Below are 144,179 nucleotides of genomic sequence, written 5' to 3' on the forward strand. Positions count from 1 at the left end.
TTAGGCTATGGCCTTTCCCCCTTCCGCCTGTATTCGTCTGAATCCTACATCCAAACCACTGAACATAACTATGTCTCGAATCACTGGACTGATTCATATACCTCATTTTATAGGACCTGGAACTGAACTGAATGGCGGCAATGGAGCCAAGACTCCATAGAACTGCATACAAGGCAATCAATTCGCCTCGCTTGAGGCCACCCCTCTTCTGCATGGCCATCTTTTCCACCGCTGTCTGCGTTAATGTTTGGCAGGGGCTAATTAATGTAGCGTCCGGCCAGACGGTCTTATAACTACAGCTGCCCTTCATTGCATGTACTCATGCGTATACAAGTGTCACCCGCATCCGGGTACAGAAAATAATATTGTTATTATATGATATATAATTCAATTTATAGGTAATAATTCCCCAATAGGGATGTTTTGTCGACGACTAACTTCCGGTGGGTGAGTTAAGTGGTTTCTGGGAGGCGTAATATACCAATTTTTTTTTACGAACACAACCACACCCTTCAAGCATGTTCTTCGTATGGCCAAACCTTCGACGGCCCTCGAGGTGAGAACTAGGCCCTCCACCCGACTTCAAATGGAAACCGCATGGCGTATTCACACTCCAGGTACAAGGGATCACCTGTCCAAGTCCCTTCGTATTAAATGTTGACAACTAAGTTTTGGCGATTTCATATGCTCTGGGATCATCAACCTGGTCATTCCTTCTATATGTTTGGATATGGTGAGCTCTTTCCATGGCGGATTGGTCACAAGAAGAGATTATTCTGACAAGCAAGTTATGCTCATTTATGAGCTCATTATGCGACATTTCCTTGAGTTGTTGAAGCTCAGGTTCAACCGGGAGACTTGGCCCTTATCATGCAGGGTCTATGGATTTCTCTCCTTTCATCATACCAACTTCCTCACACTTGCAATTTGTTATATAAACCTTACGATGCTCGTAGGGTGGTGGAATTTTGGATGCCTAGATGTCAAGAACGTTACAACTTGTTGCCTTCAGGAATCTTTGAATCTTATCAAAAGGTGGTTAACTTATTGTGTTGTAATAGTAACTGAAGTTCAGTCATCACCTTTGCGCCCTCCTTCCCTTATAATTAGTCCTTGTCATAGTCGCTCTCATTGTCAAGTTTATTACTATTTTGTTACCCAGGGTTGTGGTTATTCTCAATGTTCTTCATTTTGTTTTTGCATAACATGGGGGCTGGCCCGTCCTTTGAATTGGTGGTTGTTTTATCCCCGACGTCTTTACAACGCTCGGACCCAACTGGAGTATCCTTCAATTTCCCAATGCTCATTTGTGGAGTTTGGTATTCGGGTACATTTTCCATTTGGTTTTGGCAATAGTTCTTACCACTCCCAACTCTTGTATTTGTAGTTAGTCTTACAATCGGTATAGTCTCAACAACGATATTTTGATAGGTATCACTTATTCCTCCTTCACTTCCCCACTTTCTCCCTTTGCCTTGCAGTCAACCCTTCCTTCTGTGTCCGAGTGAAACTACACTCTTGCCATGATTTTATTTTGTTTGTCAAGTTGTATGTGATCCTCGATGCTTGACCTGTGGCTTGAGGAGTTGTGACCCAAGGGAATCTAAGCCGTCAAAGTCACTCGTGGATCGCACCTAGCTTGGGTCACACCAACCCTTAGCTAATTGGATTTTTTAACATGTCTCCTCCCCTAGCTCAAGGCACAACCACCCCCCATGAATTTTGATCCTGGGTCACCTTATTGACGAGGCCCATCCTCAACCGGTTGTGCTACTGGGACTTGACACACTCTTTCCATGTCGTTTTTTGTTTTTCAATGGTATTGGTCAAGTGTTTTATTTGCAGGTCTTAGATGGCTTTGCGCCAATGATTTCCTGCTCGATGGGATGGTGCAACAAGGGCATCCTCCTCAAGGCATAGGCACCTATTTGGCTAAGAATCCATCACGAATTTCTTTGAGGCTGCCCCTCTTGAGGTCATAAAGGAAATTCTAAATTTATAAGCCAAGGAATTTGAAGACCATAAATACTTCTTAGACTCTGAGATAAGTGGAAGAAATTATTGAAAATAGCAACAAGAAATGCTAAAAATAGCATTGCTATATTTCAAGATATACTCCAACTTTGTTGGAAATAACAAAAAATAGAAATGCTAAAAATAGCATTGCTATAAATAGCATTTCGGGATATATTCCAATTTTGATTTGTCCTTGAATCAAAATTAAGAATTAAAATTCGAATTTAGTCTCACTAGTTGTTTGAAAAATAATTAATTAATTCATCTTGAGTTAATTAGTTGGAGAAAATCAAACATGAAGTCTTTGTGAAGACATGCAACAATTATCCCTTTGATTGAGGAAGTTATCCCTTAATTAAGGAGATAAGGAAGTGTTGTATTTGAGTTGTAAGTAGTTAGCTCAGTTAACTGAGTTAAGTCCAATTAAATTAGTTCCAAACAGTTGGAGGAACTAATTGTGAGTTCAGTCAGTTAATGCATGCATGCATGCAACTAGTGTTCTCCAGATAACTGAATATTCTCTCATAAATAACTCATGCATGTCAGTTCAGACAGAGGCCAGTTGAGATTAAAGACATGGACATTGTACTATTAGTTGGAGGAATTTTCCTATAAAGGAAACTCATCCATGCAGAATGAATTAACTCCTTCAGGATTGTGCAGTTATTTCAGAGGTCAGTGTTGTGTGTGAGGTGAGAATCACACAGGTTGCAGCTGGAGGACCCAAGAGAAACTGCACAAGGAAATAGGAGGCTTGGAGGACTGAAGGAAGGCATATGTGTTGTCTATTATGTCTATGAGTAGCAGTGAGGGATTGTATTGAGAGCTAGATAGCTTGAGAGCTAAAGCTTTGTGTAATCCTAAGATATTTCCACTTGTATGATAATACAGATAGTGGGGTTTTTAGCTGAGGCTTTCCCCAGAGTATTCTTTTGTGTTTCATGTGTATGATTTCTTCTTCTCTGTTATATGTGTTCCGATTGATCTTGCTCAAATTGATTAAGCTTCCGCAAAGTTTGATAGTAGAAGTAGATCAAGTATTTTGCTTTAGTTACATTGCATAATCAGTTTAATCTACAGTTTCTCTACAAGATGTGTAGAGAGCAGAATTTCTACAGCAATCTCAAATGAGTGTTGGATCCAAGAAAGTTTTGAAGGAGACGAATTCATTTCCTTTTCTCAATAACTCGCCATCTTCAAATGGAGACACTGCTTAGCATGGTTATTCGTGATAAGCAAGTTGACAACTATAAACTCTTTTTTGTCCAGGAGGAGATCAAGTGCATACTGCAGGACATCAAATACAACTTGGACGATATAGTGGTAAGGTTGAATCGAGCGGAACATTATGCAGTGTTAGACTCTGATACCAATTCAAATGACCATAAGGAAGAGGATGTAGTTATCAATGTTGTACCTCTCAACACTATTAATGCAAATGTTGTAGAAGAATTCTCCTTCCTCCAGTTGGTAGCTATAGGAGTGTCAATAGGTTTGTCGTCTTACATATGGAATCTTTGAAGTATTTCAAAGGTATACTTCCCCCGACTCACAAACAACTCTCCATCTCCCCGCCACACCTCCAAACCATGGAAGTAGTGCATCAAGCCCATGTCCTTCATCTCGAAATATCTTTCAAGGTCCTCCTTGTAAGATTGGATCAACTTCTCATCCGCTATCAGTATCAAGTCATCTACATACATGACTAGAATGAGCAATTTGCTATATACCACAATGTAGTAGAGATTTGCATCTGCTTCACTCTTGGTGAATCCTAATCCACTGAGATATGTGTCTATCCGAGTGTACCAAGCAAAGGGTTCTTGCTTGAGACCATAAAGGGCTCTCCTGGGTCTACACGCATGTGTCTTCCGATAAAATGTCTCAAATCCCTTAAGCTACTATGTGTAAATCTATTCCTCAACCACTCCATTGAGGAATGCAGTCTTAACATCCATTTGGTGGATCTTTCGCCCCATCTACACAACCAATGCTACAATGGTCCTGATGGAGAAGTATCTTGCCACATGGGAAAATGTGTACTCATAATCAACTCCTTATACCTATGAGAAGCCTTTGGCCACAAATATGGCCTTTTACTTCTCTATACTACCATCAACGACATGTTTCACTTTGTATATCCATTTGGAACCAACCATTTACTTGTTCTCTGGTCTTAGCAGCACCTCCCATACATTGTTCTTCATGATGGACTCATACTCCTCCACCATGGCATCTACCCACACTAGTTGGGAAACTGGATCCTCAAATGAAGAAGGCTCAAAATCAATGAGTTCTATCATGAGTTCCATATAACCAGTATATTTGTCTGGTAATCTCCTCTTCCTACAAAATAATGTAGGAGCTCCCACATTATCCTTTGCATCTTGCACCAATCTGTCAGCCTCTATAGTTCTCTTCCTCCCATCTCTGGAATATTCTGGTTGAGTGGGTGCCTCGACTCTGCCTCCTTTTTGCTCCTCCACATGTGGTTGTTCCACAACATCCTGAGGCTCTGACTGAGGCTCCTTTTTTGGAGCTACAAGCTACTCCTCTAGTGGAATACTTAGCCTCACTCTAGAGAGATTATCATATCCTTCTCCTCATAAAATCTAACATCTCTCCTCATCAATGTCATCTTGAGTGAGGAAAATACACCCGATAGTTATGAGGTGTCTCTATGTATCCTACAAAGATCCCCATCTTAGCTATAGGCTCCAAATTTTTCCTGCTATCCTTGGAGACATGATAATAGATTGTAGCTCCAAAAATTCGATAATGGGATACATCTAGCTTCCTCCTAGAGAATGATTCTTAGGGTGTGATAATGCCTATTATTTTGTGAGTGCTCTAGTTATGAAAATAAATTGTTATATTGCATGCTTCTTCCCATAGGTATAGTGGCAGTTCTTGATCATGCAACATTTCTCCTATAGCTCCTACAATGCTTCTTATTTTCCTCTCTGCCACCCTATTTTTCAGTGGGTTGTGGGGTGAAATTAGTTCTCTTCTAATACCTTACTTGGCACAAAAATATTTGAAAGCATTAGACACGGATTATCGTCCATTATCACTTCTTAGGTCTTTAATTTTTTGTCTAGTCTCATTTTCAACTGATGCTTTGAATTCAATTTTTTTTGCAAACACTTCATCTTTCTTCCTCATAAAATAGATCCAACACTTGCGAGAAATTCCATCTATGAAAATTACATAATACTTGTGTTTTGCGATTGAGACCATAGAAAATGGTCCACACGCATATGAGTGGACTCACTCCAAGTTGGCTCCAGCTCTGTTATCTCAGCCCTTGAAGGAGGATTTTGAATATTTTCTAAGAGTGCATCCCTTGCAAACATAAAGTTGGTCAAGGGTGAATTTTGGAAGTCTTGTGGTGATCTGCTACATGATTTTCAAAAATCCATGGTGTAGGTGACCCATGAGCCTATTCCAGAGTTCTCAAAAATCTCAACTCTAAACATGTTCTGCTTTGCTGCTCAATGAAACACAAGCATCCACTTCTAGCTTGTAGATATTTTTGACCCAAAAACCTAATTTTTTCACTTGTCTAGTAGAAACATGCTTTAGAAAAGCTTTCCCTTTAGTTAGCACCACATCATATCCTCTATCCTCCAATACAACTACATAAATCAATTTTTTCTTCAACCTAGGCACATACATTACATTTTTTAGGTGAATATGGGTCCTGAATCCCTCTTAAAGGAGACAATACCGATCCATTTGGTACTATACCTCCCACCATATCTAAGTTATATGTTTAGTTTTTTGTCCTTATCCTCCTAGTTACTAAAGAACTCCTTGCTTCCTGTCATATGAAATGAGGCTCCAGAGTCCAAGTACTATACACTGCCTTATATATTTTTTGCCATGCATTCAATGACGGTGAAATCCAATTCAAATTGTGATGTCAGAGCATCACCTCTTGCTCCTCCTGCAGGATTATTCCTAGATTTCTTGTGCGGACATTTGGTTGTATAGCTTCCATATTCATGGCAGTGAAAACATTTAATTTTGCTGAGGTCATTTTTCTTGCCCTAGTTCTAGCTGGATTATGCCTTGCCTTCAACCTTATTGACCTTGAATGAATTTCACTTGCTTGCTAAGGAAAATTTTTCTTCATCATAAGCTCTAGATGTTACACCATCTCTAGTGTTTCTTCTAATCTCCTCTTGCAAAAAATCAACCCAAATTCTCTCCCAATCTGGTAGCTTGTCTCTTCCATTAACTGAATCCTAATAGCTGTGCTAGGATTTTGGATGGCCAAGGAGTGCTAAGCTCACAAGTTCATATGGTGGCACATTTTCTCCTACTCCTCCAAGTTAATCTCGAACCTGAGTGATCTGGATAGGTATTGAGGAATGGTTTCATGTTTCTACATTCAAATGCTCCTAAGTTTATCTCTCAGTGCCAATTTCCTGGCATCACTACTTCTCTAGAATAGATCTGTTAGATTTTTCCACATTGCAAAAATAATCTCCTTTCCATGCAAGTTCAAAACCACATCATTTATGATACCCTCTATATTAATCCTCCGGGCTTTTATTGTGTCTTTCTTCCACTGATAAAGTGCTTGTGCATTTGATGCTGCTTATTTTGGAATACCAATTTGTGTCTATTACCATACTCCATTGTCATCGATGACAACTTCCATCCTGTATTTCCAAGCAAAAAAAACTGAGGTGCCCTCCAATGCATACTCAAGCCTCAATCCATTAAAAGACATTTTTCCTGCACTGAAGAGAATCTAGACCAAAAACTCTACAAATTGAAATTTCTTTGAGAGAAGATCTGGAACAAGATTTCTATGTAGTCTTTCGTGGCTCTGATACCATGTAGAAATGGAGAGAAATTTGCTACTGAAATCAAGAGATAAAATTTTCTTCTACTATTCTATGGAAAGGAAAACATGCGATAGAAACACATGAAATAACATGCAACCATCAAAACACAAGGAACACAATGATTTTACAAGGGAACCCAACTGGGAAAAACCCCTCCACTGCTTTGCATTAATTCATATGAGAATATGGATCAATTACAATGTCTTGCTTCAATCCTGAAGCACACCCTGCACTGCAATTCTAATCTCCTACTCACTGACCTGCTCTGACCAACACTTAGCCTAAATAGACCTCTTCTTTCCTTCTATTTCTTTGCAGAATCTTGGAGGAAATAAGCCCATAAATAAAAGGATAATGACCTATTTACTTGCGCAAATACTGAAGGAATTCACTGCCTACTCAATGCAAAAACACTGTACACTCAACTAATATACAATTAATAATTACAATGTTCCTTTTCCTCCACTCCAACTACAAAATTCGAATTCTATGCATGACTGAGACTATTTTTAGTAAATTAATGAGTTAACTAAGAGATTAGTGAGTTAACAACTATTATAACTACTCAACTGAACTCCTACTGACTCCACTAAAGACTAGAGCTTAGTTAACTAAGTTTAACTAACAATAACTCCACTAGATTGCTAAATTTTAGCAATCAACCCATGCACAACTCTACTTCTAGCATATAACTCGAATTTACTAATTTAACTAGGAGACAAAGCCATGTCACTCCAACTAACTGCAATCCAAGTCATCTTGTTGATGTGTAAAACCAAATTTCTCCATCTGACTAAGGCACAAGTTAAATGAAGCATTTTCTTGCTACATTTCAACATAAAGCTCATAAAAGCAACGTATACCAAAATCTTTTTATATTGCAAGGTATTGATATTTAAAACTAATTAATTGTAAATATCTTCATCCTGATGTTTCTTTGTAGAGTTTATACATTTTTAATATATCTATAAGTGAATTAAAACAAAATTTGTCAAAAAATATCTATAAGAGAACCACATGCATGCACAAATTTATTTAAAAGGTTCCTTTGCACCACTATGAACCTATGGAGCATTCTCATTTTTCACTCCAATGAAAAAACTAAATGCAAGAGATGAGTAAGGAAATCATACATACATAGAATCAGAAAGGCAAGCAATAGTCTTGGAGAGGGATGAAGCTACTCTCTTATTCCCACACCACATCCTCAAAGGAGTCTAGCCTACAATTAAGTTGTAGGAGAATGCCCATAAATACATCTAGACTTGGGTTTCCTTCAAGATTGAGCACACAATATTTCACTTCAACAAATACCTATTTCAATTCCTTTATCTCCATATCATTATGACTAGGGAAATGAAGGTGGCACATAACTCCCTACAATCCTGAATACTTGTAGCTCATTTATAGAGATGAGGGGATGTGCTTGAGAAACATAACTAGAGAGAAAAACTCAAACGAGGATTCCAACCTAGGTTATTTCTAGAGGACAATGAAATTTGTTGATTGATGGAGGGAATTTCTAAGAATAAGATCTTATTCCATGACTAGTTGTAGCAAGGAAAATTCTTACTAGTCCCTAACATGCAAACTATAAAATTTTTGATGATATTTTTGTAAAAATATTCAAATCTCTAATGATTTCATATAGTCTTTATAAAATTTTGGTGATTTTTAAGGTAAAAAATTTTATATTATAAAATTTGGGCAAATCGATTTTAGAAAAAATGAAAATTAACTAATCCTTTTGTGGGAAAAAGAAGTGAAAATTAGCCACCTGCTAATATTAACCCCTAAAAGTTTTCTTGGTAGAAATGTTTGGCAGTTTAGGAATGGGAGATGATGAGCGAGTTGATTTTTTCTTAACATGAGTGGCGCTAGATATAGCCATCATCATAAGAGGTGGTGGATTTATGTCCTTTGATGATACTATGTGTTGTAAGTTGATGTGGTCTGACATGGTTTCTTTGTGACATGATTCTTGGATTAAGCTCATGTATTACCCCTAGTAAATTGTAAATATTTTATTTACTTCTTGTTGAAGTTACTTTGCATACTATGGGCCCATGCTAAGGGCTAGGTATGAATAAATGATCAACATAAATGTTTTTCCTAATTTTACATTAATAAAATGTTGCATCTAGTCAACCATGAAAATTACGGTGGGGAAAGATGCTGAAAAAGAATTTCACATTCCAGACAATTAAAGGACAATTAAGAAAATCTCAAGAAGGGCTATGGGCAAAGGTAGTTGCTTGCCCAAAATTTTCTCCCTAGAGATAGATTATCTCAGTTAGGGAAAAAGGTTGGCCAAGAGGGTGATGGGGGAAAACGGGCAAGGAAACCTTGTGGACTTGGAGCCTATTGGAGGAGGCCCAAGAGAGGATAAATTATAGCTCTTTAGCTTAAATCCCTCATGAAAAGACTTTGTTGGGGGGGGGGGGGGGGGGGGGGGGGTGGGCAAGACATTGCGAAGAGGAATTTATGGACTGGACCTAGTATGGTCAGTGAAATCCTAGGTTGGGCCTTGTGTGGTCAGTAAAATCATAGGTTAGACTTGGTGTGGTCAGAGAAGTCCTAGGTTGGACCTAGTATGGTATCTGTCAATAAAATTGGTTTTGGATGTGAAATTGGTTCGGGGGGAGACTTGGTTTGAGAAACCATTTCACGTGGTTGGGTGGAGCAGTCTTCCACACCCACTATTATTTTCATGGTACTATGGAATAGTTAAACAAATAAGTGAATTGTAAATGTTTTTCTATTATGTGTTGCATTCTAACCATGTGTATAGATGGTTCTTTTCCCCGCTGAATGGTGTTTCTATTCATATTAAAAATGGACATGTGAATAAATTGATGACTATAATAACAAGGTAGTCATTATTAAATTGCGGGCTAGGTTAGTAACTCGGTAGGACTAGACAAGTATCCAATAGCCTGGTGACAGTCTTGAGCCCAAAAAGTAGGTTTGGAAAGGGTGAGCAGGCCCCGGGATCGAGCCCCGCTCAAGTCTCCAGACTAAGTTAACTTTCTGAATTTGTTCATACATATGTATGTAATAAATCACCATTTGGAAATTAAAGTTGGATCTTCCACTATATTAACTTTCCAAAACACTATGGGGGAACCTCTGTAAAAAGAAAATAGAAATACGTAATCGTAATATTTAAAAAGAAAAATTACGCTAAATAGACATCAGATGCCACCAATTACATGGACATATTATAAAATAAAACTAAAACATATTTTAATTACCAATAAAACCAGAACAAACATACAATAACTATTTTTTATAATAGAAACCCTGAATGCAAATATATAAAGAACCACAATTTTAGCAGCACCTGTAACTCTTGAGAAGAGTTAATAAATGGCCAAACAAAAATAATACACCTTAAACAAGTGCTGAGTACAAACTAGATAAACTTAAGGATAATTTAATACCAATACCAAATCTGCTAAAAAACAAATTTATACATATTTTAGCTATGAAACCCGAAATTTGGGCCCTGAAAACAAACAAGATAAACCCTACGAAGCTACATGGCCTTTAGTACAAAATTAAGAACAACATGCTTTTATAAAAGGGCTAGAAAATTCATTGCTTTGGCTATGAATGAGAATGTGTAAGTGACCACAGGTCACCTCCTTTGTGTAACCTTGAATAATAAATAAATAGGAAACTAATAAGCACCTATGCCATGACACCAAACTCCAACGAATTCTCGAGGAATAAAGTATCCATTATTATACATGGAAGTAATTAACCTAGCATGTAACAAATGAGAAATATCCACTAATATCATGACATTATTAAAAGGGTGTTATTAGAAAAGGGAAATGTAAGAAAAAAAAAAGAACCCCTTAAAATATACTAGAAATTTCCCCAAAATGGTGCAAAGGTACGCCGATAGGATAGTTAAGTTGGAAAAGTTGTAGTTTGGTTTATTTGGTTTATAAGTGCACATTTATGTTTGATATTTTTTCTAAATAGAATGGTTTGAAATAAAAATCATATATTAACTATATAGTAGCCTCAATTAATATGTCAATGTGCATGCCGGGAAATGTAAAAATGATTACTTGGTACAATAATGGAGTTATGCGATCCACATACGGTCTGAAAAAATGTCATGACATGAATTGTAGATGATATGCCATCGATTTTAAAACATGAATTTTGTATGATTTTGTTGCATTATTGGTTTATTTGTCCCATTTGTAAAGTAAACAGAGAATTGATAAATATATGCAAGGAAAAATCCATGTCATGTTTGCAGGAAAAATACAAATAACTCTTGAATAAGAAAAGAGGTGCAATTTCTAAAGATCACTTAACTTAAAAACATTGTGCAGATGGTTAGGATTCTCTAGTAGGAAGTACCTAAAAAACTAATCAAAGTTTGAATAATTTTTTGTAATATGTTTAAGTATAATATTGAAGATGCTACATTCATATTTTGTGAAAAAAAACATCAATATTATAAATTATTTGAATGTGCAACATCATGTAATTTATTTTAATCTATTTACATCCTTCTATATCAGACAAGTACAACATTAGAGTAGACATTGTTTGGGAGTGCAAAAGGATATCGAAACTGCATATATAGGTCAAAATTTGAAATTAGCACAAAAAAAATAAATCAAGGTTTGAATAATTTTATTGTAATATGTTTAAGTATAATATTTAAGATGCTACATTCATATTTTGTGAAATAAAAACCATCATACATTATTTGAATATGCAACGTCATGGCATTTATTCTAATTTATTTACATCCTTCTATATTAGACAGGTACAACATTAGAGTAGACATTGTTTGGGAGTGCAAAATCTATCGAAATTACAAGCTATATAAAGAAAGCCATAAAAAGAAATTAGAGGCAAATAATGGAATGTATAGTACATGGATGAAGCAAAGGAGGTACAAGTTAATCATAAATACATACCGACGAGTTGCATCTGAAACACTGTGTAGAATATACTATTGGAAAATGGCTAGGATTGCATATTTTCCAATCTGCTCGAATTTGTCTAATTACATCTCTTTCATGTATATGGATGAGGAAACATATGAAAGTTTTAATTCATGCAAGTAGTTGGAGAGTTGGACGCATGTGATATAGAGGTATAGTACGAGGACGTAGGAATATTGTTTGTATATCTAGAAGCGAAGTCTCATGTTGATGTATTTCGTGGAAAAATCCATAGAGAATAGAGAGATATTCCTTATCCATTTGAATTTTTTTTTCAAGACAAGAAAATGTGTTAATAAAGATTTATAAGTTCATTAACTAAAATGGAAAACATGGAAGTAAAGTAGTAGTAAATAACTAATATTAAAGATATGCAAAAAAAATAGTAGATCAATAAGTATACACATTTAAATGTATTTGAATGATAGAGTACATGAAATATTTTGAAGTGCAATGCTAAGGAAGTTGATTTATCTATAAGAGAAAGTCTTCATAGAGTTTGCTGGATAGGTTTAGATGCAAGATATGCTTCCTCGTGTTGTCTATGTTTCACATAAGGATTTTCTTGCATGCGTGAGTACTAGGGAGAAGGAAAAAGCTGGAGAAATGCAAAGATCACACAACTATCTAACTCTAGACATGGCTGTGAAAGTTAGCCCTTGGCAATATATGTTGCCAATGTCAATTGTTGCCTTATGCAAAGTCATGCCTTGTGATTTGCGAATTGTCAATCCCCATGCCATGCAAAGTGGAAATTGTGTATGAGAGCCTCTTGTTACGCGAGGGAGGGGGGGGGGGTTGACACATACTTTGGATTTGAGGCATCCCATGGTGGACCTTTATAGTTAATGAAGTAAAAAACAACAAATGATGACAAATGGGGGGCCTAGAATTATTTTCATAAGAAATCACAACAAATTTCACGAGCGCTCCATTAACAAGGCCTGCTTCCACCCATAAGTTTCTTCTTAGTATAACTTGTTTCCAATATGTATTAACACTTTTGCATCAAGTTGTTCGTCCTCTTGAATAATGGAAGGATGTTGTTTTTTTTTCTTGACATAACAATGTGCAACTGACATATTCATTAGGGGATTTTTGAGGTCTAAAATGGCCCCCCTAAGAAAAATGTACAACCAAAATAAACTTTATAAGAACCAATAGGATTCAAGATGATGATGTCAACCATGGGGGATGATTCACCATTTTTGGAGTAAAAATGTACAAAGATTAAAAAATAATAAAATAATAAAACTATTTTTTCAACTCGTATTTTCAACTTATCTCCACATGGGTTTACTCAAATTTCGAGCGGAAACACTTGTTGGATGCAAAATTTGATTCCTCATCCAAGGAGTACCCATGTTGCATACTTTTGATGGACCATGCTACATGAAAAATGAGAAATACATGAAAAAACGTGATTGCAATCACGTTTTTCATGTATTTCTCATTTTTCGTGTAGTAGGGTCCATTGAAAGTATGCAATATGGGTTCTCCTTGGATGAGGAATCCAATTTTGCATCCAACGAGTGTTTTCGCTCGAAATTTGAGTAAACACATATGGAGATAAGTTGAAAAAATAGTTTTGCCTTTTTTCCCTCTAAAATTTGATGATGTAATATAATCTTATTTTATTATTTCCACTATTATTTTATAATTTCCTTAGGAGGCCCATTTTAGACCTCAAAAATCCCCTAATGTAAGTCTTTAAGCAATTTTTTATTGTGTAGTGCAATAAATTGATTTGTTGCATAAAGGTGCATTGAATTTTGAAATTTTTGCTGCTTTTCATGTTGGAGAATGGATTTTTTACGTGTCATGAGAAGTTTCCAATCATCCATTATGGGGATTTCATTTCAAAGGTTGGAGAGGAGCTGGCGAAATGCAATATGCTCAGGGTTGCTTCCTTGTTGGCGAAAGACAATTGAGAGTGTGAAAACTATATCAAAGCTTTGCCAAAGTGCATTCCCATGGGATGTGCCCACATACATTGGTGTATCCTTTATTGGTGGTAATTGTTTGAGGTCACCTACAAGGATTATAGATTGACCACCAAATGGGGTGTTTCGATTGGAGGGAAAAGCTTCTCGTAAGTGTTCATAAAATTGAGTAAGAATTTTAGGACCAATGAAGCTCATTTCGTCAATGAGAATGTATTTGACATGTCGAAGTTGTTCTTGGAGATTTAGGAGGGATTGACCTTTTGAAGTTTGCATGGAGGATACATGAATTCAAATGTCAGAGTGTAATGTTAGTGCATTTATGTTGAAGGATGAAACACCTGTTGGATCAAGCAAGAGTAGATGGATTTTCTCATTCATAGAGTTGGCGATAAATGTATGCTTGAGGAAAACAATTAGGTAAGACTTCCCTATCCTAGTGGTACCTTGGATGACCATTTTTAGTAGTGTGGTGGAGGAATTTCTTGAAAAGTGATTAAAAATGATGTTAAAAGCAATGGTTTGGCTGGGGGACAATGAAGCAATGGAGTGAGGATTTGGAGGGGAGAGATCACAGAGTTGTGTGGAGGAGATATTTAATTCTATGAAGTGAATGGATGCCTCTTGCAAATTTGAAGGGATATGAGAATGGGCCCAATTATGGTTTGCATCAATATCACATTGGCCAAGCATGTCTAGGTCATCAAGGAGGATGTTGTTACCTAGGTGGAGTTGAGAAAGGAATTCCAATATTCAGTATCCATAGAGTGGTGGGGCTAGATTACAGGAATAGAATCATCATTAGAGTCAATAGGGGGGGCTCTTCACGCGCATGATGGACATGCCATGTACGATATGTTTTTTTTATTTGTTGCCAACGTTCAACAATCTCGTCATTGGTTCTTCCAATGTCATCAGGTAGTTTGTGAAAAGGGAAATACAAAAGGAGCCCACTCCAAAAAAATTCTATGTCGCAGGTTGCATCATGGCATGGAATGGAGGTGTACCGAGGCAAGATGTGCACAACCATGTTAAGGAAGATATGCTTCCATGGCATTTTTTACTGACGAGAGGAGAATGAATAGGAACGTGCAACTTCAATAAGAGATAATGAGTTGAGTGAAGGATGTCTTTGCATGTGGGAAGTGATGAAGGGCATTGTTGGAAGTTGGCCATCAACATTATGTGAAATATGTCTGAAGAAAGTTTGGTTGACATTTATGGAGACAAAAGAACAACTACATTTTGATAGGGGGGAGATTTTGAAGCATGTGGCATGTTTCTTATGCACTGATGTCCCTATCAACAATTGGTTCAGTAAAGAGCTTGCGTACAACAATGATAGTAGGGGCATCGACAAGAGTACTTTGTGTAAGGTGTTAAAGCATTTGGTGGTAAATTTCAAACCTTTTTTTTTTCTGCTTTTGCTGCGTATTTATAAATGTAGTTTAAAATAACATGGTGTAAGAGGATAGGTTGGAAATCAATGTTGGCCCTAAAAATAGTAAGCATGTGGAGGTTGTGGATGTTAAGACTATCATCATTTATAGTAGGGCTGTAATTTTTCCTACCAAAAGCATCAATGTGCATAGAAGAGGATTCACGTAACTCCCAGGGGAATCCATACCGACAAGATTCAATATTGTTCTTCTTGCGAAGACATGTAGAGGAATGAAAATGTGTGTGGCATTGGACATAGTTGGCAAGATCCTCATAGTATTCAAGCTGGATAGAAGCAAATATACCATTTGTTGCAAGAAGACATGGATCAATAAATTTCAATTGATGTATCATTGGGTTTCTTTGATAGAGAGCTTGAGGGTTCCAAGCCATAACATAAGTATCAAAGAAGGATTTGGCAGCGACAACATTGGATTCGTTCATCCAATCAAGGTTGTCCATGTTAGGTGCATTTTCTAGCCATAGAAAATCATGTATATGTGCAGACCCTCTATGCTTCCATTCATACCTGAGTGAAATATAAGGGAGCAAGTGAAAGTTCTACATTCAAGTATTGTACATAGAGGATGAAAGATAATTAATGGTAGAGTAATACCTGCACCAGTAGTCCTTTACATGGAATCATTTTAGTAGGAATTCTTATAGGAATATTGTGAACCTGCAATGGATGTATTGAGATGCACAATGTGGATTTGCAACAATGTTTTTTATTCTCCACCGATGTTGATCACATTCATTAGATGTAGGATCCAAAGGCATAACCATGTGCAAGTCACACAATTTGGTATCTTTTGCACTTCATGTGAAGAAGAATGTAGGGTTGCCTTATTGAATGACCATGTCAATGACATCTCCTCTAGATTTGGTCCAAAAAGAGTTGCTTCCTCAAATATACGAGCCAAAGCGCATAATTTGGTCTAGAATTGTTGAAGGAGGTAGTTTCTTAAGGTGGTGGTGAAGGTCTGCAACAGTAGCTGGAAAGGTATCTGTGAGGTCTCTTTTTATGAAGACAGAAGCTACTGCTTGGCTACAATGGTGCATGATAAGGTTGTACACGTAATAGTGAAATATAGGATGTTTTCCAAATCTATTATCATGGTAGCGCATTAGGTGTAAAGCGTATTCTTGCATTTCAACCTTTGCAACTCTTAATTGGTTTATCCTGATAGAACATGTTAGGAAGAGGGTGGGGAAGGCCATGGAGAAGAGAACCTTAGTGTTTTATTCATTGAATGATGAGAGGGCAATGATGGGCCATTGAATCAAATGGGTGGGTGTCGAATTGAAGGACTCCACGTAGGATAATATCTCGTTAATTTCAGTTTGAGTATTTGGCAGTATTGATATGAAAGAGGATGGTTGGAAGTCAGATGGGAAATAGTGGATAAGGTTAGGGTCAAAAGGATCAAGAGGGCATTGTTGGGGTGCAGGGGAAGTGGTTGTGGCATGATTTATAAGGGGAGAGACATCTACAAGGAGAACATGCAAAGAAGATAATGCATATGGGTTAAGATGGGCACCCTTGTAGTATGGATCATTTTCTAGTTTGTACTACAAAGATGCTAGAATGTGTGATCTGCTAATGAATAATTCATATTAATTATCATTAGAACTGCATTTGATGACAACAAGAATATTTATATATGAGAGCATGCAAGGAAGGAAGGTGGAAATATTAGTTATATCTTGAGGAAAGCTTATGGTATGGCCAGAGTACTTGTACTGGCCTCCACATGCATGGTCCACTTGGAGAACTGAATTGACACATGAAATTATCATCTCCTCAAGTTGGGTTAGGCATGAGATGACATGTGGTTGCTTTCCTGGGTCCATGTTGTTCAATAAGGAGAGGCGGTGGATAGTTCGTTCTAAGGCACAACGACAACACGTGAGAAGACCATGGTGAGATTTTGTTTTCATTGATGGGTAAGATTCGTTACAAATGGAACAAACTTGTAGGGGGCTAAGTGCATCAATCCTTTCATGGAAACAATAATGTGCATGTTGGAGAGTGTTGCTATTGTAATTATGGGGATTTGAAGTGGAAGAGATGTTGTTGTATGGTTGGATAGGGAAGATGGGCTGTGAATGAAGTGTAGGCTTAAGAGGGGCGTGGATGGTAGGTGGGAATGGATGGGAGGATGACAACGAATGGGTGCATGGAAAGGGAGGAAGAGGTATTTGGGAAGTTGGTGCCATTTGGCTGGAGCTGGGTTGAGAAGGAAGATTATGTCGTCGACTATTGTATAGTAGGCAATGACGTGCGTTAATTTTGTCCTTATTAAGTGTGTATCGCCTTTGTTGACATGCCTTCTTTGCATCAGTCTCTGGAGTGGATTGCATAGGTAATCGATCAAGGAAAGATGTTGTCAAAAGTGGATGTGTAAGTGTGATTTTTGCAACAGGGATGATTTAATCATGCATGCGAAGGGAAACATAGGCTATATAAAAAAAATTTTGTTGGTGTGATGAAGGAAAATGCATTTATATTATCTACAATTCGAAAATAAATAACATGAATAACATTGTACTATTGTAAATGAAACAACAAACATGTATCTATGAAAATAAATATTACCATTATTAGAATTCACATTAGAGTGTATCCATAACGATATGTGTATTTGAGATATGCTAAAAGGAGGTGATAGTGACATTTGATCTTGGTGGAGATGTCTCTAGTGTGGGTTGCTTTTAGTGAATATGCCATCTACAACACTGGTCTAGATATCATCTATAAGCTCAATGAAGATGACAACTTCTTCAAAGTGAGGGCCCTTTATTTTTTTTGGTTTTGATTTTGCAAATTGAACAATGGGATGTTCAAATGAATGTTACCATTATTAGGAACCATTTCACTATGTAAGTTTGTTTTGGATGTTGAAAAGTACACGATTGTATTTTACCAGTAGTATAAGTAGTAGACATGTAAGGGTTGCACATTAGAGTGTATCAATATCCATATGCATATTTGAAATGAAACCAACCTAATGTTTATGTATTTATGAGAAAACTTTACAAAAGTAAGAAGAATTGTTTGCAAATTGAACAATGGGATGTTCAAATGAATGTTACAATTATTAGGAACCATTTCACTATGTAAGTTTGTTTTTGATGTCAAAAAGTACACAATAGTATTTTATCAATAGTAGAATTAGTAGACATGTAATGGTTGCATATTAGAGCGTATTAATATCCATATGCATATTTGAAATGAAACCAACCTAATGTTTATGCATTTATGATAAAATTTTACAAAAGTAAGAAGAATTGTGGTAACCCAAGTTCTAAAACGTGCAAAATGAAAGCATGAAAGGGAACAAAGGAGAGGGGAACAACAAAGTTCAAAGTTTACGAGAAGTCCTTGTGGGAGGGCCAAGTTTTCTTTAATTTCTTGTAGTAGAAGGGTTGATGCAAAGGCATAAGGAAGTTTTTCAGAGTGCATGAGGGTTGCGTAAAGGCGTTCGACGCCATTGAAAGTCTTTGTTCTAATAGAGAGGGTGAAAAGGTAATGAAGACACTTAATCTTGGTGGAAATGTCTCTAATGGATTCCAACTCACTTGAAAGGAGACATAGATCCTTCGTCGTTATGCCCAAGAGTTCAGTTGCAACATCATCAAAAGAAACGACATTTTCCAGATGGATGGTGTGGTCATGTAATTGAAGACGAAGCACATAATAATAGTCACATTCAATGGAGGCACCATTGCATTTTGTGCAATGCCACATGTTTTTAGAATGTCGCAAAACCTTTTTCATGCATTTCGTGCCATCAATGCTAAGGGCGAATGTAATAAAGTAAACGTCTTCCATGTTGATTGTTGTAGTAGTAGCATGGACGACAACCCATGTAGCTTTCTCGGTGTAGGGCAATGCAACAAGTTCAGTTATTGTTTTCCTTTTGAGGGGTTTGCCCGAGATGCCTGTGTATTTTCAGCTCAGCGAAGGTAGGATGCATTTGAACCTGTTTCTTGAAACCATTGTTGGAGCTGTTGTGTTTCAACAATATTTGGATTTATAAAAAGGCAATTGGTGGGAATTGTTTTGATGGTCTTTCCATTGAACTCGACAATGTGACCCCCTTTAATTACAAGGAATGGAATGGTTTTTGAAGCAAGGAGAGCTTAAAGTTTGCTCCCTTCAACACGACATTATGCACCCCATAAAGTAACATCAATGTTGCAGCCTGACATGTCACATAATGTGAGACTTTTCTTAGGATTTTATGAGCCATCACGTCGACGTATAATGGATGTAGGAGAAGTCAAACTAACAATACCAACAACATCAACTATTGAGTTGTGAGTTGTAAGGTTGAGTGAACTAATTGGTGTGAAATGAAAGGAATGGGAAGGAATTGATTGATTATCATGTATGCACTGAGACACAGTTGATGCAGAGAGGAGGAGGATTTCAAATGGATGATTTAGATGATTGTAGTTAGGGCTGGGGACCTTCATGGTGCCATTTGTTACTGTGTATAGTTGGCCGATGCATATGAGAGAATTCAACAAGTCTGCCAAGTCATTGAAGGTGGTTATGTGGATCTCATCACCGTCACAATCCACGAGGTCAAAGTCGAGTGATTTACTAGTGCCACATGAATTGTTGTATTAATGAAGAGGTGTTCTTCGAGGGCCCTACCTTGGATGGACCAATATTTACATGATGGGTTTAGTGCCTTGAAAGGGAGGTTTTTTGGAGGAGCAATAATATTTACAGTAAAAGTTGTAGGTTGGGACTCTTCTAGGGACATCATTAGGAGAGCATAGGCATTTGTTTAGGATGAGCTAACATGGAGACCTTAATTGTTAGAAATAATAAGAGGGGTTGGCTCATCGACCAAAGGTGATTCACGATGGATAATCTTGAGTTCGATTACTCGGAGCGTCCTGCAAGATAGAAGAGGTGTGAGCGGAGGAAAACAATAGAAGAAGAAATAAATATAGTAGATGTCAAAAACATGACTTAAAAGGAGATGAATGTGAGGAAGTCAACAAGAGAAGTTGTAACATACAGAGTTTGATGGAAGGCCATGTAGGCACATTTTTTTAGGAGCACAATGGAGCCTAGTCGAAGATCCCCAGATGCTGCAAGGGCATTGTGAGAAGAAGGCAACAAGACTGCATGCTTGTGAGTTCCATCAGAGAGAGATAGATGATATCGAGGGGATGCAACCCTAATTGCACAAATTTGTTCAATGGAAATGACTTGGAGAATTGGTTGCAACTCAGTAGAACCAGTCATCAACAGTGAAATTGCATTGTCAGTTAAGGTTGCCTCCATTGTGTTATGCCTGTGTTGTTTGAAGAGAGGCACTACAAGTGGATAGGAAATGTAAATGCATAGCAACATAAAAAAATTGTATAGAGAATTGGAGGTAAAGGTTACAGAATGATCCTAAATAAGATATGCACAATTGAATATGATCTACAAGTAATTCAAGGAATTTGGAAGGCTGTTATTTCTTTAAATTCATAGTGTTGGGGCGAGATGTTTTTGAAGAATAGCATGATATACAAACATGGGTTTGGGAATACAAGACGTTTAGATCGAAATTTCATGACCTAAAAGGTAGAATCTACCGGGGTTCTTTTTTGGAAACACAAGATACAAAAAGGTCATAATGATTCCAGATGCCATGGGTGATGTCTTGAAAGTGTGGAAATATCCCTAGAAGAAGTATATATTTGAGTACATGATCAAAGGAAATGATCATAATGGAATTTCAAGATAGGTCAAACCCTTTTGAATTGGATTTATGCAAACTGCCATATTCTATTTGTTCTTCCTCTTCATTGGGATATGACCATTTAATGAGGACAAATATTGAGGAAGAAACAAAATATAGCTCATTAGCTAATGATAATAATTGATTTCAAGACTTGATAGAATAAAGTGAAACATTACAAGGTAATACAATGCGTATAAGGGTCATCCTTTTCACTAAGGTTTTAAATTTTGTCTTAAAAAATAAATAGTGGTTGCCATTCCATAGCCCGAACATGTTGAAAATTAAAAATCTAGTGGATGTGAGAGGGAATTTATTAAAAATCAACTAACATGATACGACTCTTCTCATGGTTAAGTATTAATTTAATACAAGATTTTAACCTACATTGTGTATTCTATATGGTCAAATGAACACTCCAAAGGTATCATTTTCAACTTATGCATCGTGTATCATTCAATCCCAAAATATTTTTGTTTCGATGTGCCACTCTCGTCACTCTTCACAATAAAACCAAAATAAATGATATGTACATTGTGTGCATTGTTTCTGTAGAACCAAAATTTGATGAGATTAAGTTTACGTTAATAGGTTAAGTTTTTTAACCAAGAATGGTTACAATGATGATATATCAACTCTTTGAATTTCCAATTTCACATACCTTATTTCACAAATATTAACTATTTGAGTTTTAAATTTCACAAATATTATTTCTTTCATTTAGCATTCACTTCATGTTCATCTATCCGTTTGGAAAATATTATAGAAATAAATTGCAGCAAAGAGAAATGATGCAAAATGCATAATTTCGTAATTTTAAAATTGGAACATGAATTTAAAAATTAACTCCCTAATGCTAGATGTTGAAAAATTCTTCTAGGATGCAATTGTTAGATATTAAATAGTCTTGCAAATTCGATTTTCCAAAATTATTTAATTATGAAAACAAAAATCAAACTAGAACAAAAAAAAAATTGAATTCAGAGTTTTGTGTGACTAATTTGACAATACGATTTTTTGGGCAAAATAGAAGTGTTGAAATAAAATTTCTGAATATGAGAACCAACTAAAATATTAAGAATGCAATCAAAAGTTTAAAGTTGAAATTTCCAGCAAATAAGGGTAACAAAATAAAACTACACCAAATAATTTTATATTAACTCTCCACTTGTGTCCCTAAATTTCTAACTAAATTCTCAGCCATTATATTCGAGTACCCACTTTCTCAAAAAGTGAAAAATCTCATTGCATATACGAGCACCTAGTACACAACTCAATTTTGACTAAAAATCCTTATTTTTCTTGTTCAACTAGAAAAAGCAACGAACCATTCATTCCTAACCAATTTATATACTTAAAGCTTCTAAATTATCAATCTGAAAAATGAGTAGCTCATCACCATTTCCAAACTGAGCCTCACCAAAAAATCAAGAATAACATTAACAACCTTCGCCCAACAGTCCTATAATCACTTCTTGAGTGGTGTTTCACTCAAAAACATAATTTCTATCACAATTATAACAATAGGAGTTTAGACTAGTTTTGTCAATATCCATGAATAACATTACGATTCTACTAGCCAAGTAATATTTTTGAATATTTTTGGAGCTTAGTTTGAAAAGGAAAATGAGACTTTTTTTCAGTGTTGCAGTGGGAGGGGGTGGGGTAGAGGGCCAATTTAAATAGGAAAAGCCTAAGCTTGAGGAAAAAATCATAAGTTGCTAACATTTGCAAAAAGAGGGCTAGAGGAATAGGGTTATTTTTATATGTTTACAATTTTGGAGATTACTTAAGTATCCATAGTTAGTGGTAGCATTGTAAAGAAAATTTTCTGTTTGGCCATAAGTTCTGAAAAAATTGGTAATTGAGAATTGATGCCTTCTCTGAAAAATTGTTTGGAGAATTATATTATATAGAATTTATGGTTCTTCATAACTTGGAGATGGTATATACCCTGTAATGATGGTTCTATTTCTGGATTGGATGCATTGTTCACATCAACGCCTATTGTGTGACTTGTTTCATTGGATTTGAGCTCAAAAATGCATTCTAAATTACAAATTTTCAGTAAAAGTGATTGGGAGAAACAAGAATAGATGCCAAGGAAGAAAAGAAGAACCATCCTGACCTTCAATCAAAGGTATCCAAGAAAGAAATATTACAAGCTCTAATGGATGCAAGAAAACAAAACCAAGAACCAATGAACGATGCTCACTAGGTTGAGGGAGTTGACATGATCCATGGTATTTACAATTCCCATTGATGATCCATACATCAATGAAAGATCGATACAAACCGAAAAATGATACACACTGAAATAGTTTTTCAATTTGCCATTGTAGTTTGTCATGGTTGAATACACGTTGAATCTAGTTATTATTTATATTGGAGTTGGTTGATGATATGAGTCTCTCTCTTCATAATGACATCCCTTGTTGAGAGTTTTTTCCCCTCTGTACTAAATTAATATTTCCGGGGATATTATGGATATTTAAGTCTAGATATTATAGTCGTATACATGGATCATTCCTTAATTTGGCAACTTAATTCTTTCAATATATATTTTACATAGGCCTTTTGTCATCTCAATAAGGGAAGTAGAAAATTCTTCCATCTTAATTAATTGTCTTAAGTTTTTGGTTTCAATACCTGCAAAATTTCCTTTGATGAGGAATGCAAACCAAAAAATTCAAAATAATATGTCTAGTGTGGAAATCTCCATTTCAATATCTTCAACAATTTCAAGTTTCACAAGGGAAAGTTGAATCCTTCTTTCAAGTCAACCAACTAGCAACAAAGAATAGAAGGGTCCAATTGCTTTAAAGTTTCATTTCCCTACACTTGTGTGTCATAAACCTACCTTTTAAGCTTACATTACATTTAATCTACTTGATGGGAACAATGCCTCATTGAACAATCTATGCAATTCCACTCCAACAATAATCTAGTGGGAGTTTACCACAATAATCAGGTTTGGTTTTTAGTGCACCTAGTCCAAGATCTACCCGGGAATTCCTAATGTGGTATCCCAAGATCTTATGCTCATCTCGACCAAGAAAAAATGTGGAGTTACAAAATATTTAAAAGATCTCTAGATCTCACAAATGGTTTGTTGGTCAATATTTCCATATTCCATAAAACATGGCCTAGTTTTGGCTTACAAATCCTCAAACAAAAGATCCTACTCCATACAAACATGACCCAAAATTTTTACAAATAAAGAAATAAACAAGAACATTTAGTTGAAAATAGCAACAAGAAATGATAAAAATAGAATCCAGAAATTACAATTTAATTTGTCCTTGAATTAAATTGTGAATTAAAATCAAATTTAGTCTTAACAGCTACTTGAAAATAATTAATTAAGTTATTTTGACTTAATTAGTTGGAGAAATTCAAGTTAGAAGTCTTTCTGAAGTCATGCAAGAGTTATCCCTTAAATTAAGGAGATAAGATTGAGTTATATTTGAGTTGTAATTACCTAACTCAGTTTACTGAGTTAATTCCAGTTAAATTAGTTCCAAACTGTTTGAGGAACTAATAGAGAGTTAACAATCAGTTGATGCATGCATGCACTCAACTAGTGTACTCCAGTTAATTGAAGATTCCCTCACCAATAACTCATGCATGTCTATTCTAAGAAAGACCCAGTTGAGATTAAAGACAAGGACAGTGTACTATCAGTTGCATATGTTTTCCTATAAAGAAAACTCATGCATGCAGAAGGAATAAATTCCTTGAGGATTGTGTAGTTCTGACATTGTGTTAGAGCAGTGTTCCACTTAGTGAGGTGAGAATCATCCACTAGGAACAACGCAAGGAAATAGGAGCTTGGAGGGCAGAGAGGAAGGCTTGTGAGAAGCCAGGATTGCCTATGAGCATCTGTGAGGATTGTACTGAGAGTTGGCTAAGGATTTGTATAATCTCTATGTATTTCCACCTTGTATGATAATACAGATAGTGGGGTTTTTAGCTGAGGCTTTCCCCAAAGTATTTTCATGTGTTTCATGTGCATTGATTCTTCTTCTTCTAGTTATATTGTTCAGCTCGATTCAGCTCGATATTTAAGCTTCCACAAATTGATAGTAGAAGTAGGTTATAGTATTTTTCTTTGATCTATATTACATTATCAAGTTAATCTATAGTCATATTTACTACATGGTCTTAGAGCGAGATTTGTAGAGAATTTGCAGAATTTCTACATGGTATCAGAGCAAAGTTTAATGGAGTTGTGAATAGTATATGGAGAAGAGAATTCAAAGTTTGAAGTTCGGTGTTGCAGGTGCAAATCGAATTCTTATCATACTTCAAGGTTGGCTAATGGTGTTCTATGGCTTGAGACTCGAGTATGCCTTGGAAGGTAGCTCAAATTACATATCATGGAAAGATCACATGGAGGCTGTATTAGAAGACAATGGCTTGAAGGAATTCATTGATCAAGAAATCCAAAAGCCAGCTTCAATTAATGCACAAGAGTTGGCTGAGTGGAAGAAGTGTGTGGCGAAGGCGAGATAGATCATCCTTGAGGGAGTTCGAGACCATATTGTCTCGAGTCTCCATGGGAAGGATACTCCATTTTCAATGTGGAAGACATTGAAGGACCTCTACCAGAACAATATTGACCAGAGGAAATTGGTGCTCAAGGATATGCTTCGAAGAATCAAGATGGAGAAGGGCAATACTATTTCCACATATCTGAACAAGCTCACCACCTACAGAGATGAGCTTAGTAGTGTGGGAATAACTACTGTCGATGATGATATGGTGAGCCTCGCTCTCCTTGGCCTTCCAAAGAGCTGGAATAACTACCAGGACTCTGTGAATGGAAGGGAGAAACTATCGGATTGGGAACAAATGTGGTCGGATCTCATGTAGGAGGAGATCAGGAGGAGAACACGAGAAGGTTCTTCATCCAAGGATGATGATGAAGAAAGTTTGGCCTAGTAAGTAAGGCAAGAAAAAGAAAGGGGAAGGCTTCCCATTCCAAATCGAATTCTTCTCATGGAGGGAAGAAGGGTGACAAGTCTAAAGTGAGATGCTTTAATTGTCATGAGATGGGACATTATACGACTAATTGCGCATCGAAGAAGTCCAATAAGGGATCCTCGGAAGGATCAGAAGGTGAGGCATTAGCCTCTTAGTTCGAAATGGACTTTACCCTCATCACATGCATGGTGTCATCGATGATGGGTTGTGTTTGGTATCTTGACAGTGGAGCCTCATTCCACATGACTGGTGATAAAATTCTATTCATTGCCTTGGAGGAGAAAGACCTCAAGATGAGCATAGAGATGGGTGACGACGGAAGGTATAGTGTTTCAGGAGTAGGAACGGTTGCTTCTCAGAGGGAGCATGGAGCTCCTATCACCCTGAAATATGTGAAGTATGTTCTTGGAGAAGAACTTGGTATCAGTCACGAAGTTGGAGGACAAAGGCTACGATGTTGTTTTTAGTAAGGGAAAGATTTTCCTTAGACACATCACCATGAGACAGGTGAAACAGATCGGTTCACGAGTTAAGAACTTGTATGCTCTTGAGGTTCAAGATGCATGAAAATCCTTGAGGAGCAAGGAAAATGTTAGAGACTTGGTGGTTGAGAGGGAGAGTAAATTACCTCTCAACATGCATCCCCAGAAGAAGTCTCAGACAATTGTGGATGAGCCACAATTGGAGAATCAGAGAGGAGACCGAGTGAAGAGATTCACTCATGCAGATACCTCCATTAGGGGAGAATTTCGATCCAAGTGGGCAGAGGGATCACATGCAACCATACCTCCAGGTGTGAGGTGGGGCGATGTGAAGTGATAGTCCCAAGAAGGCTAAAATTGGACAAGGTCCATTGAGAGATTTTATCTCATGGATTGTACCTTGCTACGGGAGCCCAAAGTACATAGGAGCGGGAGGAATCAGTGAGATTGATGCCGTCAGAGATCAAAGTGACAGAGGCTAGAGCAGTCAAATACTGAAGAGTATAGAGAAGGATTGAAAACAGTGCAGAAAGGTAGAGTTAGCAGAAGCACAAAGTTTTCAGTTGGCAAAGGCAATAACAGTCAGAGACTTTGATGACAGATGCATCATACTGATTCAGGTTGGATGTTTTTTCGTTTCTAGAGTTGCTGGAGCAACAACGCTAGAGAAAAGTGTTGCATGCATAATAATCCAAAGGTTCACGATTGGGATCGAGTTGAATTCCTTTCTTGTTGAGAGGGAGTGTTGAAAATAACAACAAGAAATTATAAAAATATAATCCAGAAATTCCAATTTAATTTGTCCTTGAATTAAATTGTGAATTAAAATCGAATTTAGTCTTAACAGTTACTTGAAAATAATTAATTAAGTTATTTTGACTTAATTAGTTGGAGAAATTCAAGTTAGAAGTCTTTCTGAAGTCATGCAAGAGTTATCCCTTAAATTAAGGAGATAAACCTTAAATTAAGGAGATAAGATTGAGTTAAGAAGATAAGCCTTAAATTAAGGAGATAATATTGAGTTATATTTGAGTTGTAATTAGTTAACTCAGTTTACTCAGTCAAGTCCAGTTAAATTAGTTCCAAACTGTTTGAGGAACTAATAGAGAGTTAACAATCAGTTGATGCATGCATGCACTCAACTAGTGTACTCCAGTTAACTAAAGATTCCCTCATCAGTAACTCATGCATGTCTATTCTGAGAAAGACCTAGTTGAGATTAAAGACAAGGACAATGTACTATCAGTTGCATGTGTTTTCCTATAAAGAAAACTCATGCATGCAAAAGGAATAAATTCCTTGAGGATTGTGCAGTTCTGACAGTGTGTTAGAGCAGTGTTCCACTTGGTGAGGTGAGAATCATCCACTAGGAACAACGCAAGGAAATAGGAGCTTGGAGGGCAGAGAGGAAGGCTTGTGAGAAGCCAGGATTGCCTGTGAGCATCTGTGAGGATTGTACTGAGAGCTGGCTAGCTGTGAGAGCTAAGGCTTTGTATAATCTCTATGTATTTCCACCTTTTATGATAATACAGATAGTGGGGTTTTTAGCTGAGGCTTTCCCCAAAGTATTTTCATGTGTTTCATGTGCATTGATTCTTCTTCTTCTAGTTATATTGTTTAGCTCAATTCATTTGATCTTTAAGCTTCCACAAATTGATAGTAGAAGTAGGTTATAGTATTTTGGTTTGATCTATATTGCATTATCAGGTTAATCTACAGTCAGATTTTCTACATGGTCTTAGAGCGAGATTTGTAGAGAATTTGCAGAATTTCTACACATTTTGTTGTGTGTTTAAACACATAACATAAAGAAAAAATTATCTGAGGAAGAATATTATCCAAAGTTGGGCTTCAGCATAAAGATTTTTCATGCAGTAAACAAGGCAACCTAGATAATATTCACAATTAGTGGTAGCATTGTACTGAAAATTATTTGTCTTTCCATAAGTTCTAAAAAAATTGGTAATTGAGAATTGATGACTTCATTGATAAATCGATTGGCGAATTAGATTGTACATAATTTATGGTTCTTCATAACTTGGAGATGGAATATACCCTGTAATGATGGTTTTATTTATGGCTTGGATGCATTGTTCATATCAACTCCTATTGTGTGACTTGTTTATGGATTTGAGCCTAAAAGAACATTCTAACTATATTTTTTTTGGTAAGAAGTGATTAGGAGCAACATGAACAAATGCTAAGGAAGAAAAGAAGAACCATCTCGACCTTCAATCCAAGGTATCCATGACATAAATACCAGAATCTCTAGTGGATACAAGAAAACAAAACCAAGAACGATGCAACGAATGATGCTCACTAGGTTTAGGAAGATGACATGATCCATGGTATTTACAATGCCCATTGATGATCCATACATCAATGAAAGATCGATACACATCGAAAAATGATACACACTGAAATAGTTTTTCAATTTGTCATGGTTGACTACACATTGACTCTTGTTATTATTTATATTGGAGTTGGTTGATGATATAAGTCCCTCTCTTCACAATGGCATCCCTTGTTGAGAGTTTTTCCTCTCTATACTAAATAATTATTCCCGAGGATGTTACAGATATTTAAGTCCAAATATTATAGTTGTATGCATGGATCATTCCTTAATTTGACAGCTTAATGCTTTCAATATATATTGTACATAGGCCTTTTATCATCTCAGCAAGGGAAGCATAAACTTCTTTCATCTTAAGTAATTGTCTTAAGTTTTTGGTTTCACTACCTGCAAGATTTCCTTTGATGAGGAATGAAAACCAAAAAATTCAAAACAATATGTCCAGTGTGGAAATCTCCATTTCAATTTCTTCAACAATTTCAAGTTTCACAAGGGCACGTTGAATCCTTCTTTCAAGTCAACCAGCTAGCAACAAAGAATAGAAGGGGCCAATTGCTTTAACTTTTTATTTCCCTAAACTTGTGTGTCATAAACCTACTTTTGAATCTTGCATTACATTTACTCTGCTTGACGGAGATAGTGCCTCATTGAACAATCTATGAAAATCCACTCAAACAATGATCTAGTGGGAGTTTACCATAGTAACCATCTTTGGTTTTCAGTGCACCTAGTCCAAGATCTACCCAAGAATTCATGATGTGGCACCCAAAGAGCTTAACGTCATCTTGACTAAGAAAAAATTTGGAGATACAAATAAAATTAAATATTTAAAAGACAGCTAGATCTCACAAATCTTTTGGTAGGTCAATATTGCCATATTCTGTAAAACATGTCCTAATTTTGGGTTACAAGTCCTCAAGTAGAAGATCCTACTCCTTCATAGTAACATGACCCAAAAATTTTACAAATAAAGAAATAAAAAAGAACATCTCATTGTGTGCTTAAACCCAGAACATAAAGAAAAAATATTTGAGGAAGAATATTATCCAAAGTTGGGCTCCAACATAAAGGTTTTGCATGCAGTAAACAAGGCAACCTAGAGTTTCTTATTGATAAGAAGAGGAAAATATAAAAAATTTACCCGAAATATCTCTTGTACATTTTATTTCTTTAAAATCTACAAAATTTCTTAATAATGTCGCACTACTGTAAAATAATTAATCACGTTATGTAGGCTAAGAAATTGGCATAGTGTGACTTTGTCAAACTGGATTAATGACACGATGTGCCACTTGATCAGACTGGAATAATGACACAATATGGAGTACTCTGAAGTATTGATGATAAACTAACATTAGGAGTTTAATCTAACTGACAATAGATTTTGAGGATCAACCAGATGACCTGTAACAATATTGGATGGATTTTGGATAGGGAATTTACTCTGCTTGACAGGGACGTCATTGAATAGCCTATGCAAGTCCACTCCAACAGTGATCTAGGGGGATTTTACCACAATAACCAGGTTTGGTTTTCAGTGCACCCAGTCCAAGCTCTACCCAAGAATTCTTGATGCAGAACCCCAAGAACTTAACCTCATCCAGACCAAGAAAAAATGTGGAGTTGCAAATAAAGGTAAATTAACATAAAAGACATCTTGATCTCACAAATCTTTTGTTAGGTCAGTATTTCCATATTCTTTAAAACATGGCCCAATTTTTGGTTACAAATCCTCTAATAGAAGATCCTACTCCTTCATAGCCACATGACCCAAAAATTTTACAAATAAAGAAAAAATGTTTGAGGAAGAATATTATCCAAAGTTGGGCACCAAAATAAAGTTTTTGCATGTAGTAAACACAACAACCTGGAGTTTCTTATTGATAAGAAGAATAAAATATAAATAATTGCCGCAGAATCTCTCTTGTACAATTTATTTCTTTAAAATCTACAAAATTACTCAATAGTGTGACACTACTATAAAAGAATTAATCACGCTATGTAGGCTAAGAAAATGGCATAGTGCAACTTGGTCAAAATGGATTAATGACACGATGTGTCACTTTATTAGACTGAAATAATGACATGATATGGACTACTCTGAAGTATTGATGAAAAACTAACATTATGAGTTTAAACTAACCGACAATAGATTCTTAGGATTGACTAGGTGACCTATTATAGTATTGGATGAGTTTTGGACAGGGTTGAGGGGTTCTCAGACCGTTTATCATATAACGAAGAGGAGATTGGTCAGATTTTGTTCGATTGATAGTGTGGAGATTCAGGGCTAATATGGTGTCTCTCTATTCAGTATATGTCGTATTTAATCAAGTTTCCTTGCACATGAAATTCTTACAGGTAAGCAACTATTGTCCAAGATTTCCATATGCACTGTTCAACTCCTCTTATGGATAATTCACATAACTTGGAAATTACAACTTCCTGCATACTGAAAATGAACATTCAACTGAATCTAACTCTACTGTAAATAACATCAAGAAATGGTATGGTACTCCATTGAAAAGCATTGCCGATATTGGCCAATAATTAGCGAATGAATATGTTTTGGGTATTTGTTCCAAGTACAATGGATGAATAGGAAAGTAGAGAAAATACATGACAACAACAAGGCTTAGGGTTTCAACTGAAATTCAATGCCGAACATTCTCACATAGAATGCAAAATAATGCAAATCTGCTTTGATATGTTGTACCTAAGATCTTTATTGGGTGCAAAAGGTAACTGGATAAGGTGTGAAGCTATTTGGTTTTGTCTGATTAGTGGCGAATGATGCCTATGCTCAGTGCTGAATGTTGAACCTACTCTTCTATGTAGATTAAATGCATGATCAACCTTACTTTACGAGCAATAGAAAAAAGACAACAATTTTGCATGCATGGAAACGCTATGCATGCACAACTCCAAAAGATAATTTCCTGGCTCAAAGTTTCAACTAAAACTCAATGTCGAATATTCTCACACAAAATGAAAAATAATGCAAAAAATGCATTGATAAGTCGTACCTGAGATCTCTACCGTGGTGCTGAAGCTTACTAGCTAAGGGGTGAATCTGCTTGGCTGCGTCTGCTCAGTGGTGAATGATGTGTATGCTCAGTATTGAATGTTGAACCTGCTCTTCTGTGTAGATTAAATGCATGAACAACCTTGCTTTACGGGCAGTAGAAAAAAGGCAACAATTTTGCATGCACAGAAATATTGTGCATGCACAACTCTAAAAGATAATTTCCATTTCTGCAACAATAGTTAACAAAAACACAGGAACAACATCTACATTGTCACAACTCCAAAAGATAATTTCTATTTCTGCAACAACAATTAGCAAAAATGCAGGAACAATATCTACATTGGAACGAGAGTTAACAATAGAGGATGAGCAACATGCGTCTAATTCACATTGCAAGAAAGAGAACGAAAATCGAAGTCTCTAATTGGCTATATTTACCAAAGGCAAACCAATAGAGAAACACCTATCGACATAATAAACTTTAACCCAATTATTTATTAAAATTCTTAATTTCCATACATACTTATATTCATATATATATATATATATAAACTAATTATAATTAAAAAAATCAATTACTATTTCGAAAAAAATGTATTTTTAATATTCAAACCAAAGGTTATTCAACCATATATAACAAATACTTCATAATTTTTCTTTAAACTTGTAGTGGAAGGAAAAAAAGATGATTACCAACTCGCAATAAATTATAAAAACAAATTAAAATTATATAAACAAAATTATAAATATGAAATATTATATAACACAAAATAATATATTAAAAATAATAAAAAATATTATAATAACATTATAATAATAAAATAAGGAATTATATATATATTAAATAAGTTTATTTTTAAATCAAAATTTAATTTATTTTTTAAAAGTATATTAGTTTAGTTTAGTAAAAATCATAAACCGAAAACAATTTATATATTTATTAATTTACTTTATATATATTAGAATTTTTTAAACATGTTAAATATATGTTAATTTTTATTTTATATATATTTTTTCTAAATATAATATTTTTTATTATAGAAGCTAAAATTGCGCTGGTACTAAATTAATATGCATTTAAAGTATAGATCTATTATATCTAGATAATAATTAAATTTCTCAAAATACAATTTTCCTCTCAAAAATTTTCAATTTAAAAATTGAGAAATTTCATATCTTTTGATTTATAACAAACCTCTAGTTTATGTGTGTGTCAACTTCATAATAAACACTAAATAAATTAACTTATCAAGCAACCTCTATGTAATGTGAGGTTAATGTTATTTTCCTATGATCAAGAATATATAACACACAACTTTCTTTAACTTGAAACAACTTTAACTTTTGAGTTGGGACTAACAACTTAGGTGAGTTTAGCATACCCTTTTCTTTACTTAATTGTATCATGGATAAAAATGTAAATCAAATCTGAAGCATTCATGATTTAGAATTTGCTATTCAGTGGATGTTTGAAAGTTACAAATTAAGAACCTTCTCACGTCACATTGCAAAGCAATTTCACGAAGTAAGTATATGTATATAAAAAGCATTGCTCATCTAGAAAACACCCTCGTCTTGGGATTGCTTATTAACAAAGCAATTTTCTAATATAATAAATTCTCTCTATGAATTCTTTCCGTGATAGAGAATTTAAAGAAGCAAACTCTTTTTGGATGTTTAGTGTAAAGATTAATAGCTTTTTATATTTTATAATATTCTAGGTTTCATTGGCATATTTTTTTGATATTTAATAAAAATAAAAATATAACCAAAAAAATAAGTTTATTTAAAATAAATTTTAAAATATTATTTTTTATTTAAAATATTTTCGAAAATATTTTATTTGTAATTTAAAATAAAATATTATATTTAATTATTAATATATATTTTTAAAGTTACTCATATTACAATATTAAATATAGAATAAATTATACAGTCAAGGGTTAATGTTGAATGGTGATATTATTATTATCATCTAATTTTAAGGTTATGGTCAAGCCAGATATTAAATTGGTGTATGAGATTTTTTTGTTTAGAACAAAGATTTATCCATGTTCAACTATTTAACTGCAAATCTACGAAGGTATACATAATCTACTATGATTATGAACTTATAACGTTTTAAGAAGAAACATTTACTCTTAACCATTACAATTATAAAAACTCCTCTTAAATTAATTAATTACTTATTATAACCATCACACCAACCATATAAACAATATAAGAAACCTATAAGAAACCTATAAGAAACCTGAATATCAGCTTCACTGAATAGATGTAACCCAGTCATACTCTTAGAATGATCATCTAATTTCATTGAATCAATGTAAGCCAACGACAGCAACAGAATCAGTCAAGTGTGCCCATGGAATTGCTTTATGTGAAAAAAGCCATATCTTGAATTGATATCATATTCAAGGAAAGATACTGATAATTTCACTTTCATTAAAATACTGTGGATTTCGATGTATTATTCTTCCCCATGAAAAACTTTAGATCAGCAAGGAAGATGCTCCAATATTATTATGCTTTATCCGATCAAGAATATGTTCGTCTGAATTTTCCTTTATGTCAGCATCTTAACATTAATTTGAGCTGCAAGTATTACAGCAAACCACTACAAAATTCTTGCAAGGTTAAACTGGCCGTGGTTTTGTTTCAGTATTGCAGAGATTGGAGAGCATTATGGCGACAGTTACAGTGCCTCCAACCATACCTCATCCGAGTCAAGATTGCCAGCAACTACGCGATGCATTCAAGGGATTCTCACTCGGTATAAATTCAGTTCCAATGTCCAACCTCTGCTTGTGTCTTCTTTGTTCTTGTTCTTGATTGTCCAACCTCTGCTTGTGCTTCTTTGTTCTTGTTCTTATTCTTGATTGCATTTTATGTAATGATGAGATTTTGGGTAATATGAGTGAGTTTAATGGTTGTAATGATGAGATTTTGGGTAATATGAGTAAGTTTAATGGTTAAGAATGAGTGGGTTTAATAGCTAAGAGCATGTGTTTGGGTAAAACGCCATAAATTAAAATATATAAAAATATGTCTCTTTCTAAAATTTCCTATATTCAAATTCAAAAAACTAAGAATATACACCTCCATAAAATTTATATCTTGATTATGCTGGAAGCTAAGATGGAAAAGTAATGATTGCAGGTCGTGCAGGAACTGATGAAAGGAAAATAATTGATATTCTTGCTCATAGAAGAGCAGAGAATCGCAGAGATATATGCCAGATGTTTTCTTTGATGTACAAGGAAGATTTGAAGCAGAGAGTGAAATTGGAGCTAAGTAGAAAACTTGAGGTGATCTGACCTCCATGCTGATATCTCATATATTGCCTTGTGGGTTTTAGGGTTTCATTTTCACCCCATTTAGAATCTCCCCACATTGTATTGTAGGGTTTCTGAGTTTTCCCACACTTGATTTTAGGGTTTCTGGCTTGTTTCTGCAATTATCAATCTTATTTAACTGTTCGCCAATTTAAACACAGAAAGCCATGCTGTGGTGGCTTCTTGATCCAGCAGAGCGCGATGCACAGCTTGCTCGATATGCGATTCAAGGATGGAATGCAAACTGCGGAGTTATTATAGAGATTGCTTGCTGTAGATCTCCAGAAGAACTGCTGGATGTGAGGAGAGCATATCAAACCATGTACAGAAAATCCATGGAAGAAGACATCGCTTGGGAAACCAAGGGAGGCACTCAGAAGGTGATCCTCTATAAAATTCCTGCATACCATAGTCTCTTTATTTTAATGATAATTTTCTGAAGGTCCATTAATACTAGTGTTTTGGGATTTCATAGCTTCTGGTGGCACTGGCGACAGCATATAGATATTGTGGCCCAGAGGTTGACATGAACCTTGCCAAAACAGAAGCACGCCAGCTATTCGATTCCGGAGAAGGCAGAGCAGAGGGAATAGACGAGGATGTATATGTTCGAATTCTAGGCACTAGGAGTTTCCCCCAGCTCAATGCAACGTTGGAGTGCTTCAAGCAAACGTATGGTCACGATCTCAACAAGGTAAATTTACTCACATTCACTCTCTGACATATTTGGTGAGGTTGATACACTTCTTGGTGGTAAAACTGAAAGCTGGATAGAAATTTAATGGCTTTGCAATATGGAGATGCATATATAAAATCAAAATTTATATGGAAATATTATTTCATTATTAGTACTTCCTTGGTAGAATCCACTCCTCGTTGGCAGTTTGTTTCTTCGCTTCTTCTCTTTCCCTTTTCCAAACTTGTCAAACTCCAGTCTGAGTTATTATTCATTGTTCTTTTCTCTTCCATGTATACCCACCACAACTCATGTTAAAACCTACCGTTTTTTTTTTCTGGCTTCACTTCTTTGTCTCTCACTTTTCCAAACTTGTCATACTCCAAGGGGCTTTTGTCTTTAATCTGAGTCATTATTCATTGTTGTTTTCTTTTCCATGTATACCCACCACCACTCACCTAAAAACCTACCAATTTTGTTTGCATGGGGCTTCCATTATTCTTTAATGCAGAGATGTGTGAATTAATCAAATTGATATCTCTTAATGGAGTTGCAATATAGTGTGTTAGTACTTTGTTGGTAATTTTTGAAATCATTCCTATGGAAATGCTTTTTGATGATTAATTTATTTTTATGGAAATACTTTCCTATGAATAATTCTTTCTATCAGTGGCTTAGGCACATGTGCTTTATTATTTTTTTTATAGTTTTGTGGAGGCATGGACACTTTCTCATTAAAGTAATGACTTTTTTTTTTAATTTAATTTAAGAAGACAATATAATTATAGTTATGTTATAGCATCCTTTTTCTCTAGTTGAAATCTTATCAATTAGTCCAACCCTTTTTGAACTCTCTATATGATTAAGATTTCATCTTTGATATTTTCTTGGAGGGTCTAGAATTGAGATGAGTAATTATGAAATTCTTGTTAGTTCCTTTTGAATTGAGAATGCATAGGCCTTGAACTCAGATAGGTTCCTCATGTATTTTATGCAGCATGCTACTCGATCTTCCAGAAGACTTATATTCCTTGTGTATTATTCTATCTCCTCCATCATCTTAGAAATATAATTATACCCTTTTTATCTAGGAATATGTAATGTTACCTATTCTTATTTACCCTTTTCTTATGTAAGGGTTTTAGATTTTCTTCCTTTCATTGAGCTTTAGATATTTCTATAATCTCCTCCTTTTCATTTATTATCCTTACTTTTTTGATTTTTCAGCTCTTCTTCTTCATTCTCTTATTTATCATCCTACACTTTCTTATTATCGTTAACTCTCTTCTACCACTACCCATTCTAATTGCTAGATTAAGTAGAGATGTAAGCCTTTGATAGAGTTCTTATTTTCTTCATTCTAGCATGGCCACCTATATCTGCATATTGAATAGTGGAATTCAAGGTCATGTATCTTAAACATTTTTTTTCCAAAGTGTAAGATGTCCAAAACTCCCCCTTCTTTAGTGTCTCTTGCATTTTCTATGTTGTATGCACCTATGAATATAAAAAAAAAAGAGGGAATGGAGATTTCTTAGCTTAAATGATGATAACTCCAACCCCATTTATGTATGTCTAATAAGATCTCTTTTAGAACTAATTTGTCTAGTATAAATGTAGGTGGTAGATGTGGGGGGTTGATAGCTCCAAATATTCAAAGGTAGGTGTGGTGGCTTGATAGCTCCAAATGTGAAGAGATGTGTACTCTTTTTAGACACATCTTAGTCATTGTTGTAACTTATCAACTACATAGCCTTTTTGGCTATGCATTGTGTTGGTTTACAAAAAATCGACATGTATAACTACTGATAGATCCTAGTATAGTGAATTATGTACTTGTGTTTCCAAAGGTCTTGGAAATACACGTGGATGGGCTTTTGGCTAGGAATGCTTTGCAAACCCAAACCTCAAAAAATGTTTGTTGCACATATCTCATCCATTAATTAGGAAGTCATGTGGAGATTTGGGGGATTTCATATTTCCAAATATTTAACTCTTGAAATGGCCTAGTTCAACACAGCTAATAAAATAGATGCCTAGTTGAATATTGTCCCCACTTTCCTCACTTTATAGATGAACGAAAATCAATCATCTTTGAATTTTGTAATGAACTCCTCTCCATATAACCTATTTTTTAAGGCCATAGTTAGCTTTTATGTTGCTTGGATATTTTCTATTGGATATATGATTGTACTAATTAACCTAAATTTCCTTCAAGAATCCATCGTATTCATAAGTTGATGGTAGTCAACTATGAGCTACATGACCCATTTATCTACAAGATCAATTTTTGGAGTACGAAACTCATAATACACCTCTAATTTTGAAACAAGGAAAGATATGATAACTTTTCCCTCTTTATGTTTGATCATTCTGTTGTTGCTATCTATATATAAGATGATCCAAGACAAAACTTCTATGCACTTGAGCATAGCTAATCTAGATATAGATCTTTTTATGGCTTGGAATGTCCATGCATTAGGATTTTTGTATCCCCTAGATAGTGATAGCTCTAGGTGTGTGTCCTCCTTAAACATTCAGTATATGTCTCCCCCTTGACAAACTGGTGGACTTTTTTATTTTGAATAATGTATCACCATAGACTAGTCCTATTGCTCTTTTCTCCTTCTCTATCTCTTTAGAAGTTTCTCTTTCTAGACTAATCTCATAGAATTTTTCTATCTGTTTATGTTTCCTCTTATAAGCCATACCTGAATCATGGCACTCATCCATGTTAACAACACTAAGCATTAGCATGGTTATAAAAAGTAAACATATAACACTAATATCCTTGGTAGTTTCCTTATAATGATTAAATTTTCTTTAAAAAAATAAATTCATAGGTCCAATAGAGGTTTAGATTTTAAAATCCACTCACTTCATTTAATGAGATTCTAAACAAATTCTTATTAGGAATATTGGCATTAAGATATGAGGAATTATCCTAGAAAATGCAGACAAGATACCCCCAAGGAAATATTTGATAATCCGAACATACATGTAGATTTTAGAAACTTGAAAAACCTTCCTAATGTTTTCCATATGATGAGGAAGAAGTAATAGTAAATTGTGGGGCTAAATGAAGGTTAGAATCAGTGTACAAATTGTTAGTGTTGGGTGTGTGTTATATTCTTTCCACGACTAGCCCCAGGCGCGAAGTCGGGGGTAGCCAACTCCCCCTTCATTACGTCGAGCATAGTGGGGTCGGAAACCCCCCCTATCGGGGGTTTTGAGGGGGTCAGTAGCCCCCCTCTACGGGGTCTGGGGCAGCGCCTCAGGGACATTTTTTTTGGACCCTATATTAGGTGGGCGGACCTACCTATGGTTTTGTGCATGGATTTCAGACATGGTTTTGGGCATGATGGTATTTTGCCCATGGTATTTTGTAGATCCAATCAAGGGAACTACTGTTCTAATCCAGGGTTAATGGACTGGGGTTTATGGATGCTTCAACATGTATATATATATATATATATATATATATATATATATATATATATATATATTTGTAATATTGAAAGGAATATAATGAAAAATTAATTTAGTATTCCCAGTTTTGGGATCCAGGAGAAAACCTCTGTTTTTATGTTTTATGCTCTCGCCATTATTTATTTTCTGTTTTTAGAATTTTTATGTAAGTAATTTATGTACGAGGTTAAAACCTACATCTAGTATCAAAGTTGTTTCAGCTTCAAGGGGACACCTTTGTTGCTGAGGGGTTTTACTCGGGCCTATGGTAGACCTTGTTCAGTGGGATATCTGTGGGATCAATTATTGTGGTGAAACAAGATGGAGAGCAGTGGAAAGATAGAGATTGAGAAATTTAATGGTCAGAGTTTTGAGTTGTGGAAACTCAAGATGGAGGATCTGTAGGTGGATAAAGATCAGTGGATCATGGTAGATCTAGGTACTAAACCAACGACAATGTCAGTTGAAGAATGGGTGAAGTTGGATTAGAAGGCAAAGTGCACAATACAGTGGTGTATCTCAGATTCAGTATTGTTGAATGTATAAGGGGAAACTTAAGCAAAGGATTTGCGGGACAAGTTAGGGATTTTGTACCAATCTAAGTCTTTGGTGAATAAATTGTTTCTACGAAAAAAGTTGTATAACCTGAGGATGAAGGATGGAGACTCGGTGAAAAAGCATATGAACGCCTTTAATACCATGGTAAGCCAATTGTTATCTATTGATATTAAAATTTCAGATGAAGATAAGTGCATCAGTTTGTTGTGTTCTCTACCAAATTCATGGCATAGTCTAGTTGTTGCAATAGGTAGCAATACAACTACCTTGCAGTTTGATAAAATAGTCTCATTCTTGCCGTCGAAGGAGATGAGATAGAAAAATATGGAGGGCCAGAATGGTGATGCCTTGTCTATACGAGGATGGTTATAGAGCAGAAACAAAAATAAGTCCTTGAGTGGGAGATCTAAATCTAGAGGGAGATCTAAATCTCCAGGAAAACTTGTAAAGGTATGTTGGAAATGTGGAAAGGAAGGGCACTTCAAAAATGACTGTAGATCTAAATCTCCTGAGAAAGGAAAGGGATCTGATGATGCTCCTTCTACAGAGGTGAAAACCACCTCAGATGAAGGTGGGATGTGTACTTGACTTCTTCTTCAGGTACACATGTAGATCATGAGGCATGGTTGATTGAATCAAGTGCATCCTTTCACTTCACTCCCCATAGGGAGTGGTTCTACGAGTATGAGAAATATGATGGTGGTCATGTCTTCTCAGGGGATGAAAGGAAGGCTAGAATCGTTAGACATGGAAAATTCAAATTGAATTTGTAAGGTGGAGGGATTATAACACTTCCGGGTGTTCTGAATATTCCTACATTGGCCAAAAATCTGATTTCTGTGAGCAAGATGGATGATGCAGGTGTAAAATTAGTGTATGAGAAAGATACATATGGTGGGCTCCAGTATTGTAGCAATAATGCTACAACTCCTGGAACTCCCTTCTTTAATTTTATCAACCCGGTAGTTCGTAACAAACTTAGAAGCGACAGTGCTGTATGCACAAGTACTAGCTCTTGCCGCAGCTGTCACTTGGTCAGCTGGCATCAGTCCACTAGGAGCTTAAGCCAACTTCTATGAGCTCTTAGAAGAAGATTTTTAGTTGATGGATGAAAGCTAACTCGAAGGAAGCTAATCTAATTGCAAAAAGAAACTGAAAGCCAAAAAGAAACGCAAACCCTAGCAAACCCTAATTCTACAAGCTAGTCCTACTGACGCAAAGGAGAGCATGCAAACTACTGAAAGAGATGCCATTACTTCTATGAAGGTAAAATACATGTGTCTAGACTACCTCTACCTGAAGAAAACATCTTTTTGTATTTTTGAATCAGTTATTAGAATTATCATGCATGTGCTTTTAACTAGCTTTTTACTGTGCAGAGGTGGATAAAGGAGGAGAAATGCTTGGAAAAGTTTGGGAAGGTATAGAGAGGGCCTAAGGGGTCCCTAGCACCTTTCCAGAGAGTTTCACATAGTTTGGCTATCAAGAAACCTCATTCGTGAGCTTCTACAGGAAGTCTGCAGGGGTTCTACAGGATGTTCTGGGATTTCTACAGGATGTTCTGTAATTTTTCTACAGGATGTTTAGAAATGGAATTTTGTAGCATGGATGGAGGGAAAAAGGTGGAGGAATGAGTATGGAGGTGAAATAGGGGTTTAGGGGAGTTCAAGACTTGGAGGATGGAGTTGAGGAGAAGGTGTAGATGGCTGGACTTGTTCTAAGAAGACTGGAATAATGCTGCACAAAAGGTAGGGTTATGAGGGCAATGTGGCAACGTGAGGCAAGAAACCAACTTAGGAGATGGAGAAGATGGGTTTGAGGGAGTCTGGGCAGATATAGAAGTGGTACAGGTGCTCTGCAATTTGTGTTTCCAATTGAACCAACGAAGACATGCAAGAAAACAAAGATCTAGTTATGCTACCCTAATATGATCTAGCTAACAGTAACAAGAATGGACAACAACTTTATTTGCAGGGGAACCATGTATATTAACTATGCAATGAAGCATTCAAAGATCTAAACATGTAACCAACTTTTGCAAATGAAAACCAAACACTAATGATTGCATGGCAAAGCAAAGTCAGTGTTTTTGTGGGCAGCAAAGTCATCCTAGTCACAGCTCCTGATCCCACTGAGGGAGAGGTGAAGCCACATATATTTTTTGGCCCTTTTCTTGAAGCTTTTTCTGTTAACAACCTATCAACTAAATCTGAGCATGAAAAGCTATCTTACTCATCAAAAAAAAAACTAAATAACAAAACAAGATTTAGATCTAAATAGCAGATTTTATTCTAAGAATGCAGCAAAAACACATAAAGATAATCAAAGGAGGTATTGGGCGCTTGAGATGGGCCCAACCCCAAGAGCTATAGCCTCCTAAGAGAGATTTAGAGCTGGTGCAAAGCTGGATTCATCTTTATTGAGCAAGAAAAGAAGAGTTACATCAAAACTATCCACAAGGAGAACTTTGAAAATGAGCTGAAAGCAAAGCTAATCTATTGCCTAAAAATCGAACTACAAAATGACTAACTGCTGGCTACAAAATGACTAACCACTAGCTAACTACCAGCTAACCACTAGCTATCCCAAATGAGGCCCTAAGCCTTCTTATTTATACAAATTGAGGACCCCAACAGTCCTCCTAAACTTTAGGGACTCGGCTGCCTAAAACTTGTAGTTAATAGCAGTCCTACTTGACTTGCTTGGCTGCCCTTGTGCTAATTGATTTGGTGGCCCTTGAACTCCGAGCTAATGGTGGAGAATTCGAGGTAAGGGCCCATAAATGAAGGGGACACCTTCCTACAAATCCTCTCCCTTGTTCTCCCACGAATTTGGCTGCCAAGTGCTCATTAAGACCTTCAATTTTGTCTCCAAATTGACCAAAAAGGCTACACAAAGCACCCATTAGACTTGTTGGCATAATGACTAACCCAATTCATTCTATTAGCATAAATATAATCAAAAACATGCAATAAACTAATGAGAATGGTGGATTAAGTCGAATTAGGAGGTTGAATGAGCCCAAATAATTATCCATTTTTGGGGCTCATCATCACCCCCTACTGAAAGTGTTGCTCATCCTCTGAGCAACCAATCTATCTCCTCATCTTTGATTGCCTTGGCGGCCTTCTTGTCATGCCAAGCTTCTGAAGTGATGGCGTCTTCTCTGTCATGAAACCATGCTTTTCTCTTTGCTTCTTCCCACTGCCTGTGCTTCTTTTCCTAGAGAATTCTCAACTTTGGTATGATTGTACAAGTATATTCAATATGATGGTGGCAATGGTGGTGAAAGGAGATGAAACTAGTGGAGGATGGAAGAAAAAAGTGATTGCATGCCTCCTCAATAGACTTCAAGCTTCAAATCCCTCTCCATAATTGATTCTGGCCTGCCCAAAGGCTTCTACAAGATGTTTCTGGTAAAAATACAGAACTTCCTGTAGAAAGTCCTATAGCTTCCTGTAGAAGGTTGAACCATGACTAAATTGTGCCCAAACCCTGAAAAAAATGAGTGTTCATGGAGGGGATGGATGTGAGGATGCCTCGGAACTTGGTAGGGACCCTTTTGCTTGTGCTGGGAGGCCGTTTTCTGGCTTCCTGTAGAAACAGTTCTCTGTCTTCAAGTAGAAACAGTCTGTTAACTTCCCGTAGAACCAATTTTCTCTAATTTGGCTTGCTTGGCTGGGGGTGCCTTCTCCTTGACCTGTGCTGTGGTTGCCTTGGGTGTGTCCCTACTTGTTTGGCCTTTTTTTCAATCTTCTCTGCTCTCTTCTGCAATCTTTTTTCCGAGGTGTTTGTGCCATTGTTCCTCCCACAGTTTTAGGCTTAGCAATTTGGCCCATTTCTCCTTTTCCTCTCTGTTTCTTCCTTCTTTTTCTTTCGTGCTTTTCCTCTTGCTTTCCTTGTGATGGTTTACCCTATGTTTTCTTTCCCTTAGCTTCCTTACCCTTAGCTTTCTTCTCTGCCTCAATATCTTGCTTCCTCACACTCTGTTTTGGCTTGTGCACTGATCAGAATGGGAATTCTGTATATGGTTTCCTCCCCAGAATGTGGAGGACAGTATTCCTCAAGTGTTTTTTCTTTACAAACCATTCAACCAGTACTGTCATGTTTTTCACTCTATCGAGTCTTTCCATAGAAAAGATAATGGGCTTTTTATGGTCATTCAAAATACACATGTGTTCAGCTGTCTGTTCGGGATTGAACAAGAGTTTTTCAATTGAACCATGAAAAGCAGTAAGACGATGCTGCTTCCCTGTATAAGGGAAATAACTCTGCATGTCTGCTCCAGGAGAAATAATGTTGAACTTGGGATCAAAAACAACAATTCCATGAACCACACGATACAGACCAGCAAGGGTGAAAGCAGTTCCTATCATACTGGCCAACAGTATCCTTGCTCCCAACAATCTCTTGATATGTGCTAGTGATAATAAAATCTGTATGATTCATTTCAATTAGATCTGCAGTAAACTGGCAAGAGAAATGGTATTTTTCTTCATATTTTTCAGTATATGTCTGAATATAAATATTTGGTCTTCTCCAAAGCATGGCCTATGTTGCACTGAAGACAATTCTAGGTAGCAATAAGAAAACGGCTTTTGAATTCATAGACAAACTTGCATTCACATTTTTCCTACCCCTCAACACGTCGAATTCACCACCATTTGAATTATTTGCATGGGAAAGTTCTGTTCAGGCCTACCTCACTGAGAATTGCCACCCTCGATGTGAACAGTCCAAGCTTCATTGTATGCTGGGTCTCCTGTAGCGTAGCTTCCTGTAGAAACGCCTGTAGAGTGCCCCTGCGCCTTTGAACGGTCTTGGTATGCGGGAGAATTTTGAACAAGCCGAAAAACTTAGCGAAGGACGTTAGTTTAACAGAATTCAGAGGCAGAGGATTCAGCCGAAGAGGTTTGCAAGTGTAAATGAACAACAATTAACGTGAGTCTTCAGCCGAGCATTCCTTTAATTATTGCGTGATTTGTGGTGAGGTGGCAAAACCGTGTGCTATCTTCATTCGAACTATAGTGATGTTATAAACTGTATGTTCTCCTCTATCTGTTAATTATTTGATGTCCTGTGCACTGGAGTTCAACAGATCTACCACTAACTGTGTTTTTCAAATTTCTCATGAATGACCATACACGTATGCTGCGTGATTTTTCCTTGAGCGCTAGAGAACTGGATGTCAAGTTAACCTTGCTATATTCGTGGCTTAATTCCACCATTCCATTCATTCATGCAGTTTTTAAATTAAATTTGTGCAATAGAAGAACGAGTTTCAGTCACGTACCTGAAGTCAAATGGCTGCTGTGCGGTGCTGAGGCTAGTCATTGCTGCATGCACTGGTTTCTTTGGTTGCATGAGGGCTTGGATGATGATCTATGGTTGTTTTTTCCTTGTACAGGTGTCCTCTGGCTAGATCCCAGCTGCAGGAGTTCATTTCCACGTTCAGATCTGCACCTTCAAGCTGCTGCTGCTGAATTTTCAAAGGACCAGAACTTGTTTTTGCCATTGCTTCCAAACGGTAAACCGGATCGATCTGAAAATTTCTGAGCATGTTCCTATCATCATGATGCACCTCCCATAGCAAAATCGTGATCAATGGATGCACAGATTTCGAGAAAAATGGAAAATGGCTGAAGATTTCAGAGATCAATTTCTCAGAAACCGTTCATCGGAATTGGCTGAAACTGCTGGGGTAGGTTACTATCAACCATGTGCATCTCCCAATGAAACAGGTTTTGAAACGGATGCACGGTTATGGAGAAAATGCAAAAATGGCTGATGGTGATGGAGGCTAATTTCTTGGAAACCGTGCACCGGAATTGGCTGAAACTGCTCAAGCATGTTGCCATCACCCCTGTACAATTCCCCATAAAACGGTTTTTCAAATGGATGCATGGTTTTCAAGTTATGGAAGAAACAAATTCTGTTCTATGTGTTTTTTCTTCAAGGCATTTTGCAGTTTTGTTGCATGGTATGAAAAATGAACTTGGGCTATGATGCAGGTATGGAGATGATGGAGGAGGAGTTTGAAAAGTGCAGGAGGACTTCTGAACCCTTGAGGAAGCTACCATGTTAACCAAACCGCCTCTTTGAAATCCATTTCTAGCTTCCTACAATTTCTACAGGAACTTCCTATAGAAGCACAATGTAGAAGCACAATGAGGTGGAAAAATGATGGAGAAAGGTGAGGGATGGACATAGAGGTGCTTGCAGGCCTAACCAACAGATTCCCACCATCAAATTCCCTTCCAAAATCAAATCTGGCTCACTTGAAGGTTCTACAGGATGTTTCCTGTAGAAATACAGAACTCCCTTTAGAAGGCATAAAAATTCCTTTGACCTTGTTTTGATTGACCCTCCTGACGTGAAACATCCTTGCTGCAACCTGCAATTATTCAATGCAAATTAGCTTTATTTTTCTTTTTTTTTTGCTCTTTTTTTTTTGAAAAACAACTAGGGCGCCTCATGGAGGTTTTCACCCTAATTGCCTGCCCTGGGCGCCTCCAAGGGAGGTTTTCACCCAAAGATCTTATTCCCTTTTTATTTTCTCTTCTTTCCAACCCATTGACCACTTCATGGAGGTTTTCAATCAATGAGCCAATCTAAGGCGCCTCTGAGGAGGTTTTAACCTTAGATTTTTCCTCTTATTTCCATTTTTTTCATTTCTTTTCTTTTTTCCTTTTTTTTTTTTTTTTCTACCCTACCCTACTTGAAAAACAAAATCGTTCTCAAGTATAAGAATACTTCCAATGGAGCCATGTGCACATCGAGATTAGAGACAAAATGATGTGGAGGCTCGAAATGCATGCTTGGACAGCTATCTAGATTTTAGAGACCAAATGGTCTAACTTTGAAGGGATCAAACATAGCTGAGGAAGAGAGTACCGCTGCAACTTAGTGACCTTCTGAAACCATATCTCAATATAGCTCTGATATCCTTGGTTCTTTTGCTGATTTGGATCATGTTTCATGTCACCTTCTATCATGACTTCCTCATCTTCCTCTTTTTGCTGATCTTTCTCTTGAATACATGGAAGATTTGATGGTAACCATGAAGGATCTTTTTTTATCTCTACTTCTGATGTCTTCTCTTCATCAAGTAAAGCCCATGGTTCTTTGATTTCCTCTTCTGAATCTTCTTTTGCCTCATGTGGTCCTTCAATGCTTTCAGTATGATCTCTTTTTTGCAATGCTTTTCCTAAGCTATGGTGAAGATCATTGAGCTCAAGAGGAGTCATTTGGATATGTTGTGCCTCAGCTTTGCAATTGGGTTGAGCTGCTCCATTGTATGGTTTTGGAAATGGTGGTACGGGTAGTTGAGTGGAGGTGTGTAATTGAGATGGAGGTGGATGGCATTGTGGTTGGGCAGGCATTTGGGGTTGCCTTGGTGGAGCAGGAGGCGATGGTTGTGGACAAGCAGGTGGTGGAGGAAAAGAATCGGGAGGAGTGTTGTATTGGGGCCTCCACCCCTGATGAGGTGCATTCCACTGAGGCTGTGGCTGAGCATAAGAGTGAAACGAATGAGCAGCTGGTTGGGCATAATATGGATCTATGAAGGAACAAGGAGGAGGTGTGAACCAGGAAGGATGAGCAGGGGGACCCCAAGAAGGCATGAAAGTGGCTTGATAGGGGTCATAATAGGTCTCGGATGTCCCTTGCAGTTCCTGCTGATAAGATCTAGGTTTATGTGGCCTCCTTTGGTTCATATAATAGAGTGATTCAGTGGCTCCTTTTGCCCTCTGATATGCAGCTTTGATTCCAGGCAAGGAAGGGCACTGATTCGCAGGATGGTATTCTTCACAGATGAAACACACTTCTAGGGAGTGCATTGGACATTCGTCCCTAGGATGCTTTCTAGTGCACCTGGGACAAAAGATGGCCAAAGCCCTCTTGGCTTCCTCTTGCTTCTTTTGGATCCACAGGGTATCCAATTGCATGGCAAGAAATTGCCTTATATCACTCTTGAAATCTTCCATCTGATCTTCAAATTCATCTTTGGACAAGGTGCTGCTCCCAACATTTCTGCTTGTAGCCATTTGCTCCAGAGGAATGGTTTCTTCTTCTTTTTCCCTTGAGGTTCTTCAAATGTGTCTTGTTGTTCACCTAAGGGTTCTTTAATCACAGCCATCGAAGAAGAGAGAATGTTGGCTGTGTGAAGCAGTGGGGGTGTTGTGCAATCATTTTTCTAACTTTTCTCTACTCCTACAAGGCACGAAATGAAATCTTTTTGGTTGATTTTTGTTTTTTCTACTTCTACCTGCAAAACTGAAATAGATTGAACTGCAACTAACTATCTTGCTAAAATGAAAATGCGGAATTGAAATGAAAGCAGGAAAGGACTAATCTATTTTGCTCAAATGAAATTGCAGGAATGAAATGCTAGTCTACGCTTGTGGAATTGAAATGCTAATCTACGCTTGCAGAAATGAAATTGCGAAATTGAAATGCTAATCTATGAAAGCGGGAAATGCTAATCTACTTTTGCGGAAATGAAATGAAATAAACTACTTAGCAGAAGGTTGTAGTGGAAAATAGAAGAAAAGCAGCAATCACCAATACTCTGACGCTTCCCCGGCAACGGTGCCAAAAAGATGGTGGGCTCCAGTATTGTAGCAATAATGCTACAACTCCTGGAACTCCCTTCTTTAATTTTATCAACCCAGTAGTTCGTAACAAACTTGGAAGCGACGGTGCTGTATGCACAAGTACTAGCTCTTGCCGCAGCTGTCACTTGGTCAGCTGGCATCAGTCCACTAGGAGCTTAAGCCAACTTCTATGAGCTCTTAGAAGAAGCTTTTTAGTTGATGGATGAAAGCTAACTCGAAGGAAGCTAATCTAATTGCAAAAAGAAATTGAAAGCCAAAAAAAAACACAAACCCTAGCAAACCCTAATTCTACCAGCTAGTCCTACTGACGCAAAGGAGAGCATGCAAACTACTGAAAGAGATGCCATTACTTCTATGAAGGTAAAATACATGTGTCTAGACTACCTCTACCTGAAGAAAACATCTTTTTGTATTTTTGAATCAGTTATTAGAATTATCATGCATGTGCTTTTAACTAGCTTTTTACTGTGCAGAGGTGGATAAAGGAGGAGAAATGCTTGGAAAAGTTTGGGAAGGTACAGAGAGGGCCTAAAGGGTCCCTAGCACCCTTCCAAAGAGTTTCACATAGTTTGGCTATCAAGAAACCTCATTCGTGAGCTTCTACAGGAAGTCTGCAGGGGTTCTACAGGATGTTCTGGGATTTCTATAGGATGTTTTGTAATTTTTCTACAGGATGTTTACAAATGGAATTTTGTAGCATGGATGGAGGAAAAAAGGTGGAGGAATGAGTATGGAGGTGAAATAGGGGTTTAGGGGAGTTCAAGACTTGGAGGATGGAGTTGAGGAGAAGGTGTAGATGGCTAGACTTGTTCTAAGAAGACTGGAATAATGCTGCACAAAAGGTAGGGTTATGAGGGCAATGTGGCAACGTGAGGCAAGAAACCAAGTTAGGAGATGGAGAAGATGGGTTTGAGGGAGTCTGGGCAGATATAGAAGTGGTACAGGTGCTCTGCAATTTGTGTTTCCAACTGAAACAACGAAGACATGCAAGAAAACAAAGATCTAGTTATGCTACCCTAATATGATCTAGCTAACAGTAACAAGAATGGACAACAGATTTATTTGTAGGGGAACCATGTATATTAACTATGCAATGAAGCATTCAAAGATCTAAACATGTAACCAACTTCTGTAAATGAAAACCAAACACTAATGATTGCATGGCAAAGCAAAGTCAGTGTTTTTGTGGGCAGCAAAGTCATCCTAGTCACAGCTCTTGATCCCACTGAGGGAGAGGTGAAACCACAGATGTTTGTTGGCCCTTTTCTTGAATCTTTTTCTGTTAACAACCTATCAACTAAATCTGAGCATGAAAAGCTATCTTACTCATCAAAAAACAAACTAAATAACAAAACAAGATTTAGATCTAAATAGCAGATTTTATTCTAAGAATGCAGCAAAAACACATAAAGATAATCAAAGGAGGTATTGGGCGCTTGAGATGGGCCCAACCCCAAGAGCTATAGCCTCCTAAGAGAGATTTAGAGCTGGTGCAAAGTTGGATTCATCTTTATTGAGCAAGAAAAGAAGAGTTACATCAAAACTGTCCACAAGGAGAACTTTGAAAATGAGCTGAAAGCAAAGCTAATCTATTGCCTAAAAATCGAACTACAAAATGACTAACTGCTGGCTACAAAATGACTAACCACTAGCTAACTACCAGCTAACCACTAGCTAACCCAAATGAGGCCCTAAGCCTTCTTATTTATACAAATCGAGGACCCCAACAGTCCTCCTAAACTTTAGGGACTCGGCTGCCCAAAACTTGTAGTTAACAGCAGTCCTACTTGACTTGCTTGGCTGCCCTTGTGCTAATTGATTTGGTGGCCCTTGAACTCCGAGCTAATGGTGGAGAATTTGAGGTAAGTACCCATAAATGAAGGGGACACCTTCCTACAAATCCTCTCCGTTGTTCTCCCACGAATTTGGCTGCCAAGTGCTCATTAAGACCTTCAATTTTGTCTCCAAATTGACCAAAAAGGCTACACAAAGCACCCATTAGACTTGTTGGCATAATGACTAACCCAATTCACTCTATTAGCATAAATATAATAAAAAACATGCAATAAACTAATGAGAATGGTGGATTAAGTCGAATTAGGAGGTTGAATGAGCCCAAATAATTATCCATTTTTGGGGCTCATCAACATACAAGATGGTTCAGGAAGAACTATTATTGATACGGGGAGTTCGGTTTGGAACTCTATACAAGATTTTTGGTAGCACTATTATTGATGGGTGCAACAATTTTGTGGTTCCTGAAAGTGGAGTAGAAAACTTTGTGGTCTCTAGAGAAAAGACCATGCTATGGCATAAAAGGCTTGGACATATTGGAGAGAAGGGCCTTCGAATACTTCATGGTTATTGTATGGTAAAATGTATGTCTAATTGCTCTCTAGATTTTGATTTCTATGTACATTGTCTATATGGGAAGTAGAATCGGGTGAGTTTCCCCTATAGTGCTAAGAGGGTGAAACAAATATTAGAGCTTGTGCATAGTGATGTGTTTGGACCTGTGTTGGTTCCATCACATGGTAATTCTATGTACTATGTTTCATTTATAGACAAATTCTCGATGAATACATGGATATATTTCCTTAGGAAGAAATTTGAAGTCTTTGACATGTTTAAAGAATTTAAGGCTTTTGTGGAAAACCATACAAAGAAGAAGATAACAGTGTTGAGGACAGATAATAGTGCAAAGTTCTACAAGAAGGTATTGGAAGAGTTCTATAAGAAATGTGGTATAGCATGGCATAAGACTACTCGATACACACCTCAGCAAAACATAGTTGTAGAAAGAATGAACAAGACATTGATAGAAAAGGAAAGAAGCATGCTCAATGGTGTCGGGTTAGGATAGGAATTCTCGGCAGATGTGGCGAAGATTGCATGTTACCTGGTCAACATATCACCTTCATCAACATTGGAGGATAAGAATCCACAAGAGGTATGGACTGGTAAAAAACCCTCTCTTTCACTTATGAGGGTATTTGGATGTGATGCATATGTACATGTTCCAAAGGAGAAAATAACCAAGTTGGATAGTAAATCTGAAAGGTCCATCGTTATTGGGTTTAAGGATGGTTTAAAAGGTTATAAGCTTTGGAACCCAAAAACAAGGAAGGTTGTGTACAACTGAGATGTGGTGTTTAGAGAGGTGAAAGATGTTATTAAACATGACATCCTACCAAAGGAACCTGAGAAGATAGAGTTTGATCTAAATGAGGAAGAATCGAACTCTACAATAGAAGAGGAATTAGAAGATCAAGGGCCACAAACTCCAGCTGTGAGAAGATCAATTCGACAAATAAGGCAGCCAGAAAGGTATAGTCCATCTACCTTATGTTCAAATTTTTCTTTATCTATTATTGATGATGATCCAAAACCTGTCAGGGAGGCAGTAGATTCAGAGGATTACAAACTCTAGAAAGAGGCCATGGTTAATGAAATGACATCTTTGCACAAAAATGAGGCTTGGGATCTGGTGGAGTTATTAGCTGGAAGCAAATCCATTGGAAGAAAATGGGTGTTTAAGAAGAAGATGAATGCAGAAGGCAAGGTGGAGAATTACAAAGCTCAGTTGGTAGAAAAAGGTTATTCCCAGGTACCAAGAATTGATTTTGGTGATATTTTTTCTCTTGTTGCCAAGGTAGCTTCTATTAAGTTACTTTTATCTGTTGCCACTGCTTTTGATTTTGAGGTAGAATAGATGGATGTGAAGACAACATTTCTTCACGAGGATCTAAAAGAAGAGATCTACGCGAAGCAACCTCAAGGCTTTGCGGTGAAGAGTAAGAAATAACTCGTATGCATGTTAAAAAAGTATTTGTATGGGTTAAAACAATCACCAAGGGCATGGTATCAGAAATTTGATACATTTATATGGCGACTTGGCTTCACCAGAAGCAAAGAATATCAATGTGTGTATTTTAAATTAATTGGTGACCGTGTTATTTATTTGGTCTTGTATGTGGATGATATGTTGATGATTGGGAATAACAAAGAAATTATCCAGGATTTGAAGACCCAATTGTCCTCCAAATTCGACATGAAAGATCTTGGTGCTACAAACTATATTTTGGGCATGGAAATTAAACTAGATTAGGAAAAGAGGAAGCTTTGGTTAAACGAGAGGAAGTATGCCAAGACAATATTGTAGAGGTTTAATATGTAAGATAGTAAACCAATGAAGGTTCCTATTCATGTAGGTGTAAATTTATCTGCTGAATAGTGTCCCAAGGCATAAGAAGAGGAAGAGGACATGTCCCATGTTCCATATGCAAGTGCAGTTAGTAGCCTGATGTATGAAATGGTCTGTACTAGACCAGACATTGCACATGCAATTGGAGTATTGAGCAGGTTTATGTCAAAACTAGGGAAGGGGCATTGGATAACATTGAAGTTGGTTTTCAGGTATTTTTGTGGCACTAGTGATTATGGTTTGTGCTACCAAGGAAGACCAGGATTGGACAGAGTTTTGGACATCCATGGATTTTTTGATGCAGAATGGGCTAGAGATATGGATCAAAGAAGATCTACAAGTGGGTATGTGTTTAACTTATTTGGAGGAGCAATTAGTTGGATGAGTAAGGGACAACATGTAATGGAATTTTCAACTACAGAGGCAGAATACATGGCAACTACTCATGCAAGCAAGGAGCAATTTGGTTGCAGAGATTGTGTTCAAGTATGGGGTTAGTACAATGAGCTGTAAGAATAGATTGCAACAACCAAATTGCAATTTTCTTGGCAGAGAACCCTTCTTATCATTCAAAGACAAAGCATATTGATGTCCAGTATCACTTTGTAAGGGATATGGTTGAGGACAAAAAGGTGTTGCTAATAAAGGTGTACACTTTGAAGAATACTACATATGGATTAACAAATTTTGTGAGCACTGAGAATTTCTCTTGGTTAGAGAAACAATGGGCTTTATACGGCTAGATCAATGACTAAGCTCTCCTGTGGCCCCCTATGGAAAGAAAAAAACAAGTGGGAGAATGTTAGGTGTGTGTTATATTCTTTCCATGACTAGCCCTAGGAGCGAAGTTGGGGGGTAGCCAGTACCGCATTCATTGCGGAGGGCGCAGTGGGGGGGTCACGGGTGGGGTGACAGCCCCCCATGCTGGGGGGTTTGAGGGGGGTGGTAGCCCCCCTTTATAAGGTCCGGGGAAGCACCTCGAGGAATTTTTCTTTTTGGACCCTATATTAGGTGGACGGACCTACCTATGGTTTTGCGCATGGATTTCACACATGATTTTAGGCATGCTGGTTTTCTTCCCATGGTATTTTGTAGATCTGGTCAAGGGAACTACGGTCATGTTCTAATCCAGGGTTAATGAATTGGGGTTTATGGATTCTTCGACATGTATATATATGTATTGTAACATTGAAAGGAATATAATGAAAAATCAATATAGTAATCCAAGTTTTGGGATCCAGGGGAAAATCTATGTGTGTATCTGTTTTATGTTTTATGCTCTCCCCATTGTTTATTTTCTATTTTTAGAATTCGTATGTAGGTAATCTTTGCACGGGGTTAAAACATACAGGTAGCTGACTAGTTAATTCAATTTATAGTGATGATTGTTTTCTTGAACTAAGGCTTTATTTATGGTGTGAAGCTTGTATCAATATTTTTTTGCAAATTAATCCCTTTTCACTTTTGAAGTTCAGCTAGATAAAACAAGCTAAGTGACATGGGCATTGAGGGAAGTAAAATTATAACATTGAAATACATAGAACTCCCAAAACATTTTGTTATTCAAAATTAGCTAGAAAGGGTAAAGTAACACTTACATTATTACTATGTATAGCTAGAAATGGTTATTTGAGAGCCTAAAAGATGTTAATATGCCTTGCGATGATAGGTGTAAAGTGTTAATGTCACAATGATAAAGTAAAATTTGAACCTTGGGTGAAAATCCTCCTTTTTCCTAGAATTACCTTTTGGACATTATGGCATTTTTTCTTCAAACTTCATTGTGAGTGAAATTCTTCATGTTTCTAACCTAGTTAAAATTATTTTTAAAGTCATCATGGTTCATGCTAAAGTTATGATGTAGCATGACTTTCACTATATTGAGATATTGTTACTTATTGCATCCCTTTGCAATTGTAACCATTTTAAGGCATGATGTGTTGTGGCTTTTCAACATTTTAATCCTCAACCCTTCATGAATGTATTTTATTGCAATGAGCTAAAACTTTCAAACTTCATGATGGTGTGACATGTTGTAATTTGATAAATTTTGATCTGATGTAGAAATTCATGTCATTGAGATTAGGATTCTATTGAATCTTTTTGCACTCCAACATATCATGGTTATTCCAAGTTTAGAATCTATGTTATGTGTAATCTATTGTGGCCTTGCAAAATTTACAACTTGAAAAGATTGTTTGTAATGAGTACGATTTACCATGACCAATCATGAATTTCAAAATTGATGAGGTTGTGATATGTCACAAGGGTAAATACTTCTCATAGTTTTTAATAATTATGATGTGTAACAAGACCTTAAACTTGAAATTTTCAAGATATTTAAAGAAAACCACATAAATCTATTTTTTCTTTTGAGAGAGGCAACAAAGGGCTCCAAGAAATTCAAGGGAGAGAAAAAGAAGGAAACTTCCAGTAAGTTATAAATATAAATTTAAGAACTTCAAATGAATTTATTAGAGACCTTATGACTTGAAATAAACCAGAAAATGGGCTCTAAGATTTCCATGAATTCGAAAATTCAAAGGCTATATAACTCAAAAATTCTTAGCAAAGGAGAGGCCCTAATTTCTGCTTAAATTATGAAAATACAAATTTTAAACCTAGAGAAGTTGTTGATGGATCAACAAATGGCAACATACTGGTGAAACCATGGATCTCTACAAATTAGTTGTGAAATAATTAAGGAATTGGGAGAAATAACCTTTGTGAAGAGTCTTATCTCACCCATGTGTTCCTGTTGGATGTTTAACTTTTGACTAGCTTGAGTGACCCACTAGTCAAACTAGAGGATTGAATAGATGGAGACAACTTTTTACTTTCTGCTAACCTTAGGTGACAACACAATACGATAGATATGCCAAATATTATAGGTAATTAATTAGGTCAATTAGTTATTGTTTTCTTGGTGTTTCTCCACTTCTAATAGCACCTGTAACCTTGGTAGAGTCACCTTGGTAACATTGGCTTTGCTCCACTACCATTGAGTGTCAATAACCCCAATGTAGATACCTACATGGCCCATTATGATCTAAACTTATTTCCCATACCTTTACCTTTTGAAATGAGTTGAGGAAGATCATTAACCCTTTAAAGGTGTTAGGGATGAAACCTATTATTAAGAACAAATTGACTCACTTAAGTGATGATATATCCCTCTTTCAAACTTGAGTATAAAGATTTCATCCTAGGAAGACTTTAGTCTTTATTATGTGAATTATTAAGCTAATTAGTGGGATACTCATAACTTGAGATCCAGGTTTATTCATGGGATAACCACCTTAGCAACCAAATGTTTCACCACTTGTGTCAAAAGTCCATATATTCTTTGTGAAAGATATGATCAAACATTTCATAGGCTAGTGTATTAAACAACATACAAGATAGTCCCATATTTTGATGCATATGTTCTTGGAATCTTAGGAAATCTATTAGTGCTAGAATATTATACGCCTAAAATAGTACCAAAAATGTGAAACTATTATATATAAAGCCAAATAATAAAACCTAAGCCAAAGAAAAATCAAATATCGAAGTAAAACAAAATTGAAAAAAAATTACTTAAAGTAAAAGGAATCAAAGCAATACATGGCATGAAAGCTATGAAACATGAAACTTGTAAAAAAAAATCCATAGTTGTTGAAATTTGCTATGCTTTCCCTTTTCTTCAATGTCTTGTCCCATTTCAGGACCAAGTCTCCCACCTAAAAATATTTTTTCCTTATACAACGCTTATCAAACCATCTTTTGGCTATATTTTATAAGCATCAAACTTATTTCTATCCTTCTCTTTTTCTTCTTCTAGCTTTAGTAAGTTATTAATTTAGCTTATAAGAGAGGAAAATGTGGCCATGCAAGGCTTACGATAGTCATGAGAGAGGAAAGTAATATGTTTGAAGGAAGAATGACATTTTTCCTATAGATCAAAAATAAGGGGAGGTCCATAGTAAAACATTTGGGATTACTTAGTCTACCCATAGAGTGTTTGACAAAGGATTATATCAATTTTTATGATGCTTAACTATGTCTCCCTTCAAAATGTGGATAAGGTATTTGTTGGTGGCCTCAACCAAACCATTTTCTTGTGGGTAATAGTTAGTTAAGTACTACAATATAATTCCTTTATCCAAATAAAAGTCAATTAACTTCAAAGAAGAAAGATAAATGGAATTGTAAAAACTAAGTGTTGATGGAACACCAAAACCTGGTAATTAAGTGTCGTTCTAGGAATTAGATGGCTATTATTTAATCAATCTTGATAAGTGGCAAAAATTTTGTTAGTTGTGTGAAGTAGCCTATTCCTATCACACAAAAATGATCACCTAGGAAAAATAATTAGGTGGATCGAAATATGCCATGTCAGTATGGGTTTTACACATTAAAACCCACTTTCACCTAAGGAAATAGCCTAAGGAACAAAATTTCTTAATTTATTTACAATACTTTACCATTTACATGACAATAACCCATAAATTCATTAATTTTATGTTATTTTCATAAATTTATGTTGGACTCACAATTTTTTTTTTTGTGTAAGTCAGATGTTTATATTAAAATACAAAATATAGTACAAAAAATCCGCAGAAGCAGATCGAGAGCAGGGATGTACAATAGATCATAGCTTATCACCTGCTCAGAGAATTCAGCAAAAAGAGACTGCAAAATGCACACCGCGCAGGGTGGCCCGAGCTATACTTGTGCCTAAAAACGATACTGCCGAGACATTACAGTTCATGACATTAACATAGATAGACTGAGGCCGAGACATAGATATAGACGAAGGAAACATCAGAAGTGACTACCCTAGATAAACTTGCCCATCTGACTGATGGTGTCCAGACCCATCTCCCGCATATGTTTGTCCATTCTTGCTTGCATGGCTTCAATTGGTTCGTTCTCCTGCACCTCAGTTGTGGCCGGCTGCGGAGTAACGGGCGCTGGGTTTACAGTATCCCTCAGGAGCCTGATGAGCAGAGTAAGCTTTCTGTTGACTGTCTGAACAGCCTCATGCACAGTGGTGATTCGGCCGTCCAGCGAACTGTTGTAATCGATTATCTTTGCCATTTGAGCCTCCGTGAGGTTCACCTCAGTTACAATTTTCTCCTTTTCCTTCTCGATCGATTCCAGAGCTTTGGCGATGAGAGTCTTGGTTCGCCAACTCTCTGCTTTTGTTCTAACAAACTGAGTTGCCCTCTTCGAGGGGGTGCCCGGATCCTTCATCCAATCTACCTCCTCTGCAATCTCCTCCTCCGTGCGCCCCTCTTCCTCCTGCTTAGCCTTGGCTTCCAGTTCAGCAACTTTTCGTTTGTTCTTAGTTGCCGTGCGGGTTTCATAGGCCCTCTTCGCCTCTTGGAAGTCCCGATTTGCAGCAGCACAACGGCAATCTCCCGCTTCCATATCTAACTCTCTGTGCTCCTCCCAACTAATACAATTGCCGTTCACGGATGCGTGCTCGACCCTATGATGAGAAACTGTGGAGAAAATAGGGTGTCTGCCCTCAGATTTATAGTGTTTTCGTTTGTGAGCCCTTCTGAGGTTTGTCATAATTCCGCTAGAGGTGTGAGTACTGTTGCAATAAATTTGATTGAGGTTCGCACAAGCTAGGCCGCTGCAGGTCGAATTGGATTGAAAGTGGCTGCGCATCATCCAATTGAGAATATGCCAAGTGTCCTGTACGTTAGATCTGTTGCTATGGTTAATAGTGGTGTTTGAAAAACCCTGTTTGCCTGCATGCTTGGTCTTCCTGTGCATTGCCTCGAGCCAGCCCGCCTCTTTAGATATCACCATAAATGTTATTGATGCCTCCCCATACGGATCCCTTCCATGTGTCTTAATTCTGATACTGCTGATGCTATAAGCTCTGTGGTTCGATCTGTAATGATCACTCGTTTGGCTGGCCTGCCGCCGCCAGGCATACCACCGCCAGAGATGTCCTGTCATTCCGTTGCCTTGGTTATTATTGCTGCTTTTACCGGTATCATCAAACATCCGGTCCCGTAACCCGACCCCTTCACCTGCTAGGTTGGATCGACTTGGATTAAATCCTTCTCTGCCAGCTGTGCACATGTCACCTTGAGGATTGGGCAGTTAACCTCCTGCCAACAGCTGTCCAAAATTTTGTTCGGGTTGTCAGCACCATGGTTTGCCAAAAAATCTGCCAACCCATTCGCCTTTCTTCTTACTGTTTGGAAAACCAAACCTCTCCTTTCTGCTATCAGCTCCGCTATACTCTCCGTAGCTTTAGCCAGCCTCCAATGTTTGGTGGCTTTACTGGTTCTTGTGCCTGCTTGTAAGCGTTTGGCCGCCGTGATGGCCAAGGAAGAATCCCCCTCAACTATGACATTCCCTTGTCGGATTGTTCTTAGACTTTTCAATCCTTGCTCAAGTGCCGCAAACTCTGCTTCATTGTTGGTGCTTTCTCCAAGCGCCCTGCAGTAGATATGAACAATGTCGCCAGCCTGATTGCGGATTGCGCCTCCGATACCTGTTGTTCCTGGGTTGCCCCTCGATGCCCCGTCGAAATTCAATTTTAGGCCTCCCTCTGGCGGGCATTGCCATCTGAGGATTTGCGGTGAGGGTTGTGACCTGTTTCCCCCAGTCGGTTGATTGCTGGAGGCCTCCAATTGAAAACTCTTCAATATGCGTAAGTCCTGGTCCGAAGGTTTTTCATTTGGTTCTTCTTTACATTTTGTTTGTATGAGCTGTTTGATGTTAATTGTTATTGATTCTTTTGCACATTCTATGTTTCTTACTTCCTCCTGAAATATCCTTCGATTCCGCTCTTTCCATATCGTCCATAAGATGAAGCCTGGGGCGCACTTCCATATACTTTCAACTCTTCGAATTCTAGAAAAGTTTCTCCTCCAGTTGATGATGGTTCCCTGAATGGAGTCTCTGTCCCGATCAGAAGCTCCAAGAACTTCTTCCATCCAGTGCCAGAGCTGGGAAGCCCACTCACAGGAATTAAAAAGATGATTCATTGTTTCTGCCTCCTCCATTGTTGTGGGGAAAAGTATCCAACACGGAATGACCCTATCCCACTCTAAGGGTGATAGTTCCTTAGCAACAACTGAAGCAAAGCTATCTAAAGTTACTTCTTTATGACATGCAAGAGATGAAAGGAAGAGATCCACTTACCGATGTCTTGCGCAAATGGTCGATCCAATCTCCTCTATTTGCCGCTTGCTCCCAGCTCCAAGTCTTCTCACGGGCCCAGCTACACGAGATCCTGCGAACAAGACAAGAAAAGGAAACTACAAGAAGCATGCATTCATAATTGATTCAAGGATTAGCATAAATCAAATACGCAAGTAAGACAATACACCATTGAAACACATGCGAATAGAAGAACCTCAAATGCTTTATTAATATAAGGAAGTAAGGTTCAGGCGGTGATACAACCGTAAGAGGTCCAATCCAGCATCACCTTCCCGACGGAAAGAAATCTCCTCTTCACCTCCCTCAAGCAATCACCCAATACTCACAATTGTAAACCAACAACAATTCTTTGCACTAAATTCCGGCCTCCAGATCCCATGAGATGAGATCCTTATATAGAGTTTTGGAGTGAAGATAAGTCAGCTTGATGTGTGACTTGTTGTCCTCTTCAACTCCAGTTGTTCTTCAGTCCTTGAGTCCACTCGGAGTTTCTACCTTCCACTTGGAGTTTTTAGAACCTCTTTACTCATTATTAGGCGAATCTTCTGATCCAAGTGTCATTTTGGAAGCTTCCTGGGCACTGGCACATTGAGAAAAGATTCCTCCACATGTCAAAGTACGCCCAGCGCAGGTAGCCTTTGTTGCACTTGCTATGCAGCGCAGGTACACCATAGAGCTTTTGACATTCAGCGTAGGTGCTCAGGGGAGCAGTTGACATGATCCAAAATTGACCTGTTTTTGAGTGTTTTTTCAGTGGAGAACTGATTTGCAGTGCTGTGGTTTGCTGACCTTGTTCCTCTAAGGGTAAGAACAACATGTTTAGGGACTTTGGATCCCTCAGATTATTGACATTTCATGCTCCATGCTGTAAGGCACAAAAATGTCTATAACAGTTGCCCCCTAAAGTATGAGGTCGTTTATCGGGTGAAATGCTTTATTAGGAGGATCCGAAGTTCATTCAATCGTCGGGAGGTGACCTGTAACAAAATACAATACAATACATTATCTTTTCATACTTTCTTTTCATGATCTAGCTGATGCGGGCATTTCCCATGCTCAGCTTTATAAATACATTTGCTGTACATAAACAGACGATCGTCTGATAACAGACTGATAATTCTCTGCTTTTAATTATCATCCTTTTAGTAGGATGATCATCTGCTGCACATGTCTATGTTTTTATCTCCTGAATATATATCGCAGCCCGGATGGATGAAACTAGATCCGGGGTCTTCAAACTTGTCCGATCTTCACTCTAGTACAAGTCGATCCATGTGAGAATTTCTTGAAGTCAAACATGGAAAGACATCGCTTGATTACCAGTCAATAATGTAAACTGTTAACAAGCGCGAGAGGAATCACCGATAATGATGATGACCCTCAAGGTACTGCAGCACAATTCACGTGGCGTGAATATAGGATCTGACGTCGAACACCACGCAAAGTCTCCTGGTCGAAGGTCATTAATGTATACCTATCGCCGGAAGTGAGAAACTTTCCATTGAGGCATGCAAGCTTCAAAGTACTGAGGGGGTGTTCCTAGATCAACTTCTTGGATAATGAGCTGATGTCGACAAGAAGTGATCCGTCAAAGGAGGGCCTTAATGAATCCCACATCAGTGACACGGAACGGAGCTAGTGATGATGGTGAAAACGATCTGTGAAATATGATTCAGGGTGGCGGTCATGGAAGGATGAAAGATGATGTATGGTAGTGGATGGGACCCGGTTGACACTTTCTGAATGACATCTCTTGAACATATAATGACACTGATGTGATGGATTGGTAGCATTACCCCATGTACGGATGGTATGGCGAGACCATGGTGAAGGGACGGGTGAATGATAATAACCCAACCCGATATTTACGGAGGCAAAAGTGTCATGTTCAAGAGCGACTTTCTACCATTAAGCTTTGAGGTTCTTCCCAATTTTTCCCTAGTCATTTCTGACCAGTACCTCTTTATTTTTGTCAAGCTTGAGGAGGATAACATATGCTTGTTCTATAACCTGCCCTTCGGGCAAGCCCATCGCTATGTTTTAACGAGCTTAACGATAGGGAAACTCGTTCTCGTCTAAAGACAAGTTTGTCGCTATCTAATATTTTTAACGAGCCCAGCGACAAAGACAACTCGGTCCTTTTCATTTTTAGAGAGTCTGAAAAGGGTACATAAAGTGGACTCCAGGGGTCCTTTTTCGTCATCTAATCCCTTAAGTCCGAAAAAGTATAAAACAATACAGAAGGGATGAATGTTCGATATCTTTATCGAGCCGAACTAGACAAGCGCTCGATCTTTTTGTGCAATAATCCCTCAGGTCCAAAAAGATTAAAATCTAGAGGAGGGATAGCTCTTCCTGTCCTTTTTAACGAGCTGGAAGGCCAAAACTCGGCAAACTTTTCATTTTTTACGAGTCAGTGAAAAGAGCTCAAAGAAGACTCGTATTTTGAGGAACGAGTGATAAACAGGGATAGCAGCAGATTCCAGGTACAGGTTGGAATTTTCCAATCACGGCAGTGTTACAAGGATGGCTAAGTGAAATCACTCTTCGCAGCTGTTCCTCAAAATAGGTAAACAATCAAGTGGATGTGAATGATCGGCCAAATGAAAAGTGGAGGTGACGGTACACAAACACGACCAAGGTTTTTATGGTTGATGAATTTACGGTCTCAAATGGTTATTTACCGGTTCGTTTTTTCTGGATGAGCTTGAACTCTGGGGGAAGCTTGCTCACATGCTTATGTTTATTTTTTAACGAGCATGAAGTCCGCGTTAAAACTGCTCGGATCTTGCGTTTATTTTTTAACGAGCATGAACTTTGCCAAAACTGCTCGTTTTTACCAGTCATAAGGTAGGAAGGTCTCATGGAAGATCGCTATTTTTTAAAGAGCTTCATCTCCCTACGTTTTGCTCCATATCCTCTCTTTGTGCAAGCTGGGTATCGGCCTATCCTACGGGTTAGAGGGGTTAGTCCTACCTAAAACTAAAAAGCCGCCCGTGCTTGCATTCCAAGAGGTTTGCATGCCCCCAGGTGTAAAGTCTAATTTCAAGGTCGCCCCTACTTATCCGTCAAAACCTTTGTTTTTAACGGGTGAGGCTTACCTCTTTCAGGTTACCCAAAGATTGTTCTGCTAATCCTTTCAAACAGAACTTTCTTCGGCGACGCCGACTAGGCGACGGTGAATGACGACGCTCTGCCACACACTTAACTTTAACAAAAGAATCTTATTCCAGAACAACCCCACTCCCAATTACCCCTTCTGAGAGTCCAACTCTCTCTTTGTCTTCTTGTCCTTCTTCTCCACGAAGATGGCTCAGAGGAAGATTCACAAAGATGAAGGAGGGGACGGGGTACGGACTAGTCATATTCTCCCGCGGAAATTCTACTTTACACCCAAGGTTTTTTCTGCCTCCAGAGCAGACCAGGATGCATGCCCCCTGGGTTCCAGCCTTTCTTTCCCGAATCACTCGCACTCATCAGGAAGAAGAACTGGGGGCAAAGACCTTTCTTGATCGAAAAGACCATTGAGGATAGGTATGTGACTACTTGCGATGCGTGATCCCGGAAGTGAAAGTTGGTCTACGAGCTTGACCATTCTTCCTTCGTATGGAAAACACAGTATTCGAAAGAGTGAGGAGACTATTGCTTCCATGCAATATATGTAGTCTCGTCCAAGGAGTAGGTTATAATCCAAGGGTCCTTGGACGACCATCAATTTCATCTTGACAGCCTTCCCTTTCAATGTAATAGGCACATTAGGTAGAATCCCTAATGGTCGACTGGTTCCTTTATCAAAACCCGAGAGATTTCTTATCTCAGGCAAAAGCGCTGGGCAACCCAGTGCTTTCCAAGCAATAGAGGACAGGATACTCACAGACGCCCCTTCATCAATGATAGTTCCAGCCATCACCATTTTGTATATTTGGACTATAATTCTAAATGGGATACTGGCTGGTAACCGGGGTCTGCCTAGTTGGTTCCAATCAAAGGACACAACCAGGTTGCTTGGTGGTGGGACCGAATATACGGCCGGATATGATCCTGACGATGCTCCTTCCTGCGATAAAGGAGTGGGCATAATTGCCCTGATGTTCATCAGAATCGGTGTTGACGAAAAGAATCTGGACGGTGTCATCCTTACTCTCTTCGGTGAGGGTGTCAACTGAAGATGAATCCTCAGTGACTGTGGTATTTGAAGACGAAACTTCTGAAGGGAGAACCGGGTCAACTGCCGTTTCGACCTTTGGACTTTCGTCCGGTCCGGATTCAGTAGGTTCATTTTCAGTGACTGACGCTTTAGCTGGCCCTATGAGCGGGGCAGCTGTATTTTCGACCAACGAAGGACTTGGCGCGAGTTTTTGGTATCCAGGAGGAAGTAGCAACGGTGCCACCGGTTGATCTTCCAGAACTCTCTTTGCTTCGTCTAAAAAGGGACAACGGCGGAGGGTGTGATTGCCTTCACACAGTTCGCAGGGGAATCTCATTCCCCTTCGTTGTCTAGAACCTTCACGTTCGCTGGTCGACGGTAAGCATTCAACCTGGCTGTCAGAGGTTGACGCCTCCGAACTGTGCAAGCGAGGGGACCAGTCCCTTAGTATCCGGGGAATACTGGGACAATCACGGTGGAAGTGGTCTCCTCTACATATGACACATGGCGACTTAGGCCCGGTCCGTGCTGTGTGTGGATTTCCGTTAGATGTCTTTTGCTTGCCCCCAGCCGCCTTAGGCTCCTTCTGCTTCTTTTCTTTCTTCTTCTTCTCCTTCTTCTTCTCTGTGGGAGCTCCGCCTTCGGCGGCTCGACCTTTCGAAGAGGAAGGATCGGAGGAAGATCTATAAGAAGTGGAAGGCTGGAGGGTAGCTCTAGACTGGTCTAACTGTTGACTCGACTGTTCAGGAACCGTGGTGTTCTGAACTACAGTGGTTGAGAATAGCCAAACTGGCAGGCCAATGGTCAGCCCTGGAAGCGACAATGTGGCCATGTGGGGCGCACCAACTTCTCCCCAAGAGGAGAAAGGGCTAGGGGTCCCATCATGCGGAATCCCTTGGCTGGTGTGTTCCATGTTCTCAACCTTAAGATCAACGTAGGAATCAGGGGTAATTATGTTCCGTTTAGAATGAATTTTATATGATGACGCTTTAGACACAACTTGCTTTTTCAATTTTTAAGAGTCGAGAAAAAGCTAAAGATGACTCTAGTCTCCTTCGATGTATTAACGAGCCCGAAGTGACAAATGCTCAGATGGACTTTTTCAGTTATAGAGTTTGAAAAAGGCCAAAAGAAACTACTTTGGAGTTCTAGGCAGAGGGTGTGCCAAACCTTTCGCGAAACCACAGAATACGTTTTACGGTACGAGTGGTCAATCTTCGTGAATGCTGTGTTCACTGCATCGCGATCAGTAGGGCGGCCGACATGGCTTCCTATGGATAAAGGCTTTGTTCCTATAGGGGTCCCCCAATATACGCGACGGTACGCGGGGGCACAAGTCCGTATTAGTGCTATCGTCCCTCAGGAGGAATCACCCACCTTCGTAGAGATCGACGATCACTATGTTTAACGACGCCGGAACACGTCTCTACCTAGACCTCTATTGTGTTTCGTTATGTTTCAAAGCGTTGTTAGATAAATTCAGTTCTTTTTAGGTTGATCTTGCTTAGCAGTTTGCCTTTATGGATCACCACGTGATGTATGATACAACTCCTAAATGCAGTCTAAGAATGATAAGCAAGCTTTTTCAATTCTTTCAACTTTATGAAAATCTTAACTACTGAGGGAAAAGAAAGACATCATCTTTTCAAACAGATCATAGAGCACACACTGATGCACTTTTCCTAAATCGACATGCAAACTGTCAAAATGCACATGCACAATGCAAGTATTTCTTTTCTTCTTCCTTAATGTTGATGTATTACAAAAAGAAAGCTGTTGTATGATTTCGAATTCAATTTCAAGCGAAAGCAAACAAATTTTTGTCTAATAATCAAAAGAACACCTTAAGATTCACTTGTTTCAAACACAAGAAATACTGAAATTCGAACCATATAACGAAAGCAAATGCTCAAGCAGCTATGAACAGCAATAAACTAGCTCTTAGAATCACAACGACACTTTCTCACAGGTCTAGATCCAAGAGGTCACAGCAAGACTAGTTCACTTTCGCTACGGGAAACTGTGAATGAAAGCAAGAAATACAATAAGAACAATCACGGTTTCTTCATACAACTGAGGCGGAATGAAGGCAAAGAAAGGTAGTTTCAGCTGGGTATACAGGTTGACAACAGGCTGCAAAAACAATATTGAAAACTAGGCAACAGACAGTAGGGAACCCCAGTTGCACAAGGCAAAACTGGATCAGTGCAGGTACTGCACTGTCAATCTGACATGCAGCGCAGGTAGCCCCTTCGGGACCTGCGTTGCAGCGCAGGTAGCCTTTGCTGCAGCTGCACTGAAGAGACAACTCTCGTCTCTCTCAGATTCCGGGTCACAGTTTGCTAAAAAATCAATGGTTTTTGGCCAAATCAGAGGCTATCAGCCAAGTATACACTAGAGGATGATTAAGGAAGATGAACACTATCACAAAGAGCTAAAAAGAGTCCTTGTGGATCAGCTCTTCAAATCATAAACATGCCCAGCACTGGGCTAGAGTAGCTGCCCTCTACTTTGCATTCGAAGGATTCGAATGCAGTTCGATTCGGTACTCCCTTTGTTTAGGAAATGAATAGCAAGAAACACAAGCTACCAACAAGACACGCTCCCCAGCGGAGTCGCCAGTCTGTTGTGGGGAAAAGTATCCAACACGGAATGACCCTATCCCACTCTAAGGGTGATAGTTCCTTAGCAACAGCTGAAGCAAAGCTATCTAAAGTTACTTCTTTATGACATGCAAGAGATGAAAGGAAGAGATCCACTTACCGATGTCTTGCGCAAATGGTCGATCCAATCTCCTCTATTTGCCGCTTGCTCCCAGCTCCAAGTCTTCTCACGGGCCCAGCTACACGAGATCCTGCGAACAAGACAAGAAAAGGAAACTACAAGAAGCATGCATTCATAATTGATTCAAGGATTAGCATAAATCAAATACGCAAGTAAGACAATACACCATTGAAACACATGCGAATAGAAGAACCTCAAATGCTTTATTAATATAAGGAAGTAAGGTTCAGGCGGTGATACAACCGTAAGAGGTCCAATCCAGCATCACCTTCCCGACGGAAAGAAATCTCCTCTTCACCTCCCTCAAGCAATCACCCAATACTCACAACTGTAAACCAACAGCAATTCTTTGCACTAAATTCCGGCCTCCAGATCCCATGGGATGAGATCCTTATATAGAGTTTTGGAGTGAAGATAAGTCAGCTTGATGTGTGACTTGTTGTCCTCTTCAACTCCAGTTGTTCTTCAGTCCTTGAGTCCACTCGGAGTTTCTACCTTCCACTTGGAGTTTTTAGAACCTCTTTACTCATTATTAGGCGAATCTTCTGATCCAAGTGTCATTTTGGAAGCTTCCTGGGCACTGGCACATTGAGAAAAGATTCCTCCACATGTCAAAGTACGCCCAGCGCAGGTAGCCTTTGTTGCACTTGCTATGCAGCGCAGGTACACCATAGAGCTTTTGACATTCAGTGCAGGTGCTCAGGGGAGCAGTTGACATGATCCAAAATTGACCTGTTTTTGAGTGTTTTTCAGTGGAGAACTGATTTGCAGTGCTGTGGTTTGCTGACCTTGTTCCTCTAAGGGTAAGAACAACATGTTTAGGGACTTTGGATCCCTCAGATTATTGACATTTCATGCTCCATGCTGTAAGGCACAAAAATGTCTATAACATCCATGCACATGGGACATCTAGAAGGTCCCCTGAACCCTTTTTTCAATAAGTTTTCCCAAGTTAGAGTTTTCTTCTGCATAAGAAGCCATAGAAAAGTTCTAACCTTCGGCCATTGTAGACTGTCCCAAACTTTATCGTTCCAGGGCACTGTATCTGGCTGCTCTTCCCTCTCTATGATACTCCTGGCTTCTTTTAGGGAGAACTCACCGTTGCCTTTCGGCCCCCATCTGAGCTTATCATTTTCAGCTGCAGTTCGGATTTTTCTTTTGAGGATTTGTTGATTTAAAGCTTGAATGGTTTCCTGAATGTCTTCGTTGTAGGTAGTGTTGAAAACTGTCCATTCCCGCCAATCTGGGTCTTCACTGGTTGAGTTCCAGTATTGATTGACTCTGAATTTGCCCTCATTTTGATAGTTTTGCTTCACGGGTAGAAGTTGAGGGGTGTCCAGTTTCGGGGACTGCTGCCAGGCGTCCTCCCAGAAGAGTGCTTGAGTTCCATTACGTATCTCCCAGAAGCTGTAGTCCTGAACAATACTTCTATTGTTCTTGGCATGGTTCCATATTGGTGATCCATTGGGAGCGTCCTGCATTCTTATAAGTTCTAGATTGGTGCTATTCGGCATATACTTTTCCTTCCAGTGAGTGGCCCATGGTAGGCTTGTGTCAGAGATCCATTTCCACCATATTTTGGCCCCGCAGATTCTGTTTACCACTGAGGGATCAACCAAGTTAAGACCCCCCCTATCCTTAGGTTTACACAGTTTCTGCCAAGCAACCAAAGACCATTTTTTCTTTTCACTGTTTCCACTCCATAAAAAGGAGCGCTGAATGATTCTCATTTGATTTAAGATTCCTTTTGGAGCAGGAAGAATTGATAGCATGTACTGAGGGATAGCCTGCAAGACCACTTTTGTTAGTATTAACCTACCTGCGAAATTCAGAGCCCTGTTAGTCCAATGTTTGCACTTCCTTTCCATGCTTGCTAGGACTTTCTCCCAGTGAGCCTTTTGCCAAGGTCTGAGAGTTAGAGGGGCACCAAGATATCTTGAAGGTAATGAGCCAATTTTGAACCCCAGAAGCCTAGACAGATGAGATTGGATAGCCTGATGCGTGTTGAAGAAGAAAATGGTGGATTTGGAGAAATTAATCTCCATTCCCGAAGCTTTGCTAAAAAGATTGAGAATGTCTCTGAAAGCTAAAGCTTCTTTTACTGTTGGAGTACCATGTAACATGGTATCATCCACAAACTGTTGATGAGTTGTAGCTGGAATGGATCTGATAGGTTGCAAGCCTCTAATTTGACCCTCTGCTTTTTTCTTGGCAATTAATCTGCTCAGGCCTTCCATTAGGATGACAAACAAGAATGGGGATAGGGGATCCCCCTGTCTGATGCCTCTGGAAGGGCTGAAGGGAGCTGAAGGGGCGCCATTCACAAGGATGGAATATCTAGGAGATTTTATGAGGGCTAAAACCCATTTGATCCATTGTCTACTGAAACCAAAAGCTTCTAAAACTGCTTCCAGGTAAGACCAACTTACCTTGTCATAAGCTTTGGAAAGGTCTAACTGCATGAGCATTCCGGCTTCTTTCCGCGAGTGAAGTGAGTGAATCATCTCCTGTGCAAGCAAAATATTGTCTAGAATTTGCCTACCTTCCACGTAGCCAGACTGCTCTTGTGAGATGATGCCAGGGAGAATTGCTTTCAGCCTATTGGCTATGACCTTAGAAATGATCTTGTAGATGACATTGCAAAGGGCTATGGGTCTGAATTTTTCAGGTGTATTAGCTTCCTCCACTTTGGGTATAAGAGCAATGAAAGTTGAGTTTAGAGATTTTAGGATCGTTTTGGAGCGTCTTGAGTCTTCCACGATCTCCCAAATGTCTTGCTTTACAATGTTCCAGCAGGCTTTATAGAAGTTGATGGTAAATCCATCCGGTCCCGGAGCTTTGTCGCTTGGCATACTTCTGACTGCCTCCTCTACTTCTTCCATGGTGATGGTTCTTCTTAGGGCCCAGTTCTGATCCTCTGTGATGGTTTTAGGTATGACATTGGTGATTTCTTTGATGGCTTCCTCTCTGTTGATCCCTGGTTCTTGTGCTATGAAACTGAAGTGATCCGATAGGGAGGCTGATATCTCGTTATGATTTCTAAGAATTTCTCCCTCACTGTTTTTTAGTTCAAGGATTTTGTTGGCACTTCTGTAGTCCATGGCTGATCTGTGGAAGAACTTAGTGTTTTGCTCCCCTTCCTTTAACCAAAGGATTCTTGATTTCTGCTTCCATAATGATTCTTCCTGCTTGCATCTATTGTGCCATTGTTGAGTAAGCTCTTTTTCTTGTTCACAGGTTTCTTCATTTCTGTAGCCTGCCGCACCATCCTTGTGAATTTGTTCCAGCTTGTTTTCGATGATAGCTTTCTCCTGAAAGATATTTCCGAAAACTATTTTATTCCAGTCCTTTAATCTCATTTTGATGTTTTTTAGTTTCTTTTGAAGATTGAACATTTTGGATCCTTCTTCAACTAGAGGTTCTGACCACCATTTTTCCACCACTGTGAGGAAGTTGGGGTGTTCTATCCAGAACTTTTCAAACCTGAAGGGTTTGTTCCTGGGGGTACCCTGAAGCTCAACCGCTAGTGAGATCGGCCAGTGGTCCGACCCTCCACTTGGGAGGATGTTCGACTCAACTAGCGTTCCATCTAAAATTAAGTTTTCCGAGACTAAGAAACGATCCAGTCTTGAAGATATTAGCCTTTCACCCCCCCTTCTGTTATTCCATGTAAATTTGCCACTCTTAGGGTATACATCTACCATTCTTGCATTATCAATGAAACTTATGAAGGTCTCCGCATCCCTGTTTAGTTTTCTGAGGCCTCCTTTTTTCTCCAGGAGGGAGGTGATCATGTTGAAATCTCCCCCCACTATGTATTTAGCATCAGGGTGCCTTTCTATAAATTTGGATAAAGACTCTAGGAAATTAATCTTGTCTTCTAATTTCTGAGGACTATAGACATTGATGCATAGGAAAGATATAGAATTACCTGTAGGTTGCACTTCCAGTGCTAAGTAGTTTTTGCTTGCTTCCGCTGATAGAATCTGGTATCTTCTTGTGTCCCAGAAAGTAGCTAAGCCTCCTTCTCGTCCTTGGCTTTCGATCTCTAGGACTTCAAAATTTCTTCCCAACTTAACTCGCAGCCGATCTGTAATGACTCTATTACATTTGGTTTCTTGAAGAAACACCATATCTGGGTTGTATTTTTGCATTTGCCGCTTCATGATCCTCTGTTTGGCCTGACTGTTGATCCCCCTTGCGTTCCATGATACTATCTTCATATTTAAACACATCTTTGGAAGGACGGATAATCACTTAGCTGCCTAATCTTACCTGCATTGAACAACATCTCTCCAAGTTCCTGCAGATGTTCTCTGCTCGACTTGCGGCCTCTACGGCGTTTGCGCCTTGAGCCAGAGGTTTTTCCCAGTATTGCTTTGTAGTGTGGGCTGCTTCCTTTGATGATGCCTAATTTTCTTCTCTGTTTCTCTATTTCTGCATTCTGCCGTGCTATGAAGAGGTCATTGACCTTCCTGATTTCTTCCTCCGGTACTGCTTCAATCCCTTTGGCTTTCCAACTTTCTACAATCGCCGAGAGGTCCATTCCTTCCATAGCTAGGGTCTCTTCCAGCTCCAGATCCTCACTTCCCGCTTCACTTGTTAACATCTCTGTTTCTTCGTCCGTTTCTGCTGTTCTATCCTGCATGTGGATTTCATCATTGAAATCTCCTTCCGCGGTTTCTTTCCCTGTAGGTTCTTCCTGTCCTTCTTGCCCTGCCTCCACATTAGGTATATTTTGCTTTTCCTCCGAGTCAGTCTCAAGATCTAGGATCTCAAAGGGGTTGCTGAAGTAGTTTCTTTCTGTGCTACCTTTATTGGTCCTTCTTCTATTTGCACGCTGCCTGTTCTTTGGTTTGGTGAAGTTGTTCTTGTCTTTGTTGTTTTGTATTTTCTCGTCTTCTACCTCCTTTCTATTCAGTGGACAGTCCCTTATCAGATGCCCATGCTCGTGGCATTTCCGACACCTGAAAGGTATTTGCTCATAGTCTAAAGCCTGAAAATATTCCTCATCTCTGTACTCGAGCCATAAACCTTCATGTAGTGCACCGGACACATCCAGTTCCACACAGATTCTAGCGTAGGAGGTGTATCTTTTCTGCATGGTAGCCTCCGAGGCTTTAACAAAGGTGCCTAGCTTATCCCCTATCTGCTTCAAGGCATTCAATCCCCAATAATCTATTGGGAGAGAAAACAGTCTGATCCAGACCGGTACTTGAGTGAAAGATTCCTTTTCCGGGACGAAGTTTGGCTTCCAAGGTCTCATATACAAGCCTGCTGCTGCTAGAAAATAAGGGCCACCTTCGAAGACTCTGTCCTTATCTTCTAGACTTGTAAAGACTACTGTGAAAAATCCTTTAGCTCCCAGATGCAACTGCACATCTCCTTTCGGTTTCCACTGCTGTCTTATCCATTGGCACAGAGTCCTTTCAGATGGCCAGACTCCCATAAATTTACAAATGATGGCATGTTCAGCCATGTGCTCCCTATAGGCCTGGATTTCAGGGTCAGTGATTGTCACCCGTAGGTTGTCTTTTTTCTTGGGCTTACAGGCATTGCTGGTCAAAGGGGCCCTGTTGGGGTTCGCGCTGGACTCCCCCTCCTTCTCCGGTGGGACCTCGCTTTTGTTTTTTGGCTCTTTGTCTTCTCTAGGTCGCTCCTCCTCGTTTTCTGAGGGTTGAGACTTTGCATCTGTTTTGTCTTTTGTGTCTTCTCTGTTCTGCTTCTCTTTATTCCTGACTTCTGAGGTGTTTTCTGTCTTGTCAGGCATCATTGGTGTCTTTTCCTTGTTTTTTCTGCTATTCTGCATCTTGCTGTTCATTCCCTCTATTCTGACTCCTTCTTTCATTTTCTGTTGCTGTTTCTGCATGACAATCTGCTTAAACGTTGGGGTCCCACTGGACCCCTCTGCTCCCATCCAGTCCGACAGCAGTTGCCCCTTTCGAAACAATGCTGCCAGTCTGACTCTGTGGTATTCCAGCCCTGTCTCAAGCGCTGGATCGCATAAACCCTAGCTCTCGGCCCTGTTCCAGTCCAGGAGAGCAAAGTCTTTCACTTTTATCTCCATAAAGTGAGAGCAAAGTCTTTCACTTTTAGTTACGTCTGAAATATTATTGATTTACTGCTTCATGAATCTTGGACTCACAATTATACTGGGGGAGGGGGTTGAATAGGTATAATCACAATTTATAATTATTTAAAAATTCGAACATCATAAAACATCAATCTCATAAACTGAAGAAATAGAACAATATATATGTGGAAACTCTTACAAGAGAAAACCACAAAAATTCCTTATATGAAATATTTTGTATCTGTCAAACTACTATTACATCAATTTGTAGGCACCAAACTACATGATACTCCAATCCCCTCAACTACTTTGTAGGCACCAACCTATAGGAGACACCAATATCCTTTTTTTCTTTTAGGTATAAACCTCTAGGTGATAACAATCCTCTTTGCTACTCTATATACACCAACCTACATGAGGCACCAATCCCCTCTACTAATTTGTAGGCACCAACCTACAAGAGGCACTAATCCCCTCTACTGATTTGTAGGCACAAACCTATAGGAGACACCATTCCCCTTTGCTATTTTATAGAACCAACCTGTAGGATCCAATAATCAACTATGCTACAATATTTGTAGGAACCAACCTACAACAGACATCAATCCCCAATATCACAAATATTTGTAGGCACCAACTTACTTCTTCACAATGTATGTTAGTTGCTTCTTTCTTCACCAAGTTTTCTTATTTCTTTTGTCCTCATCAGGTCTATTAATTGCTTCTACATTCACCAATTCTATTTACTGCTTCTTCCTTCACCACGTCTACTTCTCCCATGTTATAAATTAATTAATGGAGCAATGAAATACACAAAATATTGCAAAAACACAAATACAAAAACACATAAAACAAGAGAGAAACGGATATACGTGGTTCACCCAATTTGGGCTACGTCCATAGAGAAACAACTAGACCTTCCTTTTGTATTACCTAGCAAAATGAAGAGATACAACCTAAAACAAATCCGTTATAATTTCCTCTTCGCTCTCACATAATAACCTCTCTCTCTCTCTCTCGCTTAGAATAATAATCCACAACTGCAATACAATTCCCTCATATAAACCAAGGGGGTGCCTTCTAGGGAAAAAAAAAATCATAAATTAACATAACTTCTATCATGAGATCATCCACCTAATGAATGGCTCAAATTGACAATGAAATTAAAATATTTTACAAGTAAATATTTCATCTATTTTTAGCTTTGGGGCATTGCCCCTGAACCCCTGCTAGGGGGATCATAAAAGTCATCATTTCCCCCCTAGATCCCCTTGACGACGATTAAATGGGCGATGTTTCTGCCTCTTTAGGAAAACGCATCCAATGCGACTGAAACAAAAACCTCTGAACAATCAGGAAGATAATGAGGCTCCACACCCAACAATCTCCCACTTGGAGACTAATTATAACAACTCCAACGCTGCTTCACTTGCTAGAAAATGCTTCCACTTTGGACCTGCCTATTTCTCATCTTCATCATCATACTTGAAGACCAATTGAAAGTGAGCAGGATCTCAGTTTCTCCCTGGTTACAACTTTTTTTAACATGCTTATAGGATTATGGCGAGTGTGTATCTTTTCCAACTTCAACTGTCCATATTCCAGCACTGACCATATGAAATGGTATTTGAGTTGTATATGTTTAGCCTTGGAATGAAATGTTGAGTTCTTTGCAATATGAATGGTGGTCTGGCTTTCACTGTATAGCCTTCCCATCTCTTGTTTCTTTCCCAACTCATCCATAAACCTTTGTAACCAAATCATTTCTTTACTAGACTCTATAGCATCAACACACTTTGCTTTCATTGTTGAAAGTGCAACACTGTTTTGCAACTTTGAAACCCATCTGACAGTTGTTCCAACTACAGTAAACACATACCTTGTGGCGCTCCTCCTATTATCTCTATCACCTATCATATCTACATTAACATATCACTGTAGAGAAATGTTTGAACCACCAAAGCATAATGCTTGATTTGTGGTACCTCTCAAGTACCTGAGAATCCATGTCATTGCAATCTAATTCTTTTTTCCTGGATTGTTCATATACCTGCTTACAACTCCCACAGCATGTGCAATATCAGACCTTGTGAAAACAACTACATACATTAAGCTTCCAACTGCTGATGCATATGAAACTTTACACATATAATCCATCTCTTCCTGAGTCTTGGGACACATCTCCTTACTTAGTTTGAAATAGCTAGCCAAAGGTGTACTAATTGGTTTTTTCATTCTACATATTAAATCTTTCCAATACATTTTATATGTACTATTAAGTTATGGTATGTTCTATGCTTATAACAGTTTACTTCTTTTTCTTATTATATTCCACTGATTAGCAATCACATGTACATAAAGTAAAGTGCAGATAGAACATTAAACGATCGACAGAAAACAAGCCAAGACAAGAGACACAAGATGTGGCGGCTAGCCAGGGACAAACCCCACAATGTGTGGGGAAACCCTTTGATCAAATCTTCTTTTATCTTCAATAATTCAGCAGAGAGAAATAATACAATAAATCTGATTCATATCAGCAGTAGCAAACCCTAGATCAGTAGCATCAGCATTAGCGGCTTCATTATCAAACTAGGGCAGACCATATCTCACAAACCGACAGTCGGATTGACTTCATTCCACCACCAAAAGTTTCGGCTTCCAGAGGCGGTTCAGATGAACCTACAACGCAGTTCAGATGAGGAGATATTCTAGGCCACACAAGTCAATCTTTACTTCTGCAGTTGTAGCTTCAGTTTCAGCAGTTTTCGGCTTCAAACTAGGGCAGTCGATATCTTGCAAACTGTTCGTCGGATTGACTTCATTCCACCACCAAAAGTTGCGGCTTTCAAAGGAGGTTCAGATGAACCTACATCGCAGTTCCAAAGAGGAGATATTCTAGGCCACGCAAGTCAATCTTTACTTCTGCAGTTGCAGCTTCAATTCAACAACTTTCGGCTTCACATGTGTGAGAGAGAGAGACCCATTTTAGCGCAGTAGAGAAGAGACTCATATCTGCGCAGTAGAGAGAGAGAGATGTGATGAGATGAGTGAGTCCAAATGAGGAAAAGTCCTCTTATATTTATACACAACGTTGGTGGGTGAATAGATGCGACTGTTGGGCTTCTGAGCCTACATGAGTTGTAGGTCGGCTTGATAATAATTCCATAATCAAAATAAATTCATATCTCCATGAATACTTATAGGAATTGGATGATCTTTATATCAATCCTACACCTCTCGACGAGAGGAATCTAATAAAAATATTATTAGCCATGAATAAGATGACCCACATGAAGTTTTTCCCTGGTTGCCAATTTTAACACCCTCTCAACCATGGAGAACTTCATCTGCAATCTGTCTATCGGTCGTTACTATTCATCCATCAAATGCATTGCCTTGTACAGCCTGACCCTTGCCCTGCTCTGCTTTATTTTGCCTGTTCTGCTTTGTCTTGTTCTGCCCTGCACTGATCTGTACTGTTTTGTTCTGTTCTGCTCTGCTCTTGCATTGTTCTGTTCTACTATGCTTTTGTCCGAATTATGAAGAAGAAGAAATGATCGAGGATGTATCATACTGACTCAAAGTCAGTCTCAGAGTATGTACCACTGGTCCCAGACCAGTCTCAACCAACCCAAAGTCAGCGTCATAGTGAGTACAACTCCAATGGTCCCAGACCAATATCATCCTCCATTGACTCAAAGTCAGTCTCAGAGTATGTACCACTAATCCCAGACCAGTCTCAACCAACCCAAAGTCAGCGTCATAGTGAATACAACTCCAATGGTCCCAGACCAATATCATCCTCCACTGACTCAAAGTCAATCTCAGAGTATGTACCACTGATCCCAGACCAGTCTCAATCGACCCGAAGTCAGTGTCATAGTATGGTACAACTCCTACCACTGGTCCCAGACCAGTATCATTGATCCCAAATCAATGGAGGTCATCCTAGCGTAGGGAGTACGGTAGTTACAACGATGCGTCCATCGATACTACTATGGTCCCTAACTTCATTTCCCTGCTCATTGATCAGATGAGAGGTACTTCCCATGAGTCCCAGACTGCATGGGTAGGATGCCTTGACAGGAGAACTAATCAATCCTGTCCTCAGAGGAGAACACATCAATCTTGCTACAATTGCCATGGAGAACACATCAATCCAGGCCTCACAGGAGAACACATCAATCCTGCTACAATTGTTGTGGAGAACACATCAATCCAGGCTGCCATGGAGAACACATCAATCCAGGCCTCACAGGAGAACTAATTATCCTGCTACACAGGAGAGCGAATCATCCTGTTCCACAAGAGAGCGAATCATCTTGTCCCACAAGAGAGCGAATCATCTTGTTCCAGTGTGCACCACCAGGGGAAGGTGAGTCACCCTGTGGTCATATGTTGCTCCAGTAGGAACCGCAAGCCCTCAGAGCTCCCAGAGCTCAATGTATGTAATAGCAGGACCCTTGTACAAGGGTTTGTTGCCGACTCCAAGTCGTTAGGGAAAATAATAGATTAGATCTTTCCTCGAGGCTTTGACAAGGTGTATCAACCTGTACATCATCTTAATGTGATGGAGCTTCCTTGCTCATCGACTTACCATATCCCAGATGATGTCTATCTGTTGTAGCAATTGACAAATACGGGATTCCTCAATAATCGAATCCCACCTCTGGTTGTTACAGAGAATCACAGTGGTATCCAATGTAAATCCAAACAGCTCATTGAAGAGATTTCGCAACCAGACTGCCTCACACGAGGTTATTCTAGAAACAATATATCCTGCTTCGGCGGTGCTCAAAGCCACCGACTTCTGCTTCCTGATCATCCAGGATATCGAAGTAGATCCCAAGGTGAAACAATACCCGAAAGTGCTCTTATGGTCCACCACACTGCCTTCCCAATCAACATCAGTATATCCAAGTAGTCTCACATCTTCGGCAGTGTATCTTAATCCATGAGAGATTGTGTCCTGAAGACATCTCAGAAGATTCCTTGCATCAATCCAGTGAAGCTCAATCAAATATGAGCTCACAATGCTAACTACAAAACATATGTTCGGACGGAGGTTCACCAAGAACATCAATGCGAATGAGTTTTTGAAACTCAGAGGCATTTCCCAAGTCTGGTCCGACATCATTACCATATAACTTCTGAAAGTTAATATCCTTGAGGTAGTCACAGGCTTGCAGTTTATCATTCCACATACAGAAATCCAACTCCCTCTGTTTCCTATAATGAGAGGGTCTGCACCTGTTAGACATAGGTGCCGGTATGAGAGGTTTATCATCCACAACCTTCGAGTAATGGTTTGGATCGGTTTCACTCATAGTGAATCTCAGTTGCATTAGACAGCTATCAATCCTCTCATACTATGCCCGAGGTGTTTTTCTTCAAGCCATAGAGGGCTTTCTTCCACCTGTATACATGAGATTCCTTGATCATGATTCTCAAACTCCTTGGGTTGTTCCAAACCTGTGAACCTGCTACATGAGGGGGAATGGTCCCCTTGTAAGATTTTCCTTCGGTACATCTCAGACATGTACCTTCATGCTCTTTTTGAATTCAGGCATATTTGACTCACAGACCTCTGGTGTTGTGTCAATGGACATGGTCCCCAGTGGACTTCCTGCAACTTGATACAACCCTGAACTCAAAAAAAATCTTCAAAAATTCAATTTTCAAACACGTACCTTTCCATCAATGAGTGCCACCCTGTAACCTTTGACTTCCATTGCCGAAATGGACACCAGGTTCTTCTTGCGATCAGGTACATAAAAGAGATTTTGTAAATGAAATGAGTTACCCTCATTCAATTGAGGGATAACATTCCCTACACCCTTTTCGGGATAGGTGGCATCGTCTCCAAGTATAATCCCACGATTGTTTCCATCCATACCAAATTAGAGAGTGCACCCTACTATCCGATGAAGTGCCTTGAAGCACTACAATCAATATGCCAGATTCCCAAAGAATCTGAAGGAGAGGGCTGATACAAGATAACACTTCTTTATTAGAAACAATATTTGATTCTTCTTACCTGGGGTTCCTTGCTTCCTTGAAGAGTCGGCCGTGTCTTTGATGACCTGCATCTCTGTCATTCGGACACTCCTTCGCATAAGGGCCGAACTCATAACCAAGACATCTACCTTTCCATCCACCCTTAGATCTGAACTTCCCAATGAAGTGATCTTAAGATGGGTCATCAGAAACTTCCACTGCGCCATTCTGATAACAATCCCTGCTTCGACTTCACCCTAGGTGAATTATGAGGAACCCATCGATCCTTCTGTCTTGTCCCAACTACCTTTGGTGATTGCTTTTTCACTCTTGCTTGGGCATTGTCTTAACCTCAGCTCTGATACCATGTTAAGTTATGGTATGTTCTATGCTTATAACAGTTTACTTCTTTTTCTTATTATATTCCACCGATTAGCAATCACATGTACATAAAGTAAAGTGCAGATAGAACATTAAACGATCGACAGAAAACAAGCCAAGACAAGAGACACAAGATGTGGCGGCTAGCTAGGGACAAACCCCACAATGTGTGGGGAAACCCTTTGATCAAATCTTCTTTTATCTTCAATAATTCAGCAGAGAGAAATAATACAATAAATCTGATTCATATCAGCAGTAGCAAACCCTAGATCAGTAGCATCAGCATTAGCGGCTTCATTATCAAACTAGGGCAGACCATATCTCACAAACCGACAGTCGGATTGACTTCATTCCACCACCAAAAGTTTCGGCTTCCAGAGGTGGTTCAGATGAACCTACAACGCAGTTCAGATGAGGAGATATTCTAGGCCACGCAAGTCAATCTTTACTTCTGCAATTGTAGCTTCAGTTTCAGCAGTTTTCGGCTTCAAACTAGGGCAGTCGATATCTTGCAAACTGTTCGTCGGATTGACTTCATTCCACCACCAAAAGTTGCGGCTTTCAAAGGAGGTTCAGATGAACCTACATTGCAGTTCCAAAGAGGAGATCTTCTAGGCCACGCAAGTCAATCTTTACTTCTACAGTTGCAGCTTCAATTCAACAGCTTCCGGCTTCACATGTGTGAGAGAGAGAGACCCATTTCAGCACAGTAGAGAAGAGACTCATATCTGCGCAGTAGAGAGAGAGAGATGTGATGAGATGAGTGAGTCCAAATGAGGAAAAGTCCTCTTATATTTATACACAACGTTGGTGGGTGAATAGATGCGATTGTTGGGCTTCTGAGCCTACATGAGTTGTAGGTCGGCTTGATAATAATTCCATAATCAAAATAAATTCATATCTCCATGAATACTTATCGGAATTGGATGATCTTTATATCAATCCTACACTTCTCGATGAGAGGAATCTAATAAAAATATTATTAGCCATGAATAAGATGACCCAAATGAATTTTTTCCTTGGTTTCCAATTTTAACATGTACCCACTCTGAGACAATGTTAATTTGCGATTTTTCCTCTCCCTAGTTGTTCTCATACCAAGGATTTGTTTTGCAGCACCCAAATCCTTCATTGCAAACGGATTTTCCAATTTTCCTTTGAGCACATTTATTTCCTTCATGTTAGACCCTGCAACAAGCATTTCATCTACATACAATAACAATGTAATATAACTCCATCATTTTTCTTTTTAAGATAAACACAATGGTAAGAGTGACATCTAGTATAACTTTGTTTAGACATAAACCTGTCAAATTTTAGATACCAATATTGTGGATCCTGTTTTATGCCATACAATCTCTTCTTCAATTTTCACAATAACTTCTCATTCCCTTTGGCCTCATACCCTTGTGACTACTGCATATGTATTTCTCCTTCAAATCCCCATGGAGAAAGGTTTTCTTTACATCTAATTGCTCAAGATGAAAATATTCTGCAACCACTAGACCTAAAATAATTCTGATTGAAGTCATTTTAATAACAGGAGAAAAAATTTCATCAAAGTCTAAACCTTTATTTTGTGCAAACCCCTTGACCACAAATCTAGCCTTATACCTTTGTTTTCCTCCATCTTCTTCCTTCAACCTATAAACCCATTTATTCTACAATGTTATTTTACCTGCAGGCAACTTGACTACGTCTCAAGTCTGGTTATGCATCAAGCTATCCATCTCTTCTTCCATGGATTTCTCCCACTTATTCTTGGTTTCTACCTGCATTGCTTCTTCATATCTTTTCAGTTCACCAGAATCGGTCAATAATACATAACATAATGAAGGAGAGTATCGTTCAGGGGGTCTACTTGTCTTGATAGATCTTCTAACACCACTTTCAAGTGTTTGAGGTGGTTGTTGTTGTTGTGGTTGCTGTTGTTGTTTTGGTTGTTGATAATTATGATTTCCAGGCACCTTTACTTTTTTCATGATCTCATCAAGCACTGCATATTTTTTTTCCTTTTCTTGTTTCTTTTCTTGCATCTGATCCTTATATAAGACCTTTTCATTGAATATGACATCTCTGCTCCTGATGATTTTGTGATTTTTCATAATCATATAAGCGATAACCAAAAGCATTAACACCATATCTAATAAAGGTACATTAACTTGTTTTACCTCAAGCTTTGTTCTATTTTCTTTTTTAATGTGGACAAATTCTTCACAACCTAAAGTCTTTAAAAATGACTAGTTTACCTTTTTACTTGTCCACGCTTCCTCTGAAATACCACCATCCAAGGAACTTGAAGGCCCTTTGTTTATTAGATAAAAAAATATATATACAACATCTTCCCAAAATTGTAAGGGAAATCTTACATGCAATCTCATACACCTTGCACACTCCATGATTGTCTTGTTCATCATTTTTGACACACCATTTTCCTGTGGCGTTCTTGGAACTATCTTCTCTATGTGAAATCCATGTTTTGAACAATAGTTATCAAACTATTTGTTGCAGTATTCACCTCCATTGTATGATATGAGACACTTCAACTTCTTTCTTGTCTCATTCTCAACCAAAGCTTTCGGTTTCTTGAAAGTATCAAATACATCATATTTATTATGAATACAATAAATTCAGGTTTTTTTTAGTTGCATCATCAAAAAAAGTAACATAATAGCGAGAGAAACCAAGAGATGATACTTGAGCTGGTCCCCATACATATGTATGCACAAAATCTAATTTTCCTCTCTTCTTTTCATTCCCAACTTTGATAAATCTGACTCTCTTCTGTTTTCCGTAAACACTATTCTCACAAAAATCCAAATCAACATGCTTCAACCTTGGAAACAGATTTTTTAAGTGAAGAATATGCATCCCCTTCTCACTCATGTGCTTGAGCCTATGATGTCAAAGTGTCATATCTTCTCCTGTGGAGGTTAAATCATTAACAAAATTAGAAACATAATTGCATAAATACAATGTACCAACCTTTTGTCCTTTTGCTATTAATAGGGCTCCTTTGGTGATCTTCTTGGTTTTTTTTGTGAATATAGTTACACAACCTTCACCACCTAACTGCCCTATTGAAATTACATTTTTCTTCAGATATGGAACATGCCATACCTTCTTCAATATCCATTGGTTTCCATTATGTTGCTTTATAAAAACCTTACCCATTCCAACGATTTTACAAGGTTTATCATCACCCAGACAAACCTGTCCAAAATCGCCTTGAACATAGTCATGAAAATGTTTCCTATCGGGCATGGCATGGAATGCGGCCACCAAATCTACCACCCAGGCATAAATAATTTCTCTAATGAAATAATCAAATCATATTGCAACACATCACATGTCACATTCGCTTCATGATTGTTCTCTTGTTGTCCATCTCCTTCTTTTCTCTTCCAAGATTTATAGTCTTTCTTCAGGTGTCCTTTCTTACCACATTTCTAGCACATTATCCCTAATCTGGATTTGGATTTTCCTTTTCTTGACTTACTGCAATTTCCTGAGCTCCTTCATCTTTCCATTTTTCTTTTCCTAGTCTTTGTAGTCAAAGCATTACTAATGTCTCACCGAAGCTTTTATGTCGCATTTCCTCTCTAAGGATGGTGCCAATGACATCAACAAAATTTAAAGTACTAGATCCAAAGAAGATTTATTGATAGCCATAACTAAGTCATTCCAACTTTCTGGTAATGAGCATAGAAACAATAGAGCCCTAACTTCATCATCAAAATTTACCCCTACAAAAATTAACTGACTGGTGACCATGTTAAATTGATTTAAATGATCAACAACAGATCCACCTTCTGATATCTTCATATTAAGTAGATGCTTCATAAGAAATACCTTATTTGAGGCCAAGGATTTTTTATATAGTTTTTCCAATGTCTTCATTAAACCTTCTGTTGTCATTTCCATTGAAATTTTGAATGCCACCGACGCTCCCAGACACATCAGTGTTGTTCCTAGTGCCTTTCTGTTCAGAATCTCCCATTCTAAGTCTGTCATACTCTTCAGATTATTTTTTTTTTCCGCTAAATGGTAGGTGAAAATATTTCTGATAATTATAATCTTCCATCTGCATCTTCCACAACTAGTAGTTTTGGTCGTTAAATTTCTCGAGCCTAAACCTACCATCTTCTGCCATTGCTCCCACTCGAACTAGGAGCCCTTCTCTGCTACGAGCTTATTAGCTAAATAAAAATTTGGCTCTGATACCAGTTGTTAGAAATTAATTAACGAAGGAATGAAATACACAAAATTTGTAGAAACACATATACAGAAACACATAAAATAAGAGAGACACAGATATACATGGTTCACCCAATTTGGGCTATGTCCACGGAGAAATAGCTAGTCCTTCCTTTTATATTATCCAGCAAAATGAAGAGATACAACCTACAATAGTTCCGCTTGAATTTCCTCTTCACACTCACATAATATCCTCTCTCTCTCACACACACTCAAAATAATAATCCACAACCACAATACAATTCCCTCATATAAACCAAGGGAGTTCCTTCTAGGGAAAAATATCCTAAATTAACATAACTTCTACCGTCAGATCATCCGCCTAATGAACGACCAAGATTGACTACGAAATTACAATATTTTACAAGTTTTTCATCTATTTTTAGCTTCAGGGGTGTTTCCCTGGAACCCCCTAGACCCCCCTGACGATGATTAAATGGGAAGATTTTCTGCACCAATAAGAACAGGGAACCAATGCGACTAAAACAAAAACCTTTGAACAATCAAAAAGATAATCAGGCTCCACACCTAACATCCCAAAACTTATTTATTTTTTCTTCTTTCCTAAAAGTAAACTTGTATAACATGCCACATATCCAATTTTACAAATATTGTTCTAAAATTTTTACACAGGTACCTAGAGATACCTTCTCTATCTCCTCTAAATTTCACATCCTAAAACATCTCAACAAGAAAGTTATAGAAAAAATTCCAAGCTGACCTATTTGAAGCATGTTTTAGGAGCATTCAAGAACACTAACTTCCTCAAATCATATATTTGAAATTATAGTGAAACAATATCTATAATTTATACCACAGGTATCTTGAGCTGTTTTCTCTATCTCCTCCAAATTTCATAGTATGGAACATCTAAAAAAGAAAGTTGTAATAAAAGTTTCAAGTTGACAGTATGTTTTAGGAGCATTTAAGAACACTGACTTCCTCATCTCATACCTCCAAAATTATAATGACAAAAGGTTTGAAATTTCTAGCACATGTAATGAGAAATATTCTTTGTCTCTTCCAAATCTCACATTATAAAAATTCATAGAAATAAAGTTATAGTGAAAATATCAAGCTGACTTTTTTGAAGTAGACTTCAGGAGCATTCAAAAAGCCTAACTTTCTTAGAGCACATCTCCGAAATGATAGCAAACCAAGGTTTGAAATTTTAATCACATGTACATGAATATATTCTACTTATATCCTCCAGTTTCACAGTTCAAAACATTATAAGAGAAAATCTATAGTAAATATGTGAAGTTGACTTGTTTGAAGAAAATTTTAGGAGCATTCAGGAAGCCTAACTTCCTTAGGGAATATATATGAAATTATTCCAAAACAAGGTATGAAATGTTAACTGCATACATGAAGATCATTTCTTTAGCTCTTCCAAGTTTCACAATTTGATGCATCCCAAAAGAAAAGTTATAACGGAGTTACACCGACAAAGGAGAAGTTATAAAGGAGTGATGCCGACAAAGGAGAAGTTAGCGAAGCAGGTATTTTGAAACTCAATTAAGAAGGAAATGAGGAGGAGGAATATCATCTTAGCCAAGAATATTTTATGCATACCGTTTTCTATGTTTGGGATATCCCCTGGTTTGAACCCACGAACTTAGGTGCATTTTCCATAACAAAGGGAAACCTTCAGTTGATTACTAGTTTATTGTAGTTGTTATCACTAGGCTAGAAAGAACTTGGTTGCTTCAACCTTTAACCTAGTGTAACTATTTCAAACCACTTGAATTGGAAGTTAGTCCTTCCAATATGAGAGGGCTCTCTCAAATATTACCAAATCTTCTTGAAACAATTGAAATTGTTAGATGACTAACTCTTATATCTTTTTGTTTTTTTGTAGCTGAACAAAAACATGATTACTACTACCATTGGGCATGGAGTAAAACTACAGAAATATCAAAAAACAAAGTTTAATGGAAGCTAAGGCATCTATATCTCTTAAACTAACACAAATGAACATCTACAGTCATACATAGTATATCAAGGAAATTGGAGCAGTGTAATGAGATTTCCAAGTAATCAAGATATCTCAGGTACATAAACAGAATAGCTGCAAATTTATATTAAATGATCAAAATATTACAAAAGGTCAGTTATTCACATTCTTCATCAACCCTTCTCAAAGTCGAAAACCTACTTATTTATAGAGAAAATATCTCTTTACATATCTTGCCACTTGGGCCAAATTCAATCCACTATTCTAGAGACCTACTCCTACTTTTCTTCTAACTAACAGAGTCCTCATAAGGATTTTTTGTTTTACAATAGTTGGACTCAACTAGGACTCTACTAGATTTAAGGCCATAACCACTTTTTGTTGATGTGGATAACCAAAGGCAACTACATGCTAGATTTACGGGAGTGCCATTAAATATTCAAATTGTTGATAGACATCAATTCAATTTCCCTTTATGCTGACTGTCTTGATGAGATGGCTAATTTGTAGATGTGGCTCTTTGCTGACCTGGCATGCTGAAAAATAGGAGCTTATCATGATGACATGGGCACCCTTTATCATTTGAAATCCACCTGGAGCTTGGATGCTTGATATAAAAAATCTTCAAAAAGGAAGAAAAACAAAGGTTTTTCATGATTTCGTAGCAAAACAACATTTTCAGAAGTTTCGTAGCAAAATTGCTCCAATTCAATTCCTATTGTTTCCTCCATTTGCTAGTTCTAAGGTCTTTGTTGATTTTTATGAGCTAAACATAAGCCTTTAGAATGTCCTTTGCTGAACTCTAGACCATCCTTAACCCTTATGGAATGCTACAGCAGTTTCGTAGCAAAAACGCGGCTTCACTATGGGCAGTTGCTATGAAAGTTGCAAAATTTTGATTTTTTCAAGTTTCCATGATTTTAATGCCTCCTTATGACTTCTAATACCATGCTGACTATACATATGGCTGAGTTAACTGAAATAAGTATAGTAAAGACAAAAATTGGAGATTTTTCCATATCATGGAGTAGCACTTACTTCAACAATAATTTTGAGGTTTTTCTTATTGAGTTCAACCTGGATCATCTCAATCTGAGTTTCTAGTGTTGTAACTTGTCCTTGTAGGATTTTTCTATCTGCTTGCAACCAGTTATTTCTCCTATACATGTGTTCCAACATTCTATGTAAAGGCAAAGTCCTTTTTATCATCTTCTTAGACTTGTCTGCAATCTCATCATAAAAGTCTATTTGTTTTAACACTTCATTTTGGTATTCATCAAACTCTAGCTTAGCTTTGATTACTTCTTGTCTGGCCTCCCTTAACAATTCTTGTAGGACTTCTATTTCACTTTTTTCTTGGACAATCTCCTTGCCCTTCTTTTTATTTGATGATTTCTTTGATAACTTTGTTTTGTTCAATGGTGCTTCAAGTACCTTCTCCACTTGTTGCATTGATCTTGTGACAGGTTTCCTTGGCCTAAAAATGAAACCCTGCTCTTCTTGAGTAAAATCTAATTTCTTTTCTCTCTTTCTTTTCTTCTTGGTTTCAGTTGGGGTCACTTCTATAGGCTGCTCAACTGGGCTTTCTTCAATGTCTATAACTTCTCAAATGTTAGTCAATATGCCCTTCTTTGCACTATGTTCCTATTCTTTCTTCTATCTTCTGCTCATTCTCCTCTTAGAACTTGTAGAAGCCTCAATTATAGGTTGCTTCTTTTTCACTAACTATTGTTCTACTCTAGGCTGCTGTTCTATTCTAGGTGTTGCAGATTTGGCTTTTGGAGTTTTTCTAGAGGGAGTAGCAGCATCTAGTTCATATCCACTTAGGAATAAAAATGTAAGTCAGTCCCTATTCAATTTATTCAGCTCTTTAACTACTAACAATTTTATAAGACCATGATGAAAAACAGAGGTACTACATGCCTCTGGTTTAGCTTGCACCTTGTCAGCCATCTTTCCTAAACTTCTGAAGAGATAAAAAGGAATATCTAAGGGTTGTTTACCTGTGAAGTGAAGTAGCAACTTGAAGTGATATTGGTAGACCATATGGAACCTTCCCTCACATGTAAAATACTTTCGAATAACCATTAGGAACTTGGAATAATGTTCTTTGAGACAGGTCCTAGGGATGCCCACTATCATATCAATTCCTTGATGTTCTTCCTTCAAGAATTCATCAAAATTATGCAGCTGGAACTTTTGAACCTTAAACTATGTTTCCCTTGATCTTGGGATTTCAGTAGCATGAGCAGCAATGTCTGGAGATACATTCAAGCTCAGGATTCCCACCTTCGTGCCAACCCCTGTGAAATTGAGAGTGAAGTCCTTGGTGATTTGTGCATGAAAACCTTGCAACTTTTGACAGAATCAAAGACACCCCATGTTGGCAAATGACTGTATAAAATCGGGGTCTTCCTCAAGCAGTTTCATGTCTATGGGCTCATAACGTACCACAACCCCTCCTTTGCAGTGATTTCTAGTGGCCATGCTTGCTAACACATTGAGAGATGCTGGTAAGTTTCTTCCTTTTACTTGCAAACCAATCTTAGAACACATAGACCTCACCTAGACCATGACTAAAAATGTTTTGACAGCACAAACCCTGATGTATGAAAACACTTGTGCACTGTTTTATGAGAGAAGATGGTATAAAGGGAAAGGGAGAGATAAATGTGATCTAAAAAAAGTGGACGAGACAGGGATCAAGAGGCATAACAACTCAGTACCTTATGCATCACGAATAATAATTTTCAACAAAACCGTTATACATCAACAAACTCTCGTAGCGAGACAAGTGTCAGAGAGGACCATTTTTATATGGAAGTGTCAGGGACTTTCATAGTAAATTCTGGGTTTGCGTAACTGCATTTGCTATGAAAGTTTGTAAAAGTGTTAGACCTCAAAAATATTAAATGATGACTTCAAAAATGGATGGAGTGGTGATCCTTTTTGTTATTATGACCCTATTAAGCATGAATGGACCCTATAACAGGTGTCACATGAACATGAACAATAAAACCCTATCTATAATGACCAAATCAAACTAATTTTTTTATTTATTTAGGGTTATCATAGATAACAATAGTCATCATAGTCAGTGCATCTGAGGTAATTTGATAGTTTTGTGATTAGTGGAAGTAGTAGTATAATGGAGGAGAAGAGGTTAAATAATAATATCCAAGAAGTTCACTAGGAGGATCACTAAAGGGCAGATCACCATTTAAGGAGAAACTAAATTTTGGATAGCAAAGTCCAACTTGACAACCAATGGCTATTATCAACACCACATCGAGGCTACCTTTCTTTCATGGAATTGGGATAGATGGTCCTGATCAACATTGGTTCATATGTGATAGGGTTTGGATGGTCAATTAGGTTCCATATGAGTGAACCAAGGTCGCGTCCTTGGAGACAACCTTCTGGGAATACACACTAACACGGTATATAAAGTATAAGGCCACTACGCTTCTTGGGCAACCAAGAAATTTGGAAGACATCAAGCAGGTGCTATTAAAGTTGTTTTAGAAGCCTAAGTAAGAGTCACATTGCATTACTAAGATAAAATAGATTAAGTAGAATTTTGGTGAGTCTGTCTAGGACTTTGATCAATGGTTTAAAGTACTAATGGACATATTGACCTTTTATATTCCCTATGCACAACATAGGCAATGGTTCATAGCTAGATTGTGGTCACACATTAGGATTCCTTTGACCCAAAAAAGTATAGCATCCCAACCTAATGATTTGGAGATGCCCATGAGGTTGGAAGCTACACCAATAGCAGGAGAAATAAATGTGGGTATGACACAAGTATAGTCACAATGGGTTGTGTTAAGCCTGCGATTGTAAGATCTGGCAAAAGGGAAAGATAAGTGAGAGGAGGTGTGGTGCACCATCTGCAAGAAGGAGGGTCATCACCAGAATGAATTCCCCACATGGATATATTATATGGCTATAGGGGAAACAAATCCCTTGGCTTGAGGAAGAGGACTATGGTGTGAGATTTCTCAGGATTGGGATCATTATCCTACCACATTCCCCATGAAGTAGAAGTATCAGAGTTCGACACATACTCCCTTTTGTGACTTTTGAAAGTTTGTCATACATGATATCCATACATGTCATGAAATATATTTAATGTGTGAGAGAACATATGATATGTTCTGCATACAATAAGCATAAGGGAATGATGGTGGTGTACAGAATTATCAACCAAGAAATTAAAACCCACTAGTTAGAGGACTAGGCCCACCTGGGAGAGGAAAAGGCCTACTAGGAAGAGGAAAAAGAGGTTATGGGTGTGGTAGAGGACCTATCATATGTTATAATTGTGGAAAATTTAGACACCTTGGCCAAGATTTCCAGAATCCTTGTGCTACCTGTACATACTGCAGGAAATTCGATCATGCTACGAAGGATTATCCACAGTTGATAGCCAAGTGGTAGGAGAAATGGGGGCCTAATGTGCATATGATGAAAAAAAATACTCGATGAGGTTACCCTCATACATTCTGGCCTTATGTAGATCCCCATGGTATTATAACCCACTAATAGATCACATATCAAACCAGAGGAAATTTTCGAAGATGTAGTGATCTTGGTTGATTCATTGCAATACTTGGTTGAATTTATGGTCATACAACCCAAATCCTCTCGAAGAGGATAATGTTTAATCCTAATAATGTCATGGTTGGATATTGTAGACGATAACATCTATTGCATGTAAGTTAACATGATCATTCCCCTTGAGACCTTAACAAAACATCTCACCTTGTATCCTCCTACCAAGCTATTCTAGACATTTAGACGAAACTAAGAGGAAAGTGATGAAGAGGAAGTTTCTCATCAAGTCCTCATAGTTAACCAATAGCTAGCCATTCCATATAAAACTAAGGATGAGTAAATTAATGACCTCATAGCTTCATCCTCCTCATCAGTTGACACACATGATCTTACTCGAATCATGGACCCAAAAGTCTTGCCTTCTATTATTACATTGAATGAACCAATGGTAGAACATGAACCCTTTTCCACTAAAGAGATAGAACCAACCATAGATATTGTCAAAATTAGCCCAACAAAGACCTTGAAAATCAATTAAGGGATAATCAAACAATAAATTGAATGATTGATTGAAGTCCAATGGAGGCATAGTGATGCTTTTTCTTGGGAATGTGATGATATGAATGGAATCCATCATGGCCTATGCAATCATCATATCCATATAAAGGAATGATCAAGACTAATTTGCTAGCCTTAGTGACAGATGAATCTAGCCTTGAGGGATATAGTTAAAGAGGAGCTTCAGAAAATATTGTCAACCAACTTTGTCTATCCCATTTTTTACAACTAGGGGATATCCCCTCTTGTAATTATACCAGAGAATAATGGTAAATGGATAATTTATGTCGAATATAGGGATCCTAATAAAGCAACACATAAAGACCATCTCCCATTACCATTCATTGACTGGGTCCTGGATCCATTGGCAAGGAATAAATACTTTTCTTTCCTTCATGAATTCAATAGATATAACCAAATCCAAATCACTTCAAAAGACCAAGCAAATACTACATTCAATTTTTCTTAGGGAATATTTTATTACCATGTTTTACCCTTTGGGATTCATAATGCTCCAACCTCAGTTCGAGTGAACCATAATTGGGATATTCTATGATCTAATCCACGATTACATGGAAATACATATGGATGATTTCACAAAACATGATAATATATTTGATTTATCCCTAGCCAATCTAGAAAAGGTTTTAATAAGATGTAAGGAAATCCATTTTCCCCTTAGTAACGAAAAAGTTTCACATAATGTTAATTAAAGGTATAGTGTTAGGGCACCACATCTTAGAAAAAAGCATTCAAGTGGATCTGAAAAATATTAAGGAAATATTAAAATTATTGATCCCACAAACACAAAATGTTGGAAGCATGAAGATCATTTACATTTTTTGGCAAGCATGGCGACTTTGGGGTGAAGAAAAGCAGCTCGATTTAGCATTTTTAAGCACTTCATCGAGTAATATTTAAGCTGTCAATTGAGGTATTTGAGGGCTTAAAAATTGCTTGATTGAGCAATAAAACAAACCCTCAATCAAGTTCATATGTAACTTGAGGTTATCTAGGAGCTCTATCAAGCATTGTTTTCAAATTTCCTGCCAATAGAACCTGGGTGTAGTGTATTAATAAAGAGGCTTAATCAAGCCTATGGCTTCATCAAACTATAGGCTCGATTGAGCCCTTGTTTAACCATGTCAAAGGCTCGATCAAAAGTTTGTTAAACTCTCAATCAAGATATTTCAAACTTTACCTTAAGCCCTTGATTAGGATATCTAAATGCTCGATCGAGCTATTTAAGTGCTCAATTGAGTTTTTGAGGGCCTAAAAAGTAGAGTTTTAACTGTCGTTCTAAAAATTCCTCTACAACACCATCTTGTAGCTTGGTGGACTTAAGGCAATATTTTTCCTTAGGTGGTGGAGTTGAATATGTTGGATTTGTGAAGGAATCCTCTGTCTGATGGAATATGAGTTTGACATTTTTTGAATTCATGTGATATTTTTCATCTAATTTATTTTAAACATTATGCTTGAATTTTTTTTGGATAGTTTCAGAGGGGTTGAATGAAAAATCAATAATATAAAATATAGAAAACGAAAAAATTTCAAAAAATACCACCATCTTCATTTACAAGTCCTCTTCAAAAGGGTACTCTTGATATTTGAATCTATTTAATTTGTAGAAAAAAATCATACGTCAACACGTGTCAGAAAAATGCAATTCAAATATTAATTCAACAACTTTGAAAAATAACAAAAAATACAATTTTGCATAAAAAATAAAATTTCAATATGCATATCTTAGTTCTCTCCGTGTATATATATATATATATATATATATATATTAAAAATTATACATTTAGACTAAGTTATTGAGTGTGAACGTAGGCATACCTATTAAGTGCGAAAAATTGCAAGGAAACATTTAATTTAATGGAAGATTGACAAATTATATGACACTGAATTTTTTTGCAAAAAATATCATTAGGACAACAACATAATTCTCCGCAAATTGTCTTTTTATCCAAATCAAAATTCCATTAGGGGAGTTTTGAGGTCTAAAATGGGCCTCCTAAGGAAATTATAAAATAATAATGAAAATAATAAAATAAGATTAGATTACATCATCAAAATTTAGAGGGAAAAAAGAAAAAAATATTTTTTCAACTCGTATTTTCAACTTATCTCCCTATGGGTTTACTCAAATTTCGAGCGGAAACACTCATTTGATGCATAATTTGATTCTTCATCGAAGGAGTACCCATGTTGCATAATTTCAATGGACCCTGCTACATGAAAAATGAGAAATACATGAAAAACGTGATTGCAATCACGTTTTTTCATGTATTTCTCATTTTTCGTGTAAGAAGCTCCATCGAAAGTATACAACATGGGTACTCCTTGGATGAGGAATTAAATTTTGCATCCAACGAGTACTCCCGCTCGAAATTTGAGTAAAACCTTAGAGAGATAAGTTGAAAATACGAGTTGAAAAAGTAGTTTTATTGTTTTTTTATTTTTTTACTTTTTTACTCCAAAAATGGTGAATCTTCCCCCATGGTTGAAATCATCATCTTGAATCCTATTGGTTCTTAAAAATTTTATTTTGGTTGTACATTTTTCTTAGGAGGCCCATTTTAGACCTCAGAATTCCCCTAATGCACAAAGCTTATACAAATTTTGAGGGCTTCAATTCCTTAAAAGAGTAAAATTTTAAAATTTCATCTCCACAATTGGCCCAAAAGTGTAAACCATATTCACATTTTCACCCAAAAAGAGTTACATATTTTTCTAGGACATGTTGGTTACTATTGTTGTTTTATTGAATAATTTCCACAAGTAGCTTGCCCCTTGTTTTCTCTACTTAATAAAAATGTTAAATTTGTGTGGGCATAGAGCTACCAACATGCCTTTAAAAAGTTCAAATCCTGAGTGTCCAAATCTCTTATTTTAAGAGGGCCCAATTGGTCCCTCATGTTCCATATATCCATGAATTTATCAGACATTGCGATTGGAGTTGTCTTAGGAAACAATAAGGAAATGATTGATATGTGACTTATTTTATGAACAAAAATCTCTCACCTACAAAATAGAATTATATGGTGACAAAAAAAGAGTTCTAGTAATACATGTAATTAACAGATTTTTTTCATTAAATAACATGTTGTCTAATAATTTTTCACACTCACCATGCATCCATAAAATATTGGATGAATAAACCAATCATGAATGGTAGAGTAACTAGGTGGTTATTATTATTGCAAGAATTTGACATAGCCATCTTAAATAAACCCAGGAACGATAATGTAGTGGTTGATTTTCTTTCAAGAGTAACATCAAATGAGAAAGAGACTCTTGTAGAAGATTCTTTCCCTGATGAATATCTCCTTGCAGTATCTACTAACTCTCCTTGGTTTGTAGATATTGAAAATAACTTGGATGAAGGTAAACTTCCTCATCACTTCTCTCCAAAGGAGCAACATAAGACCATCAAACAAATTTGGATATTCCCGTGGATTGATGGGTGTCCCTTTTACACAGGACTAGATCTTATTATCTGGAGATATGTATGAGAAGACAAGTTCTACGATATATTGAAGGTAGGTTATGATGGTCCTTATGGGGGCCACTTTGCAAACAAGTAGACTAAGTACAAAGTACTTCATCAAGGGTATTATAGGTCCACTATCTTGAAAGATGCCAATAAATATGTGAAGAGATGTAATAGCTCTGAGCACATGAGAAGAACAATGCAATCAGACATTATGCCATTGCAACCACAAATGGTGTTAGAGCCCTATGATAGACGAGCCCTTGATTTTGTGTGGGCCTATTCATCCTCCTTCTTGTCGCAACTCCTACATCATAATATGCATATATTATGCCACAAAATCAATGGAAGCTAAGGAACTCCCAACCACAACTAAAACAATAGTGGTAGAGTTTCTACATAAAGAGATTTTCACTAGGTTCGAGATATCTTGGGAAATATTTATTGATGGAGAATCTCAATTCACTTCAATGTTTGTAGAAGATCTAATGGAGACATACAAGATCAAGCACTGAGTCACAGCACCATACCATATATATTATGCCAATGGATGGGTGGAAGGGATAAATAAGATTCTTGAGGCTATTATCACTAAGACTTATAGACTACACCTCAAGGATTAGACTGATTGACTCCCTAAAATCCTGTGGGCCTATCATAATACATGGAGAACTACTATAGGCTACACACTATATGAATTAGTGTACAGGAAAATAATTATTTTTCCAATCAAGATAGAGACTCAGACACCCATAATAGTAGTGTAACTTGGAATGGATCTATCTGAACCTAAGAAACAAAGGCTCCTCCAGATCAACAAGTAGGATGATCTCTATCATGTTACCTTACACTAGACATTAGTGATACAACACTAGAGAGCATGGAAACACAAAAATTTCATCAAGAAGAAAATATTTAAATCTAGAGACCAAGCTTTGTTATTTGATTCCAAGTTTAAGGATTTTTTAAGGAAAGTTTCTTGTTCAATGGCTCAACCCCTATGAGATAGACACTCTATATTATAGTGGAGCCATAAAAATCCATACCATTGATGAATAGAGAATGCCCCTGATGGAAAACAAATAGACACCTGTGAAAGGAAGCCTTTTTTATGAAAATCAATGATGATGACAATATAGCAACCTATATATTATCCATAAGGGATATATTCCTACTAGGTGAATCATTATCATATTCTATTTTTTTCAAAAAAGAAAAATAAATACATATATAAAAACCCTTAGGGGCATTACTTGGGCACATTTCATGTGAAAACTAGCCTAAGCTGACACATGCCATGTTAAAAAAAGAAAAAGAACTCACGAGTAGAAGGGAATTTCACGATTTCATGATGGTTATATCAAGATACTTCTGCTCATGAACCTATAGTTTCTTTATAGTTTTTCTACCAATAAATTTGTTTTTAGTATATGTAGGAGAGGATGTTGTTGTTGTTGTTGCAACTCCATTACACAACTCTATTGCTGAAAATATGTCAATAAACCCCCATTTCTACAATTTTTTTGTTGTACTCCAATTGTTGCAACCCTAATGTTTCAAATTGGTGAAATGTTGCAAGTCTGGAGCATTGTTGTTGCAACTCCATTGTTTGAATTTTGATAACTAGAACGGGTTACGATGTTTCCTTCTATGACACCATGACCAAATCAAGTTGAAATTCTATCTAAAACTGTTACTACAACTCTAGAGCACCATTGCTATAAATCTAGAACCCTACTGCTACAACTTAGGAATTATGCTACAACTTTTACACTAACATGGATCCAACCTTTTTTGTGGGGCCAACATGCCACATGATGAAGGTACATGGCATGATGACCACTTATGGTAAGTTAGAGAGGTGCACTTTTTGAAAATTGCATGATGAATAACATTGATTGGATTTATCGACTTGACCTTCGATTTGAATTCACTTGCATCACTCATTCTTGTTATCACTCAATGACATAATCACCCCATCAAAAAATCACCCCCTTCCATAATTCAAAATCTCCAACCACCAAACCATTTCATTCAATTTGCAGTCACATTTTGTCTAAGCTTTGAGAAGAAGGAAAAATGGGAGGCTCATTAAACTACAAAGAGATTTCTACTACAAGCATATGACCATAAATGGGATATCGTTCAATGGGATGGATGGATAGAATATGTACACATACTGCAAGGGTATGATGATGAGGTGGCCCTTGAGTTTGAAATGAATTTAAGGGAAGATATATTTGTAGTGGCAAGAAAATTTGTGTAAGTGACTGAGGATGTTTTGTTAAAGTAACAATACTTGCACAAATGGGAGAGAAATGATATTGTCATCAAAGGTAAAAAGATGATATCATGGAACAATTTCTCAAGCTAGGAAAATCCCTATTCAGGAAAGGGGTTGGGTTTGACAAACAATCACTATCAGCTTTGTAAAGAGATGTTGTTGTGGTGGTGCAGAGGTATATAACTTGTGAAGGTTCCTAGGAGGTCATGCATTTACAACACCTCATTTTACTAGACCACTTGCAACATGGTAGGATGGTTAATATGTTTTTCCTTTCAAGGATGTTGCAAATTATGACATTACTTGTGCAAAAATATGGATGACCCAAGGATGCCCTCTCATATCATGTGTTGATAAAACTTTTGGTTGAGCATGCAATACAAAAATAAGGTTGAATATAGGCCAAAGTAGCAAGAGCATTAGAAAATATCACAATTGCTACAACTCCACTTGGAGGAGACACAACTAATACAAATCCACCTTGAGATAGTGTTGTTGTAGCTCTAGAAACTGTAGGTGCTACAAATCCTCAAGTCATAATCTAATAATACATTGTTGCAACTATGCTAGCTACATAATACCCTAGCATTCCAACTAAGGAATGAATCTCTGAGGGTTCTGCTGCAACTCCATAGAAAGATGAGAGTAGTCCTAACAATGATGTCAAGATAATAGGTAGCAAACCCTCATCCAAGAGATTGATAAGAATGACAAAGAGACCAGGATATGTACCCATTCCAAAGAAGAAAAGTACTAGGTATACCCCCATTGTTACAACATAATAAACAAAAGAAGAAACCCTTGCAGCTACACAAGAACCAACTAGGGTGGAAAAATAAAAAGGAGGAGTTGCAAAAAAAGGAGAAACCTCTGCTGCTCCATAAGAACCAACAGAGGTGATTGAAGAAAGAAACCCTACTGATACATAAAAATTAGAAAGAGTGATGGGGGATGATAAATATTTTGTTGGGCATACACTTGATGAAAAATGGGGATAGAAACCTTTGTTGCAACACAAAAACCAACAAGGAAAATTCTATGAGAAGGACTTGCTACGATTGTAGTGGTATGCACATAAGAAGAATAAGAAGTAACCATTCATAGCATTCCTATAGAAGAGGCTACTATTGCTAAAGAACTGAAGAAGACATAAAACATCAGGAAGCATAAAGCAGTAATTACTCCTTGTCTCATGCCTTTATATGAATCCCTTTAATGGAAGAATAATATCTTAGAGAATAAAAGTAGGGAACTTCATACCACCATTAAAATGTTGAGAGATGAACTCAGAGAGGAAAGATATTTTGAGAAACTACACTACCTTTCCCAAGAAACATGTTCCCGTGCTGCAGGGGAACCTCTCACCAAAGTAAGAGAGACGACCAAAACCTACAAAAGATAAACTCAAGAAGTGGTTGTCCAAATAAAAAATAGTAGACCTACCATGATTGAGATATCTACTTAGAAAAATGATAAAATAGTAGAAGAAAAAGACATAGAGGTAGATATTCCTAATATGTGGATGAAAGAGAAATAAGATAGGTCAAATCAACTATTAGCATCATACAAATAAAGGGTGATTCCCTTCAATGACAATCACCAAATATTAGAGGATTGAGAGAGAAATGGGTTAAGTACTTTGAAATGAACAAAATCAGATGGGAAGAAGAAAGAATAGAAGAAAACATTTTTTTTTAGCTGGATAAACAAGTGAATAGATTGGAGATCGAGAATATACAATTTGTATTTTTGGTGGAGTCAACACTTACCTACATGGCTCCCTCTCCACACTATAATATTTTCTTGCAGGAGAAACTTATATTATTCCAAAGAAAATCCATAATGACTAGTAATCCTTTTGAGATCACATCCTCAAATACCTTTTTGAAGGCTCACTATGTATGTACTAATGTGGAAAATAACATGTTATGTGGACTATACTAGCATAATGGCTTATTGTTGCATGATCCAATCTAGAAACTCAACCACTTTTGGGGTGATGTCCAATTGTGGGCATTTGTGTCTTACCTAAGAAACCATGTTGATTGGTCTTACCTAAGCAACCATGCTGGTTGGGCATTTTCTCCTAAGGTTAGGGGAATCTCAATAGAAACCTATGGGTTAGGGTAGAGTATCATAGGCCTTAAAAATTCCTTAACACACATAAGAAATGGGCTAGATCTTCTTCATATATAGAGTTCATGGCTAAAAATAAGCAAGAGGTTATTGCACATTATAGGGCACATATTAGAGGATTAGAGAAGGAAACCATAAAACGATGTAATGAAAGATGGAAACTAGCCAAGGATAAAATTTGACAAAGGGACCCATTTTAATCCCAACAACCCAAAGGTAGAACTAGAGAGAGTGCATAGAGATCTATGGGATAGAAGGATATGTCTAAACTTTCACTACACAGTGATCTAGCTAGCTATCAACCAAGGAATATAGGGAACAACACAAGTTGTCTAAAAGGGAGGAATTTCCCTGTTGGAAGGAAATCCAAGAAAGAGGATGATACTTCCATACATATGAGGTAGAGGGGATTTGTAATGAATTCAGTTGAGGGGAGAGTGCCCAAATTGACATGCTTTTAACAACCTTCTAATACCCTTTTATCCATCTTTTTCTCCTTTTCATCTCATCTTAATTCCTTTTTCATCCATAATGATAAATTTATGGTCAATGTATTTTTATCCTCATAATATACCATTTCATTTCTTATTCTTATGCATTTTTAGAAAATTTCACCTTTTTGTATTGGAAATGGTATATAGGAAACAAGACTACATAGGTACCCTCCAAGTGCAGGTACTAGAACTCTCTCAACATCTATTACAACTCCTTGCAAAGACACAAGTGACATGATCCAAATTTATAAAGGAATGAAATGAAATATATATTTAAACCAAAATCATAGACATATAATGAAACTAAACTTCAATTAATATATAGAAAATACTAAAAGTTGTTTACATGTAGAATGAAAACAAACTAGCTCAAACAATAGTAGCTTATTTCTGAGAAGAGATGTGATGGCTACATGCCTTTTGAACTATGTTATAATGAGGCTCTAAGGAATTTTTTCATGAATAAATAATGAGAAATCCTAAACATCCAAAAACTTAACCCTTGGAGTTGTTCAACGCCAAAAGGTTGCGGGCCCCGATCGGGTTAGTTAGAACATCAACTTCTCGTGGTTGTAACTTTGGCATACGATCTCTATTTTGCATGGATGATAGCCTGTTAGAAAGGTCTATCCGAGGATAAAAAAAAATTGACTACAAATGTGTCTTTGACTCACATTTTCCCGTTTCCCAAATATGACATTTATTGCCTCAAAACGGATCTAAATGTTTAAGACCCAAAAAAATACTACAAATAGAAAATTGTCGAACTAGGACACTGTGTTGAAAAATAAGAAAGTGATAGTAAATAATTGTGGGAGTCCAAGTGGAATAGGAGGGTGGCCACCAATATCCACATGGATTAGTCCTCCCCCCTTAGGAAGCAATGATCCCCATTGCATTGAGTGCCTCCATGAGATGGGGAAACTTCTGTTAAACGTGGTCCATGGTGAGCCACTTGCCTTGGTGTAAGAGCTAACCAAATTTGACAACCTGATACAAGTGGATCATCTATTGATTAGTGTTATTAATCTATGTGTCCATGATCCTATCAGTTGTTTCATGTTCAATGCAATTTGGGTTGAGCTCTATTGGTGTTAGATGCTCAACAATGTCAGATGTGTCCAATACTGGTAGAAAGTATGGCCAAAGGAAGTCTACAATGAATATCGAATGCGGGCCAAGGAATGGGGGAATACTTAGCTTAAAACATTTTCACCCATATCCTTGGTGATGGTGTAAGGTCCATATTAGAGTGGTTGAAGATTTTGATGGGCTCCTGCAATGTGTTCCTTCTACAAATGAAACCAAACCTTGTCGCCCACTTGAAACTTAGTATTATATTTATTCAAGATATCATGAACTCGATAGCATATGTGTTGAATGTGTTCAATAAAATTGATTTCGTTATTAACTCACAATTGAACATGTCCATATTCTTCCTATGTAGTTGCAAGAGGCATTGCAACATCAATGGGATACAATGGTTGAAATCCAAAGCCCACCTAAAATGGGTGACTAGTTGAGCTATGGAGAGCTCTGTTATAGTTATGTTGAAGAGGGGGGAGACTCTCATCCCATGTTCATGGATGATTGGAGTTTTACATGTGCAGTATGTGCACTATCATCTTGTTGACGACCTTTGTCTGCCCATCATTTTGGGAGTGGAAGGCAGTTGACTTGGAGAGCTTGGTATCCATCATTGACCAAAGGCTCAACTATAATGTGTTCAGGAACCTTCTATCCTAATTTTATATGATTGTCTGTGGGATCCCAAAATGTATCCACACTCGTTCGAAGAAGAGCTTGGCAGTGGCTTCTGTTGTGATACTCTTCTTGTAGGAAGCCAATATGGACATCTTAGAAAATCTATCAAATACAAAAAAAACAAAATCATTACCATGCTTTGTAGAAGGAAGGCCATACATATATTCCATGGAGACAGATTCTCGTAGTTGGCTAGGAGTAGGCAGAGAGGTGTACAAACCTTGCTTCTTAATGGTTGACTTGGTGATGGCATAGGCACTGTAGGATCTAATATATTTGCAAAAATCCTATCAGAGTTTTGGCCAATAAAAATACTTTTGTAGTACTGTCACTTTCTTCTCCATGCCAAAGTCCCATGCTACTTAATTGTAATGTGCCTCCAAAATCAACTTGGCACACTTGCTTGAAGGAACATAAAGGTTTCCTACGTTGCATAACAATGCATCCCAGAGGTAGAAGTATGGAACTTTATGTCCTTCCATCAACATCTAGTATGTGGTGGCGAATTCTAGATCGTTTTTCTATAGATACGACCATCCATAAGTGTCATTCCCGCAATATTTGAGAAGAATGATTAGTGCCACAAACGAGGGCTGACTAAGGCAATATGCAATGTGATTGGTGCCACCCTTCTTGTATTTAATGTTCAAATGGAATCGTTGTAGATATGTATATCATTTCTGATGGTGATCATTTTATAACTTTCCATGGATCTGCATAAAGTGGAGAGGTCGATGATCTGTGTGGATGATTGTCTCCTTCCCCAAAATGCAATACTTCCACTGCCAACATGACTGCACGATGGAGTACATCTCCTTATCATAGGTGGGGTATCTCTGAATAGTATCAGAGAGTGTCTCACTATGATAGGCCATTGGATTCCCTTGTTGAGTGAGGATTGCACCAATAGCATTTTCTATTGCATCTATCTTAATCCCAAATGACTATTGTAGATTTAGTAATGTGAGGACTGGTGCAGATATAAGGCAATGTTTCATCTCAATAAATTCCTTTTGTTGTGACCAAGACCAAAAAAACATTGTTTTTCTCCACCCTTAGTAACGTAACTTAAGGGCAAGTGATATGAGAGAATCCCAACATGAATATGTCGTACAAATTAACAAGGCCCAAGAAGTTGTGAAGCTTTGTGAGATTTGTTGAGGCCAACCAAACCCAAATGAATTATATCTTAGTTGGATCCACATGCACACCTTTCTTATCAATAATGTAACACAGATATTGGATCTTGTCCATGCCAAAGGAGAATTTTTCCAAGTTCACACATAGCTTATGCTGTCATAGAGTATCCAGGACCTGTCGAATATGTTGCAAGTTCTCTTCTCAATTCTTGTTGAATATGAGTATATCATTGAGATATTCAACCATGAATGAGTTAGTGAAAGGATGAAATATGTCATTCATCAGCCTCATGAAAGTTTCATGGGAATTAGTCAAACCAAAGGGTATGACCAAACACTTGAAAAGACCCTCCTTGGACTTGAAATAAATCTTCCAGACATCCATCAGTTCTATTGGAACTTGGTGGTAGCCAGACTCAAATCAATATTACTGAAATATTTTCCCCCCTTGAGGTGATAAAGAAGGTCGTTAATCCATGGAATTAGATAACTATTACTAACTTTGATTTTTTCCAAGGCTTGATAATCAATACAAATTCTCCAGGTCCCATCCTTATTTTTCACAAGTATAATTAGGTTCCCATAAAGTGAGGAACTTGGTTGGATGTGCCCTTTTTGTAGTAGCTCTTGGATCTACCACTTGTTTCCTCATTTCCCATAAGAGAGAGGTGATAAATTGGCCCATTAGGTAGAGGTGCGTCGGGGGCCAGATCGATGGAATGCTTGACCTGACAATGCAAAGGTACACTTATGGGTGAGGAGAAGATGTCTTTGTACTCTTCCAAAAACTTATCCATTTTATTCTATCATGCAAAGGAGCCTATGTGGAGGCCATGGATGTGGCCAATATCTTCCCATTACTTTGAGAGTGAATTAGGAGGAAGACAAATTTCCTAGTCTGGGAGATGATCTTATTGCATTACTTAGTAAAGATAAGAGAAATAGCAGTAAGTGGGGCTGCCTCTGGTATCCTATACAATTTTCTGCCCAAAGTAATAATAAAAATATTAGGTTTGGACTCATACAAAACATAACACTTCCACAAGTATAGTTGGCCCAACAAAAAATCACAAACTTTAAGGGGAGCAACATCACAAAATACCTCGTCCATGAAAGGCTTGATGTTGTAGGCTAGGCGAAACTATTGGCTAATGTGGAGATCTCTCCCTTGGTGGAGCCACCCGAGGTTGTATGACTACGGGTGTGGTGTTGTTGGTAGGCCCAAACACTTAAAAACCTCTTTCAAGATGAGGTTCTTTTCACTCTCACTATCAAAAATGAAATGCATTAGAATCCCCTTTACCCACATTTGTGAGAGGAAGAGATGCTCACCTTCCTCTGAATCTTTGAGCTCCTTGTGCTAGACCTTGGTGGTAACAACGATAGCACTGGGTTCCACATAAATTATCTATTTCCCCTTTTTTGGGTTTGGTTTAGAGCCGAAGCCTGCATCTGCCTTTGAAGCTTTTATCTCGGTAACCAACAATTTCTTTGCATGACATTCATTTGTGTTATGAGTGGAGCTCTTGTGGAACTCACACCACTTTCTTTTGTCCTTCTTTGTCTTCCCATTACTATTATTTTATTAGGTATTTAATGGGTTGTCCTAGGTTGTTCCACTTTGGCTCCGTCCTTTGTTCTGCAGTTTGGGGGTGCCCTTGCCTTGTTTTAGATTTATAAAACCAAAGTCTCACTTCTTCTGTTTAAGTTTTTTCTCCATTTGGGTAGCATATCAATATGTTGTGCCAAGCGAGGAGATGTCTAAAAACTCCATCTCCATATGGATGTATTTTGCAGACAACCATGATACTTGAGCACTAGATGACACTCAGAGTCCTTGATACCTAACCTTGTGCACAAAGTATGACAAATATTTGTGAACTTTGGCACATTTTGGTCCCTTTCTTACCGTAGTGTGGTCTATTTTATATATTTGTCTTCGTAAATTTTGATAGGGTAATATTGTTCCTTAATAGCATCCTTAAAATAGTTCCAAGAGGGTGCAATTGAAAACAATGCCAAATCCTTCGTGCTCTTTTTCTCACAGTAAGTTTCCCACTAGTCCTTGACATGGGGGGCAACTTTAAGCAGTGCAAAAATAGCATTCTCTATCGGAAAAATCATGAATTGAAAAATATCATTCCAACAGGCTTAACCAGTTATCTATAACATTTGTATCTATTTGGCCTTCAAATATAGTGATGTCAAAATTAGCTTGTATCTTAAAGGGGAGACACCTCCAAAGGGACTACTGGATGAAGACATGTTGCTTATTGTTAGTTAGCAAAGGATATGGGAAATATCATCCATCATTTCATTCCTCTATTGCTAAAGAGCTTCTTCGAGCAATAATTGATTGGATCTCTTTTTCCCTTTTCTTTCTTTTGGTCTGCCATGGGAGGCCGTCGGGGTCAAAAAAAATTTAGGTCTTGCAAGGGTTCAAGCAATTTGAGTCCCAACTACTTATACCTCGACCTTATTGGGACATGCACAAAAAATAGAGAAAGATCAGACCGCTCTGATACCAATAATCCTGATTTATGAAGGAATGAAATGAAATATATATTTAAACAAAAAACACAAAAATACAGCGAAACTGAACTTCAATTGATAAATAACAAATACTAAAATTGTTTACATGCAAAATGAAATCAAACTAGCTCAAATGATAGAAACTTATCTTTGGCAAGAGATGTGACGACTACATGTCTTCTGAACTGTGTTACAATGATGCTTTGAGGCCTTCTTTTCATGAATAAACAATGAGAAACCCTAAACATCCAAAAACTCAACCCTAGGATATGAAGAGTTAAAAGCTTGTGGGCCTCGATGGGGTTAGTTGGAATGTCAACTTCTCAGGGTTGTAAATTTGGCATACATTCTTCGTTTTATGTACACGATAGCCCATTAGAAAGGTCTATCCAAGGAAAAAACGAATTTGGCTACAAAAGTGACCTTGTCTCACATTTTCCTATTTCCCAAAAAGACGATGTTTAGGACATCAAAATGGATTTGGAAGTTCAAGACCTGAAAAACTATTAAAAATAGAAAACTATCAAAATAGAAAAACATGCTGAAAAATAGGAAATGAATAGGAAACAATGATGGGGGTCCAAGTGGAATAGGCAGGTGGCCACCAATATCCACTTGGATCATGCTACAACTCCTGAGTGTAGTTGTTGCAACTCTGCCTAAGCATAGATGTTGTAACTCTAAGTTGCAGTCATGAGTGCTGCAACTCTGAGTTGTTGTCACCATTGTATCAAATTTTCATGCTACGCATCTCAACTCACCATTACTACAACTCTACATGTTATGATCTCACCACACCATGCTACTAATATCACCTCAATATAATTGTTGCAATTGTCACCACAATTATTGCTGCAACTCTCGCTAAGGCCCATTGCTACAACTCTGGAGAAAGGAAGTTGCATCTCTGTGACAATTGTGCTAGTGCATCAATCAACCAAAAAATTATCACTTATGGATTGGCTAGGCATCCAAAAACTATATTTTCCCATGGAAAAAAAGTGACAAAGGAAAACAGTCACTCAGAAAAATATGATGACTCAATCACCACTTGTTACACAACCAATTGAGCCAGTTTATTTTTGATTTTTGCTAGCTTTTGTAAAATTGGTGTAACTGGATGGAACAACCTGATTCTCATGGTTTTCCATAAAATTCATTGATTAATTTAGATAGAAATCATTATGTATAAAGAACCTTGCTCTCCTTGAGTTGCGTAATCAAAACAAACTAGTTTCTTGGCTCATAAGTCATTTACCATAATTGAATTTCTAGTTTTCCACAATATAAAGTTACATTGCATTCATGTTCAATTTATGATTTTCTAAGCATATAGCATTATACTACTTTTGTAAATTAGTGCCTCATCTAAGGAGGTAGGGAACCCTCCTTATCGAAGTATCGTATGTAGTTATATCATAGTTGTAACATTATTTACAGTTCTACTTATTTCTACAATTACTTTGTTTTTCTTATTTTTGCAACTTTGAATTCTAACTATTGCAACTCTAATATTTCCTATTGTTCAAACTCTGTATTGTAGGTTTACTGTTACAACTCATTTATTAATAATGTTATTATTTATGAACTAATCATTATGATGTGATTTATAAAATAAATCATGACTTAGTTCATTGTTGCAACTCTATGCTAACATTATAATACTCTATTTTATGGAATTGTGATTACTCTGTTTTTTTATTTGGTTCAATTTTACTATTCTATTTACAACATCTGATTCTTGGTTCTATTTCCTTTGCAGACAAAGTGTGGTTCATTAGTTTTTGATCTACTGCATTACATTGCACGTGCACTTGCATTTCTATTACAACAACCAATATCATCTTAATCCTAGAGCAAGTCAGTTGTGATGCTTATGTGATTTACTTTTTACACATGTGAATTTACTTTCCTACAATTCATATTATGTAGTGTGCTCATTACGTTCTTGCAAACTATGGATTGGAATGCAAGTGTGGTGTGGATCGCTTGATGACTTATAAAAGAATCATAATATCTTGCACTATGACATTCATTAGATTACTACAACCTCGGTAACATATAAAAGATTATAATAGCATATATGATGTGCAACAATTCAAAAGTTCCATATGAACCCTAGGTTGATAATCAAATGCATAGTTTTTTTGTTGTTAAGGTAGTTGAAAGGTATGTCTTATTGCATCATCACAATTTTGTATCCATGCAATATGTTTGTTGCATCTATCAAATTAATATCCATGTGATATGTGTATAATATCTTAATATCAACTTTTTCATCAATTATGATATGTATCACATCCCTACACTTTTGATTATGTGATTTAGTATCACATCGTCCAAAAATTTCATTGGACGTGATGTGTATCACATCCCTAAAACATTGGTTTATGCAATGTTGGTGTTGCAACCCTCCATTATTTTGAACCACGTGATACACTACATCTTTTGTAGAATTTATTGCGACCTTAAAACATTTGGATTTACAATGTATCATGCAAAAATATTTTTCTAGCATAATGTATTGCACTCAAAAACTCTTCCCACCTACAACAAAATAGTAAGCTTTTTCCAACTTCCTCATTTCACATGCCAACTATTTTTTATTTTTATTTTTTTGTGTCATAATGTGCCAAACATTTTTGTGGCGCCATGCTTCATATCTTCAAAGGTTTTCTTTCTTGTGTTTCCCATCCATCATGTGCTCTATTGATTGTCATTTGATACATCATAACATTCCTAATTTCTCACCTTAAGCTTTTCTAAGCATTTTCTAAGTGTCTTCTCTACAAAGGGGACTTATTTAAATCTCTTTTTAACATCTTTAAGACACCAATGGTGTCTTTAAGCCTTAGAACCATATTATTTAGACTTGGGAGTAAAGGTAAAGTTAATACTCTTGCTACACAGTCAGGGATTCAAGTCTCAAATCATAGATGCATATATCAATTTCTATATAGTGTCATTTTCATTTAATTTGAGTTAGGCTCTTAAATAAATTCTAAGATATTCTTATTTTAGGATTGACTTCATGATTATAAAATACCAAATAATTCTATTAAACCTTATTCATGTCAAGATCAAATTGAAAATTCTCATACCCACCTCCCAATAGAACTATAATCAAATTGAAAATTCTCATACCCACATCCCAATAAAATTATGCTTTGGTATTAAAATGCTTGAAACTTAAACAATAACCCATCTTATTATCTCCATGAACATACACACAAGAACGAGAGACATTATTCAATATATAAACTTCATCTTCAATATATAAACTTCCTTCTATAGCCATTTATTCTTCATACAAAAAAAAATACAAGCATACCATTTTAATAATTCCTTATAATCATTTGACCTCTTCAGGTTCCTAATAGAATTAATTTGTTTGTCTCCATAAAACTTCTCCTTTCATTCTATAAGTACTAACATTTTATAAATGCAACTTATGCCCATAAGCGTATGACTTTATACTAAAACCCACTTCTAACAATAATTAATATCACGCAAGTCACATTATTCAAAATCAATTGCACGGGCATTAATACACATGTTATATAGACTAAGGCTACTTGAGTGTTGTAACTTAAAGTTCCTAAAAATGTATGCATATGGAAGGTAGTTTAGTTTAGATTTTAAGTACATCAACTTTAATGAAAGTCTTGAAAAATGGACTTGTCTATAAATAACATATATAGTAAATGCAACTTCAGTTTTAATGTAACAAGCCAAAATTCATTACACCCGTGTATATAGAATTTCCTACAACTTGCATTATATTACTTCATACATTTTACTTCACTCAAAGTCATCTCACATCAAATTTCATCTGTCATATAGGTTCCAAGATTTCCATCAAATCCAAAATATACATAGGGCTCAAGATCTTAAAACTTCTCGAGAAAGGATGGATTACAAATTCTACCTAAATTATATAACTAAAAATGCTAAGCTTAGGGAAGTTGTTGGCCAAACACTTAGATATATATTATTTTAGATTAACGAAATTTATTAAGTGATAGGGATTACAAATTTATATTATTATAAGTTTAAGAAATTTTCCCAGTAGAATTTATTAGATTGCGTAAAGAAATAAAAAAATTATATATGTAATTTTTATTTTAAATAAATTTTTATTTTAATTATATACCTATATATACACACATACTAGTGTTGTATTTATTTTTACTCTTTTATAATATATAACACATTTTTTTATAAATTTGATGATTACGAAAGTTTTTAATATTTTTAAATTTTAAATTATATATATGTTAGTGTTGTATTTATTTTTATTTTTTATAATATATAATATATTTTTTATAAGTTTGATGATTATGAAAGCCATGCAAACTCTCTATTTATTGTTTTACTTTTAATTTAATCAACTAATTGATTGGGGGATTTTGATAACATTAATTTCATTGCATCATGTTCTTGTTTTTTTTTTCTTTCTTTGGCGGATAAAAAAACCAGGTAAAGCTATTAGTAGGAGAGAGGTTGGTTTTTTAGTCATGTATTGGTGTTTACATCTTAGGAAAAATAATTTAAAAAATTTACACAAAGGAAATTCATATGTCCTTTTATTTATTCTTACCTCATAAGGACTAATTAAAAAGACCTTTCATTAGGTAGTTTTTTCATATCTTAGTCAAATTATCAATCTCTAATGAAATGTTTGGTGGAGTACATTTAGCAAGTGGATATGAGAGAGATGGGGGATTTTCCAAGCCTCATAATGCCTAAGAAACAATTTCAGCTAGTGGAGGTCCAATAACTTCTAGTGGTGAATATTTGAGAGCTTGTAGTGTTATAGAGATCATTATGGGTATTAAACTAAAGAAGAACAAGAATAGCATTTGAGCAAATGGAATTCAACATTGTGGATCTTGATGGGTACAAATGAGTGTAGTTCAAAGCCACTTACTCACTTCTCCCTCCTCATATTTTTAGAACCTTAAACCCCCAAATACGAAGCCCCTATGAGATGTTTCAATATGTAATATACTCCTTTTTGGGAGGTGCTTTATGTTAATATGGTAGAGTAGAGATTATTGCATACATAACATATGTCTTGAGAGCTCTACACATTAATCAAATAATATTAAAAATATAAATATTATGAGCTTGTTCTCAAGATAGGAAAACTATCTCGGACACACACTCTGTTGGTTGAGAGAATATCTCAACCTCACACAAAAATAAGAGGCTAATTGGTTGGAGAGAATCTCTCAAACCAATTATGCCTCAACAACTAGCTAAACAATATGAACAAACTCCTTCTTGTAGAGACTAGAAATCTACCTGATAATGATCAATTACACAGTCAAATATGATCACACCTAAGAAAAATATGAGGTACATACTCCAACACTCCCCCTTAATGACTACTTGCATTAATATTATTAACTAAGGTATTCATCTACTACTTTTGTGTATTACATGCTCCACTACAACATGAAGAACCTCTTGATCAAAAAAGTTTATCTTTGGTCCAACCTGATGCTTCCACTTGATACCTCGATCATGCGCGCATCACCAAAATATCAATGCACATATAAAGGAACAATCATCCACCGAAATGCATGGGTACCTAACCGTTGCAATGTCTACTAGGATGTCCCTCATGTACATGGTTCATTCAACTTATTGATAAACTCCCCCTAAATATGAAAATTCACCTCTTAGAGTCTATAACTAATATGGTCTACTCAAGTGTATCCAACCTACACATGGTTGAATCTTCAGAGTGTTAAAGAACTATCTCAAAAAAGGCTACTAAACTAAATTATATAAGAACTAATCAAGTCATCAGGGACTGATGATAAAGGGGCATGCATGCCTCTTTAGGTCTTACAATGATATTCCCTTTTCATGTTACGCAGATATAAGTGCATTCAACACACTCTAACTCATGGAGATACCAGGTAGTTCACATATTTTCATGGACCATTATATGAACTTAAACAATAGCATATAGACTTGCCATAATATGTGTGACTCACATAGAAATATGTCCATGATTATGTTATTATTCTACACACCTATACCTACATTTGATTCTCAACTGCTACTGCAACATCTACTGCTACCATAATCGATATCAATTGCTACCATAGTGCTTCCAAAAGAATTGCCTATATTGTCTCTACCACAATAACTATCACCTACTTTCCTTGGATGAAACTCCAAAGATCTCTCCATTGTATTCAGGACCTCTCTGTCCTCCCTGCTATAAACTCATCATTCCACTCCAAAAATTAAGCTTGCAACAAATATTTTGTTTTCTTAAGTGAGAACACTACAACTCACTTTCACCCCACAAAATGATCCTCCTTTCAAATAAAGAACTATCATTAGTACTAATTGAAAAATAATTATACCAATGGCACCTCGTATTAATTGGGAACCTACTATAGTCCATGGTCTAACATCAATCTGACCATTATGACTAATTAATTATCCATCCTATTGACCTACTTCCATCTACTAAGATACATGTGTGTCCTTTATTGTACTTGCTAGTTATCTAGGAAAGTAGTCTCGATACGTGATATATCCAACTCAATCATATATTTTCTTTGCACCTGCAAATTTGGACTTACAATGCACCATTCAAAAATAGCTCAAGGAGCAAATCATGTAGCTAGAACTCATTTTTGACTACTACACTTCTTAATAGACATACTTAGGAATGAATTTACATCATAAAAACATTGCAATAATGCAATGCTAGTAAGAGATACATAACATGAATACCATCTTCCTCTGTTGAAGTTGTTAACATCTTGGGCTACATCATGTGTCTCTACGCCTTTCATCTTGCACATACCAAGATAGTTATCCATCAATGCTTGATCCCACCATTGTTTTCTCACTTGTTTCCTTCATTTGCAACTTTGGCATCTTTGTTCAATCTTCATCTTGGAGCTTCTATACTTCGTAAGGTTATTGTTAAGATGTGATAGTAGAGATTATTACATACACAATAGATGTCTTAAGAGATTTGCATACACAATAGATGTATCAAGTGCTTTACACAATAATCAAATAATGTGACAAAGATAAATACAATGAGCTTTGTCTCATGTCACGAAAACTATCTTGGACACAAACTTTATTGGGTGAGGGAATATCTCAACCTCACACAAAACTAAGTTAACAAGTTGGAGAGAATCAATAATCAAATAATGGGATAAAGATAAATACAGTGAGCTTTGTCTCATGTCACGAAAACTATCTTGGACACACACTTTATTGGGCGAGGAAATATCTCAACCTCACACCAAACTAAGAAGTGAACAACTTGGAGAGAATCTCTCAAACCAACTAGGCTTCAATAACCACCTAAACAATAGGAATAGACTCCAACAACCAACTAAAAATAGGAACAAACTCCTTCTCATAGAAACTAAAACTCTACCTAATAATGACCAATTATACAATCAAATATTATCACACTTAAGAAAAATAAGAACTACATACCCCAATACTCTAGAACATTAGATAATGCACATCATCCTTAATTTCTCTATATTTACAAAGTAAATATAAACATTTTTCTAAATCCATAATTTGTCATTTCTCATATTTTTAACTTATTAAATTAACAAATTATATTTTTATATGCATAAAGATCTATATATTTATTTTGTATAAATAATTATTAAATTGATAAAATCTCATTTCTTTTAACACTTTCATACCACAACTTCTTTATTGTTTTTTTTTAAATCCAAATTTTTAATAGCTAATATTACATCTTGAAATTTATTTATTTCATTTCTCTATATCATTCTACTAATCTTTTATCTCAAATGCAATATCCCAACTTCAATTCTTACTAGAAAGTATAAACAAACATAAATATGTAAAGAAAGATTTTCTACTTTTCCTTATTTCTCTTGATACTTCTCTCAATTAAACATATTATAATGTACGTATTTTTAGAACTCAATTATAATTATTCTTAATTTTAATATATTTTTACATATTCAATATTCCAATTAAGACTCGTCACATTACACAAAAATGTTAGCCACTTTCATCGTTGTATAAGAATTGTTTTCTACATGCTATAAGCATTTATCTACTTAAAAAAGTTTGGGAAGAAGGTTGCTCCCGTCTATTGGAAAAGTATTACATTTTGGAATGTGATACTTTTAGAGACATCAAAAACAGTGAGAAAATTAGCAATACGTTACCTTCAATTCTTTGGCATTATCTTTTTTGTAAAAAGACTGTTAAAAATGGCATTGTCTTTAGTGTGACTTTTTGGAGTTTCCGGTGCTAGAATCCTGCAGAAAAAAATTGTGGTGAAATCTTCATTGTGTTATTTAAACTAGTTTTTTGACTGTATATATGGATTCAGCACCCTGAAAAACCCCTAGAGCACTTCTGTTGTGTAGGTTTACACATCAAACTTGTGATTTCACTGAATTCATGCAGGATTTTAGAAAAATTAGACCGAAAAAACTTCCAAAAAATTACACAAAACAACTCCTTAAAAAATTGAATAAGCTAATCATAAATCGAAGAAGAAAATTGAATTTCAAACAGCAAAAAAAAAAAACTAGTAATCCCATGGATTATTTTTATTCCAGTGGACGTTAAAATATAATTTATAGAGTTCGGAAAATTAAGAAACCTTATTTAACCTTCATCATCTAACGGATACCGTTATCAAACTTTAGTTGCGTAATATGAAAAGTAAACCTTCATACTTGAATCATGCATAGATTTCTGTATTGTGCCGTGGCAAAAACCGTGTCTCTGAGTTACAATCTTCAATCCCTGCACAACGGTAACCAGTTTTCTATTGATTTATTTTGGTTTGTATCTCAGGGATTGAAAGGCGATCGCAGTGGAGAGTTCGAGGAGGCAGTACGCATGACGATAAAATGCATAAATCGCCCTGCAAAATATTTCGCTAAGGCAATATACATGTGTTATTTTTTCTGTATTTGAATCTATGCATACTAATAAATATATTGCCATGACAGCTCCTCATCTTGGATTGTGCAGACAATATATCTCTATGCAAAAGGCGTCAATGGACGTGCAGATGATAATTCTGTAACTCGAGTTATAGTGACGCGCGCTGAGATTGATATGCGGGAAGTTAAAACTGAATTTCTTCGCAAGTATCAAATGCTACTGGACGATGTGATCAAGAACAGTACAGTGGGAAATCATAGGAGCTTTCTGTTGAAACTTATAGACTCCAAGGTTGATGTTTAAAAATATTTCTTCTTAGTATTAGTGAGAAGCTTGTCCAACCTTCCTTTTGGTCCATTTTAGAAACTATTTTTTTTCAAATATTTCAAATAACGAAATAAGCATTGAGGTTCTTGCTTAATCCACTGCTTTCTAAGTCAATAATCTAGAGTCAGTTCACTATTTACTCAAAGGATAACTTCGATGCCTAGGAGTTGTCATTTACTCTATCCCATTGTAGGGAATATTGGTTCATCATGATTCTATAAAGTGTCTCCTTCAGGGTTCCATGATTCCAAGCAGTTGATACTTCATGGTTCCCCTTATTCTATAGGGAGATGGAGAAGATGGTTGAGAAGGACACAAAGGATATCCTTGTCTTTTTTATGTTCAAAAAGAGAAATTCACACATGACATTAAGGAGGATGTGAGTTTGTTGAAAACCAACACCGCTCTTTATGGTTATAAAGATTATCTAGTAACATAGAATTCTATGATTGGTGGCTTATAAAGTATTGAATTGATGGTTGAGAAGGACACAAAGATATTCTTGCCTTTTTTTTAAGGTTTAAAGAGAGAAATTCACACAGGGCAGTGAGAGGAAGTGAGCTTGTTAAAAGCCAATACCCACTCTTTATCTGGTTATGAAGTTTATCTAGTTATATAGTATTATGATTGGTGGCTTATAAAGAATTGAATTAGCTATTTATTCAAATCCAACATCTATACAACATTGGTTTTAACATTCACTAGTGGATAGTGTTAGTCGTTGTTGGAAGCATTTAAATACAATTATTTCAAATATATATATTTTTAATAATAATAATAATAATTATCTCATTATCTTATTTTAAGAATAATTTTCTTATATATTTCATTTTTTCATAGATTTATTTAAATATATATATATATATATATATATATATATAATATTATATAGATAGATATTTATTTATTTATATATATTTATATATATATATAAATAAATATCTATATATATATAGATATATTTATATATATATATATATATATTTACATTTATATATATATATAGTGTTCATTCTGTATACAAATTATCTAACAAAGAAACTTGAATTAAAATATTTTTTATTTTTTTATCTTTTACTCATCATAATATTTATGGTTGATATTATTGCTCTTTAGAGATTCTCATATTTGAATTGGTAAATATTATCATCTATGGATATCCTCATATTCAAATATGGTATTGGATTAGAATTTACTCATTTTATGAAGAAGTTATTACATATATCTAAATCCATTTTTGAGTGGGACTTTTTATCTTGTTGCTCCATTATTTAGGTATATAAGAAGAGACCTGAATTTTAGATTAGTATTCTAGATTAGTATCCCTCACATATTTTCGGGAACTAAGTGATTATCAAGTTTTACTCCTTTACATAAAATAGTTATTAATATCTAATAAAAGATTATAAATATGTCAATGAGATTATTTAGTATAATAAAATCAATATATTGTGAGAGCATATGAGCTATTCCTCTGTAAAAAAGCAAAAGTAAATATAGTATTTACTAACATAAAAAGAAAAGAAAAAAAGGTGACAATATTGGGAAAATTGGAATGCAACATGAATTGCAAAGGACTCAAATCCAAAGCATAACATACTCACTATACTTTACCTTTTCATGAACTCAAATATTAAGGGAAACCACCGTGAAAACTATCCTTATTAATGTATCACTTGTAATCTATCAATACATATAAGTATGAGGGAACTGACCTTTTTAGGTCTCACCCTTGCACTTCATGCCATGGTAACTATGCATTTAGTGACATGAACTGCAAAGGTATGACCTAAAAAAGTCAATCAAAGAGCCACATTAAATATTTAACATTGTAGTGATTTGCTTTAGTTAATAGCCCAATATTTCATACTTCTATCAAATTCTTTGATTTGTAGAGGGATAATTTCTTTGACTCTTTCCATCTAGGAGTCATCCATCTTGTGGAATGTTAAATTTGATATTTTGATATTCACTTTTATTTATGTTACTGCATAAAAAAGATGCAAAGTTTTATCTAAATCCTATTGGCGAAGTTGCCATTGATAGAAAAGGGCGTAAGTTGTCATTGATGGAAAAGGGTGTTAAAGGTATGTTTGTTGAAGGTTTCCATATTAAAGTTATTGCTATCAATACTCCTATGTAAAGTTGTAAGTAAGTCTAATCCTCAGAGGTATGCTTGCTTAAAGTGCATATACTGTGATGTTGTGATGTTAAGGTTGTTGATGTACTACTAAGTAGCAAGGTATGTTTTAGAGGTTGCTGATGTATATTGCAAAGGTCGGAGTTAAAGAAGTGGTTGTTGTGTTCTTGTGACAATTGAAGGTTTCATGATCACACAATGTAATTTTTGTTCACTTAGTTCACTTGCACTTCATGCCATGGTAACTATGCATCTAGTGACATGAACTGCAAAGGTATGACCTAAAAAAGTCAATCAAAGAGCCACATTAAATATTTAGCATTGTAGTGATTTGCTTTAGTTAATAGCCCAATATTTCATACTTCTATCAAATTCTTTGATTTGTAGAGGGATAATTTCTTTGACTCTTTCCATCTAGGAGTCATCCATCTTGTGGAATGTTAAATTTGATATTTTGATATTCATTTTTATTTATGTTACTGCATAAAAAAGATGCAAAGTTTTATCTAAATCCTATTGGCGAAGTTGTCATTGATAGAAAAGGGCGTAAGTTGTCATTGATGGAAAAGGGTGTTAAAGGTATGTTTGTTGAAGGTTTACATATTAAAGTTATTGCTATCAATACTCCTATGTAAAGTTGTAAGTAAGTCTAATCCTCAGAGGTATGCTTGCTTAAAGTGCATATACTGTGGTGTTGTGATGTTAAGGTTGTTGATGTACTACTAAGTAGCAAGGTATGTTTTAGAGGTTGCTGATGTATATTGCAAAGGTCAGAGTTGAAGAAGTGGTTGTTGTGTTCTCGTGACAATTGAAGGTTTCATGATCACACAACGTAATTTTTGTTCACTCAGTTCAGTTCCTGTTCAAATGTTCATTGATAGTAGACCTAGTTACATAGGTATGGTCTTGGAGATGCTTGGTGATTGGAGTGATTGGTTGAGGTGTTACATATCAGACGTGTTGCAGAGGTGCACAAAAATCGTTGTGATGCAATAAAGTTACATGGTCTTGGAATTAATCTATCTTATGCAATCCATATAGTTGTTTTCAACATGGTCTTTAGTCTTGTAGCATTGGAAAACAATGAAGCGAGTTTTCAGTTATTTGTGTGGCACTAGTGATTATGGTTTGTGCTACCAAGGAAGACTAGGATTGGATAGAGTGTTGGACATACATGGCTTTGTCAATGCAAACTAGGTTGGAGATCTAGATTAGAGAAGATCTACAAGCAGGTACGTGTTTAACCTATTTAGAGGATAAGTTAGTTGGATGAGCAAGAGACAGTTTGTAGTGGCACTTTCAACTACAAAGGTTGAATACATGGCAACCACTCATGTAAACAAGGAAGTAATTTGGTTGTAAAGATTGTGTTCAAGTATCACTAGTACAAATGGGGCCAAAATCCAATGTTTATTCATTAGATATGCGACTTATTAGCATTGGATATCCAACACATTGAATTTGAGAAACTCGTCACCGGAATTGTGTCAAATAGTTGACACTTTATTAACTGTCAAATATTTGACGGGACTAATGTCGATTATCCAATGTCAAAAATTGTCAAAATTGTCATTAAAAATATGATGCTTTGAAGTCGGTTTTGTGACACTCACATATATCAGATATCCAACAAAAAAAACGTAGGGAGATATGCCCACATGCATTGAATATTCGAAGGGACCCATGGTTCGATATGTTTCCCTAGATGCCAAAAATTGAGACACTTTTCTGTTGGAGATGCGTCAATTTGTTAGTCTAGTCCGACATGAACTTCTTGGGTTGTGGCATCTGATAATTGACAATAGAACAAGATTCTACGATAAGAATTTTATCTCGCCAATGCATCCTTTCATCTATACGAATTAACACGTCTAATGTTTCAACGTCAGATAAGTGACGTTATATTAAATTAGTTCAACAAGAGTTTTAGATCTTAGATGCACCATTCCTTCGATATAAAATATCAAGTATGGCGGTTTAGCATCGGATATTCGATAGGTTAATAGTTTTGTCTGATAGGAATGTTATGTCTAATGCTTTCTTCTATCAGTTTGGTGTCGAATATTTAACGGTCATCCTATCGGATAATAATCTGATATGTGACAGATTCCATGTACCTTTGAATATCTTGTTGGGTGTGGAGTCTGATTATCTTCCTAGTTCAGAGTTCTTGTTTTAGTCGAGTGTATACCCCAAGAAGACTGTACAACCCTCTACGCGGTGGGGTATGGGGGGCCTATCCCCCTGGATGGGGGCTCTGGGGGCTAGTGGGCCCCTGAAAGAAAATTTTAAGTAATAAATTGCCTTGTAAAAAAAATAAATTTCTCGGTCAATCTGGACCATTCATTAGGAACAAGATTTGATGATAGAAGTTATGATAATTTAGGGTTATTTTCCCTAGAAGGTAACCCTTAGTTTATATGAGGGAATTGTATTGTGACTGTGTATTTTATTCTAAGCGAGAAAGAGAGAGGAGACTATGTAAGAGCGAAGAGGAAATTATGATAGATCTATTGTAGGTTATATCTATTCATTTTGTTGGATAATATAAAAGGAAGGACTAATTGTTTCTTCGTGAACGTAGCCCAAATTGGGTGAACCACGTATATCTGTGTCTCTATTGTTTTATGCATTTGTGTGTTTGTGTTTTCGCAATATTATTTGTGTTTTATTTCTCCGTTAATTATTTTCTAACAACTAGTATCAAATTCAAAAGGTCTATTTGGTTAATAAAAAGGGTTCTTGGTTCGAGTGGGAGCAATGGTGGAAGATGGTAGGTTTAGGGTTGAGAAATTTAATAGCCAAAACTACTAGTTGCGGAAGATGTAGAAGGAAGATTATTTGTATCTGAAAGATATGTGTCTACCATTGAGTGGAATATCAAATAAGAAGACGATTATGACTGATCCAGGTGGATATTGGTGGCCACCCGCCTATTCCACCTAGACCTCCATTCGGTTTCATTTGTTTCCTTGTTTATTTCAACATTTACTATTTTTAACAGTTTTTCGAGTCCTGAACTTCTGGAGCAATTTTGACCCCCTAAATGACGTTTTTTTTTAGGTCTATTGTAGGCCCGTAGCCATAAGCAAGGGTTTTTTTCAAATCCTATAGTACTCGGTGAGACCTTTCCAACAAGGTATCGTACTTGTGAAACGGAGATATATGACCAAGTTACAACCCCAAGAAGTTGGCTACCCAACTAACCCTAACGGGGCCTACAAACTCTTGGTGTTACATCTCCTGGGGTTAGGGTTTTGGTTGTTTAAGGTTTTCCCTTGTTGTTCAATAATAAATAGGCCCTTGAGCCTCATTGTAGCATAGTTCAAAGGCATGTAGCCACCACATCTCTTCTCAGAGATAAGCTACCATTGCCCAAGCTAGTTTATTTCCATTCTATTTGTAAGCATATTTTAGTATTATGATATTAATTAAATGAAGTGTTATTTTTGTTACATCTTTGTATTTATGATTATATCTATAATTTGTTGTGTTCCTGTTTAAGTTTGGATCAACGGTATCATAGTGATTTTCTCGCTCTCTGTTTTTCTTTGCATGTCCCCAACGAGGTCAGGGTATAAGGATTTAGGGCTTGATCTGGTTGAACCTTTACAAGACCAGTCGCGCAAGCCCCGATGACCTCCCATGGTGGAATAAAAGAAAGATGAGGGGGCAGGATATCCTTTCAAAATATTGCTTGAGGAAGCCTTGAGTGACAAAGGAACACAATGATGGATAACTTTGCCTAGATCCTTCGACAGCTACCCACAAGTGACACATCTTCATCTAGCAACCACTATGGAGGTGTCACTCCTTTTAAGGTACAAGTTAACTTTGATATTCCCATATTTGAGGGTGAGATAGATGAAGACGCTATAGATAAATGGTTGAATCTTTTGGAAGGATATTTTTCAGTTCATGGCTTTTCCAATCATGAAAATATTACTTTTTAACTTCTCAAAGTTGTCCCATACGTCAAGGACTGGTGGGAAACCTACTATGAAGAAAATGACGAGAGTGAATCCTCATTGTTTTCAGCCGCATCCACTTGGGACTATTTACGAGACGCCATCAAGGAACAATATTAACCTATCGGGAACTACGAAGATAAATACATAAAGTGGACCACTCTACGACACGGAAGGGACCAAGATGTGTCGGAGTTCACAGATGTTTTCCATAACCTTCGTATGAAGTTGGGTATCAAGGATTTTGAGTGGCATTTGGTACTCTAGTACCACGAATGTCTACACAAGTACATCTAGGTAGAAATGGATTTCCTGGCAATATCCTCACTTGGCACGACATAACAATGCATTGTCAAGATCGAGGAGAGGTTTACACAGAAGAAGCAAGACTTTGGATCTATGAATCTGAAGCAAGGAAAAGGTGCTCCCAAACCACATAGCAGAGGCCAAATCCAAGGCGGGGGGACCTAGGACAACCCGTCAAAGATGCAAGCAAAGAACAACACCACGAAGCCAAAGAAGGACATGAGAAAATGGTGTGAGTTCCATAAGAGCTCCACTCACAACACAAGTGACTGTCGAGCCAAGCAGTCATTGGTGGCGGAGTTGAAGGCTTTCGAATGAGACGCAAGTTCCAAATCTAAGTCAAAACCTAACAAGGGGAATGACAAAGGGAATCAAATCATTGACGCACAACCTGGTGCCACCGTGGCCACCACCAAGATCTAGAAGAATGAGCTTGAAGATTCAGAGGAGGGGGAACGCCTCTTCCACTCATAGATGTGGGTGAAGGGTTCTCTGCTACAATTCATTGTCGACAGTGGGAGCCAAAAGAATCTCATTTAAGGGGAGGTCGTGTAGTGGTTGGGCCTACTAATGACAACGCATCCATAGTCATACACCATTAGGTGGCTTCACCAAGGATGAGATATCAGTGTCAGCCAACAGTGTCACCTTCCCTACAACATCAAGCCCTTCATGGATGAGGTATTGTGTGATGTTGCTTCTCTTGAAGTTTGTGATGTATTATTAGGACAACCATACTTGTGGAAGTGACATATTGTATATGAATATAGACCTCTCTATGTTATTATTACTTTGGTAAATAAGTTGTGCAAGATACCAGAGGTAGCCCCACCTATCTCCATCTCTTTGATCACTGTAAAGCAATGCAGTAAGATTATTTTCCAAACCAGGATTTTTTTTTCCTTATGATACGCCCTTAGGGAAAGAAGAAGGTTGTGGCCACGAATTCCAAAAAGGGCTCCAACGCACAACAACAATAGATGGACAAGGTCATGGAGGAGTACAAGGACATTTTCGCCTCACCTACAAAAGTACCTCTGCATTGTCAGATCAAGCACTCCATCGATATGACCCCAGGTGTGCCGCTACCTGTTAGCTCTGCTATGAACTTATGCATTTGGAGAATCAAATTTCTACTATGGCAGTGTTGTTTCATGCTTAAGAGGCTCGTGGCAGTTTATTTGATCTTTCCTCCTTCCATATCATTTTCCCTAATTTCCCTAAACCCCGTTATAATTCTATTTCCCTTGGCTCCCGGGTCATATTTTGTTTTAACACTGTTTAACATTGTAAACTCGTTTAAACCTTATATAAACCCTCTTTTGTTTAGCCCGGGTGCTTAACTCTTAATGTTTATAACCTGCATGGCCATAGTCATAAAACCCCGTGCCTTAACCTGTCAAATCACGTCCGCTAGCGTACGATTAAATCCCGCCTTCTGATCTTACTTGCCTTGTCATCTGACGCTTTTCGCTTTCCCATCCCCGTGAACTTGCATGCCCGTTAGGCAGCGGGGAAAGCGGTTTCCCCACCGACTCGTTGGACACGCATCTCCATGCCATTGTATCACACTGCCCTGTATGAAAACTACCGTAGCCTGAAAACGGTGCGGGGAGACCTCTTACCGCCTTCTCGGTATGGCTCCTCGCGCGTTAACCGTCGATTTTCTTAACTGCCCGTCGACCGTCCGATTTCCCATCTCATGATCCAATGGCCCGCATCTGTCTCTGCTCGATTTTCCTGTTAAGCTCCCTATGATCAAATCTTTGCCGTTCATTTCTCGGATCTAACGGTTCATGTTCAATCGTGCCTTTGTGCCTTCCCATTGCATCTCGTCAGCATATCTTGGTCGTCCATGTAATCCATCCAACGACTAGTGTTCCTCCTCGGCTCTTCGTCCATTTTTATGCATTTTTCAGTATTTTCAGCATGTTTTGTGTGCGCGAAGAAGGAAGAGATAATCCAGCAGTGTGCACATTAATTACTCAGCTACCTGCATTCATGTAACAACATGGTCAAGGACGATAAAAGTACTGCCTTGAGCAGTTCAACTTGTTCAGCAATTATGAACATTTATGTAGGAACATTCCACCTGTTCAAGGAAGTACACCAAAGTACCGGAGAATGTTAAATATGTTAACTAAAACATTCAGATCTTATTAGAAGCCCATATCTAACTGTAAATGTGGTTGGTGGTCAATTAAGACACCTCCATGCATAGCCTAGCAGAGCCATTTTTGTAACAGATTCTCTATATACCCAGAAAAACGATGTAATCAGGTTGATGAGTGTTTGATAAATGTAATTCTGGTGTAAACTTCAACTTCTGGAGACTGCAACTATTGTGAGACCTGCATCATCTAGTCTTCATTTCCAACTAATATAAGCTTCTTTTGTTGTCAATTGCTCATTTTTCACTTCTTCTATGTTCCAGGCTGTGCCTGTTTTACAGTTGTTCATGTGCTGTGAATGTTTAGCATCAAAGGGGCTGTCATCCCACCTGTGTGTTAGAATTTAGTTGTATCATTGAATTTGTATGCAGGTTTATGTTGTTCTAATACCAGAGAGTTGTCATCTTGTCTGTGTGTTAGAGAATAGATTTGCAGACCTCCTTACTGGTTGCAGCTGGCCATCATAGGGTCCTGTGCATCTGCTGGTGTGATCAGTCTTCTCCATCATCACATTGTCTTTAAAAATTGTGAGTAATTGGTGGTTAAAATCCTTGTATTCTAGGGGTGTTCACCCATGTCTGGGGTCAATCATAGTAGAAGTGGTTATCTGGCTTGAATATGCAACATTTCTTTCATTCATCCATCATTTATCCAACATTTTTGTTGAGTTTGTAATGTTCATGAGCATCACTGATATACAACCTAGGTGAGTTTCTTGGGGTGATAACATTAATCGGTGCCGTTGCCGGGGAGAGGAGAATCGAAGCTCAGCTTCCCTGGGAAAATGACACAGCTTCAAGCTTTGATGACAGACAAGGTTTGAACACAGTTTTTGGTTGTAATCATCTGTCTGGCAATTCCATTGGTGGAAGACCATCCTTTGGCAACTCCACATTGAAGTTCTGGCTCAGTTTGTGAGACATACTTGAAGAAATCCTCAGAAATCTCCAGCTGAACCAGTGCCTGAACCTGAGAGGATTGTTAAACCGAAGAAAGATTCATAGAAAGGGGCACCAGGATGAGGTAAGCCTAAGAAATTTTGTTTCATCTCTGAAAGATACAGTTGTTGCTGAAGATTTACAGTTTGAAGATTTAGAGTACAGCATTGTCAATAAAGAAAAATCTTCAGAGATTAGTTCAGCCCCTTATGCAGTTAGTTCCCCTTTGAAACTCAGTCTAAAGAAAGCTTCCTATTCAGTCCAAAACATCCCTTTATCTCTGCCATCCATCACATTACTCCCTACCATTCAATCTGCTAGTATTCTTCCAAATATTCCAATCATGGCAGGATAACAAGCACCTACGAGGATAGAAAGAATTCTAGCTGCCAGATATGGACCATTGGTATTGCCCGTGCCTTTAAATCCTATTCCTGTGGGAGAATATCAAAAATATATGCCTAAATTCACTGGTACAGAGGGAGTAACAACAGAAGAACACCTTGAAGCTTTTTACAGTTATGCTGATAATTTAGATATAAGTGAGAATGATGTGTGGATGAGAGTTTTTGTCCAGAGCCTTGATGGAGAGGCTAGGAAGTGGTTTAGAGAATTACCCCAGAGATCAATAAAAGATATTGAAGCAAGATAGATGATGCATTTTGAAGCAATGGGGAGATAAAAAAGACTTGTTGTATTACCATACTGAGTTTGGTAATTTGAGAGGGAAAAGGGGAATCAATACTGATTTTAATAAAAGATTCAATAGAATGTATAGTAAAATACCAGCTGAGGTAAAATCTACCCCCACCTCTGCCAAACTCACTTATTCCAATGATTTTGACTCAGATTTCTACTTGCTATTGAGAGAAAGGAGATGTGCTACTCTAGCTGACATGCAGGATGCAACCCTAGAAGTAGAATCTAATCATGGCAGCAGAGAAACTAAAGATTCAAGCTGACAGAAGGAGGCAGATAGGTCAGGCTTCTACTTCTTCTAGTTCATCTTCATAGCCTAAATTAGATAAAATGACGAAGATGATAGAGTCATTGGCTGCTGAAATTTCTAAGCTAAAGGTTGAGCAAAATTCAGGGAAAAGAAGGCCGCAGAACACATTTGTTCCAAGAAATCAGAATCCTTTCAGATGAGCAAATGAGCAGTTACAAATAATACAGAGGGTGAAGAATCAAAAAGATCAGAAAGTAAAGGCTCCCTTCAAAAATGGTAGTCATGGAGGAGGAACAATTTGAAGAAGATGAGGATGAAATTCACTGCATGGAAGATAAAGGCAACGTTGCATTTTTGACATTGGCTGAGTATGAACAATCTTTGCTGCAGGAACAAACACAGTCAAGAATGGGACAGGGAAGCTTGTTTTACAAACTGAACAACAGTAGAGATATAACCTGAGGTCAAATGCAAAGAATGTCAAGGAGAATCCTGCACAAAGAGTCGATGTCCAAACAAAGCCACAAAATATCAAGCAGAGAAGACCAGCAGCTGATTTAGTCATCCTCAAAGCTCCAGTTCAAGAGGTAAAAAGTCATGATAAGTCATCTTCTTCTTTCAGCTTTGAGTCAGAAGTTCAAAAATTGAAAATATTTGTGCCTCTGGTTAAGTTGGTGAAGAGTGAAATATTTAGTAAGCCTATCCTTGAAGCCCTTGAGCTAGAAACCAAACAAACCTCCATTGACTCTGTTAATTTGCAAGATGACAAGCTTGCCATTGTGCTCAGCCCTATGATTGAACCTGTTGATAATAATTCTCCATCTTTTTATGTCTCACTGACCATTCATGACAAAATGCTCCACAACTGCCTACTAGACATAGGGGCTAGCCACAATTTAATGCCTAAAGCTGTTATGGAAGAGTTAGGCCTTGATATCACTAGACCCTATCATGATTTATTTTCTTTTGATTCAAGGAAGGTGAAATGTCTTGGATTGATTAAATATCTGGCCATTACCTTAACCCAGTTGCCCATGGAGAGTATGATGATGGATATTGTGGTAGCAGATGTCCCTCTTAAGTTTGGCATGCTGCTGTCCAGAGGGTGGATTAAGAGACTAGGTGGGACATTACAGAATGATTTATCTTATGCCACTGTCCTAGTGTTTGGAGGAGAAAGCAGGAGATTGTACAGAGAAGCACAGTTGGCATACAACATTAGTGATGAGAAGAATCCTACAAATCATCCTATTTATGCAGTGGACACTGGTTTTGGAGCATGCATTCTCCAAATAGAAGAAACTCAGAAGGCTAAAATGCAGATCAGGAAACCAACAATTTAGGCCGAGAAAGAGTAAGGAAGTCTGATTTGGGAGATGTTCTTTGATGGAGCATGTTCCAGGGAGACTGCGGGAGCAGGGGTGGTGCTAGTATCTCCACAACAAGAAAGCATTCAGCTGTCTTTTAAGCTGGTTTTTCAAGTGACAAACAATATAGCAGAGTATGAGGCTTTGTTGTTGGGCCTTAATGCAGCAAATGACAGAGGAATCAAGAATCTGAAGGTGTCTGGAGATGCTGATTTAATTATCTAACAAGTGAATAAAACATTTCAAACAAATCACCCAAGGCTGAAAGCATACAGAGATGAGGTATGGAGAATCAGAGATTCTTTTTATTTTTTTTGTATTTCATACATTCCTAGAGCCCAAAATCAGCTTGTTGATTCCCTTTCTGTCTCTACTAGTCAATTTATCCCTCCTATGCCTCCCAGACTTGTGTATGAAGTTTAAATGAAGTACAGACCATCCTTGCCTGACAATGTCCACCATTGGAAAGTTTTTAATGATGATGATGAGTTGAATAGGTTCCTTCAAGTCATTGATGAATTTTCTGAAATGAAAATTGACCAAGAAAATGAAGCCTTGGAAGAAAACCCCCAGTCCCAGCTTAGAAATAAAATTGGTAAAGACAACATTGTCCAGCTTCCTAGTAACCATATTCCTAAGGGCCTAATTCCTCTTGAAAGACTGTTTGACCAAAATGATGTGCCTTACAAGGCTTCCCAAAAAGAAGACCAATCTGCAGTCTGTAAGCATGATATAGGAAGTCTAGGTCAGCCTAGGTATGTGAATTTGTCCACTCATTTGTCAGCTGATCAAAGTGTTGAATACTGCAATTTAATGAGGCAATTTGCTGATGTGTTTGCCTGGGAGTATAGTGATCTGAAAACATATGATAGGAATATAATTCAGCATAAAATCCCTCTGGAGAAAGACACTGTTCCTTTCAAACAGAAGCTAAGACCGATAAATCCATGCTTCTTCCACTGATTGAAAAAGAAATCAAAAAATTGTTGGCTGCCAAGATAATAGTCCCTCTTAGATATTCAAAATGGGTAGCCAATTTGGTGGTGGTGAGGAAGAAGAGTGGTGAAATCAGACTGTGTGTTGATTTCAGAAATCTAAACAAATGCTCCAAGAAAGAAAACTATCTTCTGCCAAAAATGGAGCATTTGCTGCAAAAAGTCTCAGGAGCTAAAGTGATGTCTTTCTTGGATGGATTTTCAGGCTTTAATCAGATTGTTGTGCACCCAGATGATCAGGAAAAGACTGCATTTACCACTCCTTGGAGCACGTTTATGTATGCCAAAATGCCATTTGGTTTGATGAACGCTGGAGCCACCTTTCAGAGAGCTATGGATATAGCATTTGTGGGAGAGAAGGACAAATTTGTCCTTATCTACCTTGATGATATAACTTTTTATTCTAGCAGCCATCAAAATCGTTTACAGCATTTGAAAAAAGTGTTCTTGAAGTGCAGAAGGTTTGGAATATCAGTCAATCCCAAAAAATCTCAATTTGCTTTACATGAAGGCAAGCTATTAGGACATATTGTGTCTGCTGCAGGTGTTCAGATTGACCCAAAAAGAGTAAAGGAAATACTGACTCTGTCTGTCCCTAGATCAAAGAAGGATATTCAGTCTTTTCTGGGAAAAATTAATTTTGTTAGGAGGTTTATTCCAAATTTTGCAGAACTAGTGAAGCATATTACCTCGATGTTGAAGAAAGGCTCAGAGGTAAGATGGATTGATACAGCTAGAAGATCATTCGAGTCAATTAAGAAGGCTATTATGGAAGCTCCCACATTAATAAGTCCAGATTACAACAAGGAGTTCCACACATTTTCTTTTGCCTCTGAAGACACCATTGTGGCAGTTTTATTGCAGCAAGATGAAGAAGGTTCAGAGCATCTAGTGGCATTCTTCAGCAAGAATTTGAGGGATGCTGAACTGAGGTATGACATCATTGAAAAACAGGCATATGCTCTTATCAAATCCTTAAAGGCTTTTAGAGTTTATATCTTGCATTCGAAAATAATTGCATATGCACCTTCTGCTGCAATAAAAGATATTCTAACACAACCTGATGCTGATGGGAGAAGGGAAAAATGGATTGCAAAAATGATAGAATTTAACATAGAGCTGAAGCCCACTAAATTGGTCAGAGGTCAGGGTCTTGCCAAATTACTAGCTGAGGAAAATTGCAGGTCTTTGGATATTGATTTCCTATGCACAATTGGAGAAAGTGATCAAACAAATAAAGAGGAGGAAACAACTAAAACAGAGAGAAAATAGTCAGTGGCCGAGAATCTAGCTTCGTGTGATTGGTATTCTGCAATAATTAATTTTTTGTTGAAGCTAGAAATCTCTTTAGAATTTACTCAAAGTCAGGCCAGAAATTTAAAACTTAGAGCAACAAAGTATTGCATTATGGAAAATCTGCTCTACTGGAGGGATCCATCTGGAATATTTTTAAGGTGGCTAGACAAAGAATAGTCAAAATAAGTCATGCAGCAATTTCATTCCAGCATGTGTGGAGGGCACCATTATTGGAAAACTACAACCCATAAAATTCTCAGAGCTGGGTACTATTGGCCCACTTTATTTTCTGATGTATTTGTTTTTGTTAAATCTTGTGACAGGTGCCAAAGATTTGAAGGAAGACGGCAATTGAAGTCCCTGCCCCTAAAGCCAATTCAGGCAAAAGGACCTTTTCAGCAACGGGGCTTGGATTTTATTGGAGAAATCAATCCACATTCCAGTGGCCAGCACAGGTGGATATTAGTAGCCACTGATTATTTCACAAAGTGGATTGAGGCAGTCCCTACAAGGAAGGCTGATCATAATATGGTCATGAAGTTTTTAATAGAGAATATCTTCAGCAGATTTGGTTGTCCACATAAGTTAATCACAGATAATGTAGCAGCCTTCAGGGCCAAAGAGTTGGTGGAAATGTGTGATTCAATGGGAATCAAACTTGTTCATTCCACCTCATATTATCCTCAAGGAAATGGTCTAGCAGAATCCTCTAATAAAAGTATGATCAAGATAACCAGAAAGCTGTTAGAGGACAATAAAAAGAATTGGGATTCAAAGCTCAAGTATGCACTGTGGGCTGACAGAGTGACCATCAAGAAATCCACAGGGAGTTCTCCATTCAAACTGGTGTATGGCACTGAGGCTGTATTCCCAATTCAGTTAACTCTCCCTGTGGCAAAATTCCTTCAAGAAGAGCAGGATGAGGAAGAAGACATGGCAAGAAGAATCACTGATTTGACAGAGTTACATTAGATTAGAGAACAGCTGGTTGAAAAGGTTGCAGCACATCAGAGAAGGATCAAGGAAGCCTTTGACAAAAAGGCAAAAACAAGTAATTTTCAGGTTGGTGATTTGGTTTTGAAATGGGATGCACTAAAGGAAAAGAAAGGCAACCATGGGAAATTTGATGCTTTATGGATAGGGCCTTTCATCATTTCACAGATTCATGGGAACAACACCTTCATACTGAAAAGTATGGGAGGAGAAACAGTTTTTGATGGCCCAGTTAATGGGCGGTTTTTGAAAATTTATGTTATTTAAGGTCTTTGAGCCTTAAAGGCTGTAATTTTTTTGTGTTTATCAGTTTTGTGCAGGCAAAGTAGACTCCATGCCCAATGGAACGCTAGGAATCTTGGCTAGTTTGTTTGCAGTTGGAAAGGAAATGGTTTGCAGGTTCTTGAGACCTCACAGGGAGGATCTCATCCCCAGAAGGAGGCAGTGTTAGCTCTGCTATGAACTTATGCATTTGGAGAATCAAATTTCTACTGTGGCAGTGTTGTTTCATGCTTAAGAGGCTCGTGGCAGTTTATTTGATCTTTCCTCCTTCCCTATCATTTTCCTTATTTTCCCTAAACCCCGTTATAATTCTATTTCCCTTGGCTCCCAGGTCATATTTTGTTTTAACACTGTTTAACCTTTTAAACCCGTTTAAACCTTATATAAACCTCTTTTATTTAGCCCGGGCACTTAACTCTTAACGTTTATAACCTGCATGGCCATAGTAATAAAACCCGCGCCTTAACCTGTCAAATCGCGTCTGCTAACGTACGATTAAATCCCACCTTCTAATCGTACTTTCCTTGTCATCTGACGCTTTTTGCTTTCCCATCCCGTGAACTTGCATGCCCGTTAGGTAGTGGGGAAAGCGATTTCCCGCCGACCCGTTGGACACACGTCTCCATGCCATTGTATCACACCGCCCTGTACGAAAACTGCCGTAGTCCGAAAGCGGTGCGGGGAGACCGCTTACCGCCTTCTCGGTATGGCTCCCCATGCGTTAACCGTCGATTGTCTTAACTGCCCGTCGACCGTCCAATTTCCCATCTCATGATCCGACAGCCCGCATCTGTCTTCGCTCGATTTTCCTGTTAATCTCCCTATGATCAAATCTCTGCCGTTCATTTCTCGGATCTAACGATTCATGTTCAATCATGCCTTTGTGCCTTCCCATTGCATCCCATCAGCATATCTTGGTTTTCCATGTAATCCATCCAACAACCAGTGTTCCTCCTCGGCTCTTCATCCATTTTTATTCATTTTTCAGTATTTTCAGCATGTTTTGTGCGTGCGAAGAAGGAAGAGATAATCCAGCAATGTGCACATTAAGTCCTCAGCTACCTGCATTCATGTAACATCATGGTCAAGGATGAGAAAAGTATTTCCTTGAGCAGTTCAACTTGTTATGCAATTATGAACATTTATGCAGGAAACATTCCACCTGTTCAAGGAAGTACACCAAAGTAACTGAGAATGTCAAATATGTTAACTAAAACATTCAGATCTTATCAGAAGCCCATATCTAACTGTAAATGTGGTTGGTGGTCAATTAAGACACCTCCACGCATAGCCTAGTAGAACCATTTTTGTAACAGATTCTATATATACCCAGAAAAACGATGTAATTAGGTTGATGAGTGTTTGATAAATGTAATTTTGGTGTAAACTTCAACTTCTGGAGACTGCAACTATTGTGAGGCTTGCAGTGTCTGGTCTTCATTTCCAACTAATACAAGCTTCTTTTGTTGTCAATTGCTCATTTTTCACTTCTTCTATGTTCCAGGCTGTGCCTGTTTTACAGTTGTTCATGTGCTGTGAATGTTTAGCATCAGAGGGGCTGTCATCCCACCTGTGTGTTAGAATTTAGCTGTATCATTGAATTTGTATGTAGGTTTTTGTTGTTCTAATACCAAAGAGCTATCATCCTGTCTGTGTGTTAGATAATAGATTTACAGACCTCCTTACTGGTTGCAGCTGGCCATCACAGGGACCTGTGCATCTGCTGGTGTGATCAGTCTTCTCCATCATCACATTGTCTTTAAAAACTGTGAGCAATTGGTGGTTAAAAGCCTTGTAGTCTGGGGGTGTTCAACCATGTTTGGGGTCAATCATAGTAGAAGTGGTTATCTGGCTTGAATATGCAGCATTTATTTCATTCATCCACCATTTATCCAACATTTTTGTTGAGTTTGTAATGTTCCCGAGCATCACTGATATACAACCTAGGTGAGTTTCTTGGGGTGATAACACTACCCAATGGACTGATTTTTTGATGCTTTGTTTTGGAGAACAATGAGATCAAGAGGCAGATTTAGGAGCTGTTGCAGAAAGGGAAGATCATACCAAGCTCATTACCCTGTGGGAGCTCGATTGTATTAGTACAGAAGAAGGATGGGACCTAGAGACTCTGTATTGACCATCAGGCGTTGAACAAGATCATTGTCCAGAATAGGTACCCAATCCCACAGATTGATGGCCTTTTGGACCAGCTCAAATGGAGCAAATATTTCATCAAGATTGACTTGAATTCTGGCTATCATCAGGTGCCTATCGAACCCTCCAATGTGTGGAAGACTTCATTCAAATCCAAGGAGGGCCTTTTTGAATGGTTTTTCATGCCTTTCAAGTTGATGAATGCCCTCAAAACCTTCATGATATTGATGGACGACATCTTGCGACCCTTCACCAATGCATTCGTGGTGGTGTATTTAGATGGCATCTTGATGTTCAGCCAGAGTTGGGAAGAGCACCTCCACCACATTCGATAAGTCCTTCAAACCCTGCGACAACACAAGTTGTGTGCCAATTTGGAGAAATGCACTTTTGGCATGACCTAGGTTCAATACCTAGGGTACATCATTGATGAGCAAGGTGTGCATGTGGACCTAGCCAAGATATAAGTCATTTGGGATTGGCTAGCCCTAACCACTCTAATAGAGCTCCACATCTTTCTGGATCTTGCCAATTTCTATCGTAGGTTCATCTTGGGGTTCTCTCATATCACTTGGCCTTTAATTCAAGTCACCAAGGGCAAAGTGAAAGCAAAGTTTTTTTGGTCTGAAACCCAACAAAAGGCATTTGTAGAGTTGAATCATTGCCTCTGCTCTGCACCAATGCTCACATTAATAGACCTGCAACAACCATTGGAGATTGAGACAAACACTTCCAAATATGTTATTGGTGTAGTTATTACTCAATAGGGGCATCTAATGGCTTACCATAGTGAGAAACTTTCAGATATTGTCTGAAAGTATCCCACTTATGAAAAATAAATGTATTCCATTATGTAGGCATGACTTTAATGGAAGCATTATAGTCTTGGGAAGGAAAAGGTCATCCACACAAACCAATGACCCCTACAGTTCATATAGACACAAGGGAAGTTGGAGAACAATCGCCATCAGAAATGAACCACCTACCTGCAACAATTCCATTTTAGCATCAAGTATAAGAAGGGAAGCACCGATGTTGCATATTGCCTCAATTGACCAACAATCATGGCGTTGATCATTGTGCTCGACTCATGTGGGCACGAGACTTTGAGGTGGACACATCTTTACCATAGCAATCCACAATTCAACAACACCTACCAGACACTCCTGGAAGGGAAGCAAGTTCCAAAATTTCACCTTCAGGATGCAGTGTTATGCCACCTAGGTCACATCTATGTTCCTTCAAGCGAGTGTGCAAAGATGATTTCGGAGGCACTTCACAGTTAACTCGTTGGAAATTTCGGAGTAGAGAAAATAGTGGCGGTATTGCAGAGGTATTTTTATTGGCCGAAACTTTTTCAGCACGTTGGGAAGTACATTAGATCCTGCACTGACTGTGCCATCTCCAAACCAACCATCAATAAGCAAGGACTATATACTCCTCTACCTACTCCTAGTCAACCTTAGGAATCTATCTCCATGGATTACATGTCAGGCCTTCCTTCTACTAAGCACAAAAATGACTGCGTTTTCGTGGTTGTCGACAGATTCTCGAGGATAGCCATCATGGTGGCCTGCAAGAAGAGTATCACAGCAAAGCCCATTGTTAAGCTATTCTTTGAGTGAGTGTGGATTCACTTTGGGATCCCACAATCCATTGTCTTAGATCGGGACAAAAGATTCATGAGTGAATTTTATTCAAGTGTCTGGTCAATGCTGGTATTAGTTTAAATCTTATATGCCTATCACCAGTGATCAAATATGATTTTACCAAGTCTATTAGGGGTCTCAAGGTCAAATTTTATCATGTCACTAGGTTTTCAGAGTAAAATTTGGTCACTGGCTAGTTTGTCTAGGAATGTCTCCATTCTTTTGAAAAATATCACATGTTGGTCGCCTACTTCACTTAGATGAAGGAATCATAATAAAGAGGATGTTTTCATCATATCAGTCATCATCATTACCATTTCATTCAGTCTCATGTCTTCATTAGGTCATTAGGGTTTCAAGGTCCATCCTCATTCCATGCATAAATCCAACATTAAATGAGTTGTGATAAGCAGCTCTTTGCATAAGTTTTTATGAATCTTCATAAGTTCTTCATGGTTGCAATCTCAAGGTTCTAAAAGAAGAAGTCTCACTATTCAAAAAGATAAAAAGAAGCTTAGGTTTCAACTCTCCAAAGTGGCCCAGTTTAAAAGGTGAAAATCATGTTTTGGAAAGGTATGTGGGGCCCATTTTTATTCAAAAGAGAATCATATTTTTCCTATAAAAGCCCAAAAAGTCCCAAACTTGTTTTATTTACCTCCTAAACTCCTTTTTTCATCGAGCTCTCCTCTCCATTGGTGAAAAAACACGGGTTTCCTAGGAAAATTTGGACAAAATTTCTTGGCGCTGCACTTCTGGAGATTGTGTTGCACTTCTGAAGGTGGCGTTGCGCTTCTGGAGACTGCGTTGTGCTTCTAAAGGTGGCACTGCACTTCTGGACACTGCACTGCGCTTTTTCCTCAAACCTCCAAATGAAAATGGCTTGCATTTTGCAAAGCTTGTGGCCTCCTCTCAAAACCCATTTCATTAGATTTCTCAAAGAGGGCTCAAATTTTGAGAAAAATGAGAAAAAGGGGTCAAAAATCATCATTCTACCACCCTATTTGACAGGCACTGCGCTTCTGGAGACACCGTGGGAGAATGAGTTTTTGAAGGCCTTCCCACTTGTCATTTTCAAAAATTCAAGGTGTTCTGGAAACTAGACAGGCAAGGCTAGTTGACTGTTCTCTCATATCTCAATTTAGACTTCAGGAATGAACCCTAAATTGGTCTCAAAGTTTGTGCTGCGCTTCTACAAATTTCTAAGTTTTTATTTTAAATTTCACTGTGTAATTTCCTAGTTTTCAGTTTCACTTGGTCAAAGTCAAAACTCATGATGTAATTGAAGTAGTTCAAGATTAGATGATGTAATCATGAATAAATAAACATGATAGGTTGTTTTTATGAGTAATTAGGCCTCATTAAGGAAGAAAAATTCAGAACAAAGTCTAAGAGAAGAGTTTGTATTTGACATTCTCACTCTTACCTGTTTGTTGAGAGAATCTTTGAAACAGTTCCACCACTTAGGAATTCGACTCCTGAAGGTGGGGAAGTTGTTTGATTGAATATATATGTATCATCTCATTGAGAGAAAATGGTTGGACTTTTGTGGAGAGGCTTGGTACCTTATGTTCTCTTACAACTAATACAAGTGCAGCTGCAGCTATATTTCAGGAATTCTTGTTCAATGATTCTATGGTGTTGTTTTATTTTCCTATCATCTTCTAATGGATAAATCGTCTCTATTTTCATGCTTTATATTCTTCTTATGAATTTCCTTGCAGTTGTATAGACAAAAATCTTAGATTTAAGCTTTATTTATGTGGAAATCATGCTTGTGTTTCTTTTCTTCCAAGACTAATGAATTCATGCTTTCACATGCTCATTATGTTCTCTTAAACTCACAGAACTACACTACATTGACAAACACTTTAAGTTCACCATAAAGCACTGATATCTAGCTCCTATTTATACTTGTCACTGCATACTTGAAGCCTTGACCTAATTACCTTCTCTAATCCCTAGTCGAGCAAATTAAAAACCCTAAATTCACAAATACTCAAACAAGACTTGTATATCTAGCCTAAAACCTATTTCTTTTGAGTTATTCATTGACAAATCCTTAGAGAGATCCCTCTTTGGTTCATTAGGGCTAGCTACTGAACTGAAATTGGTTCGAGTTTACCTTTTTCGATCTCCTCCTCAGCCTAAGAAATTTTAGAGGATAGCAGTTGGATACAAAACTTACTAAGTTCACGAATTTCCATCTGCAAATTGATGGCCAAACAGAGGTTGTCAACAAGATGATCATACACATTCTGTGCATGTACAATTCGAAGCATCCACACATATGGAATGAAAGTTTCCCCTATTAGCATAACTACAAAAAATCTCTCCACAACTCAAATGGCCATAACCCCTTTCAGGTAGGGCTGGGATTTAAGCTATTATGTCTCATTGATGTGGCCATATCATTTGCAGCCACTCAAGCAGATTCGACTCATGTCTAGTCCAAAGTTGACAGGGCTAATAACTTCATTGAGTGCATTCAAGACATCTTCCAGCAGGTCCGTGATATATTAGACAGAGCCAATGCTAAGTACAAGCATCACCATGATCAACCTTGAGTACCGCACAAGTTCCAGGTGGGCGACAAAGTTTGGCTACATTTGCAGAAGGAGCACCTCACTGGACCCCACTGCAAGCTTTGACCACTCTGATATGGGCCATACACCTTTAACAAGGTTGTCGGTGACAATTCCTTTGAGCTCAACATCCACCATTCATTTTTCTTCACACATTGTTCAATGTAGGCCACCTTCGGCCATACTTTCCACCATTGTTGGACACATCCGACATTGCAGAATAACTCACATCAATAGAACTTGACCTGGACTGCATGGAACAGGCTACAACAGATCAACTCATGGACACGCAGATCAAGAACACTCACTAATAGAGGATCCAGCTATATCGATTTGTCAAATTAGGCCAACTCCCGCACTAGGGCAAATGGTTCATCAAGGACCAGGTTCAATAGAAATTTCCTCACCACATGGAGGCTTTGCACGCAATGGGGACCATTGCTTCCTGGAGGGGGGATTTATCAAAGTGAATATTGGTGGCCACCCGCATATTCCACCTAGACCTCGATTTGGTTTCATTTATTTCCTTATTATTTCAGCATTTACTATTTTTAGCAGTTTTTGAGGTCCTGAACTTTCAAAGTCATTTTGACCCTATAAAGGACGTTTCTTTTAGGTTTTTTATAGGCTCATAGCCATAGGAAAGGACCTGCCACAAATCCTGTTGTACTCGGGGAGACCTTTCCAACAAGGTATCGTACGTGCCAAATGAAGATAATATGACCAAGTTACGACCCCACGAAGTTGGTTGCCCAACTAACCCCAACGGGGCCCACAAACTCTTTGTGTTACATCTCATCGGGTTAGGGTTTTGGTTGTTTAGGGTATTCTCTTGTTGTTAAATAACAAATAGGCCCTTGAGCATCATTGTAACACAATTTAGAGGCATGTAGCCGCCACATTTCTTCTCAAAGATAAGTTACCATTGCCCAAGCTAGTTTATTTTCATTTTGTTTATAAGCATATTTTAGTATTCCGATATTAATGAAATGAAGTATTATTTTCTACTGCATCTTTGTATTTATGGTTAGATTTGTAATTTTTTGCATTCTTGCTTAAGTTTGGATCAATGACAGATGAAGAATGGGGTCTTCTCGATAGAAAGGCACTAGGAAAAATATGGTTATGTCTAGTAGCGTCAGTGGCATTCATCATTTGAAAGGAAACGACAACAAAAGGTTTAATGACGGCATTGGCCAAACTATAGGAAAAACCATCGGCCTCAAATAAGGTATTTATTATGAATCATCTATTTAATATGAAGATGTCAAAAGGTGGATTTGTTATTGATCATTTAAAGGAATTTAACAGGGTTACCAGTTAGTTAAGTTATGTAGGGGTAAATTTTGATGATGAAGTTAGGGATCTATTATTTTTGTTCTCATTTATAGAAAGTAGAAATGGATTAGTTATGTCTATTAGTAACTTTGTCTCTGGATCTAGTAGTTTAAAGTTTGATGATGTTTTTGGTGCTATCCTTCGCAAGGAAATATGACAAAAAAGTTTTGGTGAGACATCAGGTAATGCTTTGACTGTAGAGACTAGGGAAGGAAAAATTGAAAGAGGAAGGAGCTCAAGAAATCACAGTAAGTCAAGAAAAGGTAGATCCAAATCCATATCAAGGATAGTGTAATGGAAATGCGGGAAGAAAGGGTACTTGAGAAAGACTGCAAATCTTGGAAGGGAAAAGAAGGAGATTGACAACAAGAGAACAATCATGAAGCAAATGTGACAAATGAGTTGTTGCAGTATGCTTTGATTCTTTCATTATAGAATATTATTGATTCTTGGGTGGTAGATTTAGGGGCTTCATTCCATGCCACACCTGATATGAAACATTTTCCTGACTATGTTTAAGTAGATTCTGGACAGGTTCGTTTAGGTGATGATAAATCCTATAAAATTATTGGAATGGGTAAAGTAATCATAAAGCAATAGAATGGAAACCAATGGTTATTAAAGGAGGTAAGGCATGTTCCAAATCTAAAGAAAAATCTAATTTCAACAAGGGATTTTGGAGGTGAATATTGTATGGCTGCATTTACAGACAAAACCTGGAAGGTCACTAAAGGAGCCCTGGTAATAGAAAATGGAGAAAAGGTTGGTATATTATATTTATGCAATGGTATTTCTAATTTTTCTAATGCTTTAACCTCCACAGAAGCAGATACGACATTGTGGAATTATAGGCTAGGGCACATGAGTGAGAAGGGGATGTAGATTCTTCACTCAAGAAATTGTTGTTAGGTTTGAAGCATCTTGATTTGGATTTCTATGAGAATTGTGCTTATGGAAAGTAGAAGAGAGTCAGATTTATCAAAGTTGGGAAATAAAAGAAGAGTGAAAACTTAGAGCTTGTGCATACATATGTATGGGGACCAGCCCATGTATCATCTCTTGGTGGCTTTCGCTATTATATTACTTTTATTGATGATGCAACTAGAAAAACTTGGGTTTATTGAATTCGAAATAAATTTGATGTCTTTGATACTGTTAAGAAATTGAAAGCTTTGGTTGAGAATGAGACAGGAAAGAAGTTGAAGTGTCTCAAATTAGATAATGGAGGTGAATATTGCAGCAAGGTGTTTGATAATTATTGTTCATAACATGGAATTCATAGAGATAAGATAGGTCAAGGAACACCACAAGAAAGTGGTGTGTTAGAAAGGATGAACAGGACAATCATGGAGCCAGCATAGTGTATGAGATTGCATGCAAGGTTACCTCTAGAATTTTGGGAAGATACAGTTGTAGATAGTGTTGTTTATATAATAAACAGAGGGCCTTCAGGTTCCTTGGATGGTGGTATTCCAGAGAAGGCATGGATAGGTAAAAGGGTAAACTACTCATTTATAAATACTTTTGATTGTGAAGAATTTGTCCACATTAATAAAGAAAACATAACAATGCTTGAGGAAAAATCAAATAAGTATACCGTTATTGGATATGGTGTTAATGGTTTTGGTTATAGCTTATATGATTATGAAAACCATAAAATCATTAGGGGAAAATATGTGTTATTCAATGAAAGGGTCTTGTATAAAGATCAATTGGAGGGAAAGAAATGGGAAAAGGAAAACACAGAATATGTTGTGCTTGATGAGATCACAAAAAAGTAAATTCAAAGGTTACAGGAAATAATAATGAACAAAAATAATAGTAGGAACAACAACAACAACAACCCCAAACTCCTGAAAGTGTTGTTAGAAGATATACCAGCTTAAGTAGACCCCTTGAAAGATATTCTCCTTCATTAATTATGTATTGATGATTGATTTTGGTGAACCAGAAGGATACGAAGAAGCAATGCGAGTAGAAACCAAGAAGAAGTGGGAGAAAGCAATGAAAGAAGATATGGACTCCTTGGTACATAACCATACTTGGGACTTAGTCAGGTTTCCTAAAGGTAAAACAAAATTGCAGAATAAATGGGTTTAAAAGTTGAAGAAAGAAGATGGAGGAAAACAAAGGTATAAGGCTAGACTTACTATGAAGGAATTTTCATAAATGAAAGGTATATACTTTGATGAAATATTTTCTCCTGTTGTTAAAATGATTTCAATCAGAACTATTTTAAGTCTAGTAGTAGCAAAAGATTTTCATCTTGAATGGTTAGATGTAAAGACAACCTTTCTCCATGGGGATTTGGAGGAAGAGATATATATGCGGAAACCACAAGGGTATGAGGTCAAAGGGAAGGAGAAATTAGTGTGTAGGTTGAAGAAGAGCTTGTATGGCCTGAAATAGGCTCCAAGGAAGTGGTATCTAAAATTTGACAGGTTTAGGTTTGAACAAGGTTATTCTAGATGTCACTCTAACCATTGTGTTTATCTTAAAAAGCAAAATCATGGAAACTATATTATATTGATATTGTATGTAGATGACATTCTTATTTCAAGGTCTAACATGTGGGAAGTAAATGTGCTCGAAGGAAAATTGGCAAATTCATTTACAATGAAGGATTTGAGTGCTGCAAAATACATGCTTGGTATGAGAATAACTAGAGACAGGAAAAATCACAAATTAACATTGCCTCAGAGTGAGTACATAGAAAAGGTGTTGGAAAGATTTAATATTCATAATGAAAAACCAGTTAGTACACCTTTGGCTAGCCATTTAAAACAAAGTAAGGAGATGTATCCCGAGACTTAAGAAAATATGGATTATATGTCTAAATTTCAATACGCGTCAATTGCTGAAAGCTTAATGTATGCAATGGTGTGCACAAGGCTTGATGTTTCACATGTAGTGGGAGTTGTGAGCATGTATATGAAAAAATCCAAGAAAATAGCATTGGATCGCAGTGAGTGGATTCTCAAATATTTGAGAGGCACCACTAATCAAGCATTATGTTTTAGAGGTTTAAACATTGTTCTACAGGGATATGTTGATGTAGATATGGAAGGTGATAGAGATCATAGGAGGAGCACCACAGGGTATGTGTTTATTGTAGGTGGGACAACAATCATTTTGGTTTCTAAAGTGCAAAGCATTGTTGCATTTTCCACAATGGAAGTAGAGTATGTTGCTGCTATAGAGGCTAGTAAAGAAATGATTTGGTTACAAAGGTTTATGGATGAATTAGGAAAGAAATGAGAGATTGGAAGGTTATACGGTGACATACAGAGTGCCATTCATATTGAAAATAACTCAACATTTAACTCTAAGACTAAACATATACAACTCAGGTATCATTTCATATGGTCAGTTTTGGAAGATGGAAAGTTGAAGCTGGAAAAGATACACACTAGCCAAAATATTGTAGATATGTTAACAAAGGTTATAACTAGGAAGAAAATGGTTTTCTCCTAAATTTCAATTCGTCTTCAAATAGGATGATGAAGATGAAAAACAACTAGGTCCAAAGTGGAAGCATTGCCCAATAAGTGAAGTAGTTGGTGGAGTTGTTATAACCAGTCTCCAAATGGGAGATTGTTGGGTGTGGAGCTTGATTATCTTCCTAATTCATAGGTCTTGTTTTAACCAGGTGTATACCCCCGGAAGACTACAAACCCCTATACGTGGGGGTTCGGGGGCAGTGCCCCCGAAAGTAAATTTTAATTAAAAAATTGCCTTGTAAAATATTGTAATTTTGTAGTCAATCTAGATAGTTCATTAGGTAAAATATCTTACGGTAGAAGTTATGCTAATTTAGGGTTTTTTCCCTAGAAGGAAACCCTCAGTTTATATGATGGAATTGTATTGTGGCATTGTATTTTATTTTGAGTGAGAAAGAGAGAGGAGACTGTGTGAGAGGGAAGAGGAAATTACAACTGATCTATTGTACGTTGTATCTCTTCATTTTACTGGATAATATAAAAGAAAGGACTAGCTATTTCTCCATGGAGGTAGCCCAAATTGGGTGAACCATGTATATTTGTGTCTCTCTTGTTTTATGCATTTCTGTGTTTGTGTTTCCACAATATTGTATGTGTTTCATTTCTCCGTTAATTTTTTTCTAACATATCTAATGATTGTCTGTGCATTAAAAATATATATATATCATAGCTTTACATTAGGTTTTCCCACCCATAGATCAAAATGGCTTTTAAAATATAGTATTGAAAAAATATATTGTTAAATTTAAATTCAAATATAAATTTGAAAGACATGGATTATATAGAATTTATTTCAATCCTATCAAATGATATTTTTAATAGCAAGTTATTAGGCCACATTGTAAATAAACAAAGGATTTACATAGATTATTTGACAAAATTGATTTACTAAGGATACTATGGGGATGAATATGGTATCCAAGGGTGTGAAGAATGGTTTGGATTTCCTTCAAAATGAGTTTCATGACATGGATGTTAATGAGTGTTTTTAGCAATTTTGTGCACACAAGAAACCCACAGTCGTGAACTAGATTGAAGGGTGTGGAATCAGTGGTGTGTGATGTTATCGTCACTAAGGAAGTTTTTAGCAAGGTTTTCAAGAGAATTTCTCTAGTTTTTTTTTAAGTTGAACAAGCTCAAGAACATAACAAGATCTACACTAGCTAGTGCAATGGGATGCTTCAATGCTCACACATCCAATATTTTCTACTATATTTATTGTAACTAATATATATATTGGTTGCATTTTCTAATCTATATTAGTATAACAAAATTATAACATATATTATTTGTAAATTCACAATAGTTTGTGATTATGATGACAATTTAATTACATATGAGTGTAATTTCCATGATGGGATGTATGAGTTGTCCTCCCCACATTGCCCATCAATGATTATAACCTTGAATGGGCTAGCATTGATCTATCATCGTCATCTCAAAATGACCTGGTAGATGAAAATATAACATGTCTCATAGGTGAACCCATCTATAGATTATATGTATGAATTTCTGGTAGGCCAACCCCTCTACTTAGCCTATTATTGTTTGTGACAACAGGTGAATAAAGGAAAATTTATAAGTAGGGGATCTTGTCAACAAAGATCCACCCATTATCCTTTATTCACTTGATATCACAATCAATCATAGGATAAGTAGAGGGGATGGACTTCCATAATTTCATGCATATAATTTGTATAAAGGGTCATCTATGAGACAATGTGAAGTGATGGTGACAGAAATTGTAAATTTTGATCTGTCGAGTCATTTTGAGATGATGAGATAGACCATTTCTAGCCCATTCAAGGTTATAATCATTGAAGGGAAAGGTGGGGAGGAAAATTCATACGTCCCATCATGGAAATTACACACATGTACTTAAATTGTCATCGTAATCACATATTGTTGTGATTAGGCATTGAAGCAGGAGTATCTAACACCTAAATTAGGACCTTGGTAGTGTATGGTGGAGTGGGATAAGGATACAAAGTAGTAGATGGTTGACTTATCATGGGCACGGATTGGTAAATTCTTAGTAACATGAGAATTTGATTATAGGCCCTTGGTGTTCCTAATAGATTTAATTGAATTATACCATGAATTTATCAAATATATGATATTCTACACCCTCTATGATTGACCCATCACATCAAATCTATGATCGACCCATCACATCAAATCTATGATCGACCCATCATATTGTTTTGTAACGAAATCCATGGAAGGATCTAAATGTCAAGAAAGTGTGAAAGATTAAAGAGAAATCAAGTTAATATTTAACCTAAATCTCTGCCCTAGATTTCTCAACGTGGTTGTAGAGCTAGGTTTTGAAGTGAGGGAAAAAAAGGATATCAACTTGACAACATTTCATCTCAAGAAGAGTGACTTCCCTAGTCTGAATTTTTGAAGGAAAGAAGAACAAAAATATGTGCATAATTACTAGCCTTAATTGTAGAGATAAGGTCGATAAAATACACAGAAAGGAACAAGGGTTTTTGGAGGGATATAAGCACGTTTCGTGATGACCAAATAGCTAGAATACCTTCTCTCCCTGGACTGAACTTATCAAACAAGAAAGTGAAGTTTTGGCCTCATTCTACTAGCCCTCTTCTCTATGACATAACCTCAGACTTACTCAAGAATAGCGACAACTTGAGGACTCTAATCTTGATGGATCTCAAGAAATGTCAAGCATCTTGAAAAAGTAAGTGAAGGTATGAGGTAATTTTACAATATCTGAAGTCTTCAAAATTGAATGCTACTATAGTCAAGGAAAGATGTCATAAGGTCTTCTTATTATCTATCATCTTGGAAAGATGTCAAATATCCTTAAAAAGGTTCTGAGTATTATTAAATTATTCTGAGCATAAACCTTTATTGTAAATCCTAGAAGAAATTCATCCTTTCTGATTTCAAGAGGACCGAGATCCTCTCTCTATACTTGTGCATAGAAATTCAAGACCGAGTTTCATTCTGAGCATTAGTATTGTTACAAGAGGATCGATACATATAAATTTCACCTGCATATGAAAGGATCCTAAATTCGTCTATCAAGTTTTCATTTTGTACAAGTTTTGAGTGATCATAGTCTCAAGTCGAAAGGAATGTGCACGAGTCTCTTTTGGAAGCCTTAAAGTTTTTCCCGTTGTTGCCTTTTCAAAGGGAGTTGAAAGCACTATTGAAAGAGGATACACTTGTGCATAAAAGAGATCTAATATTGAGGGTATTGATGACCTCGTTATGAGCTTACGTATTGTTGAAAGAATTCCAAAAACTATACTCTACACCTGTGCATCAAGACATCAAAATTCTAAGCACATTCCTTGTTTAAATTGTCATATTTCAAGTGAAGATCAGTTCTCTCAATGGTCTCAAATCAAATTCAGGATAATGGTCTAATTGGGAATCTAGAAGGAGTAATTTTAGTCTTATAAAAAACAAGTCTAGATATCCTCTTATTCTATGTATAAACACACTTCAAAAGGACATAAATTGAAACATCAGTTCTCTTGAAAAGGGAGTCGAGCCTCCTATTCTAATTCTAAGAAAAAGAGATCTAGATTGAATCTCTTAAAGGCACATCTTTCTTATCCTCAAAGCTATACTTACCATTGGTCAAGATAGAATTCATTGACCTATGTAAGTGTCATAAGAAGACAAGAACCTTTGTGTAGGTTTTGTGACAAGATTGGAATGTAAAAATACATAATCCTAGCCTATGAAAATCAGTGAGCCAACCTTCATTGAAAGGTACATTTATTTGAATTTACAGTGGTATTATTTTTGGAAACATCTTTTAGTGTAGCTATATAAAGTTGTCAAAAAGAATAAGGGTCTATATTGAA

General features: G+C 37.3%; 1 protein-coding gene across 1 annotated transcript; it reads left to right on the forward strand.

Moving 5' to 3' along the window:
• Positions 1-34,424: 34,424 nt before the first annotated feature.
• On the forward strand, positions 34,425-114,193 carry LOC149183862 (annexin Gh1-like). Its single transcript, XM_089418808.1, has 6 exons — positions 34,425-34,612; positions 34,999-35,147; positions 35,336-35,554; positions 35,650-35,868; positions 113,287-113,376; positions 113,467-114,193. Exons 1-6 carry the CDS (start codon positions 34,525-34,527, stop codon positions 113,680-113,682), a joined length of 981 nt encoding a protein of 326 aa, XP_089274934.1. The 5' UTR covers positions 34,425-34,524; the 3' UTR covers positions 113,683-114,193.
• Positions 114,194-144,179: the final 29,986 nt, after the last annotated feature.

This window comes from Pinus tabuliformis, chromosome 3_2 (genome assembly GCF_031772625.1).
Source record: "Pinus tabuliformis cultivar Carrire ecotype Pingquan chromosome 3_2, CPIR1, whole genome shotgun sequence".
Taxonomy (NCBI): Eukaryota; Viridiplantae; Streptophyta; class Pinopsida; order Pinales; family Pinaceae; genus Pinus; species Pinus tabuliformis.

Coding starts and splice junctions, on each gene's coding strand:
- LOC149183862 (XM_089418808.1), top strand. CDS start 34,525: ATGGCGACAGTTACAGTGCCTCCAACCATACCTCATCCGAGTCAAGAT. Junction 35,148..35,335: donor AGCTAAGTAGAAAACTTGAG/GTGATCTGACCT, acceptor ATTTAAACACAG/AAAGCCATGCTGTGGTGGCT. Junction 35,869..113,286: donor ATGGTCACGATCTCAACAAG/GTAAATTTACTC, acceptor TTTGTATCTCAG/GGATTGAAAGGCGATCGCAG.